The sequence below is a fragment of the Triticum urartu genome, chromosome 7A, assembly GCF_056163025.1.
Source record: "Triticum urartu cultivar PI428250 chromosome 7A, HENAU_Tu73, whole genome shotgun sequence".
Lineage (NCBI taxonomy): Eukaryota > Viridiplantae > Streptophyta > Magnoliopsida > Poales > Poaceae > Triticum > Triticum urartu.
Window position 1 is genome coordinate 32342638 of NC_141879.1, and position 143191 is coordinate 32485828.

The 143191-nt window shown below is 45.6% G+C and overlaps 10 protein-coding genes and 1 pseudogene across 14 annotated transcripts in view; 6 read left to right on the top strand and 5 right to left on the bottom strand.

The window, feature by feature from the left end:
• LOC147957329 (UDP-D-apiose/UDP-D-xylose synthase-like) overlaps positions 1 to 1358 on the bottom strand; it is a 3636-nt gene extending 2278 nt beyond the window's left edge. The window contains exons 1-3 of one of the 2 annotated variants that reach the window (XR_015611413.1): positions 926 to 1341; positions 731 to 807; positions 176 to 364 (exon numbers count right to left, since the gene is read on the bottom strand). Coding sequence is in view for 1 of the 2 variants with exons in the window: in XM_087536466.1 (XP_087392592.1) it covers positions 799 to 807; positions 926 to 1198 (282 nt within the window). In the remaining variant the exon portion in view is untranslated. Of the gene's footprint in view, positions 365 to 730; positions 808 to 925 lie in introns of both variants that reach the window. The other variant, XM_087536466.1, reaches the window with a different exon arrangement.
• A 22392-nt stretch (positions 1359 to 23750) lies between these two features.
• LOC125518188 (chaperone protein ClpB1-like) lies at positions 23751 to 26133 on the top strand. The gene is made up of 6 exons (XM_087533435.1): positions 23751 to 24558; positions 24680 to 24798; positions 24915 to 25255; positions 25332 to 25602; positions 25682 to 25879; positions 25966 to 26133. Exons 1-6 carry the CDS (start codon positions 23751 to 23753, stop codon positions 26131 to 26133), a joined length of 1905 nt encoding a protein of 634 aa, XP_087389561.1.
• A 22129-nt stretch (positions 26134 to 48262) lies between these two features.
• Positions 48263 to 50810, bottom strand: LOC125523013 (superoxide dismutase [Fe] 1, chloroplastic). The gene is made up of 8 exons (XM_048688044.2): positions 50575 to 50810; positions 50054 to 50269; positions 49787 to 49981; positions 49534 to 49705; positions 49308 to 49426; positions 49083 to 49109; positions 48974 to 48997; positions 48263 to 48889 (listed from the first exon to the last, which is right to left on the bottom strand). The coding sequence occupies exons 1-8, from the start codon at positions 50728 to 50730 to the stop codon at positions 48617 to 48619; spliced, it is 1182 nt and encodes a 393-aa protein (XP_048544001.2). The 5' UTR covers positions 50731 to 50810; the 3' UTR covers positions 48263 to 48616.
• Positions 50811 to 55356: 4546 nt separating this feature from the next.
• Positions 55357 to 59346, top strand: LOC125523673 (protein CYCLOPS). 2 transcript variants are annotated; one of them, XM_087535000.1, is made up of 12 exons: positions 55357 to 55475; positions 55764 to 56003; positions 56369 to 56415; positions 56821 to 56958; positions 57039 to 57087; positions 57177 to 57229; positions 57331 to 57977; positions 58149 to 58195; positions 58278 to 58323; positions 58522 to 58570; positions 58789 to 58917; positions 59015 to 59346. In XM_087535000.1, exons 2-12 carry the CDS (start codon positions 55809 to 55811, stop codon positions 59133 to 59135), a joined length of 1521 nt encoding a protein of 506 aa, XP_087391126.1. In that variant the 5' UTR covers positions 55357 to 55475; positions 55764 to 55808; the 3' UTR covers positions 59136 to 59346. The 2 variants fall into 2 exon arrangements, with proteins under 2 accessions (XP_087391126.1, XP_087391127.1); XM_087535001.1 differs by lacking the exon at positions 55357 to 55475 and adding an exon at positions 55506 to 55680.
• Positions 59347 to 60392: 1046 nt separating this feature from the next.
• Positions 60393 to 61402, bottom strand: LOC125523676 (uncharacterized). The gene has a single exon (XM_048688736.2). It carries the CDS (start codon positions 61244 to 61246, stop codon positions 60533 to 60535), a length of 714 nt encoding a protein of 237 aa, XP_048544693.1. The 5' UTR covers positions 61247 to 61402; the 3' UTR covers positions 60393 to 60532.
• A 23317-nt stretch (positions 61403 to 84719) lies between these two features.
• LOC147957330 (uncharacterized) lies at positions 84720 to 86534 on the top strand. Its single transcript, XM_087531649.1, has one exon. The coding sequence runs from the start codon at positions 84720 to 84722 to the stop codon at positions 86532 to 86534; it is 1815 nt and encodes a 604-aa protein (XP_087387775.1).
• Positions 86535 to 87496: 962 nt separating this feature from the next.
• LOC125520478 (uncharacterized) lies at positions 87497 to 88624 on the bottom strand. Its single transcript, XM_048685419.2, has one exon. It carries the CDS (start codon positions 88478 to 88480, stop codon positions 87695 to 87697), a length of 786 nt encoding a protein of 261 aa, XP_048541376.1. The 5' UTR covers positions 88481 to 88624; the 3' UTR covers positions 87497 to 87694.
• A 1407-nt stretch (positions 88625 to 90031) lies between these two features.
• LOC125519749 (uncharacterized) lies at positions 90032 to 93258 on the bottom strand. 2 transcript variants are annotated; one of them, XM_048684498.2, is made up of 4 exons: positions 93103 to 93258; positions 91923 to 92067; positions 91512 to 91838; positions 90032 to 90900 (listed from the first exon to the last, which is right to left on the bottom strand). In XM_048684498.2, the coding sequence occupies exons 2-4, from the start codon at positions 92064 to 92066 to the stop codon at positions 90256 to 90258; spliced, it is 1116 nt and encodes a 371-aa protein (XP_048540455.1). In that variant the 5' UTR covers position 92067; positions 93103 to 93258; the 3' UTR covers positions 90032 to 90255. The 2 variants fall into 2 exon arrangements, with proteins under 2 accessions (XP_048540455.1, XP_087390760.1); XM_087534634.1 differs by lacking the exon at positions 93103 to 93258 and having other exon boundaries at positions 91923 to 92096.
• Positions 93259 to 96487: 3229 nt separating this feature from the next.
• Positions 96488 to 97912, top strand: LOC147957331 (uncharacterized; annotated as a pseudogene).
• A 14727-nt stretch (positions 97913 to 112639) lies between these two features.
• On the top strand, positions 112640 to 116007 carry LOC125523797 (protein ACCELERATED CELL DEATH 6). The gene is made up of 3 exons (XM_048688870.2): positions 112640 to 112950; positions 113764 to 114249; positions 114628 to 116007. Exons 1-3 carry the CDS (start codon positions 112752 to 112754, stop codon positions 115890 to 115892), a joined length of 1950 nt encoding a protein of 649 aa, XP_048544827.1. The 5' UTR covers positions 112640 to 112751; the 3' UTR covers positions 115893 to 116007.
• A 2041-nt stretch (positions 116008 to 118048) lies between these two features.
• On the top strand, positions 118049 to 122038 carry LOC125520690 (uncharacterized). Of its 2 annotated transcripts, XM_087535531.1 has the most exons (6): positions 118049 to 118208; positions 118549 to 120176; positions 120275 to 120576; positions 120661 to 121366; positions 121445 to 121519; positions 121618 to 122038. In XM_087535531.1, the coding sequence occupies exons 2-4, from the start codon at positions 120159 to 120161 to the stop codon at positions 121325 to 121327; spliced, it is 987 nt and encodes a 328-aa protein (XP_087391657.1). In that variant the 5' UTR covers positions 118049 to 118208; positions 118549 to 120158; the 3' UTR covers positions 121328 to 121366; positions 121445 to 121519; positions 121618 to 122038. The 2 variants fall into 2 exon arrangements, with proteins under 2 accessions (XP_087391657.1, XP_048541611.2); XM_048685654.2 differs by lacking the exons at positions 120275 to 120576; positions 120661 to 121366; positions 121445 to 121519; positions 121618 to 122038 and having other exon boundaries at positions 118549 to 120157.
• The last annotated feature ends 21153 nt before the right edge of the window (positions 122039 to 143191 follow it).

The following is a 143191-nucleotide window of genomic DNA, read 5'->3' on the forward strand; positions in this document are numbered from 1 at the left end:
CAATATGGGAAGACATCACAAATCATAGAAAGGATGATCTTCCCAAATGAAAGCAGATCAACAAGGACAACTTTCTGTAAACTGGCAGAACATTAGCTTCTCACTTCCCTATGTAAAATTAAACTCAAACTACATCGACACCGAAATCAAGTTGTATTTAATTGACAGTTGTTACCTCAACAAAAGCATTGGTAGCAAGTAGCAACACTATCAACATGATCCTTTCAAACATATGTACGAACACATCGTGATTGCCAAAGAAGAACTTCCCACATTATTTGTACTCAACAGCTGATTCATTGGTGCCAAATGGTCTATCTCTGGACGAGGATAACAGGATTTTCTTTTCTCCCTAAACAGGAACCTACAGAGGAAATTAGTGAAGATATAGGAGAGCTGCATCTGTATTCAGTAATTCAGATGAACCAGTAGAGTGGAATCCAGCAAGATCCTTTCACATGTAAACTTGGACATGCAGTGGAAAAATCATGCAGCAAGTACCCATCAAGAAATAGTCATCATTATATTCTCACAGTATCCTATCTAATTCCAAGATAGATGGTGCTAAAAAGGGAAAAATCAACTCCACACAGTAGAGCATATATGCTTTGAGTAAACATGTGAACAATCCAAATTTAAAATGAATCTCTTGATTACATAACATATTATCTTATATCTGCGAAAACGAAACTGGAGAGGTTAGTACAAATATGCAATAAAACAAACTTACTTGCCAAATTTCTTAAAGATATTTCTGCAGCCTGATGCCGTACTTCTTTCCTTGTACTACCAACACCTTCACCCAACCTAATTAAATGAAGCAAGCTCAAGAACACTAAAGGAGACAATAACAAAATTTTGCAGACCAATCCGCTTAGAGGACAGGAGTTAGCGGGGAAGGGAGGGGAGGTGGGGAGGGGCGCACCAGATCGGACGTCTTGATGAGGCCCTCCAGGCGGGTGTTGTTCATGATGTTGAGGCAGTGGAAGGAGATGCAGTCGGCGAGGTGGGGCGGGGGTGGGTCGACGAGGTGGTCGACAGCGAGGACAGAGTGCGGGGTCTCGGACATGAGCTTCTCACAGAGGTAGGAGGAGATGAACTCGTCGGCCCAGATCACGCAGATGGTGAGCAGTGCTACGAGCACGCCGTCCAGATCCAGCCTGCCGCCGTTGGCAGGCGTCGGCGTCGGTGGCGACATGGCCCGACGGTCGCGTGAGCCGATCCAGGTCGAAGGATAGTATTTTTCTGGAGAGGGGAGGAGAGGTTGCGTGCTCGGGAAAGAAAGGCGTGTGGGGCTCGAGGTTCATCTCCCCTTTTCTTTCTTTTGAACGAAGGAAGGACGAGGCCCAAAGGCAAAACTCCCCTCGTTTCATTTCATTGGCTAGAAACAGAAGGTCGGCCCCAGTCCAACTCGTTCTCCAATTGGCCAACACGCAAAATGCATCTTTGTCGATGTGGCATAGGCGAGCGCCCGCACCTTACGCGACTCTTATTGTGTTTAATTCCAAAGGTAAGGGTATGGCGGTTGGGTTCCAGCCTGACAATATTCTTTGAGGAACAATATGGTGTGGAAGCCTCCTCCTCCGGATTTGTGGCGAGTTGTGGCTCTTTGAGCGTGGCCGTTGTGGCCAGGAACTCTATTCTCTTCTTGGGTTGTTTTTCTCTCGAGTGTGGAACAAGCGGTGCTTCGTGCATGACTGGTCGGGCTTTACGTCGTATCACCCTACACAATCCTATTAGTCTGGAAAATGATTGGTCTTCTTTGTCTTCTTCCTTGCAAATGAAATGCTTAACAGATCTTTTCTCGTTGTTCTGAAGAGAAGTATTGAGTATCACTGATGGTTTCCAACGTTTTACTCTGTTAAAGATTAATCCGCAAGCGAATGCGACGGTGCATGAGATTTCAAATTTGGATTGAATAATAGGTCTGATGGTGGAACGAGAACCTTATCCCTGCATTGCCATGTGTGCAACGGGGAGTATAATCAAGCCAATGTCGTGGCGACTCCCCTCCTCTTCCTCCTCTTCCCTCGTTGCAGCCAAAGGGCAAGGCCGGGCGAAGCCTAGTCGTTGCTGGTGGCAGCAGGGGTATCTTCGTGGCTTCGAGTTGTATGGGGTGCTTTAGCGGTACATTACCACCATTGTATCCTGAATCATGCCTTGTCTGTCTCTGTGTGTGTGTGGTGCTGTTGTATTGTGTGTGTTGGGTTTATTGTGGTCGGTGATTTGTCTATAAAGCAGGGCGAGATTAATCAGTCTGATGGTGTTCTTTTTTTCTTTTTCTTTTTTGAGGGGCAGTCTGATGGTGTTCTTGTAAGTAGTGCTTTGCCCTGTGTGGCGTTTTAGAGAATGATTGTAAGAACATTTTATTTAATCGAGAAAGTTAAATTCCTGTGGTTTGTAATTCTGCAATAGATCCAAACACCTTAGATGCCGTCCATTTCAGATCGTACGCTCACGGGTAATCCCCACGTCCCGATCAAAACTGCCGCATTGACTCCCACATATCACGCCATGCGATGGGACCGGCAGCAATTTGCATGCATGCGTGTGACGTGAGCTGATTTTTAAATATGCACGCATATAACAACAAAACTGATGATGTCATCAAAGATTTTTTTAAAATTCAAACTTTAAAATGTTTTGTAGCGCAAATCCTCGGTCCGATTAAAAATTGTTTTCACGTAAAAAATTCGTCACGACGAGAGTTTCAAAACTAGATTCCATGTTGATAGGTTTTGACGAAAAAAAATCAGATCAGAAGTTATCAGACCACGCTAAGTAAGTTATCATATATGTGGTACATAAGCTATCATCATATTTATATAGAAATTATCACCCAGCGGAAAATGTTGAAAACATATCCCGGTAACATCTGTGTGTAATAACAGAGTAATATACGTCCAAGAGAGCCACGTGAAGGGAGCTGCCGCCCGATGCGGTCGAGCCGATCCAATCTGCGCGTTCGAACATAGCTGCGCGTCCGAGCTCAGGCCTCCTCCGTGCCGCAAGCAGCTCGGGCCTCTGCACAGGTGTGCTCCTGTTTAGACATGAAGCGGTTGCACGAGTCAATTCGGCTCTGCACATTTGCTACGAGCCATGGCCATAGATCCAAGTGCTCTATTTCGGCTCAAGTTCAGTTTATCTGAGCTATGGCGAAAATTCAGTTGAGTTTATCTGAACTATGACAATTTCACTTACATACAATTGTTCGACTTATTTATCTTATATGTGTTCACCTCAAGTTCAGTTTATGCTAGATAAATACATTTCTATATTATGCAGATCACACCGTTTCTTTGTTTGAGGGACTGCAATGGTAAATACAACGGTAACTTTTGGACCCGGGAATCTCCAACGTCTATCCTCTCCTGCACCAAACTTTTGAAGAATAGACAAGATGCATCATCTCACAACATGCTTACTATGTGTTATAGTTACCAACACAGTTATTATGTAGTTATCGGGCTAGATGTACTATAGTTACCAACATGGTTACTATATAGTTATCGGCCTAGATGTACTATAGTTATCAACATGGTTATTATGTAATTATCAGGCTAGATGTACTATAGTTATCAACATGGTTATTTTTATAGTTATCAGGCTAGATGTATTATAGCTATCTACATTGTTATTTTTGTAGTTATCGAGCTAAATGTTGTACAATACACCCTCGATTGCTTCTGAGTGAATAACATGATAATTTACATGCCACAAACCTGATAAATTATGCACAAACAGTGTGATAACTTTGACCCGGGAAAAAAAGTTATCGAATCCATCCTCCAATAGATTTGGTATAAATAACATGGTAACATACGCAAAACAAAGCTGATAACTCACGTCTAAACACCAAGGTAACTTTGACCCGAATGGGGGGTTGTTTAAGAACATACACTTGATAAATACGTGTAAATAACATGATACTTTACACACTGTATTTGTAATAACTCACGCACAAACAACATGGTAACTTTGACCCTGGGGTGAGAGGAAAGGGAGGAAGTTGTTTTGAACACATACCCCCCCCCCTTCCTGATAACTTTCGTGTAAATAGTACGGTAATATGCGCACCGTAGACTCGTTAACTTATGTACAAACACCGTGATAACTTTGTAGGTCTGGTCATGATGGATTTTTTATCCGAAAATGCTTTTTTGATCGGAACGGCGGTTTGAGCTATAAAATATTTTGAAGTTTTGAAATAAAGGAGAATCTAGGATGACATCATTTTTTCTCCTCTAAGAGCATCTCCAACAGGCGCCGGACGCGCCACGCGCAAAAACCAGATTTGCCGCGCGCGCATCGCCTGGTTTGGCGCGGCGCGCAGCGCTGGCTCCAGCAGCCGCGCTAAAATGCAACGCGCGCGCGCCGCTCCAGTAGCGCGCGCGACTCTCACACAAACAACATATGCATTCGAAAACAGAAGCAAAAAGATCAAAACAAACAAAAATAAATAGTTCAATTTCGTTTATTACAACTCAAACAAATAGTTTATCGTTCAATACAACAAATAGTGCAATTAAACTCAACAAATAGTTTAACAATACAATAACGAACGTACAAATCATGATGCTCTTTGTCATCCATTCCATGCCCACCACTCCTCAATGAGATCCTTCTGAAGATCATTATGCGCTGCGGGACGTCGAATGGCATGATAGGAGGCAACAAAACGGGCCACCCTTTCAGTGTTGGGGAACGTAGCAATAATTCAAAATTTTCCTACGTGTCACCAAGATCAATCTAGGAGATACTAGCAACCAGAGAGAGGGAGTGCATCTTCATACCCTTGAAGATCGCTAAGAGGAAGTGTTCAAGAGAACGGGGTTGATGGAGTCGTACTCGTCGTGATCCAAATCACCGATGATCCTAGTGCCGAACGGACGGCACCTCCGCGTTCAACACACGTACGGAACGGAGAGACGTCTCCTCCTTCTTGATCCAGCAAGGGGAGAGGAGAAGTTGATGGAGATCCAGCAGCACGACGGCGTGGTGGTGGAAGTAGTGGGATCCCGGCAGCGCTTCGCCAAGCACAAGCGGGGAGGAAGAGGTGTCACGGGAGGGAGGGAGGCGCCAGGGCTTCAGGTGTGGCTGCCCTCCCTCCCCTCCACTATATATAGGGGCCTAGGGGGGCGCCGACCCCTTGTAGATCCCATCTAGGGAGGGGGGCGACAGCCCTAGGGGTGGCTTGGCCTCCAAGCCAAGTGGAGGCGCCCCCACCCCTTAGGGTTTCCAACCCTAGGCGCATGGGAGGCCCAAGGGGGCGCACCAGCCCACCAGGGGCTGGTTCCCACGCTCCTACAGCCCATGGGGCCCTTTGGGATAGGTGGCCCCACCCGGTGGACCCCCGGGACCCTTCCGGTGGTCCCGGTACAATACCGATGACTCCTGAAACTCTCCCGGTGGCCAAAACTGGACTTCCTATATATAAATCTTTACCTCCGAACCATTCCGGAACTCCTCGTGACGTCTGGCATCTCATCCGGGACTCCGAACAACTTTCGGTTAACCGCATACTAATATCTCTACAACTCTAGCGTCATTGAACCTTAAATGTGTAGACCCTGCGGGTTCGGGAGACATGTAGACATGACCGAGACAACTCTCCGGCCAATAACCAACAGCGGGATCTGGATACCCATGTTGGCTCCCACATGCTCCATGATGATCTCATCGGATGAACCACGATGTCGAGGATTCAATTAATCCCGTACTCAATTTCCTTTGTCCATCGGTACGATACTTGCCCGAGATTCGATCGTCGGTACCTCGTTCAATCTCGTTACCAGCAAGTCTCTTTACTCGTTCTGTAACACATCATCCTGTGATCAACTCCTTGGTCACATTGTGCACATTATGATGATGTCCTACCGAGTGGGCCCAGAGATACCTCTCCGTTACACGGAGTGACAAATCCCAGTCTAGATTCGTGCCAACCCAACAGACACTTTCGGAGATACCCGTAGTGCACCTTTATAGCCACCCAGTTACGTTGTGACGTTTGGTACACCCAAAGCATTCCTACGGTATCCGGGAGTTGCACAATCTCATGGTCTAAGGAAATGATACTTGACATTAGAAAAGCTTTAGCATATGAACTACACGATCTTGTGCTAGGCTTAGGATTGGGTCTTGTCCATCACATCATTCTCCTAATGATGTGATCCCGTCATCAACGACATCCAATGTCCATGGTCAGGAAACCGTAACCATCTATTGATCAACGAGCTAGTCAACTAGAGGCTTACTAGGGACATGGTGTTGTCTATGTATCCACACATGTATCTGAGTTTCCTATCAATACAATTCTAGCATGGATAATAAACGATTATCATGAACAAGGAAATATAATAATAACTAATTTATTATTGCCTCTAGGGCATATTTCCAACAGTCTCCCACTTGCACTAGAGTCAATAATCAAGTTCACATCGCTATGTGATTAACACTCAAGGTCACATCCCCATGTGACTAACACCCAAGGAGTTTACTAGAGTCAATAATCTAGTTCACATTACCATGTGATTAACACTCAATGAGTTCTGGGTTTGATCATGTTATGCTTGTGAGAGATGTTATAGTCAACGGGTCTGAACCTTTCAGATCCGTGTATGCTTTACAAATCTCTATGTCATCTTGTAGATGCAGCTACCACGCTCTATTTGGAGCTATTCCAAATAACTGTTCTACTATACGAATCCGGTTTACTACTCAGAATGATCCAGATTAGTGTCAAAGATTGCATCGGCATAACCCTTTACGACGAACTCTTTTACCACCTCCATAATCGAGAAAATTCCTTAGTCCACTAGTTACTAAGGATAACCTTGACCGTTATCCTGTGATCCATTCCTAGATCACACTTGTACCCCTTGACTGACTCATGGCTTGGCACACTTCAGCTACGGTACACAACATAGCATACTTTAGAGCCTACATCTAAAGCATAGGGGACGACCTTCGTCCTTTCTCTCTATTCTGCCGTGGTCAGGTCTTGAGTTTTACTCAATACTCATACCTTATAATACAGCCAAGAACTCCTTCTTTGCCGATCTATTTTTGAACTCCTTCAAAATTTTGTCATGGTATGTGTTCGTTTGAAAGTACTATTAAGCGATTTTGATCTATCCTTATAGATCTTGATGCTCAATGTTCAAGTAGCTTAATCCAGGTTTTCCATTGAAAACACTTTTCAAATAACCCAATGTGCTTTCCAGAAACTCTACATCATTTCTGATCAACAACATATACTCATCAGAAATTCTATAGTGCTCCCACTCATTTCTTTGGAAATACAAGTTTCTCATAAACTTTGTATAAACCCAAAATCTTTGATCATCTCATCAAAGCGTACATTCCAACTCCGAGATGCTTACTCCAGTCCTTAGAAGGGTTGCTGGAGCTTTGCATACTTGTTAGCATCTTTCAGGATTGACAAAACCTTCTGGATGTATCACATACAACCTTTCCTCAAGAAAAACATCGAGGAAACAATATTTTGACATCCTATATACAAGATTTCATAAATAATGCAGTAACTGCTAACATAATTCCAACAGACTCTTAGCATCGCTACGAATGAGAAAGTCTCATCGTAGTCAACTCCTTGAACTTGCCGGGAAACATCTTAACGACAAGTCGAGCTTTCTTAATGGTGACACTTACCATCATTGTCTGTCTTCCTTTCAAAATCCATCTGCACCTAACAGCCTTACGACCATCAAGTAGTTCTTTCAAAGTCTATACTTTGTTTTATACATGGATCATCTCTCGGATTTTATGGCCTTGAGCCATTCGTCAGAATCCGGGCCCACCATCGCTTCTCCATAGCTCGTAGGTTCATTGTTGTCTAGCAACATGACTTCCAAGACAGGATTACGTACCACTCTGAAGTAGTACACATCCTTGTCGACCTATGAGGTTTGGTAGTGACTTGATCCGAAGTTTCATGATCACTATCATAAGCTTCCACTTCAATTGGTGTATGTTGGGGAACGTTGCAGAAAACAAAAAATTTCCTACTCGTTTCACCAAGATCCATCTAGGAGTTCATCTAGTAACGAGTCATCGGATGCATCTACATACCTTTGTAGATCGCGTGCGGAAGCGTTCAAAGAACGGTGATGATGTAGTCGAACACAACTTGATCCAAATCACCGATGACCAAGCGCCGAACGGACGGCACCTCCGCGTTCAACACACGTATGGGACGGGAGACGTCTCCTCCTTCTTGATCCAGCAAGGGGGAAGGAGAGGTTGATGAAGATCCAGCAGCACGACGGCGTGGTGGTGGATGCAGGGCGTCACAGTAGCAGGGCTTCGCCTATACTACGAGAGAGAGACGTAACGGGGAGAGAGGGAGGCGCCAAGGCTGAGGTCTGAAGTCCCTCCTCTCCCCCACTATATATAGGAGGGCCAAGGGGGGTGGTGCGCCAGCCTAGGAGATCCAATCTCCTAGGTGCGGCAGCCAAGGGGAGGTTTCCCTCCCCCCCAAGGCACCTAGAGGTGCCTTCCACCATTGGGACTCTTCCCTTAAGTGGAACCCTAGGCGCATGGGCTTTTGGGGCTGGTGCCCTTGGCCCATCTAGGCCAAGGCGCACCCCCTACAGCCCATGTGGCCCTCCGGGACAGGTGGCCCCACCCGGTGGGCCCCCGGGACCCCTCCGGTGGTCCCGGTACAATACCGATAACCCCGAAACTTGTCCCGATGGCCGAAACAGCACTTCCTATATATAATTCTTTACCTCCGGACCATTCCGGAACTCCTCGTGACGTCCGGGATCTCATCCGGGACTCCGAACAACATTCGGGTTACTGCATATACATATCTTCACAACCCTAGCGTCACCGAACCTTAAGTGTGTAGACCCTACGGGTTCGGGAGACAAGCAGACATGACCGAGACGACTCTCCGGTCAATAACCAACAGCGGGATCTGGATACCCATGTTGGCTCCCACATGCTCCACGATGATCTCATCGGATGAACCACGATGTCGAGGATTCAATCAACCCCGTATGCAATTCCCTTTGTCAATCGATATGTTACTTGCCCGAGATTTGATCGTCGGTATCCCAATACCTCGTTCAATCTCGTTACCGGCAAGTCACTTTACTCGTACCGTAATGCATGATCCCGTGACCAGACACTTGGTCACTTTGAGCTCATTATGATGATGCATTACCGAGTGGGCCCAGTGATACCTCTCCGTCATACGGAGTGACAAATCCCGGTCTTGATCCATGTCAACCCAACAGACACTTTCGGAGATACCCGTAGTATACCTTTATAGTCACCCAGTTACGTTGTGACGTTTGGTATACCCAAAGCACTCCTACGGTATCCGGGAGTTACACGATCTCATGGTCTAAGGAAAAGATACTTGACATTGGAAAAACTCTAGCAAACGAACTATACGATCTTGTGCTATGTTTAGGATTGGGTCTTGTCCATCACATCATTCTCCTAATGATGCGATCTCGTTATCAATGACATCCAATGTCCATAGTCAGGAAACCATGACTATCTGTTGATCAACGAGCTAGTCAACTAGAGGCTTACTAGGGACATGTTGGTGTCTGTTATTCACACATGTATTGCGATTTCCGAATAACACAATTATAGCATGAATAAAGACAATTATCATGAATAAGGAAATATAATAATAATGCTTTTATTATTGCCTCTAGGGCATATTTCCAACAGTCTCCCACTTGCACTAGAGTCAATAATCTAGTTACATTGTGATGAATCGAACACCCATGGAATTCTGGTGTTGATCATGTTTTGCTCTAGGGAGAGGTTTAGTCAACGGATCTGCTACATTCAGGTCCGTATGTACTTTACAAATCTCTATGTCTCCATCTTGAACATTTTCACGAATGGAGTTGAAGCGACGCTTGATGTGCCTTGTCTTCTTGTGAAACCTGGGCTCCTTGGCAAGTGCAATAGCTCCAGTGTTGTCACAGAAAAGTTTGATTGGCCCCGACGCATCGGGTATGACTCCTAGGTCGGTGATGAACTCCTTCACCCATATTGCTTCATGTGCTGCCTCCGAGGCTGCCATGTACTCCGCTTCACATGTAGATCCCGCCACGACGCTTTGCTTGCAACTGCACCAGCTTACTGCCCCACCATTCAAAATATACACGTATCCGGTTTGTGACTTAGAGTCATCCAGATCTGTGTCGAAGCTAGCGTCGACGTAACCCTTTACGACAAGCTCTTCGTCACCTCCATAAATGAGAAACATTTCCTTAGTCCTTTTCAGGTACTTCAGGATATTCTTGACCGCTGTCCAGTGTTCCTTGCCGGGATTACTTTGTTACCTTCCTACCAAACTTACGGCAAGGTTTACATCAGGTCTGGTACACAGCATGGCATACATAATAGAACCTATGGCTGATGCATAGGGGATGACGCTCATCTCTTCTATATCTTCTGCCGTGGTCGGACATTGAGCTGAGCTCAATTTCATACCTTGTAACACAGGCAAGAACCCCTTCTTAGATTGATCCATATTGAACTTCTTCAATATCTTATCAAGGTATGTGCTTTGTGAAAGACCTATGAGGCGTCTCGATCTATCCCTATAGATTTTGATGCCTAATATATAAGCAGCTTCTCCAAAGTCCTTCATTGAAAAACTCTTATTCAAGTAGGCCTTGATGTTGTCCAAGAGTTCTATATCATTTCCCATCAATAGTATGTCATCTACATATAATATGAGAAATGCTACAGAGCTCCCACTCACTTTCTTGTAAACGCAGGCTTCTCCATAAGTCTGCGTAAACCCAAACGCTTTGATCATCTCATCAAAGCGAATGTTCCAACTCCGAGATGCTTGCACCAGCCCATAAATCGAGCGTTGGAGCTTGCACACCTTGTCAGCATTCTTAGGATCGACAAAACCTTCCAGCTGCATCATATACAATTCTTTCTTAAGGAAACCATTAAGGAATGCCGTTTTGACGTCCATTTTCCATATCTCATAATCCTAGAATGCGGCAATTGCTAACATGATTCGGACGGACTTTAGCTTCGCTACCGGTGAGAAAGTCTCATCGTAGCCAACCCCTTGAACTTGTCGATAACCCTTAGCGACAAGTCGAGCTTTATAGATGGTCACATTACCATCCGCGTCTGTCTTCTTCTTAAAGATCCATTTATTTTCTATGGCTCGCCGTTCAACGGGCAAGTCAGTCAAAGTCCATACTTCATTTTCATACATGGATCCTATCTCGGATTTCATGGCTTCTAGCCATTTGTCGGAATCCGGGCCCGCCATCGCTTCTTCATAGTTCGAAGGTTCACAGTTGTCTAACAACATGATTTCCAAGACAGGGTTGCCGTACCACTCTGGTGCGGAACGTGTCCTTGTGGACCTTCGAATTTCAGTAGGAGCTTGATCAGAAGTATCTTGATCATTATCATTAACTTCCTCTCTAGTCGGTGCAGGCACCTCAGGAACATTTTCTTGAGTTGCGCCATTTTCCGGTTCAAGAGGTAATACTTCATCAAGCTCTACTTTCCTCCCACTTACTTCTTTCGAGAGAAACTCTTTCTCTAGAAAGGACCCATTCTTGGCAACAAAGATCTTGCCTTCGGATCTGAGGTAGAAGGTGTACCTAATAGTTTCTTTTGGGTATCCTATGAAGACGCATTTTTCCGACTTGGGTTCGAGCTTTTCAGGTTGAAGTTTCTTGACATAAGCATCGCATCCCCAAACTTTTAGAAACGACAGCTTAGGTTTCTTCCCAAACCATAATTCATACGGTGTCGTCTCAACGGATTTCGACGGAGCCCTATTTAAAGTGAATGCGGCAGTCTCTAAAGCATAGCCCCAAAAAGATAGCGGTAAATCGGTAAGAGACATCATAGATCTCACCATATCTAATAGAGTGCGATTACGACGTCCGGACACACCGTTACGCTGAGGTGTTCCAGGCGGCGTGAGTTGTGAAACTATTCCACATTTTCTTAAGTGTGTGCCAAATTCGTGACTCAAGTATTCTCCTCCACGATCTGATCGTAGAAACTTGATTTTCCTGTCACGTTGATTTTCAACCTCACTCTGAAATTCCTTGAACTTTTCAAAGGTTTCAGACTTGTGTTTCATTAAGTAGATATACCCATATCTACTTAAATCATCAGTGAGCGTGAGAACATAACGATAGCCACCGCGAGCCTCAACACTCATTGGACCGCACACATCAGTATGTATGATTTCCAATAAGTTGGTTGCTCGCTCCATTGTTCCTGAGAACGGAGTCTTGGTCATTTTACCCATAAGGCATGGTTCGCACGTGTCAAATGATTCATAATCAAGAGACTCTAAAAGTCCATCTGCATGGAGCTTCTTCATTCGTTTGACACCTATGTGACCAAGGCGGCAGTGCCACAAGTATGTGGGACCATCATTATCAACTTTACATCTTTTGGTACTCACATTATGAACATGTGTAGCATTACGTTCGAGATTTATAAAGAATAAACCATTCACCATAGGAGCATGACCATAAAACATATCTCTCATATAAATAGAACAACCATTATTCTCGGATTTAAATGAGTAGCCATCTCGAATTAAACGAGATCCCGATACAATGTTCATGCTCAAAGCTGGCACTAAATAACAATTATTAAGGTTTAAAACTAATCCCGAAGGTAAATATAGAGGTAGCGTGCCGACGGCGATCACATTGACCTTGGAACCATTCCCGACGCGCATTGTCACCTCGTCCTTTGCCAGTTTCCGCTTATTCCGCAGCCCCTGCTTTGAGTTACAAATGTGAGAAACTGCACCGGTATCAAATACCCAGGAGCTACTACGGACACTAGTAAGGTACACATCAATTACATGTATATCACATATACCTTTTGTTTTGCCGGCCTTCTTGTCTGCTAAGTATTTAGGGCAGTTCCGCTTCCAGTGACCGCTTCCCTTGCAATAAAAGCACTCAGTCTCGGGCTTGGGTCCATTCTTTGGCTTCTTCCCGGCAGCTTGTTTGCCGGGCGCGGCAACCTCCTTGCCGTCCTTCTTGAAGTTCTTTTTACCCTTGCCTTTCTTGAACTTAGTGGTTTTATTGACCATCAACACTTGATGTTCCTTCTTGACTTCTACCTCTGCTGATTTCAGCATAGCAAATACTTCAGGAATGGTCTTTTCCATCCCCTGCATATTGAAGTTCATCACAAAGCTCTTGTAGCTTGGTGGAAGCGACTGGAGGATTCTGTCAATGACCTCATCATCCGGGAGATTAACTCCCAGCTGAGTCAAGCGGTTATGCAACCCAGACATAGTGAGTATGTGCTCACTGACAGAACTGTTTTCCTCCATCTTACAGCTGAAGAACTTATCGGAGACTTGATATCTCTCGACCCGGGCATGAGCTTGGAAAACCATTTTCAGCTCTTCGAACATCTCATATGCTCCGTGTCTCTCAAAACTCTTTTGGAGCCCCGGCTCTAAACTGTAAAGCATGCCGCACTGAACGAGGGAGTAGTCATCGGTACGTGCCTGCCAAGCGTTCATAACATCTTGTTCTGCAGGGAGAACGGGTGCGTCACCAAGCGGTGCTTGTAGGACATAATCTTTCTTGGCAGCTATGAGGATGATCCTCAGGTTCCGGACCCAGTCCGTATAGTTGCTGCCATCATCTTTCAGCTTGGTTTTCTCTAGGAACGCGTTGAAGTTGAGGACTACGTTGGCCATTTGATCTACAAGACATATTGTAAATGTTTTAGACTAAGTTCATGATAATTAAGTTCATCTAATCAAATTATTGAATGAACTCCCACTTAGATAGACATCCCTCTTTTAGTCATCTAAGCATAACATGATCCGAGTCAACTAGGCCGTGTCCGATCATCACGTGAGACGGACTAGTCAACATCGGTGAACATATTCATGTTGATCGTATCTTCTATACGACTCATGCTCGACCTTTCGGTCTTCTGTGTTCCGAGGCCATGTCTGTACATGCTAGGCTCGTCAAGTCAACCTAAGTGTTTGCATGTGTAAATCTGTCTTACACCCGTTGTATGTGAACGTCTGAATAAAACACCCGATCATCACGTGGTGTTTTGAAACAGCGAACTGTCGCAACGGTGCACAGTTAGGGGGAACACTTCTTGAAATTAGTATGAGGGATCATCTTATTTACTACCGTCGTTCTAAGTAAACAAGATGCAAAACATGATAAACATCACATGCAATCAAATAATAAACGTGACATGATATGGCCAATATCACATAGCTCCTTTGATCTCCATCTTGGGGCTCCATGATCATCTTGTCACCGGCTTGACACCATGATCTCCATCATCATGATCTCCATCGTCGTGTCTCCATGAAGTTGCTCGCCAACTATTACTTCTACTACTATGGCTAACGCGTTTAGCAATAAAGTAAAGTAATTTACATGGCGTTTCTCAATGACACGCAGGTCATACAAAAAATAAAGACAACTCCTATGGCTCCTGCCGGTTGTCATACTCATCGACATGCAGGTCGTGATTCCTATTACAATAGCATGAACATCTCATACATTACATATAGATCATTCATCATTCATCACAACTTTGGCCATATCATATCACAAACCACTTGCTGCAAAAACAAGTTAGACGTCCTCTAATTGTTGTTGCAAGTTTTACGTGGCTGAATTAGGGTTCTAGCAAGAACGTCTTCTTACCTACGTTAAAGCCACAACGTGATTTGTCAACTTCTATTTACCCTTCATAAGGACCCTGTTCATCGAATCCGCTTCAACTAAAGTAGGAGAGACAGACACCCGCCAGCCACCTTATGCAACTAGTGCATGTTAGTCGGTGGAACCGGTCTCACGTAAGCGTACGTGTAAGGTTGGTCTGGGCCGCTTCATCCCACAATACCGCTGAAGCAAGATAAGACTAGTAGCGGCAAGAAAGTTGACAACATCTACGTCCACAACAAATTATGTTCTACTCGCGCAAGAAGAACTACGCATAGACCTAGCTCATGATGCCACTGTTGGGGAACGTTGCAGAAAACAAAAATTTTCCTACTCGTTTCACCAAGATCCATCTAGGAGTTCATCTAGTAACGAGTCATCGGATGCATCTACATACCTTTGTAGATCGCGTGCGGAAGCGTTCAAAGAACGGTGATGATGTAGTCGAACACGACTTGATCCAAATCACCGATGACCAAGCGCCGAACGGACGGCACCTCCGCGTTCAACACACGTACGGGACGGGAGACGTCTCCTCCTTCTTGATCCAGTAAGGGGGAAGGAGAGGTTGATGAAGATCCAGCAGCACGACGGCGTGGTGGTGGATGCAGGGCGTCACAGTAGCAGGGCTTCGCCTATACTACGAGAGAGAGACGTAACGGGGAGAGAGGGAGGCGCCAAGGATGAGGTCTGAAGTCCCTCCTCTCCCCCACTATATATAGGAGGGCCAAGGGGGGTGGTGCGCCAGCCTAGGAGATCCAATCTCCTAGGTGCGGCAGCCAAGGGGAGGTTTCCCTCCCCCCCAAGGCACCTAGAGGTGCCTTCCACCATTGGGACTCTTCCCTTAAGTGGAACCCTAGGCGCATGGGCTTTTGGGGCTGGTGCCCTTGGCCCATCTAGGCCAAGGCGTACCCCCTACAGCCCATGTGGCCCTCTGGGACAGGTGGCCCCACCCGGTGGGCCCCCGGGACCCCTCCGGTGGTCCCGGTACAATACCGATAACCCCGAAACTTGTCCCGATGGCCGAAACAGCACTTCCTATATATAATTCTTTACCTCCGGACCATTCCGGAACTCCTCGTGATGTCCGGGATCTCATCCGGGACTCCGAACAACATTCGGGTTACTGCATATACATATCTTCACAACCCTAGCGTCATCGAACCTTAAGTGTGTAGACCCTACGGGTTCGGGAGACAAGCAGACATGACCGAGACGACTCTCCGGTCAATAACCAACAGCGGGATCTGGATACCCATGTTGGCTCCCACATGCTCCATGATGATTTCATCGGATGAACCATGATGTCGAGGATTCAATCAACCCCGTATGCAATTCCCTTTGTCAATCGATATGTTACTTGCCCAAGATTCGATCGTCGGTATCCCAATACCTCGTTCAATCTCGTTACCGGCAAGTCACTTTACTCGTACCGTAATGCATGATCCCGTGACCAGACACTTGGTCACTTTGAGCTCATTATGATGATGCATTACCGAGTGGGCCTAGTGATACCTCTCCGTCATACGGAGTGACAAATCCCAGTCTTGATCCATGTCAACCCAACAGACACTTTCGGAGATACCCGTAGTCTACCTTTATAGTCACCCAGTTACGTTGTGATGTTTGGTATACCCAAAGCACTCCTACGGTATCCGGGAGTTACACGATATCATGGTCTAAGGAAAAGATACTTGACATTGGAAAAACTCTAGCAAACGAACTATACGATCTTGTGCTATGTTTAGGATTGGGTCTTGTCCATCACATCATTCTCCTAATGATGCGATCTCGTTATCAATGACATCCAATGTCCATAGTCAGGAAACCATGACTATCTGTTGATCAACGAGCTAGTCAACTAGAGGCTTACTAGGGACATGTTGGTGTCTGTTATTCACACATGTATTACGATTTCCGGATAACACAATTATAGCATGAATAAAGACAATTATCATGAATAAGGAAATATAATAATAATGCTTTTATTATTGCCTCTAGGGCATATTTCCAACAGGTGCCACGGGAACAACTTCCTGTGCCCTGCTACACACTTGTTGAAGTGATGGTTCAATAACCTCATCAAGTCTCCACCATCCTCCCACTCAATTCTTTCGAGAGAAACTTTTCCTCGAGAAAGGACCCGTTTCTAGAAACAATCACTTTTGCTTCCGGATCTGAAATAGGAGGTATACCCAACTATTTTGGGGTATTCTATGAAGATGCATTTATCCGCTTTGGGATTGAGCTTATTAGCCTGAAACTTTTTCACATAATCATTGCAGTCCCAAACTTTTAAGAAATGACAACTCAGGTTTCTCTAAACCATAGTTCATACGGTGTCGTCTCAAGGGAATTGTGTGGTGCCCTATTTAAAGTGAATGCGGTTGTCTCTAATGCCTAACCCATAAACGATAGTGGTAATTCGATAAGAGACATCATGGTATGCACCATATCCAATAGGGTGCAGTTATGATGTCCAGACACACCATCACACTTTGGTGGTCCAAGCGGTATTAGTTGTGAAACAATTTCCACAATGTCTTAATTGTGTGCCAAACTCGTAACTCAGATATTCATCTCTATGATCATATCACAGACATTTTATCATCTTATCACGACGATCTTCAACTTCACTCTGAAATTACTTAAACCTTTCAATAATTCAGACTTGCGTTTCATCAAGTAAATATACTCAGCATCTACTCAAATCATCTGTGAAGTAAGAACATAACGATATCCACTGCGTGCCTCAGCACTCATTGGACTGCACACATCAAAATGTATTACTTCCAACAAGTTGCTTTCTTGTTCCATCTTACTGAAAACGAGGCCTTTCAGTCGTCTTGCCCATGTGGTATGATTTGCATGTCTCAAGTGATTCAAAATCAAGTGAGTCCAAATGATCCATCTACATGGAGTTTCTTCATGCATATCTACCAATAGACATGGTTCGCATGTCTCAATCTTTTCAAAAACGAGTGAGTCCAAAGATCCATTAACATGGAGCTTCTTCATGCGTTTTATACCAATATGACTCAAATGGCAGTGCCACAAGTATGTGGTACTATCATTACTATCTTAGATCTTTTTGCATGAACATGTGTATCACTACGATCGAGATTCATGAACCATTCATTTTAGGTGCAAGACCATTGAAGGCATTATTCAAATAAACAGAGTAACCATTATTCTCCTTAAATGAATAACCGTATTGCGATAAACATAATCCAATCATGTCTATGCTCAACGCAAACACCAAATAAAAATTATTTAGGTTTAACACTAATCTCGATGGTAGAGGGAGCATGCGATGCTTGATCATATCAACCTTGGAAACACTTCCAACACATATCGTCATCTCACCTTCAGCTAGTCTCCGTTTATTCCATAGCCTTTTATTTCGAGTTACTAACACTTAGCAGCTGAACCGGTATTTTAATACCCTGGTGCTACTAGGAGTACTAGTAAAGTACACATTAATATAATGTATTTCCAGAATACTTCTGTCGACCTTGCCAGCCTTCTCATCTACCAAGTATCTAGGGTAGTTCTGCTTCAGTGACCGTTCCCCTCATTACAGAAGCACTTAGTCTCGGGTTTGGTTCAACCTTGGGTTTCTTCACTAGAGCAACTGATTTGCCGTTTCATGAAGTATCCCTTCTTTCCCTTGCCCTTCTTGAAACTAGTGGTTTAACCATCAACAATTGATGCTCCTACTTGATTTCTTCTTTCACGGTGTCAAACATCGCAAATTGCTCAAGGATCATCGTGTCTATCCCTGATATGTTATAGTTCATCACTAAGCTCTAATAGCTTGGTTGCAATGACTATGGAGAACTATCACTATCTCATCTGGAAGATTAACTCCCACTCGATTCAAGCGATTGTAGTACTCAGACAATCTGAGCACATGCTCAACGATTGATCTTTTCTCCCTTAGTTTGCAGGCTTAAGAAACTTGTCAGAGGTCTCATACCTCTTAACGTGGGCACTAGTCTGAAATCCCAATTTCAGTCTCTGGAACATCTCATATGTTCTGCGACATTTCAAAAACGTATTTGGTGCCACAATTCTAAACCGTTAGTATTACGCACTGAACTATCACGTAGTCATCAAAACGTGTATGTCAGATGTTTCCCAACATCTACAGACGACGCTCGAGGTTCAACGCATTGAGTGGTGCATTAAGGACATAGCCCTTCTGTGCAGCAACAAGGACAATCCTCAGTTCACGGACCCAGTCCGCATAATTTCTACTGTCAACTCTCAACTAAATTTTCTCTAGGAACATATCTAAAATAGTAGAACCAAAGCGTGAGCTACGACATAATTTGCAAAGACCTTTTGACTATGTTCATGATAATTAAGTTCATCTAATCAAATTATTCAATGAATTCCCACTTAGATAGACATCCCTCTAGTCATCTAAGTGATACATGATCCGAGTCAACTAGGCCGTGTCCGATCATCACGTGAGACGGACTAGTCATCATCGGTGAACATCTTCATGTTGATCGTATCCACTATACGACTCATGTTCGACCTTTCGGTCTTCCGTGTTCCGAGGCCATGTCTGTACATGCTAGGCTCGTCAAGTCAATCTAAGTGTTTCGCATGTGTAAATCTGGCTTACACCCGTTGTATGCGAACGTTAGAATCTATCACACCCGATCATCACGTGGTGCTTCGAAACAACAAACCTTCGCAATGGTGCACAGTTAGGGGAACACTTTTCTTGAAATTTCAGCGAGGGATCGTCTTATTTATGCTATCGTCGTTCTAAGCAAATAAGATGTAAACATGACAAACATCACATGCAAATCATAAAGTAACATGATATGGCCAATATCATCTTGCGCCTTTTGATCTCCATCTTCGAGGCGCGGCATGATCACCTTCGTCACCGGCATGACACCACGATCTCCATCATCATGTTCTCCATCATCGTGTCTTCATGAAGTTGCCTCGCCAACTATTACTTCTACTACTATGGCTAACGGTTAGCAATAAAGTAAAGTAATTACATGGCGTTTTCGTTGACACGCAGGTCATAAATAAATTAAGACAACTCCTATGGCTCCTGCCGGTTGTCATACTCATCGACATGCAAGTCGTGATTCCTATTACAAGAACATGATCAATCTCATACATCACATATATCATTCATCACATCCTTTTGGCCATATCACATCACATAGCATACCCTGCAAAAACAAGTTAGACGTCCTCTAATTGTTGTTGCATGTTTTACATGGCTGCTATGGGTTTCTAGCAAGAACGTTTCTTACCTACGCAAAACCACAACGGTGATATGCCAATTGCTATTTACACTTCATAAGGACCCTTTTCATCGAATCCGATCCGACTAAAGTGGGATAGACAGACACCCGCCAGCCACCTTATGCATCAAGTGCATGTCAGTCGGTGGAACCAGTCTCACGTAAGCGTACGTGTAAGGTCGGTCCGGGCCGCTTCATCCCACAATGCCGCCGTAGATAAGACTAGTAACGGTAAGCAAATTGAACAAATCATCGCCCACAACTGCTTTGTGTTCTACTCGTGCATAGAATCTACGCATAGACCTAGCTCATGATGCCACTGTTGGGGAACGTAGCAATAATTCAAAATTTTCCTACGTGTCACCAAGATCAATCTAGGAGATACTAGCAACGAGAGAGAGGGAGTGCATCTTCATACCCTTGAAGATCGCTAAGCGGAAGCATTCAAGAGAACGGGGTTGATGGAGTCGTACTCGTCGTGATCCAAATCATCGATGATCCTAGTGCCGAACGGACGGCACCTCCGCGTTCAACACACATACGGAACGGAGAGACGTCTCCTCCTTCTTGATCCAGCAAGGGGAGAGGAGAACTTGATGGAGATCCAGCAGCACAACGGCGTGGTGGTGGAAGTAGCGGGATCCCGGCAGGGCTTCGCCAAGCACAAGCGGGGAGGAAGAGGTGTCACGGGAGGGAGGGAGGCGCCAGGGCTTCAGGTGTGGCTGCCCTCCCTCCCCTCCACTATATATAGGGGCCTAGGGGGGCACCGGCCCCTTGTAGATCCCATCTAGGGAGGGGGCGGCAGCCCTAGGGGTGGCTTGGCCTCCAAGCCAAGTGGAGGCGCCCCCACCCCTTAGGGTTTCCAACCCTAGGCGCATCGGAGGCCCAAGGGGGGTGCACCAGCCCACCAGGGGCTGGTTCCCACGCCCCTTCAGCCCATGGGGCCCTTCAGGATAGGTGGCCCCACCCGGTGGACCCCCGGGACCCTTCCGATGGTCCCGGTACAATACCGATGACTCCTGAAAGTCTCCCGGTGGCCGAAACTGGGGATCTCATCCGGGACTCCGAACAACTTTCGGTTAACCGCATACTAATATCTCTACAACTCTAGCCGAACCTTAAGTGTGTAGACCCTACGGGTTCGGGAGACATGTAGACATGACCGAGACAACTCTCCGGCTAATAACCAACAGCGGGATCTGGATACCCATGTTGGCTCCCACATGCTCCACGATGATCTCATCGGATGAACCACGATGTCGAGGATTCAATCAATCCCTTATTCAATTCCCTTTGTCCATCGGTACGATACTTGCCCGAGATTCGATCGTCGGTACCTCGTTCAATCTCGTCACCGGCAAGTCTCTTTACTCGTTCCGTAACACATCATCCCGTGATCAACTCCTTGGTCACATTGTGCACATTATGATGATGTCCTACCGAGTGGGCCCGGAGATACCTCTCCGTTACACGGAGTGACAAATCCTAGTCTCGATTCGTGCCAACCCAACAGACACTTTCGGAGATACCCGTAGTGCACCTTTATAGCCACCCAGTTACGTTGTGACGTTTGGTACACCCAAAGCATTCCTACGGTATCCGGAAGTTGCACAATCTTATGGTCTAAGGAAATGATACTTGACATTAGAAAAGCTTTAGCATATGAACTACACGATCTTGTGCTAGGCTTAGGATTGGGTCTTGTCCATCACATCATTCTCCTAATGATGTGATCCCGTCATCAACGACATCCAATGTCCATGGTCAGGAAACCGTAACCATCTATTGATCAACGAGCTAGTCAACTAGAGGCTTACTAGGGACATGGTGTTGTCTATGTATCCACACATGTATCTGAGTTTCCTATCAATACAATTCTAGCATGGATAATAAACGATTATCATGAACAAGGAAATATAATAATAACTAATTTATTATTGCCTCTAGGGCATATTTCCAACATTCAGCCCTCTGTCGCACTCGCACGAGATATCCCAAGAGATCATACTGAGAGTAGTCTACATCTTGGCCACGCTCATTCTCGATGATCATGTTGTGCATGATCACACAAGCGTGCATTATGTACCAAAGCATCTTCTGATCCCAAAATCTAGCCGGTCCTCTCACAATAGCAAATTGGGCTTGCAAAATCTCAAAAGCTCTCTCCACATCTTTTCTAGCCGCCACCTGAGCATTGTGGAAATCAAGTTCTTTCTTACCTTCTGGCTTTTTCAACGGCTTGACAAAGGTTTTCCACTTTGGATAGATGCCATCCGCTAGATAATAGCCATAGTTGTATGTACGGCCATTTGCTACAAACTGCACCAGTGGCAACTCCCCATTTGTAATCTTACTCATCAGTGGTGACCGGTTGACAACATTGATGTCATTCAAAGATCTAGGCATTCCAAAGAATGCATTCCAAATCCAAGTCTCTTGATCGGCCACCGCTTCAAGGATTATAGTGGAACCCTTTTTTTGGCCGTGGAATTGCCCATGCCATGCCTTTGGACAATTCTTCCAACTCCAATGCATGCAATCTATTGAGCTAAGCATGCCAGGAAAGCCGCGAGCTTTGTTCATCGCCAAAAGCCTTGCAGCGTCTTCAGCGTTGGGAGATCTCAAATACTCCTCGCCAAACACTTGCACAATTCCGACGGCCGGCGGATGGCTCCAGCGGGCGCGCAATTCCGACGGCCGCCAGAGTCTGAATTGTGTGACCAAAAGCCTTGCGACGTCGGAATTCCGACGGCCGGCGGATGGCTCCAGCGGGTGGCGCGGTCGGCGGCGGCGGCGCGGCTGGATGGGGGATGGGAGGTGCGAGCGAGCGCGCGAGAGTCCAGCGCGCAGGAGCGGGCGCAGCAAATAAGCGGCGCGTGATTGAGTTTTGGCCCGCGCGCTGGACTACGTATGCCGCGCGCGCTGTTTTCGTGCACCCGCTGGTGCAACTATTCCGGTTGCGTGCGCGCTAAAACGGGGAATTTTGCGACGTGGCGCTAGTTTGGCGCGCCTGTTGGAGATGCTCTAATGCATGCAGGCATGTGGATGTGAAGAGAAGGGTGGAGGAATCATTTTTGTGCCCACAACTAACATGGTGATAATTTGCGTAGCAGACGCGTGGTAACTTTTTACTCGGGAAAAAAATTCGTCCGAATATATCAATATGAGATGTAGTTTCGAAGGTCTCGTCGCGACGAATCTTTTATGTCAAAACAGTTTTTCAATCAGAACAACGGTTTGAGCTAGAAAATATTTTAAATTTTAAATTTTATTGAAATCTTTGCTGACATCAGCATGTGTCTCACATGCATGCATGCATACTTTTAAATCAATTGAAGCTAATTAGGAGAGGGGAGTTCGCGCGGGCTAAAAAATTTCTTGGGCTGCATGTGCGTATGCTCCGTCGCGTATCGTTCGGATCTATTACTAATGAGCGGTCAGTTGGAAATTAGTCCGCTCCTTATATTACAAGAGGGATATTGGTGTTTAAAAAAGACGGAAATGTAATTCTAGTTCAATTAGTTTCCCGGCCTTGTAATTGTTCTATACCGAGTCGGATCGACAATCTATGGTTTACCCGCGTATAAATACGTGATCGACCGCGGCACATCGATCGACCAGCAGTACAGGTAGACTAATTTGTTGTGCGGCAGTGTTCAAAAAAAAAAGATTGTTGTGCGGCAAGTCCAATATCGAATCGGATCGGGCCGATTTTTGGTCGCCTTCTTCTTCAGTTGGGTCAGAAAATATGTCGTCCTGGTCTTGCCCCGAAGGCTTGTTGTTCGTCGCGGCATCTGCCGTTGCTAGTGTTGCTGTCACCTGGGCAACGTGGGCCTTGCTCGAGGACCACCACGATAGGCTCGCCTACAACGAGCTCCTCGGCATCAAGCCCTTGGACGCCACCGGCAGCCTCAGGACCTTGGACGCCGCCGCGGCTGATCCCGTCATCGGCCGTGATGACGAGATCGACCGCGTGGTCTGCATCCTCTGCCGGCACACCAAGAACTGCGCCGCGCTCGTCGGCCCCGCGGGGGTCGGCAAGACGGCCATCGTCGAGGGCCTCGCACAGCGCATCGCTGCCGGGAATGTCCCCGAAACGCTCGTCGGCGCGCGCATCGTGGAGGTTGACATGGGGTCCATGATGGCCGGGACGCACTGGCGCGGCATGTTTGAGCAGCGCATCAAGGACGTCATCAAGAAGGCAGAGGAGGCGGAAGGCAAGGTCATCTTGTTCATCGACGAGATGCACATGGTCGTTGGCGCCGGCGGCGACAAAGGAGGCCCCATAGATGCCGCCAACATCCTCAAGCCGGCGTTGGCCCGCGGCCGCATCCGTTGCGTGGGCGCCACCACCTCCGAAGAGTATCAAAAGTACATCCAGAAGGATGCAGCGCTTGAGCGTCGGTTCCAGAAGGTTGTCGTCGAGGAGCCGAGTGTGCATGCGACCATTGCCATCCTGCAGGGGCTGAAGCACAGGTACCAAGAGCACCATGGCATAAAAATCCAGGACGATGCTCTTGTAGCCGCTGCACATCTCGCTGCCCGCTACATTACAGGTACATATACATACGTCAAGTATTCAGTTTACTCTTATAGTATCCATCACTTAATTATGGAAACTATACGATTGTTTATTTATGTTGAAGATAATTAATTGATGTATTTGATCATTGCCAGGCCGCAAATTCCCTGATAAAGCAATTGACCTTATGGATGAGGCATGCGCCACAACAAAGATGCACGCGGACAAACAAACGACCGCGGAAATTGTTGTTAGCCCTGGACATGTAGCACGGGTAAGTCCCAAATAAACATATATATGAATACTTAATTTGCATATGTTTTACTTTTTACGAAGATTCACGTATGTTAATAATGTGATGTGTTTGTTACATCAAAATTTTATTCGAAGGTTGTGAGCCGATGGACTAAAATTCCTCTCGCTACACTTGACCAAGAGGAGAAGGAGAAGTTGATCCATCTAGCGAAAAAATTGCATGAGCGTGTTGTTGGCCAAGATGAAGCTGTTAATTTGGTTGCGCAAGCAGTCCTACGTTCTAGGGTTGGCTTTGGTCAATCCGAACAACCGATAAGTGCATTCCTCTTTTTAGGCTCGCTTGGCATCGGAAAGACAGAACTTGCTAAAGCCCTTGCTGAGAAGATATTTGACAGCGAGAAAGCATTGATTCGCTTTGATATGTCGGAATATGCTCAGAGTGGATCTGTGACACGTCTCATCGGAGGATCTCGAAGGTTTGATTCTTAGACTTTTTGCACACTTCTTGTTTCTCGGCACTCATATCTCACAAATTTAGTTGATTTTCTATAGCTACGAAGAAGATGGACAACTCACCGAGAAAGTCAAGCGGTGCCCATATAGTGTTATCCTTTTCGACCAAGTGGACAAAGCAAATGATTCAGTACTCAAGGTTTTTCTTCAACTCCTTGACGATGGTATGTTGACCGATGGCAAAGGGCAGGTCGTAGATTTCAAGAACACAATCATCATTATGACATCAAATCTAGGAGCAGAGCACCTAACATCGAGAATGGCTGAGAAAAATACAATCAAAGCTGAAAGAGATCTTCTCATGAAACAGGTTCGTGAATCCCAACTATGTATTGTAACGTCCTCGGTGGGCAAGCCAATGATCGTCTTACAAATGACTGTTCATGCAGGTTAAGAAGCGCTTCAAGCCTGAACTTATCAATAGACTAAGTCAGGTTGTGATATTTGAGCCACTTTCGCATGGTGACTTGAGGGAGATTGTGAAAATCCAGATGAAGAATGTTGCTGCAACGGCAGCTAACAAGGGTGTCTCTGTACTTGCAACTGATGCAGCCCTAGATGTCATTTGGTCAGAATCACATGACCCGGTGAGTATATAATATATAGCTTAGTTTTCATAACCATCACAGGATGAAGATCCATTGTCCAGTTTTTAACGCTTCGTCGATCGTAGGTGGATGGCGCAAGGCCCATAAGAAGGTGGGTGCAGAATCACGTGACCACGATTCTCTCAGACATGCTGGTCGATGGAGAAGCCTTTGCAGGCTCGACAATCTCCATCGATGCTGCGGACGATAAGAGGGTTCTAACGTTCCAAGTGATGAAGAAGCAAGATGACTAGGCAGATCAATGAGATGATTTTAGCCGTTGTAACTCCCATGATAGATAAAGAAAATGTATCCTAAAACATAATGCATAGGCATGTAATGTACACAGAAGTGATCAGGTGAACATATTGTATTGTAGTAAATAAAGGGTTAATGAATGTAATGACAAGTGCGTATGGGTGTTTGTTGTTTCTTTGTTTGACTGTTTTTTCTTCTTTAACTTTCAATCGGTAAACAAGTTACTATTTCGCTTCCAAAAAAATATGGGTTTTTCCGGAATTGTCAGCAGAGGGCACACCGGCTGGAGCACTCCAACTATAATAAAACTAGTAACACAAGGAAAGTTTCAGTTTCAATATTATTAAGATGTAAAGTTATTACAAATTAGAATCCAGACGCACAACTTTGGCACACTAAATTCATTTCAGCAAAATGGTGACTCGTTGAGCACAAACCATGGTACTCAGGTAAGATCAGCGGACCGGGAACAAACATAAATAGTGATTCCTTTTCTTCAACCCCTTGTCCTCGCCGTGGAAGTTACCTATAGAACTGGCACTACTCGGCAATGAGAACATCGACCTGCGGGATCCAAGAGGACCCCTCGTCTTCCCTTCCCATCGGTGGTGACTCTTAACTTACGGTCTAGTTTCAGTGGGGAAGTGACATTAGTGGTGTATCATTACCACCGAAATCACTAGTTAAGGGGTATTCTTTACGGGGTAGCTCGATCTCCAGTGGCTCCACGTTCAACACATGGCGGAAATAGAAGGATGGCGAGGAGCCGAGGACCAAGAAACCGACCAATCCAAAAATCTCGGATCAGCAGGAAGGAAACTAGAGGCTGGCGGTGCATGGACATATACACATACGCTACACGGTCCACGGATGGGATGAACGGCACAGCAATGCTATCCACGGTGCATACTGGTGGCAGCAGCGGTGGCAGGTCGGTATTAGGAAAATGATGGCGAGCCATCATGAATTCGATGATGGAGTACCAACACAATCGTCGGCACCGCCACTACTTCGACCATTACATTAGTGCAGAACCGGGCAATAGCACCGGTTCGTAAGGCCCTTTAGTGCCGGTTCGGTAACCGGCACTAAATTGTAGGCACTAAAGCCCCCCTCCCCCCCTAGTACCGGTTCAGCACGAACCGGTGCTAAAGGGCAACCACGTGGCACGAGCCAGCTCCGTGGGCGCGTAGAACATTAGTACCGGTTGGTAACACCAACCGGTACTAAATGTTTGGGTGTGTTTTGGTTTTATTTTTTATTTTTACTTTAATTTTGTATTTTCAATTTAATTTAGTGATTGTTTTACATTATAATGAGTTGTTAAATCATTAGGTGATTAGTTTGACTGGATGCGTGGATCCTAACTAAGTCATCAAGTTTATGTCATATCCATATTATATATACTTGATCACCTACTTAAGTGATCGAGGTAATATGGATATGGCATATACTTGATCACTTAGCTAGAATCCATCCAGTTGAAACTAATATGCAATTTCTTTCATAAATGATATAATAACTCATCATCATCATCATATTAATTAATATAAAAACTCTTGCATCATATATATCATCACCAACGGTTTTCATAGCAAAGATATCATCGAGTTCAACATGGTAATGATATTATAAGCGTTCATAACACCACAAAAGCAAATCACTCTTTGAGATTAAGTTCAGGACGAAGAACACGGACATGAGAGGACAAGTACTAAGAGCATGAACTAGCTAATTAATCACTCTTGCTGCTCTCTCTCAGGTAAAATAGCATAGAACATGTATAGCTTTGCTGATTTATCATATTGGAGCATGCAGATGAACCTGTCTCCTAATCGTGGGTTGCGCTTCTGATTGCTGCCCCCTAGTACTTCTCTGTGATCGTTCACAATTTTGCTCCAGTCTTTTACTATTAAGCATTCCTCGCTATTAGAAATCCTGAATGCACTAAAGTGCATTGTATGATATCTTGGCCGTAAGCTAACAATATTCATGGTACCTTTAGTCTCGATCCAATCAGGCACAACATTCATCGGGAGTCCCTGTTGAAGAACATCGTATAGTAACATACTTAGCAATGAAGTTTAGCTTAAAAAATAATGTATGCAAAAGATGCACTGAGGAGAAATAGTAGAAATCTCACCGTCTTTCCTAAATATATGTGACCGTAGTTCAGTACGAACACTATTGGTCGCACGTTTTGAGTACTAACATTTCTAAGTGGAGGAAAGAAATTTTTCTTGACAGCATCAAGATCCTCAAGCCATGAAACATAATGACTTGTCTCCTTGCAGTTTAGTTCAGCCCCGGGACAATGGACGGTCCTGTCTACCAAGCGCCGGACATGTTTGCTTGATTGGAAGTAAGCTGTCAATATAAATTGAGATCTATTAATTATTTAACTGGTTCAAATAATCTCATATCGAAGACATAAATATGGTTGAGAAACTCACATAATGGTAGAACTGGAGGCGTCTGCACATCGACCCTGCAGATGTCTCTATTACCTTCAATATCATCTTCCGGACGAATATCAAAGATGATAACCATATCAAGCTCAAATGCATAAGCCTTGCATAGTGCTTGTCAAGTTTTGCATTCAAATTAGGTGTATGTGTCTGCATTGTATAATTTAACGTTGAAGGCATAACCATGCTCGGTCTTCAAGTAAACTCTTTTTACCTCCATAGTTTCGTTAGGACTGAAACCTATCTTATCCAAGACAAAAATTCTTGCATGGCAGGGGATACGCTAGTAGAATAGTGAAAATTAAAATTAAAAGTTGAAGCAAATGAAGCATAAGTCATGCTTAATTACGAAAAAAGACTTGTCGTTGTGACTTACTGTATCCACTTCGAAGTTCTCATCCAGCTTGATGCTAAAGCGTCTATCATCAACTAGAAAATTTCTGCCGCACAGGCCACGCTGGTCTTCGCAGTATTCACACATAATCAAATCGTGTTCGTCGTCAGACGACATTCCTATGTTCATAGGTGAAACATTAAACACTTATTAGTTCTATTAATTCAACTAATTCTGTTAATTCAACTAGTTCAACTAATTAATTGAACTAATTCAACTAAGCACTTACGAAAAATATACCTAATTAATTGAACTAATTCAACTAACTAGTTCAACTAATTAATTCAACTAAACTAGTTCTATTAATTTTCTTATTAAAAATAAGGTAGCTAGTTCTATATAATAAAATGTTAATTAGATAATGAAATCTCATATAACTAAATTAAATATATATCTAACATATAATTTATATCTAATTCATCTAATATTTGACATTAATATCTAACATATGTTCATATATAGGTGAAATATTAAACACTTACTAGTTCTATTAATTCAACTAAATAAACTAGTTCTATTAATTCAACTAAATAAACTAGTTCTATTAATTCAACTAAATAAACTAGTTCTATTAATTCAACTAAACTAGTTCTATTAATTTCTTACTAAAATAAAGTAGGTAGTTCTATATAGTAATATTTTGATTAGATCATCAAATCTCATATACCTAAATTTTCTTACTAAAAATAAACTTGTTCTATTAATTTTCATACTAAAAATAAACTAGTTATATTAATTCAACTAGTTCAAATCTCATATATATATACCTAATTAATATCTAGCTATACTAATTCAACTAGTTCAACTTGTTCTAATTCATGTAAAATATATTTGACATTAATATTTAACATCTTTTCCATATAATTCATCTAACTTTAGCATTCTAACATTATTATCTACGTAATTTATCTAACATTAATCTAAACAACAGAAAATAGAAAATAAGTAAAAACAATGTGCATGTGTGTGTGTGGTGTGTGTGTGTGTGTCTGTGTGTGTGTGTGTGTATGAGCGGGGGGCGGCCGCGTACGGGCGGCGGCGGGCGACGACGGGGACGGGCGCGGCGGGCGAGAGGCGGCGGCGACGGGGGCGCGGCGGGGGCGACGACGACGGGTGGCGAGGGCGACGGCGACGACGGGTGGCGTGGGCGACGGCGGTGACGGCGACGAGGGGCGGCGGGGACGGCGAGGACGGTGCGCGATGGGCGACGGGCGCGGCGAAGAAGTTGGATCGAGAAGAAGTACTGGTGTCGATGAAACTGATTTTTTCGTAGGTGTCATATATGTAGGAGGGGTCTTTAGTACCGGTTGGTGGCTCCAACCGGTACTAAAGGCCAATTTTCGCCAGGCCAAGGGGCGGGAAACGGCCCCTTTAGTACCGGTTCGTGCCATGAACCAGTACTAAAGACCCCCCCCCCTTTAGTACCGGTTGGAGCCACCAACCGGTACTAAAGGTTGTGCGCTGCCACCGGCGGTACACAATGTTTAGTCCCACCTCGCCGAGCGAAGGGCAGCTGCACTGGTTTATAAACCCAGCCGCGGCTGCTCCTTCGAGCTTCTCTATATAGCAGGCTTCTGGGCCTAATTAACTAGGGCGCGCTGCCCTGTGAGTCTGCTGGCCTTTCTGGGCCTGCATTTGCACACCCTAGGTCTGGCAGGTCCACTGGGCAGCGCGCCACCAAATTTTTTATATATTTTTTCTTTTCTGCATTATTATTTTCTTCTATTTATTTTTGAGTAGTTTTTTATATAGTTTTTTTTCTTTTCTGCATTATTTTTTTCTTCTATTTATTTCGAGTAATTTTTTTGTATAGTTTTTTTCTTTTCTGCATTATTTCTTTTCTTCTATTTATTTTCTTCTATTTCCAGTTTGTACACGAAGTGCGTCCAGTTTTTGTCGTGACCCTATCTACTCTTTCGCACATACTATGCGGGTGAAATGATGATACCATGCCAAGTTTCAACATTTTCAGGATTCATTTTGTAGTGATTTTCAATTTCACGGTCATTTAGCTCTCTAAACAATTAGGTAAATGACTGAAAAACAACAAATGATGTCAAAACATGTTGGAAATTGATGACGTCGCTTTGAATGCTGCATACTGAACACAAAAGAAGTCCGGATAAGTTTAAAAAACATTGAAGTGGTCGTGTAACAGATGAGTTCTCGTCCGAAACCCTGATACTCCGAAAGAGTTTGTGCAGTTTGTACACGAAGTGCGTCCAGTTTTTGCCGTGACCCTCTCTACTCTTTCGCACATGCTATGCGAGTGAAATGATGATACCATGTCAAGTTTCAACATTTTCAGGATTCATTTTGTAGTGATTTTCAATTTCATGATCATTTAGCTCTCTAAACAATTAAGTAAATGACTGGAAAAAAACAAATGATGTCAAAACATGTTGAAAATTGATGACGTCGCTTTGAATGCTGCATACTGAACACAAAAGAAGTCCGGATAAGTTTAAAAAACATTGAAGTGGCCGTGTAACAGATGAGTTCTCGTCCGAAACCCTGATACTCCGAAAGAGTTTGTCCAGTTTGTACACGAAGTGCGTCCAGTTTTTGCCGTGACCCTCTCTACTCTTTCGCGCATGCTATGCGGGTGAAATGATGATACCATGCCAAGTTTCAACATTTTCAGGATTCATTTTGTAATGATTTTCAATTTCACGATCATTTAGCTCTCTAAACAATTAGGTAAATGACCGAAAAACAACAAATGATGTCAGAACATGTTGGAAATTGATGACGTCGCTTTGAATGCTGCATACTGAACATAAAAGAAGTCCGAAGTTCAAATAAGTTATTAAAAATAAAAATAAAAGGTGCAATGCTGGTTAATTTGCTTCAAGCCTTTCGGAATAGTGTAGACTGCACTGCACATAGCTCAGTGCAATCTATGCTATTCCGAAAGTCTTGAAGCTAATTAACATGCAGGTGAGCATTGCGCCTCGTCGTCATTGTCTGTGCACTTATGGCTTATAAACCGCTCATACTGCCTCTCTCTTGGCGAGGTGGGACTAAAAATCAGCTTACTAAGAAACTCTAGTACTGGTTCATGGCATGAACCGGTACTAAAGGTCTTCATGGGGGCCCCAACCTGACCATAGCCTGACACAGCCTCATTAGTACCGGTTCGTTGCATGAACTGGTACTAAAGGTTGCCCACGAACCGGTACTAATGATGTCCGCCCGCCTAGCCGTTGGAACCGACACTAATGGTCACATTAGTGCCGGCTCAAATTCAAACCGGCACTAATGTGCTTCACATTTGACCCTTTTTCTACTAGTGTTAGGATAATGACGATGAGCTCATTCTGAGGGACACAGAGTCCGATGCTGACGACGCGACATCCGGACAAGTCGACATCATCTCATCGGATAACAACGAGGCATAGGGCGTCGTGTCGGCGGCTTTGATAAATTATGCATAGTAGTAGTAGTGTTTGTTTAGAGTGTTGGTCTTTTGTTATAGCCATGTTTAAGTGTACTAGCTCCATTGAATCAGTGAAAATTTGACGTCAATATCTGACTTTCCCGTTTCTTCTGTCCGACCAAAAGCTACATTTCCCTTCTTTCCTTCCCACTTTATAAGCTCAAATGTTCCTTGATGTGCAGTCTCCTCGTCAACATTGCCTCTCCCTGTGCTCGCCTTGTTGATCTAGTCAAGTAATCCACCCCTCGTCCTCCTCTATCCTATATGGCCAGATCATCGGCGTGACACTTACCATTCGAATCATCATCTTCCCATCCTCGAAACTCCCGTCGCCCATCACTATGGTCCCCGCCGCATGTCCGGGAGCTCAAGGAGCATTTGACCGTGAAGAGGCAAATCCTTGTCGCACATGCGGGAAGTTGCGGTGGCTAACTTGTGCACCAACCCCCATATCCTAAAGGAGCGCCTAGCCTTGCAGGCCACCGTTAACGTCGTACGCATGGATGCGGGGGACACTACAATAGAATTTGGGCTTGTGATAGAAAAATAGAAAAATGGATCTGCACCATCAGATGCGAGATTGATGGCCCAGATTGGAGTGGAGCAATTTGTGAGCACAATTTGTAAAAAGGGCCCTCCCTGCAAGCTAATTTGGTCCCGCTGTCCTCGTCGTTTTAGTCCAAATCACCTACACAGCGGCAGCCCAGATCCCTTCTCCAAGCTAGGCGAGTATGCAGGGTGGAGTTGTTGTACCTCTCTGCGATGGCTCCTGGCTGCTGTGTCGCTCGAGGCGCTGTTTGAGGCAGATCAGATCGTAGTTCGTCTGATCTGAATCTCCGGCAGCGGTCGGTTGGTCGCCTCCTCTCTGTTTCTTCTCTCAAGCTCCAGGATCAGCTCGTGTACTCCTCCCCCTCATCGGCGGCAAGCCGGTCGCCAGCTCCTTGGCTCCTTCCCGACCGGTAATGCGACGTCGTGCAAACCTACAAATCTTCAACATGGTGATTCATTTTCCTGGTAAATACTCCCAATTTTACTTTGAAGTAAATTTATTCATCCCTATAGTTCTATTTTCCTTTACTTGTTCATGTCAAATCTGTTCATATGTGAACGATGCACTTTAACTTCGATTTGAAGGTGTGTTCCTACAGTCCTTGGTTGTTTGGTACTCTAATTTGCAACCAAGCTGGGAGGTTGAGGGTGATTGTATAATTTTAGGGTCTTGAAGTTTAGGACAATTCACTAAAAAGCTTAGTATCTGCAGTACCGCATACAGGGTCAATAGCTTGACAAGCTGTAAAGAAAGTAATTCATTTTACTAGGCAATTTTTTTAAATAGACCCATTTGTGAGCATATCAAAATTTGGATTCATGTTGCTTCGGATTTTTTCACTAATAGCTTGTTCTTATCTTTAAGATGAAAACTATGAAGCTCTCTTCAAATCTTGGACATGTAGATCAGGTAGGTACTACTTTGTTTTATGCATATATAGAAGCTGCCTCAGACTACGAGTAAAACAACATCACTAGCAATGTTGCAAAGGGAGGTACCATGAAACAACCATGAAGCTTTTTACTCGTTCCAAGCTCCTTTAGATGTGCAACCACAGCAACATGATCGATGGCATTAAGTAGGCCAACGAGCAAAAATAGTATTCCAAGTTCCAACAATAGCCGCAACAAATGAACTAGCTATCAAAGATTAAAGCCGATGATATATAATTGCAATCTGAGGCACCTTGAGAGCAGTGCCAATTAAAAATGTCGGCATTATCACACCAGGACCAACACTATCAGGACAGAACATTGGTGTAAGGAAGTAAAGAATACGCTGATGTACCTAACATTCTGTTAATCCCTTGTGTGATGTTTTTTGCAAAAAAAAAAATTGTTTGCAGCAGTGGAATCGGTCAATAGTTTGCAGAGATTAATTCTCCAATGTTTCTCATTGATGATTCCAGTACACCTAAAAAGAAACAACCGTTCTCTCAAGAGGTACACACACTTTCGGATATTATGCAATATAATTTCTTACAATTTCCATGTTAAAGTCCATGATTCAGTCATGTTTGATAGGAAGTATACACCCTTATCATGTGTCATGTACTATTGCAAGCCATAGGTGCCGAACAAGTAGGAGATAAAGTAAACAACCGAGAGATTTCCATGTCCATGATTAAAACTATAAGGTCCCTATTGTGTTCTGTCGATGGTCACAACCTGTAATACTCGCTAGATAGGCATTACATTTCGTGAATACCAAATAGTAATTGTATTTAGGTTGGTTGAAAATATATGTTTTTGGTTGTGATAGAAAATGAGATCTCATAAGTGCATAGCATGTATTTTTACTAAATAAGTTTTACTGCTAACCATTCTGGCCCAGCAAAGAGAAAAGATTGGTTATGGGGAGAGAGTTGCAGTGGCCGTGGCTGCAGGGTCGGGTGGTGCTGTGATGTGCGCCTCCTCTAGCACCTTCAAGTTCTGCCTCGAGCCCTCGACCTTGTACGCATGGACTGGAGGGTGGTTGCGACCGCGCGCCAAACTGATTGTCTCCGCTCCTTCTGTGACGAGATGCCCCTCAGGCCGCCAGGAGGTGGCCGTCGAGCTTGACGTGGCTGCCAGCTGGTCGGCCGGGTCGATTCCTTGATCAGCTATGCACAGCAGCCGCGGGTCGGCTATGTCAATGCCTTGATCAACAATGCATGACTTCGAAGTACTCATTTTGCATGCTCTCGTTCTATACTCATTTACAGTCTTGGGTTTCTTGAATTAACTTGATCGTCGTTCTTGCATGCATCAGCTAGCAGCTATGCTTCTGGTTAAAAAACACCCTGTATACTCCTCTACTTCGGTTTGTGAGCATTTATACTTCGTACAAAGTGTCGAATCTATGACACTTACATGGACCTGCGCTAACTGAATCATATTTGTTATGTTCGATCTCCCAGAACAAGAAGCTTGATGAGCAAAAAGCACTAGAACTGGAGCCTGGAGGCAAGCTAGCAAAGTTGGTGCAGTTTTGAAATGGCAATGCTTCTTGAGCAGTGATTAGTTTAGTCATTCATACGTAGTCTTACCCATGATGTACCTAAAATTATCCTCTCAAGCAATGTAATATGTATGTGTGTCTCATTTGTTGTGTCTTGTCTGGCGTCGTGCAGTTCGAAATGTATGTTTGCTTGAAGTGGATGTATTAATTCCCATATACTCAAATATTTGTGGTGAGGTTCACATACTCCTTAGCGACTAACATGTTTGGATTTCTTGCATGATTTGTGATGTAGCAGAAGCTGCTAGCGAAATCAAATATACTACAGATTTCATGCAATAGATTTTATAAAACTAAGAGAGGAGGCATCAACGAAGTGAAGATTTGAAAATAGTTGTTTTCACTACGGACAGAATGATTCGATACGAGAAACTTGAGGTGGTTACTGCAAAACTCGTGTTTTATATCTAACTGGTGGTAGGGGAGTTTTCATAAAAAGTATTTTAAGTGGCCTGGGATCCCTCCACTACAATCTGTACCATGCATGTTCAATCCGATGGCCCAGATCCATTTTTCTATTTTTCTATCACAAGCCCAGATTCTATTGTAGTTGTCCCCCATGGATGCCGCCGTCAATGCCGAGCGTGTGGATGCCATCGTGTGGTTGTCTGGTTAAATGGTGTGGGGATTTTTTTTAAGTCCACCGTTGGTCCGAACGACGAACACTATGAAGTGTTCTCTCAGTGTACTCGTGCTTTTTCCTCAAGTCCAGAGCCCCGGGTTAGTGCTGGACTAGCCCAGGCGATCCATCATTGCGAGGCGGTGCCAATCGTCATCTACTCGGACGTCAAGGATGGCACCCATGATGTGGAGGCCTCGCTCTCTTCCAAGGAGAAGGATCCCATCGACATCTCCTCTGACGATGAGTACTAGCTCGTTTCTAGCTTATTAAGACCTATGTTTAGCTATCTATGTTGTAGTTAATTGTCTTTGGTGAACCTTTTGCATGGGCCGATTCTATCTTTCCTCTATATATTCTAGTCACTTATCCAATGTAATGTTATTATGCGGTCTGATCTTCAAGCATGTATGCAATGTGATATTCTATGGTGTAATGTGGTGTTCAATTGTGCTGTTGCGTTCAATTCTGCAATGTGAGTTCAGTTGTTGGGGTATAATTTTGTATTGTTATATATGTGAGAAATATATCAAATATGGCTACATTAAGACATTAGAAACATATACTATTGCGAAAGTACACTTCTGAACTCAAGCTCAAATGAATGGTAAACTTGAAAAAAAAAATCAAAACAATCTGAAAATTTTGTGGTAAATTTGGACAAATGTTCTAAGTGTTTGTAGATTTTCATCATGAGATCACATTTGTCGAAGGCATGCAAAAAAACAAAATTAGTGCTCCAAAATGCTTTCGAAGTTTTTCTTCGGTTTTTTTGGTTTTTCATTTTCCTATTCCTTTCTTGCCTTTTCTTTTTTTTCTTTGTTCTTTTATGGTTACCTACGCTTTTTTCATGTTTTCACCGGGGTCTTTTAGATTTGTTTCCTTTTTTTATAATTTTCTAATTTTTTACACAAAATGTACATTTTCTTCCATACATTTATAACATTTTTAAATACATACAACAACAACAACAAAGTCTTTAGTCCCAAACAAGTTGGTGTAGGCTAGAGGTGAAATTCATTAGATCTTGCAATCAACTCATGGTTCTGGCAGATAGCAAGCTTCCACACATCCCTATCCATGGCTAGTTCTCTGGTAATATTCCAGTCCTTCATGTCTCTTTTTACGGATTCCTCTCATGTCAAGTTCGGTCTACCCCGACATCTCTTGACATTATCGGCACGCTTTAACTGTTCGCTATGCACTAAAACTTCTGGGGCCTGTGTTGAATATGCTCAAACCATCTATGACGATGTTGGATAAGTTTCTCTTCAATCGGCTACCCCAACTCTTCAATCGGTCCTTCCTTGTGTGGCCACACATCCATCTCAACATGCGCATCTCCGCCACATCTAACTGTTGAACATTTCATCTTTTAGTCGGCTCACACTCAGCGCCATATAACATTGCGGGTCGAACTGTCGTCCTATAGAACTTGCCTTTTAGCTTTTATGGCATTCTCTTCTCACAGAGAATGCTAGAATCTTGACACCACTTCATCTATCCGGCTTTGATTCGATGATTCACATCTTCATCGATATCCCCATCATTTTGCAACATAGACCCCAAATAGCGAAAGGTGTCCTTCTGAGGCAGCACCTGCCCATCAAGGCTAACCTCCTTCTCCCCCTCGTGCCTAGTAGTACTGAAACCGCATCTCATGTACTCGATTTTAGTTCTATTAAGTCTAAAACCTTTGGATTCCAAGGTTTGTCTTCATAGCTCTAACTTTCTATTAACCCCCATCCGACTATCATCGAATAGCACCACATCATCCGCAAAGAGCATACACCATGGCATATCTCCTTGTATATCCCTTGTGACCTCATTCATCACCAGAGCGAAAAGATAAGGGCTCAAAGTTGACCCCTGGTGCAATTCTATTTTTAGTCGGGAAGTCATCAGTGTTGCCATCACTTGTTCGAACACTTGTCGCAACATTGTTGTACATGTCCTTGATAAGGGTAATGTATTTTGCTGGGACATTGTCTTTCTCCAAGGCCCACCGCATGACATTCCGCGATATATGATCATAGGCCTTCTCCAAGTCAATGAACACCATATGCGGGTCCTTCTTTTGCTTCCAGTACCTCTCCATGATTTATCGTACAAGAAAATGGCTTTTATGGTCGATGTCCCACGCATGAAACCAAACTGATTTTTGGTCACGCTTTTTATACTTCTTAAGCGGTGCTCAATGACTCTCTCTAATAGCTTCATTGTATGGCTCGTCAGCTTACTTCTATGGTAATTATTACAACTCTAAACATCCCCTTATTCTTCAAGATTGGTACTAATATACTCTATCTCCATTCTTCGGGCATCTTGTTTGGCCGAAAAATGAGGTTGAAAAGCTTAGTTAACCATACTATAGCTATGTCTCTGAGGCCTCTCCACACCTCAATGGGGATATAATCAGGGTTCATCGCCTTGCCTCCTTTCATCCTTTTTAAAGCCTCCTTGACTTCTGACTTCTGGATTCGCCACACAGAACGTCTGTTGGTATCATCAAGGGAGTCATCCAGTTCAACGGTAGAGCTCTCATTCCCCCCATTGAACAGCTTGTCGAAGTACTCCCACCATCTATGCTTAATCTTCGTGTCCTTCACTAGGAGCTAGTCAGCTCCGTCCTTGATGCATTTGACTAGGTCAACATCCCTTGTCTTCCTCTCTCGAATCTTGGTCATCTCATAGATGTCCCTTTCGCTCCTTTGTGTCTAACCACTGGTAGAGGTCCTCATACGCCCGACCCCTTGCTTCACTCACAACTCGCTTTGTGGCCTTCTTTATCATCTTGTACTTCTCTATGTTGTCCGCACTCCTATCTAGGTAGAGGCGTCTAAAACAATCTTCCTTCTCCTTGATAGCCTTTTGGGCATCATCATTCCACCATCAGGTATCTTTAACTTCTCTTCTACCTCCCCAGGACACTCCAAACTCCTTTGAGGCCACCTTACAAATGCAAGTCGCCATCTTCATCCACATATTATTTGCATCACCTCCTTCCTCCCCAGGGCTCTCCTTAATGGCCCTCTCCTTGAACGCCTGAGCTACCTCCCCCTTGAGCTTCCACCACTTCGTTCTAGCGACTTTGACATGCTTATCCCGCTGCACACGAATCCAAAAGCGGAAGTCAGCCACCATGAGATTATGCTAAGGGGCAATACTCTCTCCAGGTATCACCTTACAATCTAGTCATGCACGCTTGTCTTCTCTTCTCGAGAGGATGAAAGCAATCAAGCTAGAGTGTTTACCACTACTAAAAGTCACTAAATGTGATTCTCTCTTTTGAAAGGGGGTGTTAGCTATGATCATGTCGTAGGCTAGAGCAAAGCGTAAGAAATCTTCTCCTTTTTGATTCCTGATGCCATAGCCAAAGCCCCCACACACCCCTTCAAAACCCGTGTTAGATGTAACCACGTGGCCATTGAGGTCTCCTCCTATGAAGAACTTCTCGCCAATCGGTGCCCTCCTAACCATAACCTTCAGGCCTTCCCAGAACTCCCTCTTGGTGTTCTCATTGTGGCCTATTTAAGGGGCATACGCGCTAATAACATTGAGAACTAAATCCCCAACTACCAGCTTGACCAGGATAATCCAGTCCCCATGTCTCTTGACGTCTACCACTCCATACTTGAGACTCTTGTTGAGCAAGATGCCTACTCCATTTCTATTTGCAGCCATCCCCATGCATCATATATAGATTGAAACCAGTATCCTCCACCTCCTTCGCCTTCTGTCCCCTCCATTTGGTTTCTTGGATGCGAAGGATATCAACACCTCTCCTCCCCACTGTATCAACTAACTCCCAAAGCTTACCTCTCAGGGACCCTACATTCCAGCTACCTAAGCGGATCTTCCTAAGCTCGGCTAGCTTCCTTACCCTTCGCACTTGTTGAGTCAAATGTGAAGACCCTTACTCATTTTCCACTACACCGGGGTGTCACTGTAGCGCGCCACTAAGGATGCGACGACCTGACCCTTGCTCACTTGCCACCGTATCCAGATCAAGATATGACGCGCCACCAGGGGTGATGGCCTGACCCTTGCCCATCTGACACCACACCTGGGTTTCGATGTGGTGCGTCACTGAGAGGGTTACGCTCCAACGAAAATCTTTTGGGTTTCATCTCCATAAGAGTGGCTGAGTTTTCACGTTGGCTTGCCAAGCCTGTCACAACCCTCCTCCTTTATCCAGGCTTGGGACCCGTTGTTGAGACAACATAGGCGGAGTTAACATTTTTAAATACATGGTTAACATTATTTTATATAGATTTTAATGCCTCTGTTTTTATTACACATAGTACATTTTTGTATATATAAGGAATATTTTTTATACATGTTTAGCATCTTTTAAATTAATAATTAACACTTTTGTAAAATAAATTTATTGATATCTACCTTTCTCAAGACATGTCTACATTTTTAAATAAACATTTTACATTTTTTATATGAGCCCTTGCGTTTTGTACAGTGTTAAAAATATTTTTTATTTATTTTTAAAATATTATAAATTTTAACCTTTTTTCAAATACATGATTTCTGCATTATTTTTTTCATACACATTGTACATTTATCGTGTAAATCACAAAAGAAATTATACATGTTTACCACTTTTCAAATACATGATTTACATATTTTAAAGTGCAATGAATTTTAAAATATGTAACCTTATTTCCGTTTTCATTTTCCTTTTCCTTTTCTGGTTTTTTTCTTTTCCTTTATCTTTTATTCCTGATTTTTTTTCCAAATGCCTGAACTTTTAAAATTTGACGAACTTTTTTTCAAAATTTATGAAGTTTTTTTCAAAATCAATGAATTTTTTTCCAAATTTTTCAAAAAAAATTGAAAATTGATACAAAAATAAAAAAATTAATGATTTTTTAATCAAAATTGATGAAGTTTTTTGAGGTTTGTGAAATTTTTCCCAGAATCAATGAACTTTATCAATTTTGTGAAATTTTTAAAAATCGATAAACTTCTTGCAAATTCGATAAATTTTTTCCAAGATGGATGAACTTTTTTAATTTAAAAAAATCAAAATCTGTAAAAAATGTCCTAATTTGATGAACGTTTTTTTCAAATTCATGAACAGTTTTGAAGTTTGTGAACTTTTTTCAAAAACATGAATATTTTTTAATTCATAAACTTTTTTCAATTTTGTGTGAATTTTTTCGTTTCTTTCAAAACTCTACGGTTGGACGGTCAACTGGTCAACTGCGACCAGTCAAATTGATCAAGCGAACTAGGGTGTGATTTAGTGCTCGCATTTCTACATGGGCCAGCCCAGTCGATCATGTGCATGGTGCCAAGAAGAAGGTCAACTGGCGGCTAAGGCGCCCAAATAGGAGGTCCGGGACGAGAGCTCATAAGCGTCGCCTTAAGCTCCGGTTCAGCTTGTTGGCACCCACATGCATGGACAATTAGGCTGGCCCATTATATAGCAGAACTCTTGCTTCGATCGCATGGTTTCTTTGTTGAAAGGTTGACCCCGACAACAAATCGTTGAACCCGTGTTGACCGTTGGCTTTTCAAATTTTATTTTTAAAAACGAGAATTTGAAAAGAGTTCAAGAATTTGATTGAGAAGTTCATAAATTCGAAAAAAAAAGTTCATGAATTTGAAAAAAAAAAGTTCACAAAACACAAATAGTCTAGTGAGCGGGGGGTGCGCCTCATACTAAATACACACTATTTCACGCTGGCAAATAGGATTGGGTAGGTGAGACATAGTCGCTCCCTCGTTTTTGGAGTCTTTGCATGTGTGACTCAGTTGTGTCTAACTGAGCTAATGCAGGCCAAAAATCATGTTGTGCATGTAGTTTGGTAGCTCGCATGTAGGCTCGCTGCATCAGGGAATCAATTTTTCTAACATTTGGTGGTATGCGTTGGATTGGGTTGATGAACTAAGCAGTGTTTGGTTATGCACGACAATCAGTTGTAATCATCCCTTCTCACTAGTGTTGACCTTACCACACATGATTGAACAATGTTTCAGTGCTAGCCAGTAAACAAATGGTAATTCATCTTAACTACTAACGAATAGTAGTACAAATTTAAGTCATATGGCTTAATAGGGGAAAGTTCACCGATGTCAAACTAGGTGGATGTCCATCCTAGTCTTCTTCTTTTGCTGCTACTGTTGCTTCTTCTGTTGCTGTTGTTGTTGCTTCTTCTTCTTCTCCAGATCCTTGTCTAGTCTCCGTTTGCCCACATTGCCTCAGCCCACTCAATCCTTTTGTGTTTTTCAAGCGTCATTGTCAAATGCCACCATATCATGGCCGGAGCTATCAACATCATCAGTCGTCACATCTTTCTCCTTCAACACAAACTCATCACAAACCTGAAGGAAATATGCCCTAGAGGCAATAATAAAGTTATTATTTATTTCCTTATATCATGATAAATATTTATTATTCATGCTAGAATTGTATTAACCGGAAACATGATACATGTGTGAATACATAAACAAACAGAGTGTCACTAGTATGCCTCTACTTGACTAGCTCGTTGATCAAAGATGGTTATGTTTCCTAGCCATAGACAAAGAGTTGTCATTTGATTAACGAGATCACATCATCAGGAGAATGATGTGATTGACTTGACCCATTCCGTTAGCTTAGCACTTGATCGTTTAGTATGATGCTATTGCTTTCTTCATGACTTATACATGTTCCTATGACTATGAGATTATGCAACTCCCGTTTACCGGAGGGACACTTTGTGTGCTACCAAACGTCACAACGTAACTGGGTGATTATAAAGGTGCTCTACAAGTGTCTCCGAAGGTACTTGTTGGGTTGGCATATTTCGAGATTAGGATTTGTCACTCCGATTGTCGGAGAGGTATCTCTGGGCCCACTCGGTAATGCACATCACTTAAGCCTTGCAAGCATTGCAACTAATGAGTTAGTTGCGGGATGATGTATTACGGAACGAGTAAAGAGACTTGCCAGTAACGAGATTGAATCAGGTATTGAGATACCGACGGTCGAATCTCGGGCAAGTAACATACCGATGACAAAGGGAACAATGTATGTTGTTATGCGGTTTGACCGATAAAGATCTTCGTAGAATATGTGGGAGCCAATATGAGAATCCAGGTTCCGCTATTGGTTATTGACCGGAGACGTGTGTCGGTCATATCTACATAGTTCTCGAACCTGTAGGGTCCGCACGCTTAAAGTTTGATGATGGTTATATTATGAGTTTATGTGTTTTGATGTACCGAAGATAGTTCGGAGTCCCGGATGTGATCACGGACATGACGAGGAGTCTCGAAATGGTCGAGACATAAAGATTGATATATTGGAAGCCTATATTTGGATGTCGGAAGTGTTCCAGGTGAAATCGGGATTTTACCGGAGTACCGGGGGTTACCGGAACCCCCCCCCCCCCCCCCCAGGGTTTAATGGGCCTACATGGGCCTTAGTGGAGAAGAGGAGGGGCGGCCAAGGCAGGCCGCGCCCCCCCTCCCCCTGTAGTCCGAATTGGACAAGGAGGGGGGTGCCCCCCTTTCCTTCCTCTCTCCCTCCTCCTTCCCCTTCTCCTACTCCAACCAGGAAGGGAGTGAGTCCTACTCCCGGTGGGAGTAGGACTCCTCCTGGCATGCCTCCTCCTGGCCGGCCACCTCCCCCCTTGCTCCTTTACATACGGGGGCAGGGGGAACCCCAGAGACACAACAATTGATCATTGATCTTTTAGCCGGGTGCGGTGCCCCCCCTCCACCATAGTCCACCTCGGTAATATCGTAGCGATGCTTAGGCGAAGCCATGCGTCGGTAGAACATCATCATCGTCACCACGCCGTCGTGCTGACGAAACTCTCCCTCAAAGCTCGGCTGGATCGGAGTTCGAGGGACGTCATCGAGCTGAACGTGTGCTGAACTCGGAGGTGCCGTACGTTCGGTACTTGATCGGTCGGATCGTGAAGACGTACGACTATATCAACTGTGTTGTGCTAACGCTTCCGCTTTCGGTCTACGAGGGTACGTGGACACACTCTCCCCTCTCGTTGCTATGCATCACCATGATCTTGTGTGTGCGTAGGAAATTTTTTGAAATTACTACGTTCCCCAACAAAACCATTATAGGGTCCAGATATGGAGGATACAACATGCAAGGACAAGCTTAATCTGGGAGGGGAAAGTGTGGAATGGCTTCTGATTTAGGATCTTAAATCTATTTTCAAAGCTTTAAATTCCTTCTCAACCGTAACTCTAAGGCTTAAGTGTATGAGATTGAACAATTCCTATGCAGCACTAGGATAGAAACTAGAAGAGAACTCGTTCAGATGGTACATGGTTTTCTTGAAGGGTGGAAGAACACCAGGGCGACATGCATAGCCAGCATCTCTTAGGTAGAACTTGTCATCGGGGATATTGATGCCATTAGCTTGAGCCATGTTGTCAGATAGAATGTTACTATCATGGGCTAATCCTTCCCACAGCCAGCTAACCCATATGTGAACTTCATATCAAAGTCAACAACAGTAAGAACATTCTTATTTGTGTAGTGCTTTCTACCCCTGTATGTTGCAGCATGTGACCTAGGCGCGCTAGCAGTCACATGAGTATGCTCAAAATATTATGAGTACAATACAAAGTAATTGGTATTATCGTCATACTGGCACAATTCATATATTCTTACCATGAACAAAAATCTCTCCATACCTAATCTCTTCATTGTAGGAAACACCATTTACATTTTAAGCTCTTGTTATTTACTTTAATTAGTTATTTAGTAGTCACCTTTAAATCCTCTGTTTACTAGCATACTTTAGTTTATCGTTTACCCAGGACATTAATAGTATTTGCAGAAGCTCAAGCAATACTTCACACAAGAACTGTGACACCTTGTGTGTGACAGAAACGCCTTCATAAATACTCTCATCCGCTCTTTGTTGGGACGATTACTCATTGGGATACTTCTGTGAAAGTGCTACACTGCCCTGTTTGGTCTGCGGGTACCAGGCATGATATTTTTTGCCCCCTACTAATGAAGAAAAGCTATAAAAGAAAAAAATTATTCTAACAAACATGATAATCTTTATGAATCAAGTGATGAAGATGATGCACTTGATGAGGCACTATTGAAGATGATTTTATTATGCTTACTATTTATTATGATGATCATGATTGGGGAGTTAATTATCATGCTTCTTGTGATATTGAGGATTTATTTGAGCTTTATGATGAGAATATTGTTAATAATGTTTATAATACTTTTGAAAATTGATTTGGAGTAATATTTGTCACAAACCTGAAACTTAAGGGGCAGAAAGTGGAATTACTAAAATACTAGTATATCTAAAGCTGGAACAATCCATAAAATTTCTTAAGACCTCTGACACAACCTTGGTTAGAAAGTGGAACACATTGAGCGTCAGAAATTTCATGAAATGTTGACAAAGCAATATTCTATCAAAAACATTGACACTCATGTATGTATCCTGAAAAATAAACCACACAACACATTACACAGATCTATCATCCGCGGACGGATGAGTGGTCCACTCGTAGACCGATCTCTGTCCCGCGGCCAGGCCGGGGGCGGGTAGGCCGCTCAGCCAGAGCTGCTAGGCTCGGGCGCACCCGCGGAGGGCTCGGAGGCGGGCCCCTCGGCGGGCGAAACAGCCGAGGGCGCCGGCGACTCAGCCTCTTTCTCCTCTTTCGCGGCGGCCTTCTTGTCCTCCGTGACCACGTTGCGCGCCTGCGCGAACGGCGCCACCACGACGGCGGCCAGGAGGAGCGCGACGATGAAGAGGGCGCGAGCCATGTGGCTGGTTGGCTTGCTGGGTGCTTGGGAGCTGGAGGTGCCTTGGCGATGGATGCTTGTTTGCTTGCGCGGTCGTCGTGTGTAGCGTTTATATGCGGAGCACGCCGGCTATTCTTGGGGGGGCGGGCGAGGACGTCGCGATGCTCCGGCGGTGGTGGCGATGGACGGTCGAGCGGCATGCGGCGTGGGTGGCGCGGAGCGGGCTTGGGGACGATTGCGGCTATTTTGGGAAGGCTTTCCCGTCTCCCTCGTTTTTGGGCGAGTCCGGCCGGCTGATCGTCGAACCAGGCTTCGTCGCGTTTCTTCAGCGTGCAGCTCTGCGTTCACTTCCTTGAGCGCCATCACTAGCTTCAGGTGCATGATATCGGTTTCATAATTCAGGGACGAATTCCACACTTCGCAATTAATTAAGGAACGGAAAAGATACTTTTCTCTAAATTATATAGAGACCAGAAATGCATGTATCACATAAAAGATGAAACATATGGAGAAAAATATTTACAATACGGGCAACATGCTTTTGCTCGATATATGGAACTATGGTATACATTTCAAAGAGTGAAGTCTGTTTTAAACCCTGAGGATGTAGAGCACGACGCAAATGAACCCCGACGTCTAAATCCCTGAAGTCCATACCCTGAAGTTTTCGATCCCGGTTGTAATCACCCTTCCATCTGTTTAGAACTGGATTTGCTGACGTGGCATCCTGCGATGGTGGGATTGCAAATTAAAGACATGCACCTAGGATGGGGCAGTGCATGGCCTCGAAGCCTGCCCACACCGCTGATCCAGCTACTCTCCGCCGCCACCGCTCCATGCGCTTCTCTCGACCGACACCACGCGCAGGTTCTCCGCGGAGGCGCGGACTACGGGCGCGCCGCTGTTCGCCGTTGGCCCCGCTGGCCGCCGTCGTTCGGCTTGGAGTGCGCTGCTGCTCACACCGGGTGGCGACAGAAGGTGAGCTGGAGAGCGGCATGTCGGAGGAGCAATTGTTCCACGTGAAACTAGCTCTTGTTGCAATCAAATCGGACCTACATGTTCGTATGTGTTGAGTACGTATCCGGCCGGAATCAATCAGCTCCGTAGGTTTGAAGCTAGCTTGTACGTGCGTCTTGTCTGACACAGCAGCGACTAGGCATTTCGTCGAACAGCTTGGCCGCGGCAGCGGAGTTCGAGAAGGCATGCAGGACGCTGGCCTCGGCCGCGAGCGCGCCAGCGTTTGGCTATGCGCGTGCTGCAATGTGCTGGACCGAACATGGTGGCTGCGTGCCCTGGACCAGAAGCAACCTGCAACCCCATGGAGATGGATGCTGCCTGCTTCCATCTGCAGAAACTTTCGTGCCATGACGGAACAACGACGTCGACGAGATGGTCAGGGTCGCTGCTGCCGCTTCTGCAGCCCCGTCCCCGCTCAGGTGCACATGCGCAGTGTCTTCAAGGCGGAGACGGCCATGGTCATCGCCGGCGTGCGAGCCAACAGTGCTGTGTTGGGGCACCCGTAGGCTGTGACGAGCCTCCGTAAGGAGCTGCACCGTCGTGGACACGCCATCGGACGCCACGCGATGCCCGAGCCTCCTCTTCTCGATCGGCGGAGGCCGGAGGCTTTGGCACCAGCTTTATGGCTGGCCTTGCACTATGGCGGTGGCGCATTGTCGCTGGTTGAAGTTGCTCCCGCATGCGTGCTTGAGGTCGCCGGCGGCAGGTCCAAAGGATAGACGATAGTGTCATACATAGAGGGCATGCGCTGGGTGCGGGAGCCTGCAGAGCAAGCCAGGCGACCATGAGACCCACCTGCTGCAGGTAGATGACTCACCTTGATCCCATCTGTTCTCTGGCCAGGTAGAAATCCCCCTATTTGGATACAACCTAAAGGTCAAAAACGACCGGGATCAGGAAGGTCGGGGTATGGATTTCAGGGATTTAAAAGTCAGGGTTCATTTGCGTCGTGCTCTACATTCTCAGGGTTCTAAATAGACTTCACTGATGAAAACGTTTTCCCTGCCATAAAACAGGTAATTTCAACTATAAATACCCACACACTTAAGACCAAATTAAAATTTCGCACAAAAAAAGAACTAGATCCTGATCAATCAAATAGAAGGGATTAATCCGCCAAATCGTTCCCGCTCTCTTTTTGCCAGCCAAATGAATCTTGTCCTCGGTTGGGTTGCTTGATTGCATATAGATGGACAGATAGATCAACATGGATGGATGGATCTGGATGCATGGATCCATAACACAGACATCTGGACATCTGGGCATCTGGCGGCAATATAGTTGGGTAGATGGACCAAATGATTCCTCTTCTCAGTTGGACCCGATTAGGAGGAACAATCTTGTGAGCATCAAAAGGAAATTGCTGATATTTATGATCCAAAAGGGGACAGAAACTCTGATTCCTCTTCTACAAAGACCAGAGTCCCAAGTGCCTACCTCCTAAGCCTATCTCTAAACAAATACAGGACATCAAACCCTGAGGCTACTTACCAAAATTCAGCCTATCCAGCATTGTTGCGTGTTGCTCAAGCGGTACAGAGATACTAATACACTCCTGTTCGACAAACATCGACAAAAACTACTGCGTGCAAATCGTGCTACAACGGTCAGCAGGAAGCAAAGTGACGCCTGTAGTGCGGTGCACGCGTTCTTCAGAGACTACCATTCTAGAGGATTTTGGACATGCTGCTCTAGCTGCCTACCCGTGCTACTGGTTGTCAACCTCATGGGATCATGGCTCAGTTCGGTACTGCCTCGCCTGCTGGCACCATTGTCACGCTGGAAGGGGCCTGCTGATCCTTACTTCTTGGTCGCCTTCTTGCCTCACCGCTGGTGCTTGCATCCCCAACGCGGCTTCTAGCCTGAGACAGAAGTTGCTTCCTTCGCTGCTTCGGGCTGGTGTGGCCGTCTCTCTCTATTGCTCGCAGAACAGCTTTCCGGAGCCTGGACTCCACCATTTCCCATGACACGAGCTTCTCTAGAACTGCAGAGACGTACTCAGCCCTTCGATTCTGCAGTCATGTAACAAGAACACACTAAGTAGCGGATATGGCAAGTATAACCACTAGAAATCATGAGCACCATTGACATCTAACCTCATAATCCAGGTAGTAGGCATGCTGTTCCCAAGACAGATAATTGGTTAGCAAAGTTACCTTTTATTAAGGAAATGCATGGAAAAGAATATGAAATGTGCATACGTACCTCCCAAACATCAATCGCAAGGAGTGGCTGACAACAAGAATAGACAGATAAAAATATCAGATCACTGTCGAATATAATATGCATGGGAGAGACAACAGATTTTAAATAAAAATATTTTCTTGTCAAAGGAACAAATAACAAGAAACCATACAAAGCTTCAAGAATAAGTACATGGTATACACTGCATGATTATGTAGGGAAACACAGTTGCAGGTAAACACTCACAGAGTGGCCCCAGACAAGAGGATTGATAGCATTTGGAGACTTTGAGATGACCAGCCTACCATAGTTGTCAGATGGGATTGGGCTTTTTGACTTCACATGAGGTAACTTGCTTCCCTTGTCTGAACCAGTTACAAAGCAGAGTTCAGTCCAGCACATTCACACCACATGGAGCAAGTTTTGAATCTGGTACACGCAGCTAACAAATGTGGGTTTAAGCATCACTTACAAGAAAGCCAAACCCATCCAGAACCGAACTGAGTTAGCGCGGCATCCATGAATTGTTTGATCATGCCGTCATAGGATCCGAAGTCTCTGTTTATAAACTTCAGAAGCCGTTCGGGGGGCTTGCCTCCACCGCCAGGCTTCATCGATCGCCAGTAGAAATCATGGTTCCATACCTACATAACATGGCCCAAGAATTAGGGATCTCAAGCATACGCAAGCCACAAAGGATGGTTCGAAACAGCATGGAATGCTACCTGTGCGGCATGGAAGAAGGGAGCGTGGGGTGGCTCCCTGCCCTCGTTGAACGAGGCAAGCATCATCTGCCCAATCGACATGCGCTCCCACTCGCTGCCGCCGATCATGCCGTTGAGCCTGTCCACGTGCATGTGCTGGTGAACTCCCCAGTGCTGCGCCACCGTCTCCTTGCTTATGTATGGCTCCAGAGCATCCTGCATTGCAACCCGTTGTCCGTCACCCCGTTCCCGGCATCAATGTTTGTGAATCATTACTTCTGTACTTACTGAAGGATAAGGGAGAGGCTGCTGCTTTATCCAGGCAACTGAATCAGCGTTGTCAGGGTTCAAGGACTCCAGCACATCCGCGCCATCGCCGATGGCATCGGCGGCTTGGTCCGCAGCGGCATCAGCAGAAACATTCGCCGTATCATCCTCGGTCACCACATTCGCCTCGCCGGCACAGCGAGTTATGTGGCAATTCCATCTCCCCCGGCTATCTCCCTAGTCACATATGTAAATACAGTCACTACACCGCACCAAAATCAAACCAAACATCTACAGAAGCTGGAAAGGACTACTGAAATCTAGAATGGTGGCACGATACATTCTAATCTAGGCACAGAGCTGTTGTAACTCCAACACAGAAGTTCATTTCTGTAACTGAAACCAAAGGACGAAAATGACAGTAATCTTGTTCTTAGAGTGTCGAGAAGAATCGAACGAGGGGTCATGACAGTAATATAATCAAGATGAGGAGCATGGGGGGAGGGGGGAAGCAACGAGAGCTGGCCGGGTGCGGAGCTTACCCTGGCGCCTCCTCTCCGTGGGAAGGTGAGGCGGCGGAGCCTCCCACGCTGCGGGGAGTCGCCGCCGTCGCGGAGGAGGAAGGGGGCCGAGCTGGAGGCGGGGAGAGCGAGGGAGAGGGGGCGGCCTCCCACCCCTGCCGGCGCGGCGAACACCATGGACGGTCGCGAGCTTGGGGAGAGGAGGAGGTGACTGACCGAGAGTGGGGGAAGGAGCAGAGGAGGGGATAGGGGTTTGGGTTTGGGTTGTGGACTGTTGTTGCTTCTCGGTGGGCTCAGATGGGCCTGAAGCCGTGGCATAGGACAGAAAACAGTGCCAAACGCAGTCCATTACGGCCCAGCGAACAAAATTCTCAGCTGAAGGCGTAATTCCAAGTCTCCGCTTTATCCACTCTTTAGCGGGAAAAATAAAACGCCGGCGCCCAGCTTCAGCAAGATTGAAGACTTTTTAACAATCCAATTTGATTCCTTTGCCTGTTCTTGCATCTCGCCTGCTGCTCTGAAGATTTCTCCAGCCAGCAAGCCATGGGAACCCTTTCTGCAACAAGATTTCTTCAACCGTCCCGGGTCATCGGCGGCGAAGCGCGTCCGTGATCCGTCAGTGCGCCGGCAGGGGTCGGCCGCCGGCGCTCACAGCGACGTGCGCCAGCCATAATAAACATACACAGCACAGCACAGCCCAGGCTTCGCTTTCAAACAGACGGCGCCCTTCCGCGGCCGCCGCAGCATCGATCGCCGCCGCCGATGACGCGGACGCGCCACCTAACGAAACATCGCCGTCAGTGACGGACGCACCTGGACTGGAGGGACGGTCAGGGGGGATCTTTGGTCAGACCTCTCCTCCTCCAACCGGAAATGGGGCCATTAAGGTCAGTGTCAGTGAGTGTAACCATGTTATTGCTTTTTTACCTTTACTTTGACAGTGAGTGTAACCATGTTATTACTTTCTTCTGCGCCGGTTAACGCTCCTGCAGTTGATTTTAAAACAGGCAATTTGCAGTGGTTTTCCTACAACCCGGTCGTCACTGAAATGATCGTGTATGCATTACCACATCAGGGAGATTTTTAAATTTTTACAGTTGAAATACTTGGTAGTATTAATGAGTAATTGCCAATGGCAACAGAAGAGGAGTTGTTTTGCCTTGTAAGCAAGCCTGTGATGACATCCTGGGGCCTGGCCATCCACTTGCTAATCCAGCATTATATTATGTCAGCATGCATCATCATTGAGTCATTGATATTGTCACCCCCTGGCAGCAAGTTACTACAGTATTATGTTAAGTTATTAACCCATTGGGGGAAAATTAAGGATAAAATGATACTTGTCAGCATAGAAACGTTTGATGTATTGGAGGAAAAAAATAATGCTTAGAAAGAATATTCCAAGAGAACCTATGGAAGATTTGTCTGATCTTTCTGTTGCGATTTTGCAGACCGTGATCGAAAGGGCATTCGTGTGAAACAGCGCGCCGCTTTTCTGTTCATGCCTGCCTGGTGTAAGCCATCTAGGGTGTTCCCTGTTAGATATTTGGGCATGCCTCTCCATCAAGGCAAGCTGTCTAGGAGTCATATTCAGCCCCTTACAGATTAAATCCAATGTAGGATAGCTATATGGAGAGGAAAGCTCCTTTTTTTATGCAGGCAGGATCATATTGATCAAAGCCTATTTGGCTAGCATTCCTATGTACCTCCTTTCCTTCTTAAATTTCCTAAGTGGGTTGTGGATCGTATGAACACTCAAATGGCTAACTGCCTATGGAATGATTTTGAGGGGCATAGGAAAATTCATGTAGCCAACTGGCCTCTGGTTGCTATGAAAAAAGATTATGAGGGTTTGGGTATCCCAAGCATCCATAACTTAAAACATTTATTTGCTAGGGGCCTGGGTTAAAAGGATATATGCTTAGAGAAGATAGAAGGGGAAAACTATTAAGCAGGTTTGGGATGGATCGATCTCATGCTCTCCTTCAGAAGGACTTCTAATGATACTCATACTATGATGAGCCTGTGGTTGACTTGGAAGCTATAGTTCACAGTATTGTCCTCTCTGAGGAGAGTGATTCCCTAGTCTGGCAATACGAGAGCTCTGGAGTTTCTTCCACTAGCTCTTTGCGTGCAGTAACCAATTATAGAGGTGTTACTCCTGTGTATATCCCTATTATGTGGAAATAAGAGTAGCACCTCACATCCACATTTTCTCTGGCTTGTCTTCAACAACAGAATCATGACCAGAGATAACCTTATGAGAAAGCCTGAGGCCAGTGTCCACACTGCCTTGCGAAGACTAGAGCGATGCCGAGCACGGAAGAAAGAGATGAAGAGCCCGGTCTCCACACTGGTCGCCGGCTGCCCCGCTGTCATGAAGCTGGTCATGGAATAACATGTCTGTAATAAGCACTAGTAGTTCCTGTGAATGTAATTTGCACAACTTGTGGACCCTGGTTCCTTTTTTTCTTTATAATAAGAAATCCATTTTAAACTGATTCTATTCCCTTGCCTGTTCTTCCATCGCCTGCACTGAAGATGTCTCCAGTCCAGCCAGCCATGAGAAACTTCCCTCGCCTGCTGCTCCGATGAGTTCTCCAGCCAGCCATGACTCATGCGAAGCTTTCTGAGACGAGATTTCTTCAACTGTCCCAGGTCATAGGCGGCGAAGCGCGTCCGTTAGTGCGCCGGCGTTCACAGCGACGGCCGCCAGCTATAACTAATAATAAACATACATAGCCAAGGTTTCGCTCTCAAACACAGACGCTCTTCTGCAGCCGCCGTGGCATCGATCGCTGATGAAGCCGACACGCCACCTAACGAAACATCACCGTCAGTGATGGATGTACCTGAACTGGAGGGACGGTCAAGGCAGATCTTTGGTCAGAAACTCTTCTTCTCTAAACGGTAATGAGGCCGTTGAGGTCAGTGTCAGACTATCAGTGCAATTATACTTTTTACTTTGACAGTGAGTGTAACCATGTTAGGGCGTGTACAATGCATAGCCTTAAGGTGATACCTCGCATGCCATGTAGGATCTGATATGACGTAAAGTAGGTTCGGATAGAGAAGCGGGATCCTTTCCAAGAGGCGGGTGCTTGAAGAGAAAAAGTATAGTCCGGTGACAAAAGCTGAAAAGGTAGGAATGAAAAGTAGAGATGCATGTGTACTAAAGTCATTATTTTCTATTTTTTAATGAGGCCCACTAGTGCTAGCTTGCATTGGGGAGAAAAAATAAATGTAGATGCCTCAAATTACTTTTTGTCATGGGGCATATGTATCCATATGCCACCATTGTACATGCCCTTATTACTTTCTTCTGCACCAGTTAATGCCCAGTTGATTTTAAAACATGCAATTTGTAGCGATTTTCCTACAACCCAATCATCAGTGAGATGATGATGTATGCACTACAACATCAGGGAGATTTTTAAATTTTTGCAGTTGAATTAGTTAGTAGTAATAAGTGTTGTTTCACCTTGTAGGCCTGTGATGAGATCCTGGGGAATGGCCATCCACTTCTTGCAATTGTTGCATTATATTATGTCAGCATGGATCATCAATGAGTCATTGATATTGTCACCCCCACCTAGCAGCAAGTTACTATTACCTCCGTCCCGAATTAGTTGTCTTAGATTTGTCTAGATACGGATGTAACTAGGGAGTATTATATTAAATCATTGGAGAAAATTAAGAATGCAGTTGTACTACTAATCATAGAAACGTTTCGTATGTTGGAGAAAACTATAGTGCTTAGAAAGAATATTCCCAGAGCACCAATACAAGATTTGTCTGATCTTTGCGTTGCAATTTTCGGTTCATACCTGCCTGATGTAAGCCTTCTAGGGTACACCTGTTCTTCAGGGGGCAGTTCTTCCACTGATGAGACAAAATGAGAAGAATGGAATCTTTGCCTGAACTTTGCATTCCAGTTTTTCTTATCTGTTCTTGCATCACTTGCTCAGAAGATTTCTCCAGCGGTAAGAAATTTTCTGCGAAAAGATTTCTTCAATCATCCCGGGTCGTTGGTGGCGAAGCGCGGCCGTGCGCCGGCAGGGTCGGCTGCCAGCGATCACAACAATGGACAACAGCTATTATAAACATAGGTGAAGTCTGTTTCAATGATACTCTTCTACAGCCGCCGCGGCATCGATCGCCGGTGACACTGGCACGCCACCTAAAGAAGCCTCGCCATCAATGATGAACGTATCTGGACAGGCGGTCGATAGAGAACTTGGTCAAAGCCCTCCTGTAAATGGCTATGGGGCCATTAAGGTCAGTATCAGTGTAATATCATACTTTTACTTTGACAGTGAGCGTAACCATGTTATTACTTTCTTCTGCACCGGTTAATATGTCTGCAGTTCATTTTAAAACAGGCAATTTGCAGGGCGTTTGCTGATTACCCACCCAATCATACAGTTGTGATTTAGTTAGTAGCAACAATAAGTAATTGACAGTGGCAGCAGAAATGTCCAGAAGGCCATCGCCGTCAAGGCGCCAACCAACACGCATCAACGACTAAACAAGATGAGAGTTGTTTTACCTTGTAAGCCTGTGATGAGATCCTGGGGACTGGCCATCCACTTCTTGCAAATCCTGCATTATATTATGTCAGCATGCGTCATCCTTCATGCTGTCACCCCCTGGCAGCAAATTGCTATTTTATTAAACCATTTGGGGAAAAGAAAATTTAAGAACACAATGATAATACTAATCATAGAAACGTTTGATGACTTTGGAGAAAAAACTATCACTTAAAAAGAATATTCCAAGAGCACCTATAGAAGATTTGTCTGACCTTTGTGTTGCAATTTTGCAGACCATGATAAAAAGAGCATCCATTTAAAATCGCGTGCAGTTTCCGTGTTCATACCCGCCTGATGTAAGCCTCCTAGGGTACACCTGTTCTTCGACGGGTAAGCAGACAAATTCTACAGAGCCCAGTTCTTTCCACTGATGAGACAAAAATGAGAAGGATGGAATCTTTGCCTCTGACTGCAGGGAAGATACCCCAATCAGTTAGTTTAGTGTCAGGCTATCGCAGTTTTAAAATTAGCCTAGTGTCTTGTGTGCCTGAGTTCTTCTGCCAAGTACCGTTTCTTAGTTTAATGAGTGTTTTAGGTGGGATTCTATTTTACAATATCTTATTTGTTCCACATAACAAGTGCACTAGTACTAAAGACAGCTTTTAGGAACTATTTCAGTCAATCATCAGCAGAGGTGAGGTGAGGTGAGCTGAGGAGGAGTTCATGGAGATGGAGGGCCGGGGTCTGTCTGACCTGTTCAGGAACACCAGCGAGGAGATCTTCCTCAAGGCGGTGATGGAGAACTCGATCGGAGTGGCAGCACCGCCAAGCATGGAGATGATGGGGTTCAGAAACATGACACAGAGCTTCAGAGAAGACAGCGAGGAGTTGTTCAACAGCTGGCTGATGAATGGAGAGGCAAGAATTCTGAGAGTTTCAAGCACTTTCTTTTACTTTTCATTTGCTTTGTGTTCTTTCTGGTATCTCTTTTGGGGTTTTCGGATTGTAAGACCAGCATCATCTTGACGCTTTCTCCTTTTGAGAAAAAAAAAGTTGAAGTTTCCTGCCAGTTTTTCCTCTCTGTGCATGCAAAGTGAAACCTATATCATGTTCAGAAGAAAATTTCTTACACTAATGAAGATCACTCGCTAGTCATTTATTGTTTAATATTACATAAAAAAAATTCTAGGATTGTTTTGGAGTTAATGATGATGATTTACTATGCCAGGTTGATCTTTTTGCTTGAAATCTATCACCTAAAGTTCTTGATTCTTTATTCGCAGATTCCAGGCTTTAGTCACCTGAATAATCGGCCTCGACAACCATCTAGGTATGATGCTGATAAAGAGTGCAGGGTTAATTGTATTGGGTGATATGTGAGTTGATGAATAAATAACTGTGTTACAAAAAGTGAAAATTATATAATCAATTTCAGCAACTGAATATTGTTACCAAGGCTTTGCAAAAGAAGCTGAATCGAGAGAAAGTACATAACCTTAGGCACCCAAATCTTACACGCGTCAATACAGTAAGCACCTAAGAAGATAATAAACACAAGTAATGGTTAGGAATCACACGTTAGTCATGCTTTGTTGTGATTATGCATGTCCATGGAACTTCTTTCTTCTATCTAGCATGTAAATGATGCTGAACTTTGCACCGAGAGACATTAGCATGGCACTGCCTGTCGAAACTGACGGTTAGTGCTACATCATAACAATTTATATTTATGCAGGTTGTCATCAGAGGCAGGTGCCTTTCCTAATCAACAACATGACATTGCTCGACAAAATTTTCTCGCCGACAACTTGATCCCTGAGAATTGTGCAGTTCCTCCTGAATACACGAATAACCATAACCAGCAACCACTCAAGTAATGTATCTTATGAACCAGCATCACCTTATAGTCAGGGATTTATGCAATCTCCAACTTATTTGTTTATCATACACCAGGAATGCAGCAGAGAAAGGGATGCAAGCCAGTGATCTACTTTTGGCAAAGGTTAGCTATCTCATCACCCAGTTACTTGATTATTACAGCTACATGGATAATATTCTAATGGATAAAAGGCGGTATTTGTTCATAAGCAGACCTGGTTTCACTGCACTCAACCAATGACTAGAAGCAGATCTTCAGAACTGAGGCATGAATTGAATCACCAATTACATGTGCATTATTACCTTCTGTAGCACAACTTTATGATTCTTCATTCCATTATTTCTCAAACCCAGCCATCTTTTGCAGGAGGCGATATGCTGCAATGCAAAGTAATGTGTCACCAATAACTACAGGAACTATGAGAGCAGCAAACCAATTGAGATTAGATTTTACCAACACAAATGCAGCAAATAGTACCCCAATGGGCAGCACTCCACTTCAGACTTCGACATTTGTATCTCCTTCATGTTCATCGACTTCCCCCTTGGACAATCCTCAAATGCTTGCACAAGATACTGTTACATCAGTGGTGAGCATGCTCAAGGATACGCTCGAGCGTAAGAAGCTCAGTAGCCCTGCCAACAGAGACATGCCACATGGCAACCCTTTTGGGTTTTACGACAACCAGCAGTTTCAACACAACATTCTTGGAGGAACAGATATGTTCCCCTTGGTGACCAATGGACATGTTCAGGACTCCCTGATGCTTCCTGAAGTCGAGAGGCCCACAGAACCAAATGCTGAGAACTTTGTTGCCCCCGCAAGCCAGATTTGGATCAGTGCAGCGTCTCGCGAACCTTCACAGAGTGGATCGTCTAATGCTCTGACGGCTCAGTCAGCCGGTTTTGAAGTATGTGATGAGCTACGTCCTATGGGGCAATCATTGTCTATGTGTGAGAGCACTAGGAAAAATGTTGCAAATGGAACAGCTGACTGCAGATCAAACAGCAAAGGTACTTCAATTATACACTTATTGCCAAGCTATATCTTGCCACATAAATGATCATCTATTAGGCAGTACAATGGATGTCAAATATTTCTTGGGATCTACTGTATTTTAGAATTGTCGTTATCATTGTGCCATGGGTGAATAACACTGAATGTATAATGTCAACAATGTGCAGATTACAGAGAGAAGGTGCTAAAAGATAATTTGAAGGATGAAAGAAAGGTAATACCTGATTCATATTTCAGAAATGTCGAAAAATTCCTCTCATGACATATGCTAATCTGTTCATTTTAATCATTGACAGAGAGTGGCCCTGACACGAATGGGATCCATCTCATCAGAACAAGCAGGTAAATGAAACAGCAAGATGTTCTTTTTGGCACCAAATCTTCGGCATTTATATGATGACTGTAAAAAGTTCTTTCTAGGCACATGTTTGTAGATTAGATGAAACATAGGGCTATTGAAAGATAATATGCTCCACCTTGCGTAGTGCTACGTCATCTGCTATTTAATCACTGAAAGCTCTAACTTGTTAACTTTTGCAGTTGATAGAGGAGATCCTACGAAGAAACGCAGGGTTGAGCGCACACGCAAGTATGTCTATGCAATTTGGTTATACTTATTATACATTTAATCTATATGTAATATTATTTCCTGCTGACATGACTGATTACCAAAAGGCAAGAACCAATTTAAGGCATGTGCCCCTATCCAAATGACTCCTCTTAATCAAAGTTCTATATACTTCATTGACCATTCCATATTGAACACCAGAACCTGGATCATGTTATTAATGACTTCTTATGGTTCAGAATGGCAGAAGCAAAGGAAAGAAGTTCGACCCCGGTAATACCAACTGACATGCAAGCGGTCCTCAAGCGCTGCGAAAACCTAGAGAAGGAGGTCAGGTCACTAAAGCTTAACTTGTCATTCATGAACCGGTGAGTACAATCTCAAATCACATTGCTGGCATGATTTCACTAGCCTGGTTTTTACTTCAGATTGCCCAATTATCCCAAATGTCTGATCTAATTGCAGGAAGGATTCAGAACAGACGAAGCAGATCGAGGATCTTCAGAAGCAAAACGAGGACATGGCGGAAGAGAAGGAGAGGCTGATAGAGGAGATCGAACGAATGGCCTCCGACTCCACGGCATGATCGCCTAGCCCTTCCGGCTTTATAAACTAATAGCAGTGGACTTGGAAAGAGTCCCTGCTCACTAGATACAGATATACACCCAATTATAGTTGATGGTCTGAATGTACCATTCTTTTCGTTCTATGTTCCTATTGTAATCTTTAACATGTACTAGTATCAACAAGAACTGATTGGTAATTGCATCTTAATCCAGATTGCAATTCATATGGTAGTAGTTTCAACTGATCAAAGAAAATGTTACTAGAAGTGGCATCAAACATAAGCAAGAAACACGAGATTTTCATATCTCAGCACCAACAACAGATTGGGAATTGCATTTGAATTCAGTTTGCAATTCAGATGATAGCTTCAGCTGAACTGATAAATAAAATGGAAGAAACAGCATCGAACACTTTCAGATCTTCGGTACAGGAACTACTATATTATTTCAGGGTTAATCAGACAATACTTGAGGGATTTGATAGAAATAGAAAGAAACATGGCATTACTTAGTTCCAACATTTCGATGAACACACAGCAATGCATCTCCAAGACCACAACTCATTACAGCAACTGTTATTTTAGGAAGATTTTCATATCTCAGTACAGGAACAATTGTTTCAGGATATTTCAGGTTTGATTAGGCATATTTCTGGAGGGATTTGATTCTTATACATGGCATTACTTTTCATTCCAGCATTTCAACAAACATACGGCATCTCAAAGATCACACCTCAATCGCTGGATCAACCAATCTGACACACCAAGAACTGGAATTGCACATGGAACGAACACCATCAGTGCTTCTGACCTGGGAAAACATAAATGTTACTAGACATAGCATCAAACATAAGCAAGAAAAGGAACACTTTCAGATCTCAGTTAGCAACAACAGATAGGGAATTGCACTTGAATTCATTTTGCAAATCACATCATAGCTTCAGTTGAACTGATAAACAAAATGTAAGAAACAGCATCGAACACTTTCAGAACTCAGTGGAGGAACTGCTAAATTATTTCAGGGTTTCCCTTCAATAACATATTGTTTCAGGGTTGATCAGACGATGCTTGAGGGACTTGATTCAGATATAGAAAGAAAACATTACATTACGTTTGAAAGAGATTAAGAGAACACGCAGCAATCAGTCGCATCTCCAGACCACACTCAATACAGAAATTGCTATTTTAGGAAGATTTTTCAGACATCAGTACAGGAACTATATTTCAGGATAACTCAGGTTTGATCAGACACATTTTGAGGGATTTGATTCATACATAGAGACATGAAACTAGATTCCATTCAAGCATTTCAACGAACACACAGCATACTGCATCTCCGAGATCATACCACAATCGCTAGAGCCACCGATCTGACGAACCAAGAACAGGGATTGCAAATGGAAACGAGCACCTATCCATCAGTGCTTCGACCTCGGCGAGGTCCTCCTTGCCGCCGGCGCCTCAGCAGCCTTCCTCTTCGGTGAGGTCCTCGCCGCAGCCCCAGCCGCCGGCGCCACCGCCTTCCTCTTCAGCGACTTCTTCGCCGGTGCCTCAGCGGCCGGAGCAGGAGCAGCAGCCTTCTTCCTCAGCGGCTTCTTCTTCGCGCCGCCCTCCAGCTGCGCGGCGGCTATGCGGTCGAACTCGTCGGAGAGCTTCCTGACGCGCTTCCTCTTGGCGGCGGCGGCGATGGTGACGAGCGGCACCCCCTCGCCCTCGGACTCACCGGACTCGGAGTCCTCGTCGTCATCCACCACCTCGCGCCGCATCGCCTTCTCCTGGGCCGCGACCTCCGCCTCGTCCTCGGAGTCGTCGTCGTCGGAGCCGAGCGCGTCGTCGAGGGTGGCAGGGGCGGGCCCGTGCCCCGCAGCGCGGACCTTGGACTTGGCGGACTTGGCGGAGACCCGAGCGTCGCGGCGCGCGGTGCGGCGGAGCTTGACGAGGTTGCCCTCGATGCGGCCCTGCAGGCGGAGGCGCTTGGCGCCGAGCCCGCCCATGGACCAGTGCGCGTCGCGCGCCCAGCAGAGGAGCGCGTCGGTGACGGGCGCCGGCGGGTCGACGCGGTCGCCGGGGAAGACGCGCGGGCGCGGGAGGCCGCCGCCGTAGAACCTGCCGGGGCCGAGCGCGACCACCATGGTGACTTGAGATCGGGCTGGCTGAACTGTCTTCTTCCTCGGCCTGATACTCCGGCGATCTCTCTGCTGCTCTGTGGATCTGGGTGAAGGTGGGGAGTTGAGGATTGCGGCGGTGAGGATGGATGAGAGAGAGAGAGGGGCCGGCGAGGGCGTTTATAGGTGGAAGAAGAGGCGCGCATGGCAGGAAATGGAGCAGAGAGAGGGGGGGTTTGGCGCCAAGAAAATGGCGGTAAAATAATTTGGCGCGGCGGTGGGGAAATGGAAATGGCGGGATGCGGGAGCAGACCTGACCAAACGGGCCGGCCCGGCCCATTGTAATCATGCCTGGCAATCGGGCCGGCCCGTGCCGTGCCGTGCTGGCCCGTGTGCTGCAGCCTGCAGTCCAGGCACGGCCCAACTGGTAATCGGGCCGGCCCGCCAGCACGCCAGGCACGCTGGCCCGCCTACTGTTTGGCCTATTGGGCATTTGTTTTTGACCTATTTTTTCCTACTGGGCTAGTATTTGGCCATATAGAGATATATACAAAAAATAAAAAAAAGGATAATCTTGCCGTGTCGTTCCGGCCCGTGTGCTCAGCCTAGCAGCCCAAGCACGGCCCAGGGCGTTCTGCATGCCGGGTAAGGCACGTTTACCCCGTGTCGTGCCTGGCCCATGGTGGGTCGTGTCGGTGTGCTCGTGGGCTGGCCTAATTGGCTTGACCCGTTCGGCCAGCTATATGCGGGAGCCCCATTCTGCTTGCCAGGCCGTTCCATTCTCACTCATGTTTATGCGACTGGGCCCTGCTTGAGAAGTTTCCTAACCCATCCATCTCTCTCTATGTGTGCGCGCGCGCATAGGTGGGGCCGCTGTTGTATCTTTGTTTTTATCCAAGTCATGTATTCATTTGTGGTAGACAAAAAATCATTTACCTTTATATTTTAGTTTTAAAAACATAATTACTACATAAACTTGTCCCGGTGAGAATAGAGTCATATAAGAAGAACTTAAAAATCGACTAAAGTTGGAGAGGGCACGTCCTACACGCATGGTCATATCAACCTATTTAAAAAAATGCATTCTAAATACGTTTTAAAATGTCAAAAAAAATTCGAAAGAAATTTTCACTCATGCATTTTCAAAACATGTGTGCGCGGCACAAAGTTTTGTGAGAAAAATCTATTTCTATTTTGCCTCCACAAAAGTAACAGTGCTTCTAAAAAGCGTTTCATGACACGTTTTTTTTTATTTTTTGCACAAACCAAAGAAAAAGTTATTTTTCTTACATAACTTTTTTTGTGTGCGTATAGATGTTGGGGATCGTAGCAGAAATTTAAAATTTTCTACGCATCACCAAGATCAATCTATGAAGTAATCTAGCAACGAGGGGAAGGGGAGTGCATCTACATACCCTTGTAGATCGCTAAGCGGAAGCGTTGCAAGAACGCGGATGAAGGAGTCGTACTCGCAGTGATTCAGATCGCGGTTGATTCCGATCTAAGCGCCGAACAACAGCGCCTCCGCGTTCAACACACGTGCAGCCCGGTGACGTCTCCTACGCCTTGATCCAGCAAGGGGAGAAGGAGAGGTCGGGGAAGACTCCGTCCAGCAGCAGCACGACGGCGTGGTGGTGGTGGAGGAGCGCGGGACTCCAGCAGGGCTTCGCCAAGCACTACGCGAGACGAGGAGGGAGAGGGATAGGGCTGCGCCAACAGGGAGATCAAATCGTGTGTTGGGCTGCCCCTTTGCCTCCACTATATATAGGGGAAGAGGGAGGGCTACGCCCCCACCTAGGGTTCCCACCCCAAGGGGTGCGGCAGCCCTAGATCCCATCTAGGGTGGCGGCCACAAGGGGGAGAGGGGGAGGCGCACCTGGGGTGGGCCTTAGGGCCCATCTGCCCTAGGGTTTGCCCCCCTCCCCTCTTGGAGGCGCCTTGGGCCTTGGTGGGAGGCGCCCCAGCCCACCTAGGGGCTGGTCCCTTCCCACTATTGGCCCATGTATGCCTCCGGGGCCCGTGGCCCCTACCGGTGGACCCCCGAACCCCTCCGGTGGTCCCGGTACACTACCGGTGATGCCCGGAACACTTCCGGTGGCCAAAACCATACTTCCTATATATCAATCTTTACCTCCGGACCATTCCGAAACTCCTCGTGACGTCCGTGATCTCATCCGGGACTCCGAACAACATTCGGTAACCGCGTACATACTTTCCCTATAACCCTAGCGTCATCGAACCTTAAGTGTGTAGACCCTGCGGGTTCGGGAGTCATGCAGACATGACCGAGACAACTCTCCGGTCAATAACCAACAGCGGGATCTGGATACCCATGTTGGCTCCCACATGCTCCACGATGATCTCATTGTTGGAAATATGCCCTAGAGACAATAATAAATTGATTATTATTATATTTCCTTGTTCATGATAATCGTTTATTATCCATGCTAGAATTGTATTGATAGGAAACTCAGATACATGTGTGGATAAATAGACAACACCATGTCCCTAGTAAGCCTCTAGTTGACTAGCTCGTTGATCAATAGATGGTTACGGTTTCCTGACCATGGACATTGGATGTCATTGATAACGGGATCACATCATTAGGAGAATGATGTGATGGACAAGACCCAATCCTAAGCATAGCACTAGATCGTGTAGTTCGTATGCTAAAGCTTTTCTAATGTCAAGTATCATTTCCTTAGACCATGAGATTGTGCAACTACCGGATACCGTAGGAGTGCTTTGGGTGTGCCAAACGTCACAACGTAACTGGGTGGCTATAAAGGTACACTACGGGTATCTCCGAAAGTGTCTGTTGGGTTGGCACGAATCGAGACTGGGATTTGTCACTCCGTGTGACGGAGAGGTATCTCTGGGCCCACTCGGTAGGACATCATCATAATGTGCACAATGTGACCAAGGAGTTGATCACGGGATGATGTGTTACGGAACGAGTAAAGAGACTTGCCGGTAACGAGATTGAACAAGGTATCGGGATACCGACGATCGAATCTCGGGCAAGTATCGTACCGATAGACAAAGGGAATTGTATACGGGATTGATTAAGTCCTTGACATCGTGGTTCATCCGATGAGATCATCGTGGAACATGTGGGAGCCAACATGGGTATCCAGATCCCGCTATTGGTTATTGACCAGAGAACGTCTCGTTCATGTCTGCATGTCTCCCGAACCCGTAGGGTCTACACACTTAAGGTTCGATGACGCTAGGGTTATAAAGGAAGTTTGTATGTGGTTACCGAATGTTGTTCGGAGTCCCGGATGAGATCCCGGACGTCACGAGGAGTTCCGGAATGGTCCGGAGGTAAAGATTTATATATGGGAAGTCCTGTTTTGGTCACCGGACAGTTTCGGGGTCACCGGTATTGTACCGGGACCACCAGAAGGGTCCCGGGGGTCCACCGGGTGGGGCCACCTGCCCCGGGGGGGCACATGGGCTGTAAGGGGGTGCGCCTTGGCCTATATGGGCCAAGAGCACCAGCCCCAAGAGGCCCATGCGCCAAGGGATAAGGAAAGGAAGAGTCCTAAAGGGGGAAGGCACCTCCGAGGTGCCTTGGGGAGGAGGGACTCCTCCCTAGCCGCACCCTTCCTTGGAGGAAGGGCCAAGGCTGCGCCCCCCCTCTCCCTTGCCCCTGTATATATGTGTGGGGGTGGGAGGGCAGCCATACCTTTTGCCTTTGGTGCAGCCCTCCCCTCTCCCAAGTCCTTCTCCTCTCCCGTGGTGCTTGGCGAAGCCCTGCAGGATTGCCACGCTCCTCCACCACCACCACGCCGTTGTGCTGCTGCTGGATGGAGTCTTCCTCAACCTCTCCCTCTCTCCTTGCTAGATCAAGGCATGGGAGACGTCACTGGGCTGTACGTGTGTTGAACGCGGAGGTGCCGTGCGTTCGGCACTTGGTCATCGGTGATTTGGATCACGACGAGTACGACTCCATCAACCCCGTTCACTTGAACGCTTCCGCTTAGCGATCTACAAGGGTATGTAGATGCACTCTCCTTCCCCTCGTTGCTAGTTTCTCCATAGATAGATCTTGGTGACACGTAGGAAAATTTTGAATTTCTGCTACGTTCCCCAACAGTGGCATCATGAGCTAGGTCTATTGCGTAGATTCTATGCACGAGTAGAACACAAAGTAGTTGTGGGCGTTGATTTTGTTCAATATGCTTGCCGTTACTAGTCTTATCTTGATTCGGCGACATCGTGGGATGAAGCGGCCCGGACCAACCTTACACGTACGCTTACATGAGACCGGTTCCACCGACAAACATGCACTAGTTGCATAAGGTGGCTGGCGGGTGTCTGTCTCTCCCACTTTAGTCGGATCGGATTCGATGAACAGGGTCCTTATGAAGGGTAAATAGCAATTGGCATATCACGTTGTGGTCTTTGCGTAGGTAAGAAACGTTCTTGCTAGAAACCCATAGCAGCCACGTAAAACATGCAAACAACAATTAGAGGACGTCTAACTTGTTTTTGCAGGGTATGCTATGTGATGTGATATGGCCAAAGGATGTGATGAATGATATATGTGATATATGAGATGATCATGTTCTTGTAATAGGAATCACGACTTGCATGTCGATGAGTATGACAACCGGCAGGAGCCATAGGAGTTGTCTTAATTTATTTATGACCTGCGTGTCAACATAAACATCATGTAATTACTTTACTTTATTGCTAACCGTTAGCTGTAGTAGTAGAAGTAATAGTTGACGAGACAACTTCAAGAAGACACGATGATGGAGATCATGATGATGGAGATCATGGTGTCATGCCGGTGACGATGATGATCATGGAGCCCCGAAGATGGAGATCAAAAGGAGCAATATGATATTGGCCATATCATGTCACTATTTGATTGCATGCGATGTTTATCATGTTTATGCATCTTGTTTGCTTAGAACAACGGTAGTAAATAAGATGATCCCTCATTAAAATTTCAAGAAGGTGTTCCCCCTAACTGTGCACCGTTGCGACAGTTCATTGTTTCAAAGCACCACGTGATGATCGGGTGTTTGATTCCAACGTTCACATACAACGGGTGTAAGACAGATTTACACATGCAAACACTTAGGTTGACTTGACGAGCCTAGCATGTGTACAGACATGGCCTCGGAACACAGAAGACCGAAAGGTCGAGCATGAGTCGTATGGTAGATACGATCAGCATGAAGATGTTCACCGATGTTGACTAGTCCGTCTCACGTGATGATCGGACACGGCCTAGTTGACTCGGATCATGTAATCACTTAGATGACTAGAGGGATGTCTATCTGAGTGGGAGTTCATAAGATGAACTAAATTATCCTGAACATAGTCAAAAGGTCTTCGCAAATTATGTCGTAGCTCGCGCTTTAGTTCTACTGTTTAGTTATGTTCCTAGAGAAAAATTAGTTGAAAGTTGATAGTAGCAATTAAGCGGACTAGGTCCGTAAACTGAGGATTGTCCTCATTGCTTCATAGAAGGCTTGTGTCCTTAATGCACCGCTCAGTGTGCTGAACCTCGAACGTCGTCTGTGGATGTTGCGAACATCTGACATACACGTTTTGATGACTACATAATAGTTCAGTGCGTAATGCTAAACGGTTTAGAGTTGAGGCACCGAAGACGTTTTGAAACGTCGCGAAACATATGAGATGCTTCGAGGGCTGAAATTGGGATTTCAGGCTCGTGCCCACGTCAAGAGGTATAAGACCTCCGATGATTTTCTTAGCCTGCAAACTAAGGGAGAAAAGCTCAATTGTTGAGCTTGTGCTCAGATTATCTGAGTACAACAATCATTTGAATCGAGTGGGAGTTGATCTTCCAGATAAGATAGTGATGTTTCTCCGAAGTCATTACCACCAAGCTGCTAGAGCTTCGTGATGAACTATAATATATCAGGGACATATATGATGATACTTGAGATATTCGCGATGTTTGACACCAAAGTAGAAATCAAGAAGGAGCATCAATTGTTGATGGTTGGTGAAACCACTAGTTTCAAGAAAGGCAAGAGCAAGAAGGGATACTTCATGAAACGGCAATTCAGCTGCTGCTCTAGTGAAGAAACCCAAGGTTGAACCCAAACCCGAGACTAAGTGCTTCTGTAATAAGGGGAACAACCACTGGAGCAGAATTACCCTAGATACTTGGTAGATAAGAAGGCTGGCAAGGTCGATAGAAGTATATTGGATTTACATTATGTTGATGTGTACTTTACTAGTACTCCTAGTAGCACCAGGATATTAGATACCGGTTTGGTTGCTAAGTGTTAGTAACTCGAAATAAAAGCTATGGAATAAACGGAGACTAGCTAAAGGTGAGCTGACGATATGTGTTGGAAGTGTTTCCAATGTTGATATGATAAAGCATCGCACGCTCCCTCTACCATCGAGACTGGTGTTAAACCTAAATAATTGTTATTTGGTGTTTGCGTTGAGCATAGACGTGATTGGATTATGTCTATCGCAATACGGTTATTCATTTAAGGAAAATAATGGTTACTCTGTTTATTTGAATAATACCTTCAATGGTCTTGCACCTAAAATGAATGGTTTATTGAATCTCGATCGTAGTGATACACATGTTCATGCCAAAAGATATAAGATAGTAATGATAGTACCACCTACTTGTGGCACTGCCACTTAAGTCATATCGGTATAAAACGCATGAAGAAGCTCCATGTTGATGGATCTTTGGGCTCACTCGTTTTGAAAAGTTTGAGACATGCGAACCATGTCTATTGGTGTATATGCATGAAGAAACTCCATGCAAATGGACCGTTTGGACTCACTTGATCTTGAATCACTTGAGACATGCAAATCATACCACATGGGCAAGATGACTGAAAGCCTCGTTTTAGTAAGACGGAACAATATAGCAACTCGTTGGAAGTAACACATTTTGATGTGTGCAGTCCAATGAGTGCTGAGGCGTATAGTGGATATCGTTATGTTCTTCACAGATGATTTGAGTAGATGTTGAGTATATTTACTTGATGAATCACGAGTCTGAATTATTGAAAGGTTCAAGTAATTTCAGGGTGAAGTTGAAAGATCGTCGTGACAAGAGGATAAAATATCTATGATATGATCATAGAGATGAATGTCTGAATTACGAGTTTGGCACAGAATTAAGACATTGTGGAAATCGTTTCACAACTAATACAGCCTGGAACACCATAGTGTGATGGTGTGTCCGTACATCATAACTGCACCCTATTGGATATAATGCATACCATGATGTCTCTTATCGAATTACCATGATAGTTCATGGGTTAGGCATTAGAGACAACCACATTCACTTTAAATAGGGCACCACGTAATTCCGATGAGATGACACCGTATGAACTATGGTTTAGAGAAACCTAAGCTGTCATTTCTTAAAAGTGTGGGGCTGCGACGCTTATGTGAAAAAGTTTCAGGCTGATAAGCTCGAACCCAAAGCGGATAAATGCATCTTCATAGGACACCCAAAACAATTGGGTATACCTCCTGTCTCATATCCTAAAGCAATAAGGGATTGTTTCTAGAATCGGGTCCTTTCTCGAGAAAAAGTTTCTCTCGAAGGAATTGAGTGGGAGGATGGTGGAGACTTGATGAGGTTATTGAACCGTCACTTCAACTAGTGTATAGCAGGGCACAAAGAGTTGTTCCTGTGGCACCTACACCAATTGAAGTGGAAGCTTATGATATTGATCATGAGACTTCGGATCAAGTCACTCCCAAACCTCGTAGGATGACAAGGATGCGTACTACTTCAGAGTGGTACGTAATCCTGTCTTGGAAGTCATGTTGCTAGACAACAATGAACCTACGAGCCATGGAGAAGCGATGGTGGGCCCGGATTCTGATAAATGGCTCGAGGCCATAAAATCCGAGAGAGGATCCATGTATGAAAACAAAGTGTAGACTTTGGCGGAACAGCTCGATGGTCGTAAGGCTGTTGAGTACAGATGGATTTTAAAAGGAAGACGGACAATGATGGTAAGTATCACCATTAAGAAAGCTCGACTTGTCGTTAAGATGTTTTCCGACAAGTTCAAGGAGTTGACTACGGTGAGACTTTCTCACTCGTAGCGATGCTAAGAGTCTGTTGGAATTATATTAGCGATTATTGTGTTATTTATGAAATCTTGCAGATAGGATGTCAAAACATTGTTTCCTCGACGAATTTTCTTGAGGAAAGGTTGTATGTGATACAACCGGAAGGTTTTGTCAATCCTGAAAGATGCTAATAAGTATGCAAAGCTCCAGCTATCCTTCTGAGGACTGGAGTAAGCATCTCGGAGTTGGAATGTATGCTTTGATGAGATGATCAAAGATTTTGGGTGTATACAAAGTTTATGAGAAACTTGTATTTCCGAAGAAGTGAGTGGGAGCACTATAGAATTTCTGATGAGTATATGTTGTTGACATATTGTTGATCAGAAATGACGTAGAATTTCTAGAAAGCATATAGGGTTATTTGGAAAGTGTTTTCAATGGAAAGCCTGGATTAAGCTGCTTGAGCATTGAGCATCAAGATCTATAAGGATAGATCAAAACGCTTAATGGAACTTTCAAATGAGCACATACCTTGACATGATCTTGAAGGTGTTCAAGATGGATCAGTCAAAGAAGGAGTTCTTGCCTGAGTTGTAAGGTATGAAGTTAAGACTTAAAGCTCGACCATGGCAGAATAGAGAGAAAGGACAAAGGTCGTCCCCTATGCTTAAGACGTAGGCTCTACAGTATGCTATGCTGTGTACCGCACCTGAAGTGTGCCTTGCCATGAGTCAGTCAAGGGGTACAAGAGTGATCCAAGAATGGATCACAGGACAGCGGTCAAAGTTATCCTTAGTAACTAGTGGACTAAGGAATTTTCTCGATTATGGAGGTGGTAAAAGAGTTCATCGTAAAGGGTTACGCCGATGCAAACTTTGACACTAATCCAGATTATTCTGAGTAGTAAACTGGATTCGTATAGTAGAACAGTTATTTGGAATAGCTCCAAATAGAACGTGGTAGCTGCGTCTAGGAGATGACATAGAGATTTGTAAAGCACACACGGATCTGAAAGGTTCAGACCCGTTGACTATAACCTCTCTCACAAGCATAACATGATCAAACCCAGAACTCATCGAGTTTTAATCACATGGTAAATGTGAACTAGATTATTGACTCTAGTAAACTCTTTGGGTGTTAGTCACATGGGGATGTGACCTTGAGTGTTAATCACATATCGATGTGAACTAGATTATTGACTCTAGTGCAAGTGGGAGACTGTTGGAAATATGCCCTAGAGGCAATAATAAATTGATTATTATTATATTTCCTTGTTCATGATAATCGTTTATTATCCATGCTAGAATTGTATTGATAGGAAACTCAGATACATGTGTGGATACATAGACAACACCATGTCCCTAGTAAGCCTCTAGTTGACTAGCTCGTTGATCAATAGATGGTTACGGTTTCCTGACCATGGACATTGGATGTCGTTGATAACGGGATCACATCATTAGGAGAATGATGTGATGGACAAGACCCAATCCTAAGCATAGCACTAGATCGTGTAGTTCGTATGCTAAAGCTTTTCTAATGTCAAGTATCATTTCCTTAGACCATGAGATTGTGCAACTCCCGGATACCGTAGGAGTGCTTTGGGTGTGCCAAACGTCACAACGTAACTGGGTGGCTATAAAGGTACACTACGGGTATCTCCGAAAGTGTCTGTTGGGTTGGCACGAATCAAGACTGGGATTTGTCACTCCGTGTGACGGAGAGGTATCTCTGGGCCCACTCGGTAGGACATCATCATAATGTGCACAATGTGACCAAGGAGTTGATCACGGGATGATGTGTTACGGAATGAGTAAAGAGACTTGCCGGTAACGAGATTGAACAAGGTATCGGGATACCGACGATCGAATCTCGGGCAAGTATCGTATCGATAGACAAAGGGAATTGTATACGGGATTGATTAAGTCCTTGACATCGTGGTTCATCCGATGAGATCATCGTGGAACATGTGGGAGCCAACATGGGTATCCAGATCCCGCTATTGGTTATTGACCGGAGAACGTCTCGGTCATGTCTGCATGTCTCCCGAACCCGTAGGGTCTACACACTTAAGGTTCGATGACGCTAGGGTTATAAAGGAAGTGTGTATGTGGTTACCGAATGTTGTTCGGAGTCCCGGATGAGATCCCGGACGTCACGAGGAGTTCCGGAATGGTCCGGAGGTAAAGATTTATATATGGGAAGTCCTGTTTTGGTCACCGGACAAGTTTCGGGGTCACCGGTATTGTACCGGGACCACCGGAAGGGTCCCGGGGGTCCACCGGGTGGGGCCACCTGCCCCGGGAGGCCACATGGGCTGTAAGTGGGTGCGCCTTGGCCTATATGGGCCAAGGGCACCAGCCCCAAGAGGCCCATGCGCCAAGGGATAAGGAAAGGAAGAGTCCTAAAGGGGGAAGGCACCTCCGAGGTGCCTTGGGGAGGAGGGACTCCTCCCTAGCCGCACCCTTCCTTGGAGGAAGGGCCAAGGCTGCGCCCCCCCTCTCCCTTGCCCCTATATATATGTGTGGGGGTGGGAGCGCAGCCATACCTTTTGCCTTTGGTGCAGCCCTCCCCTCTCCCAAGTCCTTCTCCTCTCCCGTGGTGCTTGGCGAAGCCCTGCAGGATTGCCACGCTCCTTCACCACCACCACGCCGTTGTGCTGCTGCTGGATGGAGTCTTCCTCAACCTCTCCCTCTCTCCTTGCTGGATCAAGGCATGGGAGACGTCACCGGGATGTACGTGTGTTGAACATGAAGGTGCCGTGCGTTCGGCACTTGGTCATCGGTGATTTGGATCACGATGAGTACGACTCCATCAACCCCGTTCACTTGAACGCTTCCGCTTAGCGATCTACAAGGGTATGTAGATGCACTCTCCTTCCCCTCGTTGCTAGTTTCTCCATAGATAGATCTTGGTGACACGTAGGAAAATTTTGAATTTCTGCTACGTTCCCCTACACTCATCGGATGAACCACGATGTCAAGGATTCAATCAATCCCGTATACAATTCCCTTTGTCTAGCTGTATAGTACTTGCCCGAGATTCGATCGTCGGTATCCCGATACCTTGTTCAATCTCGTTACCGGCAAGTCTCTTTACTCGTTCCGTAACATATCATCCCGTGATCAACTCCTTGGTCACATTGTGCACATTATGATGATGTCCTACCGAGTGGGCCCAGAGATACCTCTCCGTTTACACGGAGTGACAAATCCCAGTCTCAATTCGTGCCAACCCAACAGACGCTTTCGGAGATACCCGTAGTGCACCTTTATAGCCACCCAGTTACGTTGTGACGTTTGGCACACCCAAAGCACTCCTACGGTATCCGGGAGTTGCACAATCTCATGGTCTAAGGAAATGATACTTGACATTAGAAAAGCTTTAGCAAACGAACTACACGATCTTGTGCTAGGCTTAGGATTGGGTCTTGTCCATCACATCATTCTCCTAATGATGTGATCCCGTTATCAACGACATCCAATGTCCATGGTCAGGAAACCGTAACCATCTATTGATCAACGAGCTAGTCAACTAGAGGCTTACTAGGGACATGGTGTTGTCTATGTATCCACACATGTATCTAAGTTTCCTATCAATACAATTCTAGCATGGATAATAAACGATTATCATGAACAATGAAATATAATATAATAAAAACTAATTTATTATTGCCTCTAGGGCATATTTCCAACAGTCTCCCACTTGCACTAGAGTCAATAATCTAGTTCACATCGCCATGTGATTAACACTCACAGGTCACATCGCCATGTGACTAACATCCAAAGAGTTTACTAGAGTCACTAATCTAGTTCACATCACTATGTGATTAATACTCAATGAGTTCTGGGTTTGATCATGTTATGCTTGTGAGAGAGGTTGTAGTCAACGGGTCTTGCCATATTCAGATCCCTATGTATTTCGCAAAACTTTAGGTCATATCGTAGATGCTGCTACCACGTTCCACTTGGAGCTATTCCAAATTGTTGCTCCATTATACGTATCCGGTATCTCTAGTCAGAGCTATCCGGATACGTGTTAAGCTTGCATCGACGTAACTCTTTACATTGAACTCTTTATCACCTCCATAACCGAGAAACATTTCCTTATTCCTCTAAGGACAATTTTGACCGCTATCTGGTGATCCAGTCCTAGATCACCTTTGTACCCTCTTGCCAGACATGTAGCAAGGCACACATCAGGTGCGGTACTCAGCATGGCATACCGTATAGAGCCAATGACAAGAGCATAGGGGACGACCTTCGTCCTTCCTCTTTCTTCTGTCGTGGTCAAGCTTTGAGTCTTACTCAACTTCACGCCTTACAACTCAGGTAAGAACCCCTTCTTTGACTGATCTATTTTGAAGTCCTTCAAAAACATGTCAAGGTGTGCGTTCTTTGAAAGTATCATCAGGCGTCTTGATCTACTTCTATAGATCCTGATGCCCAATATGTAAACAGCTTTATCCAGGTCTTCCTTTTAAAATCACTCTTCAAACAACCGTTTATGCTTTTCAGAAATTCTACATCATTTCGAATCAACAATATGTCATCCACATATACTTATCAGAAATGTTGTAGTGCTCCCACTCACTTTCTTGTAAATACAAGTTTCTAGCAAACATTGTATAAACCTAAAAGCTTTGATCACTCCATCAAAACATATATTCTGACTCCGAGATGCTTGCTCTAGTCCATAGAAGGATCGCTGGAGCCAGCATACCTTTTAGCATCCTTAGGATCGACAAAACTTTGATTGTATCACATACAACTCTTTCTTACGAAAACTGGTAAGAAAACTTGTTTTTGACATCCATCTGTCAGATTTCATAATCGAAAAATACAGCTAATGCTAACATGATTCCAACGGACTTAAGCATCACTACGGGTGAGAAATTCTCATCGTAGTCAACTCCTTGAACTTGTGAAAAGACTCTTTCCCACAAGTCGAGCTTCATAGACGGTAACATTACCGCCCACGTCCGTCTTCTTCTTAAAGATCCATTTATCTCAATGGCTCGCTGATCATCGGGCAAGTCCACCAAACTCCATACTTTATTCTGATACATGGATCCTATCTCGGATTTCATGGCTTCTAACCATTTGTCGGAATACGGGCCCACCATCGCTTCTCCATAGCTCGTAGGTTCATTGTTGTCTAACAACATGATATCTAAAACAGGATTACCATACCACTCAGGAGTAGTACATATCCTTGTCGACCTACGAGGTTCGATAGCAACTTGATCCGAAGCTTCATGATCACTATCATTAACTTCCTATTCAACAGGCGTAGGCTCCACAGAAAACATCTTTCTGTGTTGCATCACTCTCTGGTTGAAGTAAAGGTTCGACAACCTCATCAAGTTCTATCTTCCTCCCACTCAATTCTTTCGAGAGAAACTCCTTCTCGAGAAAGGACCCATTCTTAGCGACAAACAATTTCCCTCGGATCTGAGATAGAAGGTATACCCAACTGTCACCTTTGGGTATCCTATGAAGATGTGTTTGTCCGCTTTGGGTTCGAGCTTCTCCGGCTGAAGCCTTAAGCATCGCAGTCCCAAACATTAAGAAACGACAACTTTGGTTTCTTGCCAAACCAATGTTCATACGGCGTCGTCTCAACGGACTTATATGGTGTCCTATCTAAAGTGAATGCAGCTGTCTCTAATGCATAACCTCAAAATAATAGCGGTAGATCGGTAAGAGACATCATAGATCGCACCATATCTCATAAGGTTCGATTACGACGTCCGGACACACCATTACCCTGTGGTGTTCCAGGTGGCTTCAACTGTGAAACAATTCCACAATGTCTTAAGTGTTTGCCAAACTCATAACTCAGAAATTCTCATTGATCAGATCGTAGGAATTTGATCTTCTTGTTATGATGATTCTTAACTTCACTCTGAAATCGCTTGAACTTTTCAAACATTTCAGACTTGTGCTTCATTAAATAAATATACCTATATCTACTCAAATCGTCAGTGAAGATGAGAAAATAGCGATATACACCGCACGCTTCAATTCTCATTGGATCACACGCATCAGCATGTATGATTTCCAACAAGTCACTTGCCCGTTTCATTGTACCTGAAAATGGGGTCTTAGTCATCCTTCCCATGAGGCATGGCTCGCATGTGTCAAGCGATTCAAAATCAAGTGACTCCAAACATCCATCGACATGGAGTTTCTTCATGCATCTTACGCCAATATGACCTAAGCGGTAGTGCCACAAGAAAGTGGTACCATCATTATTAACTCTACATCCTTTGGCGTGAACATGTGTATTACCACGACCGAGATTCAATGAACCATTCACATAGGGTGCATGACCATGAAAGGTATTATTCATGTAAACAGAATAACCATTATTCTCTAATTTAAATGAATAACCGCATTGCAATGAACATGATATAATCATATTCATGCTCAACGTAGACACCTGATAACTAATCCCGAAGGCAGATGGAGCGTGCGATGGTGATCTCATCAACTTTGGAAACACTTCCAACACACATCGTCACCTCGCCCTTAGCCAGTCTCCGTTTAGTCCGTAGCTTTTGCTTCAAGTCACCAATAATAGCAACTGAACCGGTATCCAATACCCAGGTGCTACCAGGAGTACTAGTGAGGTACACATTAATAACACGTATATACTTTGAAGTTGCCAGCCTTCTTATCTACCATGCATTTGGGGTAATTCCGCTACCAGTGACCGTTCCCCTTACAATAGAAGCACTTAGTCTCGGGTTTGGGTTCAACCTTGGGTTCCTTCACTGGAGCGGCAACTGGTTTGCCATCCATGAAGTTTCCCTTCTAGCCCTTGCCCTTCTTGAAACCAGTGGTCTTGTTAAACCATCAACACTTGATGCTCCTTCTTGATTTCTACCTTTTGCGGTCTTAAGCACCGCGAACAGCTCCGGGATCAACTCCATCCCTTGCATGTCATAGTTCATCACGAAGATCTAGTAGCTTAGTGATAGTGGCTAGAGAACTCTATCAATCACTATCTTATCTGGAAGTTTAACTCCCACTTGATTTAAGTGATTGTAGCACCCAGACATTCTGAGCACATGCTCACTAGCTGAGCTATTCTCCTCCATCTTGTTGGCAAAAGAACTTGTCAGAGGTCTCACACCTCTCAACACGGGCATCAGCCTGAAATCCCAATTTCAGCTCTTGGAACATCTCATATGTTCTATGGCATTCAAAACGTCATTGGAATCCCGATTCTAAGCCGTAAAGTATGGTGCACTAAACTATCAAGTAGTCATCAGGATGTGTCTGTCAGGTGTTCACAACATCCATAGACGATGTTGTAGGGGTTTGCACAACGAGCGGTGCATCAAAGACGTAAGCCTTTTGTGTAGCAGTGAGGACACTCCTCGGACTACGGACCTAGTCCGCATCATTGCTTACAATATCTTTCAACTTAATCTTTCTCTAGGAACGTATTGAAACAGGGAGCTACAACGTGAGCTATTTATCTACAACATATTTGCAAAGACAATTTAGACTATGTTCATGATAATTGAGTTCATCTAATCAAATTATTTAATGAACTCCCACTCAGATAGACATCCCTCTAGTCATATAAGTGAAACATGATCTGAATCGACTAGGCCGTGTCCGATAATCACGTGAGACGGACTAGTCATCAACGGTGAACATCTCATGTTGATCGTATCTTCTATACGACTCATGTTCGACCTTTCGGTCTTCCGTGTTCCGAGGCCATGTCTGTACATGCTAGGCTCGTCAAGTCAACCTAAGTGTTTCGCATGTGTCCCGAGGCCATGTCTGTACATGCTAGGCTCGTCAACACCCGTTCTATTCGAACGTTAGAATCTATCACACCCGATCATCACGTGGTGCTTCGAAACAACGAACCTTCGCAATGGTGCACAGTTAGGGGGAACACTTTTCTTGAAATTTTAGTGAGGGATCATCTTATTTAAGCTACCATCGTTCTAAGCAAATAAGATGTAAAACATGATAAACATCACATGCAATCAAATAGTGACATGATATGGCCAATATCATTTTGCTCCTTTTGATCTCCATCTTCGGGGCTCCATGATCATCGTTGTCACCGGCATGACACCATGATCTCCATCATCGTGTCTTCTTGAAGTTGTCTCTTCATCTATTACTTCTACTACTATGGCCAACGCTTTAGCAATAAAGTAAAGTAATTACATGATGTTTATGTTGACACGCAGGTCATAAATAAATTAAGACAACTCCTATGGCTCCTGCCGGTTGTCATACTCATCAACATGCAAGTCGTGATTCCTATTACAAGAACATGATCAATTTCATACATCACATATATCATTCATCACATCCTTTTGGCCATATCACATCACAAGGCATATGTTGCAAAAACAAGTTAGACGTCCTCTAATTGTTGTTGCAAGTTTTTACGTGGCTGCTATAGGTTTCTAGCAAGAACGTTTCTTACCTACGCGAAAACCACAACGTGATATGCCAATTTCTATTTACCCTTCATAAGGACCCTTTTCATCGAATCCGATCCGACTAAAGTGGGAGAGACAGACACCCGCTAGCCACATTATGCAACTAGTGCATGTCAGTCGGTGGAACCAGTCTCACGTAAGCGTACGTGTAAGGTCAGTCCGGGCCGCTTCATCCCACGATGCCGCCGAATCAAGATAATACTAGTAACGACAAGTAAATTGACAATATCGACGCCCACAACTGCTTTGTGTTCTACTCGTGCATAGAAACTACGCATAAACCTAGCTCATGATGCCACTCTTGGGGATCGTAGCAGAAATTTAAAATTTTCTACGCATCACCAAGATCAATCTATGGAGTAATCTAGCAACGAGGGGAAGGGGAGTGCATCTACATACCCGTGTAGATCGCTAAGCGGAAGCGTTGCAAGATCGCGGATGAAGGAGCCGTGCTCGCAGCGATTCAGATCGCGGTTGATTCCGATCTAAGCGCCGAACAACGGCGCCTCCGCGTTCAACACACGTGCAGCCAGGTGACGTCTCCTACGCCTTGATCCAGCAAGGGGAGAAGGAGAGGTTGGGGAAGACTCCGTCCAGCAGCAGCACGACGGCGTGGTGGTGGTGGAGGAGCGCGGGACTCCAGCAGGGCTTCGCCAAGCACTACGAGAGATGAGGAGGGAGAGGGGTAGGGCTGCGCCAACAGGGAGATCGAATCGTGTGTTGGGCTGCCCCTTTGCCTCCACTATATATAGGGGGAGAGGGAGGGCTGCGCCCCCACCTAGGGTTCCCACCCCAAGGGGTGCGGCAGCCCTAGATCCCATCTAGGGTGGCGGCCATAAGGGGGAGAGGGGGAGGCGCACCTGGGGTGGGCCTTAGGGCCCATCTGCCCTAGGGTTTGCCCCCCTTCCCTCTTGGAGGCGCCTTGGGCCTTGGTGGGAGGCGCCCCAGCCCACCTAGGGGCTGGTCCATTCCCACTATTGGCCCATGTATGCCTCCGGGGCCCGTGGCCCCTCCCGGTGGACCCCCGGACCCCTCCGGTGGTCCCGGTACACTACCGGTGATGCCCGAAACACTTCCGGTGGTCAAAACCATACTTCCTATATATCAATCTTTACCTCCGGACCATTCCGGAACTCCCCGTGATGTTCGTGATCTCATCCGGGACTCCGAACAACATTCGGTAACCACGTACATACTTTCCGTATAACCCTAGCGTCATCGAACCTTAAGTGTGTAGACCCTACGGGTTCGGGAGTCATGCAGACATGGACGAGACAACTCTCCGGTCAATAACCAACAGCGGGATCTGGATACCCATGTTGGCTCCCACATGCTCCACGATGATCTCATCGGATGAACCACGATGTCAAGGATTCAATCAATCCCGTATACAATTCCCTTTGTCTAGCAGTATAGTACTTGCCCGAGATTCGATCGTCGGTATCCCGATACCTTGTTCAATCTCGTTATCGGCAAGTCTCTTTACTCGTTCCATAACACATCATCCCGTGATCAACTCCTTGGTCACATTGTGCACATTATGATGATGTCCTACCGAGTGGGCCCAGAGATACCTCTCCGTTTACACGGAGTGACAAATCCCAGTCTCGATTCGTGCCAACCCAACAGACACTTTCGGAGATACCCATAGTGCACCTTTATAGCCACCCAGTTACGTTGTGACGTTTGGCACACCCAAAGCACTCTTACGGTATCCGGGAGTTGCACAATCTCATGGTCTAAGGAAATGATACTTGACATTAGAAAAGCTTTAGCAAACGAACTACACGATCTTGTGCTAGGCTTAGGATTGGGTCTTGTCCATCACATCATTCTCCTAATGATGTGATCCCGTTATCAACGACATCCAATGTCCATGGTCAGGAAACCGTAACCATCTATTGATCAACGAGCTAGTCAACTAGAGGCTTACTAGGGACATGGTGTTGTCTATGTATCCACACATGTATCTGAGTTTCCTATCAATACAATTCTAGCATGGATAATAAATGATTATCATGAACAATGAAATATAATATAATAATAACTAATTTATTATTGCCTCTAGGGCATATTTCCAACAATAGAATGCGAAGATGTGTGCATGAGACTTTTTACATAATTATTTGACATTTAGAAATATGTTTTTCAGAGTGGGTTCATATACCCATGGCTTCATCTATGCACTTCTCACTAGAGTGGCCCCTAAACTATACCACTATAGCAACAAACAATCACCATGTCAACGGGTACATGCCACACTTGTAATTATGCATAACCACCCGAGTTGCGGGCATATTGTACTTTAGGTCCTTGGTTGTGCGGGAAATTGGAAAAACTATACCCAAGGGCCCACAGACCCCTACCAAACCCATGCATCTTCGTCGCCTCCCCTCTCGACGTCTCCGAGGCGAACCAGGTGCCACGCCGTCATGGAGGTTGACCCCGTCGTGGAGTTCGACGCTGGTGATCGAGGGCGGCATGGAGTCGTGTCTTCGGTCGGTAACTAGCGGAGTTCTCGCCTGAATATGGTATGTAGTTATTCCATGGTTGCATTCTGTTTGCCATGTACCGTCGTGCCCGCTTGGTTAGGTTTTTGAGTCGCCAGTGATCATACCTAGTTGTTGAAAGTTTTGGCTAACATTTAGCTAGTTTGTGTGTGTATCGGTAGCACGAGTAAGGAGGAACTCCTGGTAGATATTTGCTTGGAGGATTGAGGCTATGGTTATGTGATGTTGTGAGGAGATTGAGGGGCATTTATAAGAGGGTAGTTTCCACGGCATCAATGCAGGGATGTTTTGAGGGGATTTGTGAGGGAAAGCAAGCTCATTTAGAAGGGTGTGATGTTGATTTTGAGGGAACATTTGTGTATTGTTGTGTTTATTTGTAAGTTCAGATAATGGAATGACATTTATTCAGTTATATGCATATTGGTACCGAGTGGATTTTGGAAAAAAAAACTTGCTATAATATGAGAAAATAGTAGATTTTAGTTGTTGCGATATGAGAAAAAAGTGTAATTCAGGTGATGTTCAGTTCATGGTTCGGTTTAGTGCTCTTGTCGCGCATATGGTCAGTGCATTGTCGGTTATGAAGATGTGTAGTTCATATATAAATTGGATTTTTATTTATATATCTATTGAGAGCATTGTTGATTATAATAGTTTATAGTTCATATGTTTGAAATATGTTCAGTGCATTTTCATATGTTCATATGTTGTAGTAGTTTACAATAGATGTTGTGGTGCATGCTCATATGTTTAGCACATTGTATGTTCATATGTTCAACGGGTAAATTGGTCTTTGTTATAGTGATTTACAGTACATGTTGTTGGGGAACGCAATAATTTCAAAAAAAAATCCTACGCACACGCAAGATCCATCTAGGTGATGCATAGCAACGAGAGGGGAAAAGTGTTGTCCACGTATCCTCGTAGACCGTAAGCGAGAGTGTTATGACAACGCAGTTGATGTAGTCGCACGTCTTCACGATCCGACCGATCCTAGCACCGAAGGTACGGCACCTCCGCGATCTGCACACGTTCAGCTCGGTGACGTCCCGCGAACTCTAGATCCAGCTGAGTGTCGAGGGAGAGTTTCATCAGCACAACGGCGTGATGACGATGATGGTGAAGCTACTGGCGCAGGGCTTCGCCTAAGCACTGCAACGATATGACCGAGGTGGAAATCTTTGGAGGAGGGCACCGCACACGGCTAAACAATCAACTTGTGTGTCTATGGGGTGCCCCCTCCCCCGTATATAAAGGAGTGGAGGAGGGGGAGGGTCGGCCCCTCTATGGCGTGCCCAAGGGGAGTCCTACTCCCACTAGGAGTAGGATCCCCCCCCTTCCCTAGTTGGATTAGGAGAGAAAGGAAGGGGGATAGAGGGGGAAGGAAAGGGGGCACCCAATTCGGATTGGGCTTGGGGGAGGCGCCCCCTCCTAGGCTCCCTTCTCCTCTCTCCCACTATGACCCAATAAGGCCCATATACTTCCTGGGGGGGTTCCAGTAACCTCCCGGTACTCCGGTATATGCCCGAACTCACCCGGAACCATTCCGATGTCCAAACATAGGCTTCCATTATATCAATCTTTATGTCTCGACCATTCTGAGACTCCTCGTCATGTCTGTGATCATATCCGGGACTCCGAACTACCTTCGGTATATCAAAACACATAAACTCATAATACCGAACGTTAAGCGTGCGGACCCTACGGGTTCGAGAACTATGTAGACATGACCGAGACTTATCTCGGTCAATAACCAATAGCGGAACCTGGATGCTCATATTGGTTCCTACATATTCTACGAAGATCTTTATTTGTCAAACTGCATAACAACATACGTTGTTCCCTTTGTCATCCCGTAACTAACTCATTAGTCACATTGCTTGCAAGGCTTATAGTGATGTGCATTACTGAGAGGGCCCAGAGATACCTCTCCGATACACAGAGTGGCAAATCCTAATCTCGATCTATGCCAACTCAACAAACACCATCGAAGACACCTGTAGAGCATCTTTATAGTCACCCAGTTACGTTGTGATGTTTGATAGCACACTAAGTGTTCCTACGGTATTCGGGAGTTGCATAATCTCATAGTCATAGGAACATGCATAAGTTATGGAGAAAGCAATAGCAGTAAACTAAACGATCAAAGTGCTAAGCTAACGGATGGGTCAAGTCAATCACATTATTCTCTAATGATGTGATCCCATTTATCAAATGACAACTCTTTGTCCATGGCTAGGAAACTTAACCATCTTTGATCAACGAGCTAGTCAGGTAGATGCATACTAGCGACACTCTGTTTGTCTATGTATTCACACATGTACTAAGTTTCCGGTTAATACAATTCTAGCATGAATAATAAACATTTATCATAATATAAGGAAATATAAATAACAACTTTATTATTGCCTCTAGGGCATATTTCCTTCACATGTTCCACTTATAAGTGATTGTTCTGTGAACTAAGAAGTTCATCTTCCCAATCTAGGCACTCACTAATGGAGAAGAAAGTCATCTATTTTTTTAGTTGAGTTTGAGCATAATGAATTTTTCATAGGAAAAGGCACAAAGAGACCATACATTGGCTGCACACGTGATGTGTTTGACTACTGTCATGCAAAGACATGTTTAGTGGGGACGGTTAAGTATTACTTATCTAGGCTGAACTATTACCCCGCAGATCCCTTAATCAAGGTGTATTGGTGCTTGCTAGGGAAGGACATATATAGTGGATGGTCTTGTATGTGTGGACAGTATTGAAGAAATGGCTGCAACGGTGAGTGCAAGTAGAGAAGTCAAGACATTGGAGGTCCTAGTGGATGAGAAAACCAAGATCAGAACATAGTATGATGATGTCATACTTAATGGATTCCCATAAATGCCAAGGGTTATGACACTTAGAGAAATGCCAATGTCTTGTTAGTCTGGAGAGGGAACTTCTGATGGCAATGGTCCAAATGCAAGTGAGACAGAGGAACCATGGGATGCAAAGGAAGTGGTGGAAACAGGCGAAGGGTGAGACAATGAAGAATCTTTTTGTGGGCCATTGCTAGGTCAACAAATTTAGATAATTGGAACTTGAACAGGGGCAACCTCAGGGACCAAACCTTAGAAGCTTGCAACTGGTTGGATGGCAAGGCCCCAAACTTGTGGACGAAAGCATTTTTCTCAGATTTTCCCAAGTGTGACATACTGTTGAATGCTTCCTCTCAGATAGGAAGGTGTTGAGCCCTCAAGTGCAATGGTTTGCAGCAAGCAACATTTTCCCCTCAAAATGGATGACCTCAAGGTTTATCAAACATGTAGGAGCTTTCAACTACAACCAATGATAAGTATTTGCACACACAAATACAAAACTTGCCTTGTCCCCCAATGAAACTTGTAAGATTGTTAGTCTTACTAGCCTTGCCAGTTACAAGGATTAATGCAACTTGTGTTTGAAAAAATATAATTGCAAGGAAAATAAAAGAACGAAACGAAAAGAAATTACAACAAAGTTATTGAGGTTGAATGCAATGGGAAAAGAATGGACCAGGATCCATATGTTCACTAGTGGTTTCCCTGGAAAAAATAGCAAGGTGTGGTAAAAAAATTACACTTGTGTATCGATTAAATTACAGTTTTTATGATTATGACTATAGATGGCATTATTGCATACGGTCATCATGTCCGGACATCCATAGACCATTAATCCAGCTTCATCTACAACTAATACTCCACTTCGATACTGATATCCAGCATGCATCTCAGACTAGTAAGTAAAGAATAGAGTAGTGCATTACGCATAATGACGTGATGTTGATGATATATTGTCTTCACCCTGCGCTCAAAAGACAATTACCCAATAATATTTGTGTCGTAGTGGCAACATCACAACACAAGACCTTTTCACTTTCTATCATTGGGGTAGATTACTCTCAAGATTGAAGCCAACAAACATACACAACTCTCTCTTGGATATCATCCATCAAACTAGGCCAAAGAAAGGCAAATAGACTGAGAAATTTCTAATCTTTTGTAACATTACTATAGATTAATTCATGCAATTTTATTTATACCACCAAAGCATACATATTATTTTTATCACCAAAAAATTAACCAATCCTAACTATCAATTACAATTCAACTCTTTAAAAATATATAAGTGAAGCAAAAGAGTTCTAATCATTTCAGACAGGACTACTATAATGCTCTAAGAAGTATAAGTGAAGCAATAGAGCAATTCCACAAATGCAAGGACATGGAGTGCTATGCACATTTATCATGATGTGATGATTGATCATGAGCAGCAATCAAAATCAACATACACTGCAAGAATAACACATATCATGTGTAGCGCCCCGAGACCGGTGCTATGCAGATCCGGCACTATGCAGATCTAGCAACCTTGGCATAATATCGATCCTAGAACTCCACCTTCACAAAACATACATGTGAAAATGTGCACGCTAGTGTAACTATGGCGCTCTTGCGACCGCGGAAGCGGCGGCTGGGCGTGCGCCGCCGCCGCCTGGATCTCCGGCCTCCGACCTCCGTTGCGGCCGCCGACACCGGATCTGAGCTCCCCGCGGCGTGCTCTCCCACGACGGTCTCGGCGCTGCCCCGTCTCTCGGCTCGCCCAGTGATGCCGCTGTCGCGAACGTCTGCGGCGGCCGCCGATCTAGTGTCGTCTTCCACCGCTGCTGCAGTCGCCGTTCTCCCGCCGTCTGCGTCGATCCGTCAAGGGCTCGGTGCCGTGGTCTCCTCTGCTTCCCCGAGTCCAGGCCGGAGGTCCCTTACTCGTGAGTTCTCTGCTCCGCCGCTGCCGCCGCTGGGTGCTGCTGGCGATGTGGGAGCAGCCGTGAAGACCAAGCCATGCTCAGCGTCGAGCGCTCCAGTTGCTGTCTCCAACCCGTCTGCCGGCGTCCGCCCTCGACCACGGCCGCAACCCCCAATCTGCAGATTCAGGAAGGAAGACGGGGGTGTGAAGGCCTCGCTCACGCCATATCCCAGGCCTGCGGCAGCTGCTTCGGCCCCAATGCCCACCGCCCCCGTCCAGCTCGTCGGTGCGACCTCGGATGTGCTGCTGCCGGCTCCAGTCCCGCTTGCCGGTGCCGACTCGGATGTGCTGCTGCAGGCCCTCGTTGCCCCGGCCAATGTCATCGACAAGGACAATGCGAAGGAACATGAGTGCAGCGTCGTTGGCATGGGGGACGAACTGACCCGTGTGCCGCGATCTGTGTTCTGGGCCTCCGCTGGTGATGACGACGACGAAGATGATGAAGAGGTGCTAGCTCCCCAGACACCACCGGGTGCCACCAAGGCCCTCGAGTCGGGCGGGATGTGCGTGGAGCATGAGGCGGACACAAGTGGGCATTGGCAGGAGGTGCTTCCGCGGCGCAGCCTGCGTGTTCTGACATCGTCACCGTCACCGAAAGTGGCTCCACCACGTCCCATCCCCGCTTGGCTTTATGGTAGATGTTGCAGGTGCCTCGCTCATGGGCACCATGCGGCTCATTGCAGAGATCCGCTACGGTGCTCTCGTTGTTTGGAAAACGGTCACCGTGCGCGTGGATGCCGCAATCCCTGGCGTCCTCTAAGCTCGCTGGCATGCCTTGCCATGCCGCATGTGTCCTGCCCCGCCTCCGTGCATTGTCCCGCTCCTGCTTCATGCAAGGGTTCGATGAAATCCACGCTCCCCTCCAAGTCACTTCACCGTGGATCTTGGGCGTCTGTCGTCTCTGCTTCTGCTAATTCAACAACCCAGTCTGAAGTGGTGGTGCAGTCCGCTCTGGATCAGACTATGCTGCTCCAAGGTTGTCTAGCGCGGGTTGGAAGTTTTTTGGAGCGAGCGAAGGCTGCTCTGAGTGGACTCTCCGCTGTGTCGACTATGTTGAAGACTACTCTGACGTCGCATGCTCCTTGTGCAAACGGTGTTTGCTTTGGAGAGGACAAAGGGGCGGAGTTATTCAGATGTTTCTCCCCTCGTGGTGGAGACAACTCAGCATCGATGCCTACCTCGCCCCCTATATTGTCTTCCACCGAGGGCGAGTCCATGGCCGTTGTCGTGGCTCCGATGTTGAAGATCATGCCTGAGCTTAGGGAGCTTTGTATGAGTCTGTCAGTGGAGAATATGAAGATAGACTCGTCGGCGACCTCATGTGAGGAACATGACTCCTCTTTGTCATGTGTGCATCTGAAGAATGTGGATGCGTGTGGTGTGTTGGCACCGCCTTTTGAGAGTCGCTTGGTGACTGATCGCTCGACATCCGGCAAGACAGATGTTGCCTCGTGAAGGTGAAATCAAAGAGAAACAAACGCAAGAAGTGTGATGGCAAAGAGAAGGCATACGTGATTTCATGATGGGTAGTGCTCACATTCTCGTGTCTTCGTCGTGGCTTTGATCTTCTGAGTTGTTGCATCGATGTTCTCACCAAGTGTTGAGGGTTGTGAGTGTTGTGTGTTAGGAGCATTGGGTGGGCAGTGTATGTGTTCGTGGTGCTTCGTGCTCTGTGAGTAGCCCTCTTTTGGGTTGTTTGTATCGGTTTTCGCCCAGTTTTCCGTAAATTAACTGGTCAATTCTCTTCTTCTTAATTAATCGATGAGGCAATTCTTTTGCCTCCGTTTCGAAAAAAAAATGTGCACGCTATGTGGTGAAGCGTCAATATCACATCACAGACTTCGCACACAACAACAATAATACATATATACAATAATTCATAAAACAAGGGTTTTTTAATCAAAATCCAACTCATACAAGGGAAGCAAATAAACCTTATATAGGTGAGATTGCAAATTCCCTTAAGAAGGCTCAGAGTAAAAAAAATGGCGTCCATGACCCTGCCCAGACCGCTATCACACCTCGACCTCGGCAAATATAATGTCAACATAAGAAGCATCAAACATAGCAAGAAATGGAACATTTCCACATCTCAATAGCAACAAGAACAGATAGGGAATTGCACTTGAATTCATTTTGCAATTCGCATCATAACATCAACCGAACTGATAAACAAAATGTAAGAAACAGCATCAAACATTTTCAGATCTCAGTACTGAAACTACTAAATTATTTCAGTGTTTTACTTAAGATCACAGTATGGGAACAGACTATGTTCAGGGTTGATCAGACAATTCTTAAGGAATTCGATTCAGATATAGAAAGAAACATGGACACTGGAATTTCAGATCTCAGTAATCGCATCTCCAGACCACGCCTCAATACATCAACTGTTATTTGAGGAAGACTTTCAGATCTCAGTGCAGGAACAATTATTTCAAGATAATTCAGAGCTTACCAGAGACATTTGAGGGATTTGAATCATATACAGAAAGAAGCATGACAGATTGCATTCAAGCATTTCAACGAACACACGGCATGCTGCCTCTCCGAGATCACACCACAACCGGTAGAGCCAAGAACAGGGATTGCAAATGGAAACGGGCACCTATCCATCAGTGCTTCGACCTCGGCGACGTCCTCCTTGCCGCCGGCGCCTCAGCGGTCTTCCTCTTCGGTGATGTCTTCGCCTCCGGCGCCTTGGCAGTCTTCCTCTTCGGCGACGTCCTCGCCACAGCACCAGCAGCCAGCGCCACCGCCTTCCTCTTCAACGACTTCTTCGCCGGCGCCTCAGTGGCCGGGGCAGGAGCAGCCGCAGCGACTGCCTTCTTCCTCAGCAGGGCCTTGGCCGGAGCCGCGGCCGCGGGCTTCTTCTTCCCGCCGCCCTCCAGCTGCGCGGCGGCAATGCGGTCGAACTCGTCGGAGAGCTTCCTGACGCGCTTCCTCTTGGCGGCGGCGGCGATGGTGACGAGCGGCACCCCCTCGCCCTCCGACTCGCCGGACTCGGAGTCCTCGTCGTCATCAACGACCTCGCGCCGCATCGCCTTCTCCTGGGCCGCGACCTCCGCCTCGTCCTCCGAATCGTCGTCGTCGGAGCCGAGCGCGTCGTCGAGAGTGGCAGGGGCGGGCCCGTGCCCCGCGGCGCGGACCTTGGCGGACTTGGCGGAGACCCTGGCGTCGCGGCGCGCGGTGCGGCGGAGCTTGACGAGGTTGCCCTCGATGCGGCCCTGCAGGCGGAGGCGCTTGGCGCCGAGCCCGCCCATGGACCAGTGCGCTTCGCGCGCCCAGCAGAGGAGCGCGTCGGTGACGGGCGCCGGCGGGTCGACGCGGTCGCCGGGGAAGACGCGCGGGCGCGGCAGGCCGCCGCCGTAGAACCTGCCGGGACCGAGCGCGACCACCATGGTGAGTGAGATCCGGCTGAACTCTCCTTTCTCGAACTGTTGATCCGACGATCTCTCTGGCTCGGTCTAGCCCTGTGGATCTGGATGAAGGTGAGGAGGGAGGATTGCGGCGGAGGGGATGGGGATGGTTGAGAGAGAGAGGGGCCGGCGAGGGAGTTTATAGGTGGGAGGGAGGCGCGCGTGGCGGGAAACTGAGCCGGGAGCGGGGTTGGCGCCAAGAAAATGGCGGTAAAAAAAACTTGGCGCCGGGGTCTGCGCGGGAAGGCGCCGTGGCGAGGGGATGGAAATGGCGGGAGGCGGGAGCCCCCCTTCTGTCTATGCGCCTGGGTCCCACTTGGCAGGCCGTTTCCGTTCCCATTCCTCTCTATGCGACTGGGCCCAGCTTGGGAGGCTTCCTCGCCTCTCTCTGTGCAGTGGGCCCCGCTGTCATATCCTCGTTTGGTTTACACAAGTCGTTTGTTCATTTAAAACTTAATAGACAAAATATTTCTCTCTCATAAAAAAGTAGAAAAAATATTATTTGCCTTTAGTTTTAGGGACAATGGATTTTGGGAACTTGGTTCCACATGCGCCCATATAAATAATAAAATCGAAAGAAAAAAGCTAGAAGTTCAAATAATTCTGAATTTTTTTATACCCCTAGTTACGTGTGAAGTTTCACGAAGAAATGACATATGTGGTTTTGAAGGTATGATTATGTTTTCTTCACTAAGAGTATCACAGGTGTCTTTTTTTTGTGAAATTTCACATGTGAGTATAACATTCGACCAAGTTTCGTAACCTACAATATTATTAAAATTGTTTAAATTCTTTACTATTTTTAAAATTTTACTACCTCTGTCTGTCAAAAACGTTCTTATATTATGGGACGGAGGGTGTACTATTTAGAATGGATGATGGGTGCACGTGGAACCATGCTCACCTTTGTACTTTCATAGTGTTACCGGTTAATTATTTTCCATCTTCAAGAGCATCTCCAATATCATGTGATGGCAAAAACGCTGCTCAATAGATGATGTAAGATGCAAATATTTTTACCCGGGATAAGGCGTGATGTAAAATGGTATTAAGGCACCAAGATGCTCTCGAGCAAATTTTATATCACCAGGGGACCACGCGGCTGGAGCAAAAATTGCATCACCAAATGCTATTACCAAGTGCTCCAAAAGTGTGCTATTTTACATCATCATCTATTGGAGTTATGTAAAAAACCAATTTTAGGTGATGTAAATTTTACTCGAAGCACCACAATTTGATGATGTATTTTACATCATCTATATGTGATACTACTGGACTGTCGACATCCACACACTGCTTGTACAGAACTTATATCAAAGGCCTTGTGTTCGAAATTACTTTCTTGTGGTAGCAAATTATTCTCACGATTGTGCCTTTGTAACCATTAGCAAGAAAAAATGTTGTAGAAGAAGCGTACAGTCAAGGCTTGAATTTGCACTGTTAAAACACATCTTGTGTGTGTATATATATACATATAGGGAGGAAGCTTTATTCTGTAACAACCAAGGTTTCAGACACAGCATAACAAATTGCTTGAAGGACAACCACAATATAATTGTTTCTGTGTAATACGAGTATATATTAGCATCAGATTACAGATGCATAGACTGACGACACACCATGACATGGTACTATAGCACCTTATTCCACTTGTCTCATCCCAGAAAACATCACAAGCAGCTCTGCTTTCTAGGGACAGGCAAGGCAATTACATACACGATAAATAGAAATCGGTACCTGGCCGCTAAATTCCGCGGCTAAAAGCACATGCTAGGGGTTGGTGCAGGAGCACCGGCGTTAGCAGAGCCAGGCATCTTCAGCGCAAGAGGATCCCACGCCTTGCCCTCGGCGTCGCTGCAGCTGCCGCTCTTGTCTGGATACATGACAGTGACTGCGGTGGCGGGGCCGGCGGTGCCCTTTGCAGCCAGAGTCTTCAGGCGGATGCGCTCGGCCCTAGACCCGATGGTCTGCCCGAGGATGGAGGCTGCTATGGTGAACACCATCGCGGTCCTGGGCATGTTGACAGACTTCCTCAGCATCGCGATGAACGGAACGGCGGCGTGCACGGCAGCGAACCACTGGGGGGAGAATTTCTTGGTGTGCTCGCGCCACACCCCTAGAGGGACATTCGCTGCCATCCCGAGCATTGCGATGGCTACCATCTTTGCAGGCAGGGGCTGGGGACGGAGGGACTTCACGAGGGTTGTGCGTGCAAGGGCTGCTCGTGCAGCAACAATCGCAGGCGGGCACTTCAGCTTCATACCAGCTGGTGGCTGTAGTGCCTTGGCAACAAGGGGCAGAACACCACTCATTGCCCGGTAAGACCGAGCTAGTGGGCACTGTCCATTTTCTAGCCATTCATCACTCATTGCCTCGTGGGACGGTGGGTTGCCTCCTTTTTGCTGAAAGGAATACAGAGGGGAACATGAGTAAACTAGTTGGAACATGAGCAAAATCTTGGTTACGCAGCATTGCCTTTCTGATCAGCTCTAGCACTTGACTACCGAAAGATGCTAAATATGGAAAAGGAATGATAATTATTCACTTACAAGAAAAGAAAAAAAAAACACTTGTTACAAACAACAATCATGAAATTGGAACTTGGGAGAAAACAATGCATTGTAAGTCACAGTTAGCACGGAGAAACAGTTTAGATGGAAGTGGAAGTAATGGAGCACAAAGGATGACATATGCAGAGTGTAACTAATATTACATAGAATACCAAATGAAGTTGTTTTTCCTTTGTTTATACAATATTAATACTATCTGAATGTGGTTAATGAAGTGATGAGTTAACCGATCAGAACTTGGCTTTTATGCTGTATTAATAAGTTCCTTGCTATTTCTAAATCAACTGCTCCCTTGAGGGAGTAATAACATTTTACATTTCTATTACAGTAAAGCTGTGTGCCATGTGGCTCAAGGTTTCTTATTTGCAGGACAGTTAGACAGTAAGAAATCACTCGACAATTGCAAATTAAGAGGGAGAATGAAGAAAAAACAGAGGCATTACTTTCATGGAATTCTGATCTGGCTTGTTGGGCTTCTTCTGTGACTGGTCGAGATTGTTGGGCTTCTTGTTCTGCTTTTTGCCCTTGCCATTAAAGAAGTTAAACCCGAATGGTCCAAATGCTGATAGGCTTATGGTAGCGGCTCTAGCAGCCAATGGATTAAAGGGCAGAGCAGGTTCAGGCTTGACATCAGTGCTCTCACTGCGGTTCTCATCAGGCACATATGATCTTCCTGAAAGGGGAACTATCCCATCCTGTCCATGAAAAAGCTTGAATGCCGACTCAAAGCCTGGTCCATCCTCAAAGATCGGACCTTTGCCTCCTCGGGCCTGCAGAACAACACAGGTTGTCAAGGAAAATTGCACTACCTTTGGTCACTGTAATCACAAAACAACATAAGAGGCAGATCTTACAGCTACAGGCAAAGCAGAAGAAAATGAAAAGGTTGTAGCTCCATTGATGTTCCTCAGGAATGGGCATCTCTCAACACCGGGATGACCAGAAAAGTTCTCCGATGATGCTGAATCACAGAAAAGGCTGCTGAAGAGCATTTCCATCCTGGGAGAAGCCATATAAAATAAACATTAACTACAGAACAGAGAGAAGTGATTCATCCAGGATGAGGTTCAGGAAACCAAATAGATGCATCGTAATGTACTAAAGATAGTTCCAGAGAAGCGTAACTGATGAGCAGGAAACTCACACGCGTATCTGGACTAAATAATAATAAGAATCAGGACACACATTATCATTAGGGTAGCTGAAAAATCTAAGCATCTACTTGAACATACAGCCTAGCCACACATGCATGTGAGAGGCGGGACGGTCTATTAATAATGGTTCAGTCCAAGGACAGGAGTAGGCGTTAACATATAAGGCTGGTAGGTATCGTTGCTGTGTGCTTTAGGCACGATTGGTGCCAAACAGTAAGACGATCATTATCAGTTTCTTACTGTGCGTAGAGTTTGCTATTTCAGTAGCCACAAACTCCTGCATGACATACAAGATCATGCTCCAACACATTTGTCATATTCTTGTCAAAATACATCTATAGCACGAAAGATATCCGAATAACCATTGCTCCCCGTTCCGCTGCCATGGGGGATATCCGTGCTGATCATGAGCTGGAGTCCCAGAGCAGACCAGGCATGAAAACATCGTGCAGCACCCCGAGATCCCAGATCGAATGTGACAAAATACTCAGCAACCATGCCCGACCGGCGAGAGATCTGCGCAACCACCGGAATCGGACAACCACATGCCTTCCTGGATACCCACCCCGCCCAGGCCAAAGTCCCCTACCAGCAACTGGGCGGGGGGGACGCAGATTCTTCCTGATTTCGCCTGGACCGCAGTCGCCTAATCGAATTGGATCCGAGGGCACGGGAGCCCAGATCCGCCCCTGCTGTCCAGACAGGCGGAACCGAGCGCCCCGCGCCCGCGATCCCGTGCGCCCCGCCGACGGAGGGATCGCCGCCAGATCCCGCCCGAATCCTAACGCGTCGGGCGACGAGGCTACCCCGGCGTACGGCACCGGGAGCTACTCGCGGAGAGGGCTACCGGAAGGGAGGAGGCGGCGGTGGGTGGGGTTACCTCGCCGAGTCGCTGAAGAGCTGCTCGCCTGCGTGCTTGGCTCCGTCCGTGCGGTGGGGGGAGAGAGGAGTCGTGTGGTGGGCACAGCGCGGTGATGGGGAGAGGAGAGGAAGCGCGGCCGGCACGCGACAAGGCGACCGCGGACTTCCGGGAGGACGCGTGGGCCGGGTCGGGCCGGGTTCCGCCTCTCCTGGGGAAGAACTGGGCCGGGCCTGGGCTGCCGGAGAGGCTACGGTTCTTCTTCTCCGGAAGGGCCTATTTGCGATGACCCGGCTGTAGGAAAATCCTACTTGCCGCTCGTTGCGGCAAGTTGTCGACGCTCCGCACAGGGAGGTGCGAGCGAGCGACCGAGTGGGCCGGCCCGCTTTAGCGCTACAGCAGACACCGGTTTTGGGAACTTCTATGATGTTTCCAGCCGGTTTTTTCCTGGTTTTGGGAACCTCTAGAAGGTTCCTGAACTGTTTTTTTCTTTTTTCAGTTTCTTTTTCGTTTTTCTATTTCTCTTTTTTCTTTTTTTCTGTTTCTTTTCTGTTTCCTTTTTCGGTTTCTTTTTTCTTTTCAAGTTTATTTTCAAAAAAAATCCGAATTTCAATTTCTTTTCTGTTTTTCAGATTTTGTTCACAAATTCCAAAAATGTTCCCATTTTACAAAATTTGTTCACAAATTCAAAAAATGTTCCCATTTTACAAATTTTTTTCACAAATTCAAAAAATGTTCCCATTTTACAAATTTTTTTCACAAATTCAAAAAATGTTTCTGCTTTCAATTTTTGTTCCGAATTTTTAGAAAATGTTCTTTTTTTAAAAATTGTTTGAATTATTTTTGTTCACTTTTTTGAGAAATTTGAAAGTAATGGCATGGATTTGAAAAAATGCATGTTTTCAAAAATTGTTCACAAATTTCAAAAAATGTTCTTATTTTTCAAATTTTTGTTCATGTATTAAAAAATGCCATCATTTTTGTTATTTTCATTTCTTTGTTCACATATACTGAAAAAATAGCATTTACAAAATTGTTTTCCGTTTCAAAATTTTGTTCTGAATTTTCAAGAATTGTTTCTGTTGGAAATTTTTGTTCACCAACTAAAAAAATCACATTCTCAGAAAATGTTATGGATTTCAAAATTTGTTCATAAATAAAAGAAATGCTCCAGTTTTTTAAAAAAAATTTGCATGTTAAAAAATGTTCAAAGAATTCAAAAAATGTTCATATTTATTAACATTTTGTTCAACAATTTAAAAAATTGGAATTTCCAAAAAAATGTTCCCGCTTTCCAAATTTGTTCACATCATCAAAATGGTCATGGTTTTCATAATTTGACCCAAAATTCCAGAAATGTTCTGGGGAATTCAAAAAACTATTCATGTCTTGAAAAATTTGTTCGTAATTTTGAAAAATGTTCGCGCTTTCAGTTTTTTGTTCCTGTTTTTCAGAAAATGTTTTCATTTTCGAGAAATTCTTCTTGATTTCAGGAAAAAAATGGCGTTTTCATGCTGTTCCTTTATTTTGAATTTTTTTGAGATTCCAAAAAAATTCAAGTTTAATTTTTCTCTCTCTATGAAATATGAAAATGTTTGCACCTTATGTTCATATAAGGCAGACTGCCATTTTATGTAAGAAATACCTGGAATTATGGTGGCTATTAGCGTTGCTCACTTGTAGTAGGTTATTATTCGATCTCTGGCGCTGTTGTATGTTTCTTAAGTCTGGCGCTTCAATCTAAACATGAGAAGTTGACTGTCGCAGTGGCTACCATGGCGCGCTATTGACCATGAGGTCCCAGGATCGATCCGCAGCTCTGGCGTGCTTTGTTTTTTACGTTTTTAATATCGCGATTGTGCCAACGGAAATGGGCCGGCCCAGGTTAGCGGCTCCCTGTGCGAAACGCCGGCACTTTGCCGCAACTAGCGGCAAAATAGGAAGTCCCCCGGCTGTACGTGTGTTTGTCTCGTGGGCAGAATGGCACGTCTGTCTTTTTTTTTTTTGCTAGTAAGTAATAAAGCGACATATATGCTCGAAAATGCATAGGAGCACCTGCAGGCTCACCCTCTCTATATCGAGTATTTAACCAAAAACTACCACATTTGCCGGAAACGTGACAGAAAACTACCACTTTATGTTTTTTACGTTTTTAATATCGCGATTGTGCCAACGGAAATGGGCCGGCCCAGGTTAGCGGCTCCCTGTGCGAAACGCCGGCACTTTGCCGCAACTAGCGGCAAAATAGGAAGTCCCCCGGCTGTACGTGTGTTTGTCTCGTGGGCAGAATGGCACGTCTGTCTTTTTTTTTTGCTAGTAAGTAATAAAGCGACATATATGCTCGAAAATGCATAGGAGCACCTGCAGGCTCACCCTCTCTATATCGAGTAATAAAGCGACATATATGTCTTTTTTTTTCGCACGTCTGTCTTTGATTTTTACGTTTTTAATATCGCGATTGTGCCAACGGAAATGGGCCGGCCCAGGTTAGCGGCTCCCTGTGCGAAACGCCGGCACTTTGCCGCAACTAGCGGCAAAATAGGAAGTCCCCCGGCTGTACGTGTGTTTGTCTCGTGGGCAGAATGGCACGTCTGTCTTTTTTTTTTTGCTAGTAAGTAATAAAGCGACATATATGCTCGAAAATGCATAGGAGCACCTGCAGGCTCACCCTCTCTATATCGAGTATTTAACCAAAAACTACCACATTTGCCGGAAACGTGACAGAAAACTACCACTTTATGTTTTTTACGTTTTTAATATCGCGATTGTGCCAACGGAAATGGGCCGGCCCAGGTTAGCGGCTCCCTGTGCGAAACGCCGGCACTTTGCCGCAACTAGCGGCAAAATAGGAAGTCCCCCGGCTGTACGTGTGTTTGTCTCGTGGGCAGAATGGCACGTCTGTCTTTTTTTTTTGCTAGTAAGTAATAAAGCGACATATATGCTCGAAAATGCATAGGAGCACCTGCAGGCTCACCCTCTCTATATCGAGTATTTAACCAAAAACTACCACATTTGCCGGAAACGTGACAGAAAACTACCACTTTATGTTTTTGTGCGAAAAACTACCAAATTTTTCCTAAGCCGTGGCAAAAAACTACCAACTCGCATAATCGCTCGCTTCGCCCGCGCTAACCCCTATTCTGACCGGTTGGGCCCGCCAACAGTTGCCACGCGGGCTAACTGACGCCCGGCGCGCGCGGACGGCCGTTAACGGCCCGTCCCCTGTCGGAACGGCCGCCGTCGGTCGGGTCAATAAGTGAGAGCGAGCGAGCTCAGCCACTCGCTCATTCTCTTCCTCCTCGCTCGCTCTCACTCGTCCTCATCCTCTCCCCTCTCCCTGGTGCTCTGAGCTAGGTCAGCCTGTCGCCGTCGCCGCCGCGGCCATTGCTGCCGGTAGAAGTTGAGGATGCCATCCTGGAATGACGAGGAGAGTTCGGACGAGGACATCAACATGGTTTCAATGGATCCTCAGCTCTTTGTAAGTGCATAATGGTGGAACAGAGTTAGGGTTAGGGTTAGTTCATCCAAGTTGGAGATTCCAAGTTGCTTTAGGTTTGATTCGAAGTTTCTTTTGCAGGAAACCCCTGACAGTGTGGTGGAACCATCTTTCTGTGGTTCTTACACTGAATCTGAGCCGACGTGCATGATGCATCATCAGAGGCCGAAGAAGATGGTGGCTTTTGAAGGTGCTTTGACTGGGAGGCGATTCCTGGGTTGTCCTGTGCAGTAGGTATTAAATCTTGTTTTGCTGGTGGAGATGTGTGGTGCAGCATGTGGTGCAGAGATGTGTGATGTGCAGAGATGTGTGTTGTAGTTAACTGAATTCAATACATGACTGAACCTTAGAACACCTACATGCAGAGATCTTTAGTGTACTGTGAACTGAATGTATTAGTTAGGTGTTTACTGAATATAGCTGTTACCTAAAAAAGAACAGAGTTAAATGAATTTATATCTACTGCTAAATATAGCTGTTAACTGAATTTATGTCTGATGCTAATTCAGAGAGCATATTGATGTAGGTGTGAACTTTGGTTATCTGTACTAAGTTTGTTACTAAGTGATTTGTGCTTAATTATAAATAATTGCTTCTGTAGGATGTAGGTGTGAACTGTGGGGTTGTGGACTGGGTGGATGGTCCTTGGCCAGAGATTCTACAAAGGTGCCTAACAAGGATTTGGGACATGTACCATGAGCAGAACTTGGGGAGGGTGCAGGACAAACAAGCCCATGAGAAAGAGGTGGCCAAGCTACAGAAGGAAATTGATTTCCTGTCAAACAACTACAGCCAGTTGGTGGAAGATTTATCCAAGCTTTTTGACTATCAAGATGGCAAGATGTCTCATGACATGGACTTTACCAGTCAGGCAATCAATGATCTAAATGCAAAGAAGAAACAACTTGAGGATCAAGCAAAGATTGAGATAAGTATGGAAAAGATGAAGCTTGCCAAGGAGCAAAGGTGCATTCTTCAAAGCCAAGCAGATATCATTCAGAACATGAGGAAGGCCATGAAGGAAGTGGAGGGGGACATGGACCTACTTAAGAAAGAGAAGAAGAAGCTGGAGTATCTGATTGCTGATCTGGTCAATGCTGGGCATGCCAGCAAAGATAAGCTGGAGAGGATCAAGGCAATTATGAATGAGTGAAGTGCTTGGTGTGTGGGTTAAGTAATTAGTAGGCCTATATATATAGCTGGCCTTGGAATGTCATGCATGTTAGGTGTATATTTTGGGAAAGTTTTATGTGCTTTCAGAATGGTATGAGGGAGGGAGGTACTCTTATGGTTTAAGAACTAGTTGGTTTTATCTATGATGTAATGACTTTTATGTTAAGACCTACTATGCTAAGTGAGTACTCATGCTAAGTTAATTAAGTAAGAATGTTTTATCTATGATGAGTCTGTTTTACTCTGCATATATCATGTGTGGATAACTGACAGTAGTGACATAGTTGGAAGTAGAAAGCAGCAAGTAACATATATAGCAGAGTGCAAGTAGCTTAGATAGTGTGACAAATAACTTAACATATGTAGCAAGTAGCAACTAACATATATAGATAATCTGACATAGATAGATAGTACTACCATTCATAGTCTGACATAGATAGCAACTAGTAGTAGATAGTGCCTGACATAGATAGCAAGTAGATAGTGCTGACGAAACTGAGCCTAGGAACTTACTGAACTTATGAAAGTCCAGGACTGACGAAACTGAATTTTTTTGCACTGAACTAACTGAAGGCGGCACTTCACTCCTCCTTCTTCAGCATCTTCAGGCGCTGGGAGCGGCGCACTGCAGTCACGGCCGCCCTCTTCTTCTTGCCCACCACATCTTCCTCGCTGCCATCTTGTTCTTGCTTCACCACGACGCCGTCTGGGAGATCGACCTCCGGCAGCGCATCCACGTGGATTGGGAGGTTCCTGTCCCCCTCCACGGCATCGAGGACGGGAGCCAGCAGCTGCACTTCAGGCTCGTCGTCGGAGAGGACGACGACCTCATCCACCTCGTCAGATTCGTCAGACGACTCGTCCTCATCATCTTCACTGGACTCATCGTCAGAGGACTCGTCGTCTGAAGACTCGCCGTCAGAGTTGTCAGAGGGGCCAAGGACCCATGGATTGCGCCTGTCCCAGTAGGCGTTGTTGATTGGGGCTGGGAGCACGAGGACGGCGTCGGTGACGTGGTCCGCGGCGGCCGGCGGCGTGGTGGATGAGCGGTACATCCACCATCGGGCGCTTTGCCTGGGGTCGGGGGAGCGCTGCACCTCGCGCATCGCCCATAGCAGAAGGGACAGCGGCGGGATGGTGCGGCCGGCAGGGAAGGCGCGCTGCTTTTCAGCAGCTGCCATCACCTTCACGAGGCCGCGGGCGTGGTTCCTCATCATCGCTAGACTGGGGAACCAGCGCGCGATCTCCCTGTACTGCGCGCGCATCTCCTGGTTCTTGCCGGCGAGAGCTTCGATGGCCAGCTGCCAGTCCATGGCGACGGCGGTGGCGGTGGTTGTCGGCGGCGATTTCGACAGGAGAGAGGGGGAAGCGGAGTGGGCGGTGCGAGCGGCGAGTGGGCGAGTGAGCAGAGAGCGTGGTGGAATCCGAAACGGCTGAGTGAGCAGATGGCGGCTGCAGCGCACGCTGAACAGACGACGTGGTAGGCAACATATAATAAGTTTGGCCGATGTTATGCAAACAAATCACTAGCACTAGCCCATTGGTATTGAACGCATGGTTACAACCAACTGGTCCTGGGTTCGAGCCCAGGCCAGACATTTTTTGTGCATATTCTTTTTTCTAAAATGAATTTGGCAGTCACTTCTGAACTGTAGAAAGGGCAAAGTAAAACAAAAAAACAAATTAAAACATGCACCTAAACTGCACAAATGGCAAAGTAAAACAAATAAAACAAACTTAACCCATACATTCAACATTGCACATTGCACACAAGTTCACATGTCTGAATTTAAGCAGTCTAGTAGCAGAGCACAAACTTAGTACCATACAATCAAACTAAGTAGCAGAACACATTGCCACAAATTTAAGCAGTCTAGTAGCAGAGTTTCAATGGTTTCCACTAGCACTAAAATATAGTGCAAACTTGCTAGGGGGTTTCCTCTTCCTCTTGCCTGCTAATATCCCTGATTGTGCAGTGGATGCTCTTGGTGCATTGAATGTTCTTGTTGATGCTGATCCTCTTCGAGCTCTTGTTGATGCTGATCCTGTTGGAGGTGCTGGTGAAGACCTGGCTGCTCCTGAAGAAACAGTTGATGCTGAAGCTCTCTTATCTGCTGCTGTTTTTCTGTTCCTCACTGCTTTAGGAGGTGGAGTAGATGAGGCTGGCCTCTGTGAAGTTTGGTGTTGATGTGGTGGTTCTGGAGGTGGGTGACTAGCACTAGAGGAACCCCTAAAAATTTCTCTATTCTCCTGCATGACAGAATTAAGATAGTTAGTACATAATTAAACAACTATTAACTAAACAAAGAATGCAACATTTTTAAATGACCTGGTGTAAGTTCTTTCTCATCTGAAGACTTGGGTTTAGAGCTTTCCCACAGTAAGTAAATCTATGGCCCTGTAGACCACAATTGCTGCATGTAATTGTTTCCATCCTGCTTGTGTCTTTTGGTGCAGGCATCTCAAACTGGCCCTTTCTCCTAGCTGTTTGTTTCTTCCCTGCTTTTTCTTTGAACACTGGTGGCTCAATATCCTGAGTATGGGTGTCAGGCCAGAATCCAGGACCAGGGACATGGTACACTATGTCTTTGTATGCTTCAATATATAGTGGTTTTTTGAAAAATTCATGCACATAGTCCTCTGGGTGCATGTGAATCTTGCTCATTGCTGCTATTGCATGACTGCATGTCACACCTGTCATGTCCCACCTCCTGCAGTCACATGAGTTAGTAGCTAGGTTGACACAGTACTGATTTTCCTTACTAGACACTTGCCAAATGTCAGGACCAGCCTTATGTGCCTCACAAAATTTGGCATACTTCTTATTCTCCTTTAGTATCTCTGAATAGTTGGGTGTGATCATCCACCTGCTGTTCTCTGTTTTTTCCCTGGTCTTCTGCCTTTTGATCATTTGCTTAGTCCTTATTCCTTCAAACATAGTTCTAATTGGTTTAGCCCTAACATCAAGGATCATTTTGTTGAAAACCTCACTCAGGTTGTTCACAACAAGATCAGTTTTGCAATTGTAATCCATTGAAGACCTACACCAAGTCTCCTTTGGAATTTTTGAAAGCCACTTCCAGGCATCCTCACACTCTGCTTTAAGCTCTGCCATTGCTAATTCATGGCCATGTTTGGTGAATGAGTAGCTAGCCTTATCTACTAGCTTTTTTAGTTCTGCTCCTCTGAAACCAGCTGACTGAAAATTTGCATAGATGTGCCTGAGGCAGTATCTCTGAGGGGAATCAGGGAACACCTCATTTATAGCCTTAAGAAGACCCTGATTGTAAATTAATAACCATGGTCATGAACAAAAACAAATAAAGCCAGTAATAACTATATTTATGTGAACTACTGGCTAAGATAGGTTGCATACCTTTTGCCTGTCAGAAATAATGGTGTAGGTTCCAAATTTGCTTCCACTTCCAATGCAACATCTTAGCTGGGTTAAGAACCATGTCCAACTTTCTGAATCTTCCTTATCAACCACACCAAAGGCTATGGGGTAGATGTTGTTGTTGCCATCTCTTCCTGTGGCTGCAAGAATTTGCTGTCCAGTGGTTAGCTTGATGAAGCAACCATCAAGCCCTGCATCCATACCCAAATTAGCTACCAAAAAATTACAACAAGATATTTTGAACAAAATGCAGTTATATATTTACCTATAAAGGGCCTGCAACCATTAAGAAATCCTTGCTTTGATGCATGCAAGCAGTAGAACATGTACTTAAATCTAGGAGTTGGGGCAGGGTTTTCTGGGTCCTCAAATGTTGTAACTACACACCTGCTACCAGGGTTTGTGTCAAGAACTGCTTGTAGGTAGTCCCTCAGTCTGTAGTACTGCTCCTTCTGGTCACCTTGTACAACCTTAATAGCCTTCCTCCTTGCCCTATAGGCCACACTCTTTGATACATCAACTGAAAACTTGACTTTGCTGTTTTTAATAAGTGAATCCACAGGTGCTCTAGGATCTGCTCTAAGAGATGGCTCAACTTCTTTGGAAAGCCACTTAGTAGTAACTTTTGTGTTCTCTGCTGATGCTGGACAAGTGTGCTCCATGTTACACTTCTTAATGCAAAATGTTCTTTCATGAGCTATCCTGGAGGCACAGATGTAAAATTCACATCCATGCTCTCTCTATGAACACCAAACAATAATTCTTGTTGGAGTGTACCTATGGTAGTGAAAAGACCTCAAAGTCCTTATATGAAAATCTCTTAATGCTTCTCTGAACTGGTAAACAGAATCAAAACACAAGCTCTTGCACAAGAGTAAATGTGAATTGGGAATTGAAGGGTCAAAATATACTCTTTCCTTCATCTTTTTCTTACTACTCTTTGTCTTTGCCTTCTTCATGATGTATGGTAGTTCAACTTCATCTTCTTCTTCCTCATCACTTATGCCTGGATCACCAGCTAAACAAAACTCATCTGCTTCAGGAAACCAATCTTCAAAACATTTTTTCTCTACCTCATTGTGACATCTGCTAGTTGGCCCAGGGTTCTTCACATGTTTCACAATAGCAGTACTTTGCAATGGTGTTTCCTCTTCAGAGGCACACTCTATTTCCATTTGTTGAACAGCTTCAGCACTACCATCTGAATGAACTGAATCATCAGAACAAAATTCAGACACTTCAGTGTCTCCTTCAAAGTGGTTCAAATCTGCCTCTCTTTGAATCCTGCTCCTCTCAAGCTGAGCCTTTCTATCATCTATCTCATTCTGAAACTCAGATTGCTCCACAACCTTTTGCACACAACAACTCTCTTGAGTGTTCATGTAATTCTGAATAGCCTGTGTACTTATTGCAGGTTCAACATCTCTCACAACCCTTATGTTCACAACATTGACATGATTAAAAAACTCCAACATTTCATGAACACTAGATTCATTACCTAAATACTTTACTCTTTCAGATCCAATTTCCTCCTCCTTCACATAGTACATGTAATCACTCTGCCCATACCCTTCACTAGCAATGAGTGATTGTAGAGTAACAAAAGATATATCTGACTCATATATAACCCTTTTCACAGGGTTACTTCCTTCTAAATGAAACCATATCTCCCACTTCTTGTCAGCAAAACTGCAGAAATAGGTGCTCATGAATTCAATTGAAAATGACAGAGCTACAAATGCAATACAGTTTACTACACATGTCCAACAAGCTCTAACAAACACATATTACTAATTTGCCAGATTGAAGCAGCTAACCAATTCATGAGCAGCTAACCTGTTTGGCAGATTGAAGCAGCTAACGTAGCAGATGATATTTTCCATACCTGCAACCCATTGGCGATGACTGGGCGAGCTATGCCTCCTGCTGCTACGAGCCGGCCTGCGTCGAGAAGCTGGTGCTCCCCAACCAATTGTCGACTGAGCCCGCAGCGTCCAAACTTGTGCCGCCGCCGCCACCACCCATATCGCCGACGCCCCCCTCCGGAACCACCGCCGCCATCGTTGCCGCCGCCACCTAGTTCAGAGAGAGGGAGAGGACGGAGAGAGTGTAGCGAGAGGGGAAAGGGTCAGATCTTGACCCGCACCCGACCGACGGCGGCCGTTCCGACAGGGGACGGGCCGTTAACGGCCGTCCGCGCGCGCCGGGCGTCAGTTAGCCCGCGTGGCAACTGTTGGCGGGCCCAACCGGTCAGAATAGGGGTTAGCGCGGGCGAAGCGAGCGATTACGCGAGTTGGTAGTTTTTTGCCACGGCTTAGGAAAAATTTGGTAGTTTTTCGCACAAAAACGTAGAGTGGTAGTTTTCTGTCACGTTTCCGGCAAATGTGGTAGTTTTTGGTTAAATACTCCTCTATATCTCACCATTGAGTAAGCATAGGGATTTGTACCTCTATATTAGTCTGCATGTATTCCTCAATTTTAATTGGACGTATAGTTTCTTTTAGGATAGGTATTTTTCTATAGTCTTAACGATCCCTGACAAGGAATAAATGCATCTAGGTGTGAACACATCTACATGTGGACGGTTGGACACTTGGACTGGACATCTGATAATGCCCCACATGCATGTAAATTTTAAGAGCCCTACATTTTGAATCATATAAACACATCTACATGTGAACACATCTTCTCGTGATCAGTGATTTTGTCGAATCATATAAACACATCTAATATTTAGTTGGACACTTCACAGCTTGTGGAGTACCAAGTTCCTAGGAAATTTCTTTCAATACTAATTCCTAGACAATTATGCAGGTAAATCTGAGAGATTTTTCAACACATTTCATGTTGTTTTTTATCTTAAGTAAAAAACTGAGAACGTCATGGTAATAGTTCTAGAAACTTTTTCATAATAATCTCAGTTTTTTCTAAATACGAGGAATTATTTTTTCTAAAAAGCTGAGAATTTAATAATAAAATTCTAAGAAAGGTGCAATTAATTGTCAAAATCAAAACAAATGTATCCCGTCACATAGACAAATGAAATTGCTACAGGCCATCGGTGGAAGAGACAGTTTGTATCTTTACATTTTTACAGTGCTTCATCCTGGTTCTTTTTATTGAATGGACGTGCACCAAAAGTCTTTGCCATTCATTGCTCCGTTGAAATCTTTGCTATGTTTGTCAGACACAGTACCTCGAATTGAATGACTATGGAGAGCATTTACTGCTGCCATATACACATGCACTCTGTATTGCGCTCTCGCTGTCAATTAAACTAAAACTACACCGATCCCCAAACGAACAACTAGTGGCTTTGATTCAAGGGGTGTGCGTCGCCGTGTGCTCCTAATCCGCGTCCCATATATGCTAGCTAACTATAGTTATTGTGATAAGACTGCTTGTGTGGACGGATGAGTCTCCAAGCCACCATCTTGGTCGATAAGCTCGTGGACGATGTAATGCTGTTTTAAGTTAATATAAACAATAAAGCTAAATTAAAAAAAAGCTATTCATGATGGCCTTCGCAAAAAAAAAAGGAAAGGATAAACATATGCCACCATGGCCACTTGTCTTTTTTTTGGCAACGGTCACTTGTCTTTTTGTGTTGCCCACCATGATGATGGCATGGTACAAGTATGGGCCTCACTGCTCCAAAAGCTTGCTTGCTTGATGGCCACGTCATGGTACAAGTCTAAAATAGACCGGGATCAGAGAGTTTGATGTGCTGATTTCAGGGATTTAAAATTCAGGATTCAGTTTATCTTCCATCTACAAATTCAAGGTTTATTTTAGACTTTTTCCTTCGCAAAAAGAAGGAAAGGATAACGTATGCCACCATGGTCACTTGTCCTTTTTTCTTTGAACAACGGCCACTTGTCTCTTGTGGCCCACGATGATGATGGCATGGTATGAGTATGGGCCTCACGGCTCTAGAAGCTTGCTTGGTCGGTGGCCATGTCATGTCCCCGTCATCGTCCCTATCGGCCCTCTGTTTCGTGCCGTTCATCATCGGGCCAGCTCGACACAATGTCGTTTTTTCACTCTCCCACATTGCCATGGCGTCGACTTATAACTCCCTCCCACCACCTTTTTGTGATTCCGTCCCGTTCTCCCATGCGAAAATGAGTCCGGCCACCTTGTGTTACATCAAACTATTGCTTTGTTGGCTCATTTCTCTACATTGGCCCACGTCCTAGGCTTAAATTTATGACTGTATTTTATCACTTCCTCTGGTCATGGGCGAACCGGTCAATAGTGGTAATATCTCTTCCTTGTTGTCCCGTGTAGGTAGTCAAAAAGTTGAAGGCATGGATGTAAGAATCACCAATAGTACAACGACACAGGATATCAAGGAATTGCTGCTCAAATTTGGAGTTTGCGGAGGACTATCATAGTTGAGGCGCCATGGACCATAGGGACAAAACAAAAGTTGATCCTAAAATAAAAGGCGAAAACAAAAGTTCTGAATAAAGTAAAGCAAAGGATCTCTTCTGCCATCAACGATAATTCCTGCGAGCCAAGATATCCTATAACTATGGCCTCAAATTTAAATATGTTATGTTTTAATATTTTTCTCTAATTGTTCCACGTGCCAGGTATCATACTTTAACCCGCAAAAAAAAGTATCATACTTTCAACAAGCATGCGTTTCGCGTCTGTACGAGAACTACTCGTAAATTTTACGTAAAATCCTTTACGATGGGCTGGGCCTGGCCGACGTGTTGTAGACAGAATATAATCAGGAAGAGATGAGAAGATTGCAGAGCAAACTTACATTCTCCCTGCCATGCATGCGTATGTTCATAAAGTCGAAGCCATGGTACATCTATGCGGGTGTGCCAAACTTGGCGAGGATGTCGCTCATGCCCTTGATAGTCACCGAAAAAGCATGGGAAACAATCTTTTGCTCGGCCATGTTTTGAGGTACAGATGACTCTATTTTCATTACTTTATTCTCCCTACAAATCCCTTCCTTGGTTCTTCTATGGCTGAGGGCATCCGCCCCCCTCTCTCCCTCCAGTCGACGATGGTGATATCTCTCCCTTATTATCCTATATAGCTTCCGCTTGTCTTGCAGTCGATCAAGGTGTTGGGGACTCCGGCTTGCGATCGACCGGTTGTGGGGATTCGAAATCGTGAGATTCGAACAAGATGGGGTGAACGAACAAGATGGGGTGAACATCGCGAAGGAGAGCAATTATATGAGGCGGAAGCTGTAGCGCAGGAGCCAGGAGGACATACGAGATATGGAAAAAGATATGAATCCTAATCGAACTACGGCCCGAAGAATCGTTGGATGACGTATGCAGAAAAGACGGACGAACACCAAAAACAGACGAACAACTCTGGACTTGAACAGTGAGCAGGTTGTCGTGATGTATTTGGAAAGGACAGACCTCGCCCGATTGAGATTGCATGGTCTGGTAATAATATGTTTGGCGAGCTGTTTGTTTTTACAGGTTAACCGTTCGTGGGTTTCTTCTCGCTTTAACGTGCGTGAAGGAGATGTGCGTGTGGTTGAACGGATGGAACCGACGACGTATGAAATTTGTTGGACGAAAAAAGGGAATAACCAATCCTCGTTGATGAATTATACCAAGAACATCATCCTACTGTATTAGTAAATAAATAAATATATATATGAAAATTATTTACAAATTCCTGAAATTTTATAAATCATGATTTTTTGAATTCATGAAAATTATTTACAAATTCCTGAAATTTTATAAATCATGATTTTCTTGAATTCATGTTAGAAATTCATGAACATTCTTTACAAATTCCTGAAATTTTATAAATCATGATCATTTTTTGAATTCATGTTAGAAATTCTTGAACATTTTTTTAAATCATGAACATTTTTTGTAAATGAACAAACATTTTTAAAACCATGAACATATTGCGAATTCGCCTTACAAATTTGTAAACATTGTTTGAAATTGTGATTTTGTTGGAAAATCATGAACATTTTTGTGAATTTGCAGAATTTGGGAATAATTTTTGAAGTTCACATTTTTTATTTGTTAAACAATTTTTCAAATACATATACATTTTTAGAATTCATGAACTTTTTTTTGAAGCCATGATTTTTTAAAAAACGTTAGAACAATTTTTAAGTTGTGAACATTTTTCTATTTTTTGTTAACATTTTTAGAAAATTCATGCACATTTTCTTGTATTCACAAACATATGTTTTATATTCGTGAACATTTCTTGAGTTCACGAAAAATTTCAAAATCATGAATTTTTTGACATTTGTTTCAAAATCATGAATATTTTTTTGAATACGTGATTTTTTAAATCATGAATGTTTGTTGAATTATGAACATTTTAGGATTTTCTGCACATTTTAATAATCATGAATATATTTTTAAAAATTCATGAATATTTTATGATTTTTGTACTTTTTTTGCAAATTCTCTTTGTTTTAGAAAATAGGAACTTTTTGAAATCCTGAATTATTTTTAAAAAGAAGGACAAAAAACAAAAAGGAAATAAAATAGCGGGCATCCTTACCCGCACTGGGTCGGCCCAAAAGGGCACTTGGGGGAGCTTGGGTGTGCGCTTGCTGTCTTTCTGGGGCGTTATGTGCCAAATAGGAGGTTACGTAAAAGGGCAGATCTCTTTTCCCCCTCCCTTTATGACCGTGAAGCAGGCTTATGATGGAGTTGAGTAGGCTTACATTCAAGCAGTTATGTTAAAGTTGGGTTTCATTGAAAGGTGGGTTGGCATTGTTATGAGCATAATAACCTTGATGAAATTCTCAGTACTGTTTAATGGCAAGAAAGTTCATGAATTCAAACCATCTCGTGGCATTTGACTGGGGTGGGGGGGTGGGGGTGGGGCCGATCTCTTCATATTTGTCTTTGTTGGCAGCATATGTCCTTTCGTGCGTCCTAAAAACAAAAATAGATTCATCCAATCTCCGTGGTCTGCAAGTGGCTCCGTAACGGTAAACCATTTATTATTTGCTGGTGACATCCTACTATTTTTCAAGGCTAATGGTGTGGGAGCATCCGAGGTGCGCCTGGTGTTGAACACTTATTGCTTGGCTACATGGCAAATGATTAATTATGACAAGTCATCAACTTATTTCAGCAAAGGAGTTTCTGAAAATGTTACGATAGAGATTAAGGGCTTGCTTAAGTCCTAGATGAGACTTCGAATGAAAAATATCTTGGGATGCCATCTAGCATGGGATCATCCAAGAACGTGCTTTCAAATACTTAAAAGATCGACTGTTGAGCAGAGTTTAGGGTTGGAGTGAACGAACCATGTCTACGGTTGGGAAAGAAGTTTTGGTTAAGGCAACAACCTAAGCAGTACCAGTTTACTCCATGTCATGCTTCAAACTCCCAAGGGGACCATGTGAGAATCTTAATATGTTAATTAGAAATTTTTGGTGGGAGGTGCGGGTAAAGATGGTCAGCGAAGGCCACATTTAGTTTCGTGGAAGGATATGACACGTCCCAAAGGTATGGGAGGTCTAGGGTTTATAGATTTTGAGCTCTTTAATTTATCTCTGCTTGCTAGGCAGATCTGCCGCGTATTGCAGAATCTGGAGTCCTTAAGTGCTCGTATTCTGAAGAGTGTCTATTTCCCTACCACTACTTTTTTTTGCAAGAAAATTTAGGATCACGCCCAAGTCAAATATGGAGGGCGACTATTGAATGGAAAGACGTTTCCAAACAGGGGCTAATTAAAAGGATTGGCAATGGCCTGGATACCAAGTTATTGGAGGATAAATGGATCCCTAGAGACGAGACAATGAGGCAGTATGGATGCCTGAGCAATGAACTGGTCGATGCCACCTCTGCAAGGTGGGATCTGCAACGGCTGGTGGAAGTGTTGGGAATCGTTGCATGGAAAATAAAACAATTTCTACGCACACGCAATGATCTATCCATGGAGATGCATAACAACGAGGGGGGCGGGAGTGTGTCTACGTACCCTCGTAGACTGTAAGCGGAAGCGTTTAACAACGCGGTTGATGTAGTCGAACTTCTTCTAGCTCGGACCGATCAAATGCCGAACGTACGACACCTCCGAGTTCCACACACGTTCAGCTCAGTGACGTCCCTCGCCTTCTTGATCCAGCAAGACGTCGATGTAGTAGATGAGTTCCGTCACCATGATGGCGTGGTGACGATGATGGTGAAGTGATCTCCGCAGGGCTTGGCCTAAGCACTACGAAAATATGACCGGAGGTGTAAACGGTGGAGGGGGCGCCACACATGACTAGGCAATTGTCTGGTATGTGGTAGGGGCGCCCCCCACATATATATAGGTGGGAAGGGGAGAGGAGAGGCCAGGAGGCGCCCCAAGTAGGACCGAATCCTACTTGGGCTCCTCCCAAGCCGCGCGCCCCCCTGCCATATATATCGGAGGGGGGAGGAAAGAGGGGGAGGGCGAAGGAAGGGGGAATCCTATTCCCGTTCTTTTCTTTCCTCCTTCCCCTTTCCATCTCCACCTTGGCCGACCCATATGGGGGGGGGGGCGCAACAGCCCCTTGTGGCTGGTGCATTTCCCCTCTTGGCCCATGAGGCCCATATCTTTTGCCGGGGGTGCCCGGAACCCCTTCCGGTGACCCGATATGTACCCGGTACCCTCTGGAACACTTTCGGTGTCCGAATACCATCGTCATATATATCAATCTTTACCTCTCGACCATTTCGAGACTCCCCGTCATGTACGTGATCACATCCCGGACTCCGAACAACATTCGGTCACCAAATCACATAACTCATATAATACTATATCGTCATCGAACGTTAAGCGTGCGGACCCTACGGGTTCGAGAACTATGTAGATATGACCGAGACACCTCACCAGTCAATAACCAATAGCGGAACCTGGATGCTCATATTGGCTCCTACATATTCTACGAAGATCTTTATCGGTCAAACCGTTATGATTACATACGTAATTCCCTTTGTCCATCGGTATGTTACTTGCCCGAGATTTGATTGTCGGTATCTTCATACCTATTTCAATCTCGTTACTGACAAGTCTCTTTACTCGTTCCGTAATACATCACCTTGTGACTAACTCCTTAGTCGTTTGCTTGCATGCTTATGATGTGTATTACCGAGAGGGCCCAGAGATACCTCTCCGATACTCGGGGTGACAAATCCTAATCTTGATATATGCCTACTCAACAAACACCTTAGGAGATACCTATAGAGCATCTTTATGATCACCCAGTTACTTGTGACGTTTGATAGCACACAAGGCTTTCCTCCGGTATCCGGGAGTTGCATAATCTCATAGTCGAAGGAATATGTATTTGACATGAAGAAAGCAATAACAATAAAACTGAACGATCATTATGCTAAGCTAACGGGTGGGTCTTGTCCATCACATCATTCTCCTAATGATGTGATCCCGTTATCAAATGACAACACATGTTCATGTTTAGGAAATCATAACCATCTTTGATCAACGAGCTAGTCAAGTAGAGGCTCACTAGGGACACAATGTTCATTTATGTATTCACACATGTATTTAGGTTTCTGATCAATACAATTCTAGCATGAATAATAAACATTTATCATGAATAATGAAATATAAAATAACAACTTTATTATTGCCTCTAGGGCATATTTTCTTCAGGAAGTGTTTCTCACACATTGATATCCCGATATTTGACCATGGAACTTAAAAAAGAATGACATTTCTTAGCAAGATCGGCGTACAAAATGTTAACTTCCAGTAGACAGAGAAAAGAGGCTTGGCTAGATGGTACTGCGGGGATCATCAAGCATTGACACAGACATGGGCTCGTGAAGCAACTATGGGAACCTCAATGTCGGTGCTAAAATCGACAGATCTCGGATAGTGGGTCCCAAGCTTGGTGATCTGAGCTAGATTGTAGGGACATGATGTTTTTCCAGGTTCGGGCCCTCTTGATGAGGTAAACCCTACATCTTGCTTCTTATATATTGATTATGATGGGGTATAAAGTACAAATTGATCTACCTTGAGATAGTATGAGTTTACCTAAGCTCTAAACATTGCCAATGTGTACGCCTATGCCTCTACGGACTAAACTCCACGTCGGGGGTACCTAGGGTTTACACATGGCCGGTTACACTGTAGCGATAAACATGCCAGCTATTCAAAATACGCTTGAAGTCTACGCGAAGCCTCCAGGAGATCTTCATCTTGATTACTCCGAGGGCCAGGGCCAACATGGCCCATTCGTCAACCGGGTCCTCGGCCCAGCCCATATCCGGTGGACCGATGTGGCAAGCACCCCCTAATCCAGGACACCAACACTCAGTCCCTGGGAAATTAGAATGTTTTCATGGCAACTGCAAAGCACTCAATTTCAAATGAAGATGTTAGGGCTCATCACCATATGTCTACAATAAGCGTTTGTGGCTTGTGTGGTGCACAAGACTCATGGAGACACTCATTGCTTGAGTTTACCATGTCAAGATGCATTTGGGCATAGACAAATGAAGAGTTGGCGGATCAATTAATTGCAACAACCGACCCTAGTGCCAAGCAGTGCCTTTTCTCACTACAAAGCACGTTATCGCATGAGGCGTTTGTGAAGCTGACCGCCACGCAGTGGGTGACTTGGCCGCTAGAAGGAAAGCAATTCATGAAGGGATATTTCAAAGCCCTCACACAACACATGCTTTTATCAGCTGGTTCATCATCAAGATAGACATGTTAAAACAACCAGCAACTGGTACCAGGGCTATGACTACACCATCCGGACCAAGAACTCGCCCTAGCGCGCCACCGGTGGGATATGCTAAAATAAATGTTGATGTTGGTGTATCAAGATCAAGAGGGACCGCAACAACTATTTGTGGTGACCATCACGGGAATTATTAGGGAAGCTCTTCTCTAGTCATATTCAGAATGCACGACGCCACCATCCTCGAGTCAGTTGCGTGCCGTGAAGCTCCATTGTTGCCAAAGACTTGAGTCTCCCAAGTTTTATTATAGCCTCAGATGTTAAACAGGTGGTCAGTGATCTGATGAATGGCAACCGAGGCCGACATGGTGGAATCATGGACGAAATCAAATCCCTAGTTTTACTTGTAATTTTTGTTTTGAAGGTCGCTTAGTTAATGAGGAAGCTCATAAGTTAGCTAGATTCTCTCTTTTGTTAGGTCAGGGTCGTCATGTGTATGCAATCCCATGACCCGAACGTTATCTTGTGGCTTTCCATGAATAGAGCGTTGCTTTACCCCTCAAAAAAGGCACTCAATTCGTCGACATAAGGACGTACGCGACGACTCCGGTATCCCACTCGTTCGTAGTCAAATTTCTACGCGCCGCGTTGCTAGAACCTATGGTGCAAATAGATACAAGAGCCGTGTGTGTGTGGTCTGTACTTGGCCAACATTCAAGTTTCATGCCTGTCCTCAGGACGCGCAGGACCTGACCGGCCGCTGTCATTTCGGCCGCAAACGCGACGCGCAGCTGACTGTGGAAATGCTGACTTGGCGACGACTTGCTATGCATTGCATCCATGGCGGCTCCTCTGTGAACCACGAGCCTGTTGCCAGACACTTTCACAGCCCATCGCCATATATCCGCGTCGCGCAGACCGCGTGATCAGACCGGAATAGTCATCAGTCGATGGACCTCGGGCATCACTCCATCCAGCTCAGTGCGGGTCCTGGCTCGCCGGCTACCGCGACGGCGCCGCAGCCAGGCGATGGCGGCACGATGAGCCCCGAGCTGTACCTTGCTCTGTGCCGGGGGAGAAAGAAGGAAGCCATGGCGCTGCTTCGGCAACAGCACGGTGGCGCCGCCGCTGCTGCTAATCAGGTTGCCGGTAATGTCTGCCTTAACTGCTAGTCTGCTACTTTTTTATTTTTTTTGCGCATAGTATGCTACTAGCTGGATCTCCGGTCATCCTCGTGTACACATAATTGTCACTTAGAGCATCTTCAGCCGTCGGAGGCCCCCAGGATAATTACCGGGCCAAAAATAGCACGTCTTGAGGGTAAAACGTTTTCGCCGGATGAAACGCGAGTATGTTTTCCTAGCCGTTGGTGCCCTCAAGAAAATCATGAGGCAAAAAGTGATTGGCTGGGCAAAGAAAAAGGGCTCGTAAGGGAATATGATTGGTTGTTGCTTTCGCCGGTGCCCCCAACAGCCCTCTAAGGCGCTGGGTTTCTTCTGTATTTGCCGGTGCTATTTTGAGGTTTTGGGGCGCTTGGGGGCATGACTAGGCCCTTTTTACATTGCCGGCACACAAAAAGTGGCCCTGAGGGGCTCTAGGGGTGTGGCTGGAGATGCTCTTATATGTTTTTGTACCTAACTGAGATTTACTAATCTCATGTGAAATTTCATTCAAACTGGGAACAAGCGTTTTTTAGGAGGGAGCCCAAATGTTTGAATGGTAGCCGAACATGCATACCAACATTTTATTCAACGGGATTGCTAAGTCTCGGTCTAAGTATATTCATATTTATGGGATCTTATGTTAAGATCCGTGTATTTTTTTTCGTTTTTGTTATCATTTTCTTACATGTTATGGCACGTAACATAGACTTGGTTATGCCCTAGCCGATTGAGATCTAACCATACTAATTAGAAAAACATGGTAGAGCAAGAACCCCATATTATGTTTGAATTGTTTCAGGCATACATCAAGTCAGCGCGGAGGGGAACACCGTTCTTCATTTGGCCGCGGAGCACGGACATGACAAGCTCATCCATGGTCTCATGAGCTTCGGGGACAGGAGCTTGCTCTCTTCCCGGAACTCGACTCTGGACACACCTCTACACTGCGCGGCGAGGGCAGGGCATGGCAAGGCCGTGTCCCTCCTCGTCCAGCTCTCGTGCGAGGGCGGAGATGATAGCACCTTGTGGTGCAAGAACGAGGCAGGGAACACGGTCCTTCATCTGGCGGCGAGGCTCGGCCATGGCGCATCAGTTGAGGCTATCGTTTCCGTGGCGCCGGGGCTAGCCTCTGAGGTTAACAACACCGGCATGTCGGTGCTGTACTTGGCGGTGATGAGCGGATCTTTGCCAACCGTCAGATCGATAACGACCAGGTGCAGCAACGCGTCGGCTGCCGGCTTGAGCTCACAGAATGCTCTGCACGCCGCCGTCTTCCAGGGCTCAGGTGAGCTAGCTAGCTTGGGAGCTCCTTGTTGATCCATGGACTCTGAAAGTGCATGCAGATTTGTTAGAGCATGGTTAATAGTATAGCCAGCTAATGGCTACATGATATTGCCATGTCATTTATAGCCAAAGTTATAGCCGACACGTATAATAGTTAGATGTAAAGATGTGCTACTTTATTAATGCATGACCCACGTTCCACTTTCACATAGTGCAAGCGCTTGTTGTAGTTGGCTCTTATTCTGTAGCCGGCTCCTCTTTTCTTTTCTCTTCCCTTTCATCCATGTCAGCAGAAATATAATATTTAAATTTTATAGCCCGCTTATATAAGCTTATTGTATTATACTTGCTCTTATACCATCGATCTGAACATTGTCAGAAATGGTGAGGCTACTACTGGAGTGGACGCCATGTGGCCCATCCCTGGCTAGCCAAGCCGATGACACCGGCAGCACTCCACTTCATTTCGCCTCGTCCACCGGCGACCACCTCTCCGTCGTAGGCGCCATCCTACGCGCCGTGCCGCCGTGCGTGGTGCGCATGCGGGACTCCGGCGGCCTCTCCGCTCTCCATGTCGCGGCGGGGATGGGCCACGACCGCGTCGCCGAGTCGCTGATCAAGGCCTGCCCCGACGCCGCCGAGCTCCGGGACGACCACGGCGGGACCTTCTTGCACGCCGCGGCCAGGGGAGGCCACCTCAAGGTGGTGCGGCTGGCCATCAAGAAACGAACGCTGCGCGGCCTCCTGAACGCGCAGGACGGGGACGGCAACACGCCGCTCCACCTGGCGGTGGCCGCGGGCGCGCCGGCCGTTGCGGAGGCCCTGATGGGGAAGGGCAAAGTGCGGGACGACGTCATGAACAATGACGGCCAGACGCCGCTGGACCTCGCTGTGAGATCGACCAGCTTCTTCTCCATGGTCAGCCTGGTGACGACGCTGGCCGCGTTCGGAGCGCAGTCCTATCCCAAGAGGCGGGACCGCGTGCAGCAGTGGGACGGCCGCGAGATAACGAAAGCGATAGAGAAGACGTCTGACAGCCTCGCGGTGATCGCCGTCCTCGTCGCCAGTGTCGCCTTCACCGCCGCCAACAGCCTGCCCGGCTCATACGAGCAGAGCGGCGGCGGCACCGATCCCGAGGGGAAGGAGGTCATCAAAGGCATGGCGGTCCTCCAGAACGAGGCCATCTTCAAGTGCTTCCTCATCCTGGACAGCTTCGCCCTGGTGACCTCCGTGGTCGCGGTGGTGCTGCTCCTCTACGGCAAGGCGTCGCGCTCCGCCGGGTCGTGGAGAACCTTCGCGGCGGCGCTGCATTGCCTGTGGCTGTCCCTGGTGAGCATGGTCCTGGCATTCTACGCGGCCCTGGCCGCCGTCACGAGCACGGCGGCTGTCCGCAGCATCGCCAACGACATCATACGCAATGCCCTTTTCGTGCTGTTGGCCGTGGTCTCGCACTTTGTCAGCCCTCGGGTGTCGTCCTGCACGCTATCCAAGTACCTGTGGCAATGTGGCTCTAGAGGACGTTGCAGTGTCGTCGTGCAGCAATATCCACTCGTCGGCGCTTTTGTACGCAACCTGATTCTGTTCAGGATTGCAAATTATGTTGTAGTGCTTGTGGGCGTTACCACGGTCTTAGTACTTCAGTGACCATGTGTCAAGAAGGGAGATGAAGCATTTTATATAACAAGAATATTTTGAATATTCATATGACCCGTGTACTATTTTATATGAGAGATTTCCTTATTTGGCCCTATTTGAAAAATGCACTCTCGTATTTTGTTGAGTATTACTAGCACACATGCCCGTGCGTTGCAACGGGAGATAAAATTGAAGTGTCCATCAAAACACTCATCAACATATCATGATGGGGTAGGGATGCGCATGCTGAGATATAGAAGAATTGCAAATCATGCTGTAATGTCAATTACTACTGGGCATGAATGTGAGCACCGAATAAAAAGGGAAGGTTACTTGAATTGGTCAATTTCGCTTTAACCATGACAACCAACATTCGATCGAATGGTTAGGAGGGCAGTGATACCCCAATCCAGCCGGGATTAAACCCCAGGTCGGACGCATTGATGTCCATTAAGGCGAAATATTTTTCAGTTGGAAACTACATTCTCGTGGATAGTGAGGCGTTTGTGATGACTTCATCAATTTCAAAACCCATCGGTGTTGTTGCTAGTGCTTCTAGGGGCATGATATGCGTGCATATGTTCATAAGGCTGAGTGTATGTACGTGTTTATGAGTGTCGACATCTATACTATGTTTTTTAAAAAGTTTCACTTAAACCTTTGCATGCATTAATTTAATGTGCCTGTGGTTGCAACGGTAGAAAAAATCATCACACATTTCTTGTGACTCATTAATGTTGCCACTTTTCATGTTCGCTACCGCGGTTGATGATGGTATGATTTCTAGTGTCCCCAATTTATAAAAGTTGATGAAACCGCATTTATGTCCTCCGGCGAAGTCTCATTCACCTTCACACTATCATTGGGTGAAAGAGTAGTGGTAGATCGAAATGGATTGGTTCTATAGATTTTATTATATTCGAACGCAAGCGGTGTTTTACTACGTTCATTTTTTTTAGAGAATGTTGGTTGTTGGTTTACAAGATTATCTTCTCTTTTTTTGAACTATTTGAACTTGACCCAAAGTCTCAAACATAAACATTTTACATACACAACAGGGGCTCTTTGTCTAAAACAAATGCACAGAACCGCACGCACACATCTTCCCGTTCACCATTGACAATAAAAAACTTTTCTATGTTTCTCTTGAGTAAAAAGCTTCCACCGGCCGGTAAACACACACCCATCATTTATTGATTAAATCAGAGATCGAGCGGTGCCACGTACACACCTCATCACGGTCATGCGGCGCCACGTACACACATGTCCCTAGTCCAGTAATCATAGGAGAAGCGCAAGTATAACTTCTTAAGTACATGTTACTATTCAACTTGCATGTCCATTTAAGGCCGAAACCTGAATCTTCATGTAAGCAGAATGTGAATCATGAAATCAGATAATAAGAACTTGGTATCAAGGCCTCATTGTGTGAAATCCTTGATCATCACAAAATAGAAAACAACTCATCCAATTTAAGATTTTGCAAGCTGAAAGGCAACAGATAATAAATGTGCCCGCGCGTCCCAGCGGAAAAATAAAATCCGTCGCATGTTTCTAGTGATTATGGAGTATATAGTTGACGAAGTCGCATTCATGTTCTCCAACGACGGCTCCTTCAGCTTCGCACAATCATCGGATTGAAGTGTTGTCTTTGGAATTTTTTTATATATAATTGTGTAAAGATTTGAAAGCCTTTAACAATTAGTCATCATGCTTTTTTCCTTCTTGAAAAATACAGTATAAACACAGACGGAATAAAGAATAAGAGGATGCATACATTGTTCTGCTATACATGCCGTGTAGATTGGAATGCATGCAACAAAAAGAATTGGTAGGCGATGGTTCACGCAAGCTGGAAAGTACGACAACGAAAATTGCATCGTATAACCAGCTATATTTTTTCTCCGAGTAAAATCCACCACTGGTCCTAAAAGTATTCAAGCTGTGTCACTTTAGTCCTAAAACTATGAAAATGCATATCTAAGTCCTACTTCTTTCTAAAGTGTGCCACCGCCGGTCCTAAACTCGCCGGAGCAAGCCTGACCTGCACCCGTGGCAATTTGACCTTTGCCACGTCCAATTGAAGTGCCACGTTGGGAAAACAGCTTCACTCGATACATTCCAATACCCCGCCCTGAATTTCTTACCCTCATATTGTGCCCCCACCGTGTTTTCTCTGCTTCTCTAGCACACGCACAAGTCACAGGCGACTGGGGCGCAGCGGCAGCCGGCGGACATCGCCAGAAGCAGGCGGCCGGCGGAGCGGGTGCTTCGCGCGGATGGCCCCACAGCGGCGTGCCCCCGGCGATCCCCCACCAGTGTACTGTACGACCCTAGCCCTAATCCTCTAAATCTTTGCCTAAATCCTTTCCCAATCTCTGGAATATTTGACCTTTGGTCCGATCTATGCTATCAAGTGGTTACGTGGTTGGATTGTACTGCTATGGTTTGTACAGAGTTTGGATTGTACTGCTATGGTTGTACAGGCGGCCGGCTATTAACTGTCTTTTGCTTCAGAGTTTGAACAAAAACTCTGAATGTATGGTTGGTATGACACCGATATTGATACTGGACACTTGTTAATTTGGAAATACATGATATATGTATTTATGCAAGATCATTCCCTGTTAATTATGTGACAAATTTCAATATTTTTCACTGACAGGACCGATGGAAGAGCAATTCTCTGTAGAGATTAATCACGCTGGTCTGTTTTGCGGTTCTGGAATGAACAAGGCATATTTCGATGGCCGGGTTGATCACTTTGATGGTTGTGAGGTAGAAACCTGGTCTCCATTGTGGATATATCATTTTGTGGGGCAGCTTGGGCATGATCCAGCTAGGGTGGAGTTGTACTGGTTACTTCCTGGAAAACATTTGCATGATGGGCTTCACATAATTCAGAGTGATGCTGATACTCTGATGATGAGTGCCGTTGTTCCCAAATTTCAGTATTTCCAACTGTATGTGGACCAAAAATATTTATCGGATGATATCTATGTAATTGTCTCTCCAACATTGCCAGTGGTTCTTAGCCCTCGAACAGAGATAAACGTGCCAATATTTTGTGATGCTGCTGCCAACCCAAATAGTAGGCGAAGGTGCAAGGTCAAAGCAGTCAAGGGCAATTTGCAAAACTGTTTCTCACCCAATACAAAAGGCAGTGGAGATAAAGATAAGGATGACTCGGATGACAGTGATAGCAATTATGGCGACAATTTGGTTGACTCGGACAATGAATTCGACAAGGATGATGATGATCTCTTCGCAGAGTGGGTTGATGAAAATTATGAGGATGTGAAAGGAAAGAAGAAGGCGAATTTTTTTGATAGTGATTATGACACGGATGAGCTTGATCTGCCAGCCTCAGACTCTGATTATGAGCCAGAGGTAGTTGATGAAGAATCAAAAGAAGAAGATGCAGAAGATAACAATAAGAAGAAAAAGAAGAAAAAGAAGAGGGTCAAACTGAGAGCTTTCAGACCAGAAGAAATGCAAGCTCCAAACTTCACTTTAGGGATGTCATTTTCTTCAGTAGTTGAGCTGAGGAGGGCAATTCAAAATTATATCATACAAGAGAGAGTTGAAATAAAATATGCAAAGAATGATTTGCAAAGAGTGAGGGCTCACTGTGTAGAAGGATGCCCTTGGTATTTGTTTGCAGCACCTGATAGCAGGACTAAAAATTTTGTCGTTAAAACTTATGTGGGCACTCACACATGCAGTAAAGAGTGGGACATCAAACAATTCACTGCTAATTTCTTAGCTGCATATTACATTGAAACTTTTAGGGCAGATGACAAGATGACACTATCAAATTTTGGAAGATTGGTGCGGAAAGATTTCAACATGCCCGCCTCTAGGAGCAAGCTGGCAAGAGCTAGAAGAATGGCATACAATGAAATCAATGGAGATGCAGATAAGCAATACGAGCAACTCTGGGACTTTGCGACTGAGGTTAGGCATAGAAATCCTGGAAGCTCCATGTTCATGAGACTAAAAGATGGTGGTATCTTTGATAGTTTATACGTGTCACTAGATGCATGTAAAAGGGGATTCATGACAGGGTGCAGACCTCTTATTTGCGTAGATGGGTGTCATATAAAGACTAAATATGGTGGTCAATTGCTCACAGCAGTAGGTGTTGATCCGAATGATTGCATCTTTCCTATTGCCATGGCAGTTGTTGAAGTTGAGGATACTCCCACATGGAAATGGTTCTTGAACACTCTGAAAGAAGACCTTGGCATAAATAATACTAGTGCATAGACAATAATGAGTGATCGACAAAAGGTAACTCTCGTATGTGACTAAGATATTATACTTCCTAAATGATAATGTTTAGTGTAATACATGTTGATCACTTGGATGCCCTTTTCATGATAATGCAGGGGTTGATCAATGTTGTCGGTGAGCTTTTCCCTCACTCAGCACATAGGTTCTGTGTGAGGCACCTATACCAGAATTTCAACAAAAAATTCAAGCGGGAGAACTTGAAGAACAAGTTGTGGGCTATTGCAAGATCCTACAATAAGCTTGATTGGAGAAAACATATGGATGACATGCAGGTATTGAACCAGGATGCATATAACTACTTAGAAGCAATTGAACCTAGCTCATGGTGCAGAGCTTTCTTCACTACATTGCCCAAGTCTGACTTGCTACTGAACAATACATGTGAAGTGTTTAACAAGTAAGTGTTTTCAACACATTTTGTTGCATGATACTCATTGCACTTCCTTTTGATGCTGAACTCCCTTCACTTTCCATACTCAAGGTACATCATTGATGCAAGAGAAATGCCTATAAGATCCATGCTACAGAAGATTTTCAACCAACTCATGACAAGATATTATACCAAGAATAATGAGGCTGAAGATATGTGTGGAATCATATGTCCAAAGATAAGAAAGAAACTGGACAAACAAGTCGAAATGGCCAAAAATTGTGAACCTCTACCAACTGGGAAAGGAATTTTTCTAGTGCATGGTCTGACAGGAAAATATCCTGTAGATATTCACAAAGATAAGTGTGAATGTGGGAATTGGCAGTTGAGAGGAATTCCTTGCAGGCATGCAATTTCTTGCTTCAGGTACGAGAGGATCAATCCAGAGGATAAGGTGTGTCTTTCACATAGCATTGATGCCTTCAAGCAAGCATATGGCCAGATTATTATGCCTTGTAGAGATGAAAGAACATGGCAAAAGGTCAACGGAATTGAAATGAAACCACCTCAGTATGAAAAACATGTTGGTAGGCCATCTAAGAAGAGAAGACAAAATCCTGTTGAGATGGAAGAAGGAGCAAAGATGAGCAGACATGGCACTATATCCCATTGCAGTGTGTGCAATTCAACAGAGCACAACAAAAGGAAGTGCCCAAATAAAGGTCAACAAGGGCAATCACTCAGTGTTGATAAGAGACCACAAACACAAGGAGGATAAAAGAGGAAGCTACAAGTGAAGAGAAACATTCTTACACAGGTACAACAACATTTTGTTTCTCTATTTAGTAGTTAGCTCATTTCATTCTTGCAACTATTGCTCATACTCTATTTATAGGAATCTGGTACAACAAGTGTTGGACATAGGAAGCAACGCACTCAAACTACCGTGCTTGAAACACTCCTTCTTCAAGTATGTTATTCTTTCTTAACATCTCATTTCCCTGAAATGTGTTGCATTGATGTTTGATGCTTCTTTGGTTATAATGATGCTTCTTTGGTTATAAGCAGGCTCAAGCATCGCAGCAATCTGTGTCACCAGGCCCTATTCCAGAATCTGCCTTCATTGCTCGCAACAGAGATGCTTTGCAGCTCACTACAGCTACCACATCCACTGTTGGCTTAAAGAAGAAGCAAAAGAAGAGGGTTACAAAGGCCAGTATCACTGAATATAAGTGAACATGTTCTCACTTTGGACAGAGAGCTTTTTGGACAGACAACAACTCTATTTTGGCTAGTATTTAGATGATGCCAGCTAGGTGTTGAAGTAAACCTCATGCATGTGTTGCTGTGGGTTTATCTGCACCTTCATATGTGCATTTTGAGGTTCTCATGTAATAGAAACCTAAATTACTAGCTTTTATTTCGAGCGCCAGGTAATTCACTATTAGTTATATGTACCCAATGCACTTCGTATTACTGTTGTGAATGTGGCCAATGCTATCAGTTGTGTCAATGTTTCAGATGATATTGTGTTACAGCTTCTATGTGTGTTGTAGTTGAGACATCGGTTCAAGCACAACAATTTATTGCATGGTTGAAGTGAGCTACCAGGGTTGGTCCTCACCATGGTTGAAGTGAATGAAGCATGTGAGCTTGCAGCCATGGAAGAGGAGAAAATGAGGAAACAGAAGTGAAGTGAAGAAAGGAGCAGCCTTTCTGTGTTATGTACGTGCAGGGGGTAAATGCAAGCCCACCAATCGTTTATGGCGGGAGTTTTGCCGCCAAAACCGAGTCATCTGACGTGACAAAGGTCACTTGGTCCGGTGAATTTAGGACCGGCGGTGGCACACTTCAGAAAGAAGTAGGACTCAGATATGCGTTTTCATAGTTTTAGAACTAAAATGACACACCTCAAATACTTTTAGGACCAATGGTGAATTTTACTCTTTTTCTCCCAAACATACGTGTCAACGCGCAGCACACACTTTTTCACCCAAGCTGAACACGTACCAACTACACGTGGCCTCACCCAAATCTTATCCTCTCTCTTCTGCAAAACGCTGGACCATTCCTTCCATCTCATCCGAGTGAGCCTCGCAGGCCTCTCCGCGCGTCGCTAACCCGGCCATCCGCGCTGCTCCGTCCACAGCCCGCTGCAAGACCTGACCGGACGCGTGCAGGCAAGCTGGCCGGCCGGTCGCTGGTCGTGCTGCATGCTGTCGCTCCGAGAGCTACAGCTGCGGGTGCGTGTTGAGCGGCGCCCAACTGAAGGCGGGGTCCGGCTGCCGTGGTGCCTGGCCTGGAGCTCGCGAATCGCCTCGATGGGATGATTGGTCGTGGTTCGGTTCTCGTTCAGTGGTCGCCCACATCTCCGACGCCGCCCCGCAGAACTCAAGCTCGAGGCCGACCGGCTCGCCTCCGCGCTTAGAGCCCGCCAGATCTCCAGCTCCCCACAAGCTCCACCACCTCTCGGCCACCCCCGCGCCCCCGCCCGCCTCCGGATCCCCCACCGCTGGGCCACCCCCGCGCCCCCGCACGCCTCCGGATCCCCCACCGCTGGGCCACCCCCGCGCCGGGATCCCCCCTCCCCTGCTCCACACCACCAGCGGCCATGGCGGGCATCCCATGACTGGCTGCTCATCCGGCCGTGCAGTCTAGCCGTTGCCTCGATCCCACGTGCCGCCGGTATGACCCCCCTCGTCCTCCTCTCGTTTGCCGTAGCGCCACCAGTAGGAGGAGCCCTCGCCCGATCCAGCGCCTCCTTCACCGCTCCGACGGCCCCTCGCCACCAGCCGTCGCCGGCGACAACCACAGCAGGCTGCCGCCCCGCGCCGTCCCCCTGTTGTCATCTCAATGTCGAGCTCCCACGCCTCTCTCTCTCTTTCTGGCTGCTCATGCCGCCATGGCCGCGCCGCGCCTTGCCTCCTCCTCTTTGCCGCGCACCACTCTCCCATGGCGATGTTGCCGCTGCTCTTGTACTGATCCTCAGCCGCCGAGCGTCGCCTCCCGCTCGTCCTTTGCTGCATGGCCACGCCATCGCCTCGCCTATGCACATCCGTGTAAGACGACGGGAGGATAGCGGGGGGAATTCAAATGAGTACAGGTTTTTTTTGCAAAATTGAAACGTTATATAGAGACTCACTAAAATAGGGACTGCGGGTTAATTTCTTATAAATCGAGGGACTTTTATGCAAAATAGCTAGCAACGACGGACGACCAGAAACCCAATTCTCTTTATAAAGACTAGCAAAAGAGCCCGTGCGTTGCAACGGGAGAGGAAACATAACACATGCTCTTAACCCAACAACCATCACTCAAGACCACAATAGGTCCATCTTCTTTATTTTTACAAGGCATCATATTTCTGTTGCCGCTTATCCTCCTTCTCACCCTCGCCAGCGATGGCCTCGGTGTTCACACAAAACAAAACAAAAACGTGTTTGAATATGGTTAATCCTAAGGCGTCTCTCTCCCTCTCTCTCTCTCGCTATCTCTCACTCCCGCGATGAGAAAAATGGATCTTGTGTTATAAATTATAATTTTGCTTCCAAAACAATATTTTAACAATATTTAAAGGTAAAATTAACAACATATTTAGATTCCACACATTTTTCTAATAAAATTTCATATATAATATGTTAAAATCGAAGTTACGGTTTAAAAGATACGGATAATTTAGAAAATCATTTGTTTGACTTAAATATATTCTAAAATAATATTTATCATACTTAACATGTAAAAATAATCTCATATTCATATTCTACATATTTTTCTAATCAAGTTTCATATATAACATGTTCAAATCGGAGTTACGGTTTAAAAGATATGGATGATTTAAAAAAGCATCTGTTTGACTTATATATGATCCGCGGATGAATTACCTAAAACATTAGGGTTTTTTTTGGAAAATGTAAAATAACGGTTCGGGTGTGACTTAAATCCAGACCGCGGGTTGATTTCATCAAAACACAGGGACTTTTCTAAAACATGCCATGACGGACGACCGAAACCCAATTTACTTTAGTATTATATATAATAATAAGGTAAAGATGATGATGATGATATCCCTTCTAACATATTTGATCCTACAAAATAATTTTGTCTCTATTTGGTCCTCTGTCTAAATTTTATTTTTATATCACGTTTTCATCCATTTTCCCATTAGACGGCGTTAACTGGCACGGGAAAAGACCATTGTGCCCAGAGCCGGTCCTGAGATTTTGGGGGCCCGGGGCGAGACTAAAACTTGGGGCCCTAATATAGACATCACAACAAGAACATATGTATATATGATATATATTATCATGCCTCCAATGTCCTAATCCATTATATGCTAAGGAATCCTGACTCCTATTAATGCTAGAGTTGAAGATCTTACGGAAAAGGCAAAAAGTTTGTCGGCATCATGTGAATAAACTAGCTATTTTCTATCATGTTTCCCTGCTTAATTTCCTATGATAGTGAGATATGATAAATGTCTTCCTGCATTGTCTACATGGCATTACATTTTTTTTGACCTCTTCCATTCTCAACTAAGATATCTCTTGCTTTATTATCAAAATTATCCAAATTCTTGGGTCATAAATATCAGTAGTATAAACCGGTTGTTCAACAACAATAGCGAACTGGACTGTGCATGTGCATTCAATGAATTACTTGCATTCTTAGAGCCACTTACAGTGTTATCGGCGATGTTGATGTCACCATTTTCTTCTTATTCATCAGCTTCCCAATATCCATTAGTTCGTTGCTCTTCCTCTATGGCGAGAAACTCCAACTCATCATCTGGATTTATCGAAGTAGAGGAAGCACCAGTATTGCTCTTGAAAAATGTGTGAATATCTCCTCGTTGTGATTGTACCAAGTCACACAATTTTCTTATTTTTCCTTTTACCGCTATCAGATGCATAGTTTCTTCCGATCGACATGATAAGGTACAATGCTGAAAATAAATAGAACAACTGAATCAGCTGTTGAACAGTTCTGCCGTGCCGCTTATCTGTACAAGGAGCCGCAATATGATTATGATATACCTCGGGTAGAAGAATGGGTAATGGACGGAGAGCAAAGCAGGATGGCACGGGGCGTCGGGGCACCAGGGAATTGAAATCGGCGGCGAACTGACGATGCGAATCAGGAAGGAAATTAGGATTTAGGAGAAGAGAGATCAAGGGAAAATGTGCGCCGAGGGCGCACTCGCGAATAAACTTAGCGTCGGCGGTCCCTGGGACTCGTGTGAATGCATGATGGATTAGGAAGGGCATCAATCACTCCTTTTTTTACGTGAATGAACGAAGGAAGAATCAATCGCTGCCTCCGTTGCCTTGTTGACTGCGTGCGTACGAGCGTCAGCCTGCGTGAAGCGTGTTGCATGAGACCCAGCCGGCCAGCCCATGGATATATTGCCATAGCCTGCTTAATACCTGGGGAGGGGCCCCTGGATCTTGGGGGCCCGGGGCGGCCGCCCCCCTGCCCCCCTCAGGGCCGGCCCTGATTGTGCCTTCATGTTCACAAAAGCCAAAAATTGCTTGACTTGCGACCGTCCCTTTCTTCTTCCTACAAGATGAATGTAAGATTTCAGTTGAACTGGTTTAGGATCTGAACTCTGTCTATATGTCTGTCTATCCATGAGTGTTGCAAAAATTTACTCTGCATCTTTCAAAAGATTCTGTTTCACCGACGAAACTTGCACACATACAGTAAACCCAAATGCATGTAAACCTGAAGACAATCCAAAATCAGACACCGACAGCCAGTTCAGATATAAGTGCACCATTGAAGGGTCAAAGATACCAATTGGGGGAGGGGTGGTGAACATAGGCGGCTACCAAAATTCTCTAGAAATACAACTGCGTGATACAACCCTATATGATACGTCACAACTAACTTTTGAGCTACACAAGAGAACGGAAGCAAGTAGAAATAACAAGTAAAACTAGGGCAAAGAGACAATCGAAGCGGTGGAGACGATGATGTGATCCAAAGTTCACACACTTGGGGGTGTGCTAATCTCTGTTGGAGAGGGGGGAACAACGAATGCTCCCACGACATCAAATGTTCCATCTTCTTCTCTGAGAACCACAAGCAACAAATGCTTTGGCTCCCTTTCACTAGGGGTATATCTTTGGGCAAGCTCCAAACTCTCACAAACAAACCCGAGGCACAAGCACATGACTTGGAAGCTCCCGGGAAACCACAACCATCTAGGATTTTTCACAAACCCAAGAGTAAAAAGACTTGCAAGGATCTCGCAAGGAATCGATGAACTCGAGTTTTGATTGGATGGAAGTGTAGATCGGGTGCTCCTCTTGCTCTCTCTCTCTCTCTCTCTAAAATATGGAGGGGATTCAGTGGGTAGAGAGGGAGGAATCAAAGTTGTAAGATTTTGAATCAATGGTGTGAGCAGTGTTGAGTTCGTCCCCTTTTGAAGGAGGAAGAAGGTGAATTTTATAGTCAGACTAGATATCTTCCCGTTATTGCCCTCCTAGTAAAGTTAGATATTCCGACCAAGTCGGATGATGTGACATAGATTTCGAGGCAACCTCTGAGGCTGACCAGTGGTTGGAAAGAGAGCCTTGGCTCAGTGGTTGGGCATGCGGTTGTGCAGCCTAACGACCCGAGTTCAATTCCTAGAATTGACAGGTGATGCCCAGGGGTTTTCCCCCATTTATTGAGGATCAAGTTTGGTATGTGGTGGAACCACTCATCAAAAAATATCTTGATACTCATTTAAAAAATTCCGAGGATCATGTTTATCTTGGTACTCATACTAAAATGGCCGTATGCATCCCTAGTTGGTGCAGAGGCCGGGGAAGTGAAATTCTCCCCCATTTTTTAAGGAGCCGCCTCTTCGTCAGAGCGTATCTCCTAGGGTATTCCGTTTGCCTGGTTTCCCTCGATTGGGTACGCGGTGTGCGACAAGAGTCAGGGCTGGAGCTCCTGCGATGGCAGGGCGTGGGCACCCGCAGCAGACCAAGGCCAAGGTCACGGCCCCTGGTGCTGCGTCCGCTACACCAGCGCCTGGCCGGGGCGCCGCACATGATGTGCAGACTGCAGGGCATGTAGCCGGGCGGGCCGGTGTTGCGGCTGGGCGGGGCGGGGCCCCTGCTGCCGGGCGTGGTGGCGTCCTATCCGCCGGACGGGGCGGCACCCAGGCTGCCGGACGCGGCGGAGCACCAGTCACCGGACGGGGCAGAGCACCAGCCACCGGACGGGGCGGCACTCATGGTCAGGATGGTTTTGTCGGCGACGGCCGGGGCTTTGGTGACGATGGCTTTTGGTATAATAGATATGGTAAATGGGGTGATGACGGATACAATGCGTACGGAGGGGGGCTGCATCGTGGATCTTCGTCGGGCGGTGGACGTGGTTCTGGATGGTATAATGGTGGCGGACCGGGACATGGTTTTCAAGGACCTCCCGGGAATTTCGTCGAAGGGGTGGTCGGCCCAACCAACCGGTATAACCGGGGAGTTCATCATACTTTCCGAGGCGGGAGAGGAGGGGGTCGGCGTCCACCTTCACCGCGGCCTCCTCCACCGCCAGCTGCTACGGACGCGTTGGCGCCGCCAGAGCCTGATGCTTCAGTGCAGGCGATCTCACATGCACTTCCCGAGGTGGCTGTAGATACAGTCCGGGCCTTGGATGCGGTCAGCATTCCGGTGACCAGTACCGGAGTTGTTCAGGTTGGCGATGGCAGTTCTGATAAGGGGCCAGATAAGCGTGATGGTGAGAAATTATCCAAATGGGCTATTAAGAACAAGAAGCTACCGTGTTATCAATTTGGTGAGCCAGGACATTTTATAGCAGAGTGTACCACAACATTATGCGATTATTGTTGTAGATCGCAGCATGTCACCGATGCCTGTCCGCTTCTTACTGGCCCCAAGCCAGTGGCCACTATCTATGGCGTTTGCTGTCAGGAGCTTATGTTCTTTGAGACACCCGAGATGGCACCTATGATGCATGTGCATGAGAGTTCCTTTCCCGCTGTTGTCAAGGTCACTAATAGGATTTTGACATAGGCATAGATTGTGAGACAGCTACAGGACTTAGTACCAGGTAATCATCAGTGGGACCTTGTCAGACTGGAGACCCAGACTTACAAGGTTGATTTCCCTACTAAGGAGGATCAGTTACATATCCTTAAGTGGGGAATGTGTAGGGTACAGAGCAGCAATATTGTTATCACTTTTGATGAATGGAAAGAAAAGGAGCCCGAGGGTACACCGTTAGAAAAGGCCTGGGTTCGCTTTTTTGGTGCACCTCGCAAATACATTAATCATTTCCTGGTTGCTTGGAGTTTGGGATCCCTCATTGGTAAGACGAAGCAAGTTGATATGCCTTATACTCGCGCACATGGAGCAGCGAGGTTGCTTGTCAGTGTCGTCAGTGTGGAGTTCATACCGGACGTGGTCAAGTGGACGCATGCCGGGGTCACATACGTGTTAGAGCTCGAGATTGAGGATACACTCATACCTCCGGAGCGAGATGAGATTCAGGACATGGACACGACGGAGGGTGGTGGGGCACCCGGTAATCAGGACAAGGGGCCTGAGAGCACACCACGGGAACCGTCTAAGGAGCTGGAGTCGCAGCGTAAGGCAGATTCTTCGGCCAATAAGGCGTCTTCTTCTTCTATGCCACCGATGAGTACCCTTCGGTTTGGATCTTTTGGAGCGCAGTCCGCGCCTAGCAGATTATGGAGCAACAGAGTTGAGACGGATGATCCTGAGGAGCTTGAGTTACCGCCGGTGATGCCCTCGGCTGTTGTTGCGCCTGAGGTTAGGGCACAGAGAGTTGACCCAGGGACACATGAGGCCTTGGGTAGTGGTTTTTCTTTGGTGGTTGGGGGGGCGGTGGGCAGGAGGCCCGCAACCCCAACCCGTCTGCGTTGGTCCCCTGCCCTCCTGACACGAGGCGCGGGTTGGAGGACCTCTCGGCCTCACCACAGGGTCGGCCCGGCCAGCAGGGTCAGGTGCACGGGCAGGTGGCCCGGACCTCCTCTCCGACGTCGTCCCCACGCCATGCGGGTGCTTGGGGGGGGAGGAGACTATCGAGCAGGTGGCTCCACGGTCTCCTTCTACCACCACCTCGGTTGGTGATACCCGCTCGACTACTCCTTTCCCTTCGTCACCAACAACTAGGGAAGGGAGTCGAAGTGGGGAGCACACGCCTCGGGAGAGGTCTACGGAGGAGCTTGTTGCCTTCGGTGGGATTGCGGATCCGGTCCCGGCTGGCAGGCGTGTCAGCCACCGGATCCAGGGACAACCAGGTGCTGATGACATGCAGCTAGCGCGTGCCAAGAGGGCGGCCATGCTTCGTGATGTCTAGACAGCTACAGGTTATCTTCAGAGCTACTGCTTGGATCCGTACATGGTCCTTACTCACTCCTATGGACTCCAGGGAGCCTTTGGTTACTGGGTGCAACCAGTGGGAGATGGTAGCACGGGCTATATTCAACCGGTTCAGATGGCGGTCGAATAGCAGGATAGGACTCTAGGAGTCGTATCATACATATTGCCGTACCAGTTGTGATTCTCAGCGTGTACTTTTTTATTTTTTATTTCCTTTGCTCCGCTTGCGAGCTGTAATACTTTTATAACTTTGTGCTACTCTGCGAACTTTTGATAAGATGGCCGCATGCATCATTATGATGCAGAGGCCGGGGGTAAACCTCCATTTTCAACAAAAAAACTAGCTCCGAATAACTGATATATCCACCGACAAGTTGGATAATGGGTCAGACATTCCGACCCAATGTCCGAGCCTGGATTAGGAGCAAAAACAGCTAGACATTGGGCACTCTTTCTCACATGAGTTGTGGATGGTATTTGACTTTATGTTTTTTTCTGTGAAAAACTTTTAATCTATTCATCTTCAAACATGATAGTACAACGAACACTAGAAATAATAAAAATTATATTCAGATCCGTAGACCACCAAGTGGTGACTACAAGCACTGAAGCGAGACGAAGGCGCACCACCATCATCGCCCTTCCCTCGCTAGAGCCGGGCAAACCTTGTTGTAGTATACAACTGGGAAGTCGTCATGCTAAGACCCCTTAGGACCAGCACACCAGAACAGCAACCACCGCCATTGAAGAGTAGCATAGATCAGAAGGATCCAACCTGAATACACACGAACAGAGAAGAACTACGACAAGATCCAAGCAAATCCACCAATGACAGATCCACAAGAGACACACCTCCACAGACCCATGGACAATTCTAGATGCACCATTGAGATGGGGACTATGCGGGGAGAACCTTATCATCTTCAGAAAAGCCGCCGTCGTCTCGTTTTCCTGAGCAAAACACAAACCCTAATAAAACTTGAAGGAACATCTAAAGGCAGAGCTCTCCCGCCGACAAGGGCCGGGATCTACCGCGCCGTCACTGCCCTAAGGCGACCGAAGACGAGGAGGACCGATGGCGGAGCCAGCGGGAGACAGAGGAAACCTAGCCTTTATTTGACTTTATGTTCAACTCTACATGAGATTCATCGTGCATCCTCCCTCCCATAATAGCACATCATACCTATGACTCGAAAACAAGAAATAGTCGATGAAAAATGACGTGATGTCTTTCTTTATCCTCTTTGCTTAGGGGGTTGCCGACCAACCAAATGTTTCACTCCAAAGATGTATACACTAAAAGATGCTTCAAACAAGATTAGTCACCTAATCACTATTGCCATTAACACCAAAACATTCATTAGGGGTGAATGTCCTTTCAAGCATAGATGCAAGTTCGAACAATAGTTCTTACAGAGAAAGAGTGTGATGCACCCTACTCGGCATCAAGCATGATAAACACCGATCATCAAAACAGTTCATACATAATAAACTGTCAAAAGCATGCAACAACATGTACATATCCAAGTGCTACATGGGACGTCGTGGCAGTGGGGGCACAATCATGAGCGAAGTAGATAAGTGGAAGGGCACAATCACATGAGGATAATACGATTTTAGTCCAATGTTCGCTTCATTGTACTCTTCCGTCCATTTTTTGTATGTATGCCACGAGATTCTGCAATCTACCCACCAATTTGTACTCTTTTCAACTAGCCATCAACCCGTGCTCCTGCACGGGCTAGAGATTTTTAGAAGTTTATAATATGGTACATAGAAAGTCTATAATCATTATTTTATTCAAATATTATAGAATGTATGAAATATTTATAAATATATTTTATTCTTACTAGTAGAAAACAAGGCTTTGGTTGGGGCCTGGCCAGCCCATTAGTTCCGATTCTGTCACGAAACGGGACCCATGGGGGCATACGTCCTGGTTCGTGCGCCCAGGGGGCCGGCTGGGCCTTGGGAGACATTTGTCCCAGTTCGTGTGGACACATTTGTCCCGGTTCTAGGCACGAACCGGGACCAATGGTCCTTGCTCCATCAAGATATCAGCAACAAACAAGATAAATGTTGCGAAGAAGGAGCATCACCATCGCACAGGGTCAGGTGGCTACCTCAAAGCCCGGCCGTTGTGGGCCAAGGCTGAGAATGACCTTCTTGATAAAGGGGTCGAACCAGAGACATTGAACTGGCCAGACCGTTCAAGGACTTGATTCTTCGGGGTTGGCTAAACCTTGGATCCTGTAATAGGGAAGTGTGTTTGGACGAACGAGCAACTGCGAATATCTGTCACGAAGCTTCAGGACTATATCGCCGCAGCGCAGGAAGGGACGTTCGTTCCAGACAGAGAGAACGATGAGCTCACAATGGCCCTCGGGAATTCTGAGCACCCTGGACGGACACGAGGCACGTCAGGCTCCGTTCCGTGGAAGGTTGTGTTTCCAGACACAGGCGGTTACAAATGCCAGGAGAGGAGGAGGAAAGTGGAGCATACCCAACTGCAGAAGCTGCACGCAAGGGTACAAGCGCTAGAGGAACGAGAAGCAGTTCACAACAAGCGACCTGCCGAAGCTACCCTGCCATCTCAGCAGAGAATCAGCGTGGCTTCCACCGAGCTGCTTCAGCTGGAGCCTGTCTTCACGACTCCTGCTAGCTACCCCGTGGATGCTATCACAGAGTCTCAACATTGCCACCTTATGACGCAATGGCAGAACTTCAAAGTCAAGGCACTGTCGGCTCTGTTCGACCTCCTGAACCCGGCGCAACTTTTCACTGCCGTCCAATTCTAGAAGGATATCCTAGGGTGACGGTGGACGAAATAACGAAGGGATTTTAGAGCTCTAGCTTGACCACCCTACTGGTGAAGGAGAGACTCGGCTGGATTCTGCTCTGAAGACTTCATGCCTATGGCGGAAGGAGCTCATCAACCTTCTGAATGGACGCCTCCGCCTCCTCCTCCTCCGGCGAGTCAGGGCACTCCGCCTCCTCCTCCGGTGAGTGATCAGGGCACTCCACCTCCTTCTCCGGCACGTGGCGGCACTCCGCCTCCTTCTCCGCTTGCACCGGTGCGCCCGAGCAGCCAGCCTCCTCCTTCTCCGCCTTGTCAGCAAGGGCGGAAGAGACCCGCCATCGCTCCGGCTGCTCCGGCGCGTCGTAGTCCTTCTCCTCCGCCTCATACGCAAGGAAAGAAGATAGCCGCAGCCGCTCCGTCTGCTCCGGCGTCTAGCAGTACATCCAGAGGCGGGAGGCAATACAGATTCGGTCCATCTCTCAAGCCTTTAGAGAAGTTACCATACAAGAGGACCATGGAGGAAAACACGAAGATCATGGAAGCCGAAGTGAGGGACTTCTTTGAAGCAGTGAAAGCAAAGAAACATCCACCTCCGGAGGAGAAGATAGATTCGGTGAAAGCAAAGCGCACTATCGATGCCCTGAAGAAACCACCACCGTCTCCGCCGAAAAACAACTATGAGCGCATTATAGAAAGGTCATATATCGAAGCAGAGCGGTCGGGAAGTACTATCAGTGATCGAAGGTTAGCAGGACGACGAGATGGGAAAAAAATTGCCCAGCTTGGCGAACAAGTGAACCAATCGTGCCCCCCCGCTCAAGGTGTCTAGCGATATCATCGCTAATCATCCGGAGATTTTTCCCAATACCAATCTTGGGGATTACCTGCCCGACGATGTACATTATGATACAATGGAGGTGGATGAACACAAATATCATTACGGGAAGCCTCTCGTCAAAGATGAAAGATCTCTAACAACGATGATGAGAAGATTCCATAATTGGTACATGAAAACCTGCAGAGAGTCTGGGGGAAGGATACTTTGACGCTGAGAGTTAAAGAGGGGCACGACCTCGTTGGAATTGAACTATTGACTCTTCCATTTGAGGAGTTCTTCCAGTTTTTCAATCAAAAGGCCCTCAATAAATTAACGGTCACTTGCTACTGTCTGTAAGTACTACTTCTGTCATTAAGTCTCTATATATAGTTCAGCTCTTTCATTGCATGTATATATGATTATCCTCACTATATTATGCATATTGAAGATTGCCGAATGCAGAAAAGCAGAAATCTATGATATTGGGTTCATTAACACAAATCTCATAGACGAATTTACGGTTAAATTTCATGCCAAAGACACCGAGGACAACTTGCTCAAATCGTTGCTAATAAATCAAAACAAAGATACAATACCCTTTCCTTACAACTTCAAGTGAGTGTTGCTGTCTTGTGCATATTCGGTTTCCCTTATTACTCGAGGTTATAGTAATGTAATTGATGAGTTATGCATGCGTGCGCAGGTTCCACTATATTCTCCTAGAGATTAAGCTTGAGCAGGGACTTGTAACCGTCTTAGACTCGAGATGAAAAGATCCCGAGGAATATGCGGACATGACTAAAATTCTCAAGAAGTAAGTTCAATCGATCCTTATCGCACCATATCGACAACTTTGTTCATTTCCTGATATCAAGTAATTGTTTTCTTTGTCTCGCGGGGTTTGGAAAGTATTCACCGCACAAGCTCCGGGACTGCTGAGGGAGCTGCGATTTAAATACCCGAAAGTAAGTACTACTAGCTAGCTAGTTCCATGCATCTCCCGTTGATTCTAGCTACTTTCATCAATGCCATTTATAATGCTCCATTATCAGTTTGATTGATCTCTATTTCTCGTAAAGTCCTTGTGGCAGGAACCCGGGAATGATTAGTGTGGATACTACGTGTGCGAGTTCATCTACAACGTGACTTGCAAAAATAAGCGGGGCTACTCTAAAGGACAATATGAAGTGCGTAAGCAATAATATTCACAATTTCATTTTATTACACCATCATTTCTGTTGAGTTTCATTCATATATATGTACTAACCCTCTTCTTCAAATTAGACGTGGCAGATTCGGGATGATCTCCTACCACAAGATCGCATGAAAGCAATTCAAGAGGAATTGGCGGGATTCTTTCTTGATCACGTCATCAATAAAGCCGGAGAATACCATGTGGAAGTTGAGTTCAGATGTTAGGGGATTGTATATATTGTATATATGTAGCCAGTAGCGTCGGATAGATATACGAAAACTTGTTGTTCTCCCAATCTCTCGGAGAAGGAGAGGTCGATATCACTTCTCTCTGTATGCATATGTTCATGACGAACTTCTGTACTTAATGGTTTCCTTCATTTGCTTACTAACTAGCGTGTCGAGGGCCTCTCTATATGTATAGTACGTAGCGTCGACCAAGCACGAAGATAAGAGAGGACACTTCTCTCTATTAATTAATTAGCTACCTAACACAATATATGAAACACCTAACTTAACCCTACAACCCCCCCCCCCCTTAGAAAAAAAACAAAAACCCTAGCCACTGAAGTGCTGACGCGTGGTAGCATATTGGTCCCAGTTGGTGCTACCAATCGGGACAAAAGGCCGCCTGCCAGGGCAAGCCGCATCGGCCACGTGGAGCCCCATCTGTCCCGGTTGGTGTAAGAACCGGGACTAAAGGTATAGGGCTTTAGTACCGACTCTTTAGTCCCGGTTCCCCAACCGGGACAAATGGGCCTTACGAACCGGGACAAATGGCCCTTTTTCTACTAGTGTCTCTATTTTGAAAGCTTATAATATACTCCCTCCGTTCCTTGATATAAGGTGTATAGATTTTTGAGAAAAATTCCAAAATATAAGCTGTATTGCGTTTCACCACTCGTTTGAATAATTTTTAAGGGATTTGATTACATTTCCTTATATAGGTCAAGCTCCTCTATTTTCTCATGTCAATTAGTCAGGTGCAATCTTGCCCAAAACTTGTGAAATTTTCCCTCCATGTGCGTTCTTTAATTTCCGTGCCAAAAACTATACACCCTATATTTAGGAACGGAGGGAGTATTGTATTCAATACATGATGAATGACTAAATACATATGAAAATGACTTTTCCTTTTTATCATTATTATACATGTAGCATAATTGATTTTACTCTATGGATTAATATTTACAGGGTTATTCCATGCTTGCCCATCTACGCCTTGCTATTGTTGGGGAACGTAGCATGAAATTTTAAAAAAATTCTACACTCACGCAAGATCTATCTAGGAGATCCATAGCAACGACAGGGGAGAGTATGTCCACGTACCCTCGTAGACCAAAAGCGGAAGCATTAGGTTAACGCGGTTGATGTAGTCGAACGTCTTCACGATCCAACCGATCTTAGTACCGAACGTACGGCACCTCCGTGTTCAGCACACGTTCAGCTCGATGACGTTCCTCGAACTCTTGATCTAGCAGAGGGTCGAGGGAGATTTCTGTCAGCACGACGGTGATGGTGATGTGATCCGCGCAGGGCTTCGCCTAAGCACTACGACGCTATGACTGGAGGAGTAAACTGTGGAGGGGGGCACCGCACACGGCTAAGAGAACAATTGATTTCCTTTGGGGTGCCCCCTGCCCACGTATATAAAGGATGGGAGGGGATGCCGGCCGGCCCCTAGGGGCGCGCCAAGTGGGGGGAGTCCCACTAGGACTCCTAGTCCTAGTAGGTTCCCCCTTCCTTCCAACGGAGAGGGGAAAGGAAAAGAGGGGGAGAGGAAGAAGGAAAGGGGGGCCGCACCCCCACCCCTTGTCCAATTCGGATTGGGCTTGGGGGGGGGGGGCTCCACCTCCCGTGGCAGCCTCCTCCTCTCCAGTATGGCCCATAAGGCCCATTAACTTTCCGGGGGGTTCCGATAGCCTCCCGGTACTCCGATAAATCCCCAAACCTCTTCGGAACCATTGCAGTGTCCGTATACAACCTTCCAATATATGAATCTTTACCTCTCGATCATTTCGAGACTCCTCGTCATGTATGTGATCTCATCCGGGACTCTGAACAAACTTTGGTCACCAACACACATAACTCATAATACAAATTGTCATCGAACGTTAAGCGTGCGGACCCTACGGGTTCGAGAACTATATAGACATGACCAAGACACATGTCTGGTCAATAACCAATAGCGGAACCTGGATGCTCATATTGGTTCCTACATATTCTACGAAGATCTTTATCGGCCAAACCGCATAACAACATACGTTATTCCCTTTGTCATCAGTATGTTACTTGCCCGAAATTCGATCGTCGGTATCATTATACCTAGTTCAATCTCGAGGCCCACCTTCCGTGCCCATCTTCTGGTATATAGGTCATTTTGACCTAGAATAAACAAGGAGAGGACTTTCAGGACGAAGCGCCGCCGTCTCGAGGCGGAACTTGGGCAGGAGCACTTTTGCCCTCCGGCGGAGCGATTCCGCCGGGGGAACTTCCCTCCCGGAGGGGGAAATCATCGTCCTCATCATCACCAACAACTCTCCCATCTTGGGTAGGGCAATCTCCATCAACATCTTCAGCAACACCATCTCATCTCAAACCCTAGTTCATCTCTTGTGTTCATTCTTGTTACTAGAACTATAGATTGGTGCTTGTGGGTGACTAGTAGTGTTGATTACATCTTGTAGTTGATTACTATATGGTTTATTTGGTGGAAGATTATATGTTCATATACAATATGCTATTTAATACCCCTCTGATCTTGAGCATGATTATCATTTGTGAGTAGTTACTTTTGTTCTTGAGGTCACGGGAGAAATCATGTTGCGAGTAATCATGTGAACTTGATATGTGTCCGATATTTTGATAGTATATATGTATGTTGTAATTCCCTTAGTGGTGTCATGTGAACGTCGACTACATGACACTTTACCATATTTGGGCCTAAGGGAATGCATTGTGGAGTAGTTATTAGATGATGGGTTGCGAGAGTGACATAAGCTTAAACCCTTTTATGCGCTATTTCATAAGGGACCGATTGGATCCAAAAGTTTAATGCTATGGTTAGAATTTATTCTTAATACTTCTCTCGTAGTTGTCGATGCTTGCGAGAGGGTTAATCATAAGTAGGAGGTTTGTTCAAGTAAGAGCAGCACCTAAGCACCGGTCCACCCACATATCAAATTGTAAAAGTAGCGAACACGAATCGAATCAACATGATTAAACTAACTAGATGAAATTCCCGTGTACCCTCAAGAACACTTTGCCTATTATAAGAGACTATTTTGGCCTGTCCTTTGCATCAAAAGGATTGGGCTACCTTGCTGCACTTTTGCGACCATTATCGTTACTTGCTCGTTACAAATTATCTTGCTATCAAAGTACTCTGTTACTTACAATTTCAGCACTTGCAAACATTACCTTGCTGAAAACCACTTGTCATTTTCTTCTGCTCCTCGTTGGGTTCGACACTCTTACTTATCGAAAAGAGCTACAATTAATCCACTATACTTGTGGGTCATCATTTATTCACTTGTCATTGCACGAGAGTACTGTCGTGGTTCTAAGTCTGACAGTAATGTAGGGGGGTAAGTATGGAGAGGCAAGATCCTAGCTATGGAGTAGTTGTAAGCACACGAGGTTTACGAGTTCAGGCCCTTCTCGGAGGAAGTAATAGCCCTACGTCTCGGAGCCCGGAGGCGGTCGACTGGATTATATGTGTATGAATTACAAGGGTGCGAACCCTTTACACTGAGGAGGGGGTGGCTTATATAGAGTTCGCCAGACCCCTCCGGCCCTCAGTTATGCAGGGTTTAAAGTACATTAAGGTTGGGCATTACTGGTAACGCCTCTAATAAAGTGCTATGATGACCATAAAAGCTACTCAATGACCGACCGTTAGCGTGCGGAGTGGCTTTAGGTCTCCTGGCCGTCGAGTGGTTGGATCTTGGTCGAGTGATTACTTCGTGGTCGAGTGTCTTCGAGTCTGTCGAGTGGAACACCTCCTAGTCGATTGAAACGTGATTTCTTCTAGGGATGTCCTGGGGTAGGGCAGTTAGGACAGGTCCATGACCCTACCCTAGGTACATGGCTTCATCATTAGTCCCCGAATGGATCGAGGTTTGAGTGGGGAAGGAGTTGAGAATTCTTTGTGCCATGAGTACATCTTGTTTCGGATCAATGAACACGGGTGACGTCACCAACTTCTTTTCAGTCGCCTTGATCCATTCTTAGTTTTCTTTAGTCGAGTGAATTTCTTTACTTGTAGATTCCCGAGTGGTTGCGTGGAGGAGATCCTCCATCTGATGAGTTGTTCTGCTGCCCGCGGATTTCGTGGGATTTGGATTTTGGGAAGCGCGCGGGACGGGGGATGCCGCAGTAATTGAATGGGATAGAACGGAGCCTCCTCGATCTCCGCGCCACCTTTTTCGCCACGTATCGCGTGCGCGACTGCTGCGGGATTTGACAGGATCGCCTGGGCCTACAGGTCAGTCACTCGGAAGCGACCCCATATAAGCTGCCGGCCCAGGGCTTTTGAACAGTGCGCCTTCACTTTTCCCCTGCCCTCTCGAATTCTTCCGCCGTCTCTGTTCTCGTCTGAGCGCTGCCGGCCTGTTCGAGCTTCGTCCGCGGCGACGGTGAAGGAGAAGACGACGGCCCTGGAGCATGTGAAGAAAGTGACGGCGCAGGTGAAAACGAGGAAGTCCGGTCGGGCGGATCTTCTTCGAGGTCCGCTCTGCCCAAGGACTAGATCCAGGGCGATTGGATGCCCTCGGCGATTCGGCAAGATGGCATCGATGATCTGATCGATGGGGGATTCATTCCCCATGGATCTGCGCGTCTCCCGGGGAACGAGATCGAACCTCAGCCTCGCGAGGGTGAGTGCGTCCTTCTCACCACCCACATCGATCGCGGATTTTCTCTGCCTCCTCATTCTTTCTTCCGGAGTTTCTTGAACTTTTTTGGAGCGCAGCTCCATCACTTTACTCCAAATTCCATCGTGTATCTCGCTGCCTTTGTATCTTTGTGCGAGAATTTCTTGGGTTGTCGTCCCCATTGGGGCCTCTTCAAGCACATTTTCACTTGTCGTTCCCAGTCGGTTAAGAAAGCCAAGTCGAGTGACAAAAAGACACAAGTGATTCAGATGTGCGGGGGTCTTGGGATCCAAATGAGAGGCAAAAGTTCTTTTCCAGCTATGACTTTTCCCGAGTCAGTCCACGGGTGGCAGTTGACCTGGTTCTACTGCAAAGACCAGGCGACTCCAGGACAGGCGACGGGCCTTCCCCCTTTCTGCCTAAACCGAGCAGAAAAACCTTCCTCTCTGAGAGTGACACCAGAAGAAAAGGCGCAAGTCAAAGTGCTGGTCGGTCGAGTGGTTCAGCTTGTCCGCGACGGGGTGACTGGCATGGATTTATTAGAGGTCTTCCTCCGGAGGCGCATCCAACCGCTCCAAGCTCGTGACCATCCGATGTGGATGTATTCGGGCCTCGATGACACCACTCGGATTCATCCGGAGGAGGTCGACGATGAGATGTTGGAAGGGTGGTTGTCGAGTAGCACGGGGAACAAGTATAACCCCCGAGGAGCCAGGAGGATTCCCCCACTCGACCAAACATACGAAGTAGACTAGGTCCGATTGTGCATCTCTGACTATAACCTTGCTTTCTTCATTTTGTTCTCTTAGAATCAGTCGATTGACTTTTGTCTTGTTTGTTGTCTTCCAGGCCATTACTGATATGTACTCGATGCCCAACAGGGCGCAAGAGCAGGCCGAGGAGGGGGAGGCGAGCGGAGGCGAAAGTGGGGAGGAGTGGCAATCTGACGGTGAAGGGGAGGAGGATGATGACGACTCCAGTGGAGAGGAGGAGGAAGAAGTCGATCCTCCCCGCACGGAAAGGCGATCCAAGCTCACACACGACCCTGCGCGCGAACATGGTAAGGCGACTGTGCCTGTTGGGCAGTCGTCAAAACACCCTCGGACGTCTTCCCCAGCGCCGACTGAAAAAAGCTCCAAAGCATCCACGAGCGACTCCGTCAAAGCCGCCGAAGGCCCTGCCCAAGATGAAGATGACCGTTCCCACCATTTCCGGGTAACAGCAAAACTTGCTTTTTCTTTTTGTTGAACATGGACGGACTCTTGGTCAACTCATTGACTAAACTGACTGGTTTCTGAAATCTGTAGTGCTGCTACCTTCGAGATCTCTGCCAAGAACGATGACCAGGAAATGGAAGATGCTGTTACCTCCAACCTTGGTATAATTTCTGTTGTTGCACTCTTAGTCAATTGACGGTCTCTTCTGGTCGATTGGATTTTCATCTTTAACTTTGGATTTTTCTTATAGCTCCTCCTCATGTCATTGATCTCCCTGATGATGATGATGAAGTGCCGCTGAGGGCGAGGAAGAATAGGAAGGCGTCAACTGGCAAGACCTCACAAACCGCATCAGCGCCTGAGGCAGTAGTTCATGAGGGTGGTAATACCACTCGGACTTCTGTGTCTTTCGCTGTGCCTCTGATGAGTGTTCGGCCTTCATCGTCGACTGCTGATCCGCCCCTCCCTTTTTGCCACACACCACGTCCTCGAGGATCAAGTGGGTGCTGCTAAGGAGGCTATACGCCAGGCGGGGATCATGATGGAGCAGGTGAAGGTGGTCCGGGAAGCCAGCCAAGCGGCCTATGATGCTAGTTCAGCCCTTCAAAGCAATGTCCAGGTTAGTTGATCATCGCTTGTTCTGTTAGGATATGCTATCTGAAGACTCTCTTTTCCGAAGATCTTTGTATCTGTACACCCACTGGGTGTGTCGATTGAATTTTTTGGACTAGTGGGGGCACGCTGAGTGCACCCACTAGGTGTAGTCCCCGAGACTACGGTGGACTGCTGGCAGTCGACTGTAGTCTTTATATTGTGTTGCTTCACTCAAACTTCTTCACTCGGTCTGGTCAGTCCATGTCGAATGGAATCTTGGAACTAGTGGGGGCACGCTGAGTGCACCCACTGGGTGTAGTCTCGAAGACCATGGTCGACTGCGGGCAGTCGACTTTTTTTTGGTAGATCATGATGAGATCATAACCTCTTAGTCTCTTTCGGTCGAACCAGTGGGGGCACGCTGAGTGCACCCACTGGGTGTAGTCCCCGAGACTTCTGTCGAATATTTTTGATTCGGCTGTAGTCTTAGAAACGTCACGATTTTTCTCTTAGTTGCTCGGAAGCAACCCACCTTTGATATCTGTTGACTGATTCTTCGCAGAAATCCTGCGAGCTTGTGGCTCGCTATACTGAATTGGAAAACAAACAGATCCAGCTCAACCTTGACTTGAAGCTTGCCCAAGAGAACTTGCAGAAGGCGAGAGATGAAGCAAAAGGTATGGCTGGTGAGAATTTGACGACTGTCCTTTCTTTTCTGCCCATTCTTGATGTTGATCTCATTGTCATTTCGCAGATAAAATGGAGGAGGCTCTGAAGAAGAAGGACCGTGATCTTGCCGAAGCGCAGAAGGCGGCTTTGGAAAAAACGAAGCTTGCGGAAGAAAAACTTGCTTCAGTCGGTAACCTTGAAGAGGAGAACTCCAAACTGAAAGCTGCTCTCGACGCGGCCAACCAAGAGGTCAGCCGTCTGAAGAATGATAAGATAGCTCTGAGTGACAAGGCAAGTGAACTGGCAGGGAAGAGGAACGATCTAGAGGCTTATCTTGGAGGGCTCGCCAAGAAGTTATTCGTCATGCTTAAAGGTAATATCTCCTACCTGACTGACCTGTTGTCATCAATGTAGAGCCACTGACTTATCTTTGGATTGTGCTTACAGAATTTTGCCAGAACTTCGAGGAGGAGACCAGTCGAGTGGAGACGAGCTTGGACCCCATTAATTCTCCGGTGAAGGATGAGGCTGCTATGAACGTGCTCCGACTGGAGTCTCGTGTTGCTGGTGTGGTTGACTACCTTGCTCGACTGAAGGTTGCGGCGTCGCGGATCGACACGGCGCTCTGGCCTGGAACGATGCTTCAAAATGACCTCGAGTCTCTGATGACTCGACTGAATGAAGTTCCAGGTCGAGTGCAGGAATGGAAGAAATCTTCTTCTAGGTGCGGCGCTGACGTCGCTCTGTCCTTGGTCCGTGTTCATTGCAAGGAGGCGCGAGAGGAAAAGCTGGCTGCTATCCAAGTTGCCAATACCAGGAAGCACAACTTTTAGCCTTTCATGGAGACCTTCATTGCTGCTGCCACTCGGATTGCTGACGGGATTGACTTGGACCAGTTTGTCGCACCCTCCAGTCCTCTGCCTGAGGAGTAAAACTTCTATGCTTCACCTTAAAGTTGCCTCGGAATGCCGAGTGGATTTTGTAACCGTTAAACTCTTTCGGGCTGAATGCTCGAGTACTTTGATCTGCGGTCTGGGACCTATAGGATTTATCTGAACTTGGTTTATCGTTGAATACCTTCATGAATTATCTGTCGAGTGGAACTTGTTCTTCACTCGAGA

Excerpts from the sequence above, each read along its gene's own strand:
- LOC125518188 (XM_087533435.1), top strand. The coding sequence starts at position 23,751 with ATGTCGTCCTGGTCTTGCCCCGAAGGCTTGTTGTTCGTCGCGGCATCT. Across the intron at positions 24,559-24,679 it reads CGCTGCCCGCTACATTACAG|GCCGCAAATTCCCTGATAAA; the intron begins GTACATATACAT and ends GATCATTGCCAG. Across the intron at positions 24,799-24,914 it reads GCCCTGGACATGTAGCACGG|GTTGTGAGCCGATGGACTAA; the intron begins GTAAGTCCCAAA and ends TTTTATTCGAAG.
- LOC125523013 (XM_048688044.2), bottom strand. The coding sequence starts at position 50,730 with ATGGTGTTCGCCGCGCCGGCAGGGGTGGGAGGCCGCCCCCTCTCCCTC. Across the intron at positions 50,270-50,574 it reads CACGGAGAGGAGGCGCCAGG|GGAGATAGCCGGGGGAGATG; the intron begins GTAAGCTCCGCA and ends ATATGTGACTAG. Across the intron at positions 49,706-49,786 it reads CCTTCTTCCATGCCGCACAG|GTATGGAACCATGATTTCTA; the intron begins GTAGCATTCCAT and ends CATGTTATGTAG.
- LOC125523673 (XM_087535000.1), top strand. The coding sequence starts at position 55,809 with ATGGAGATGGAGGGCCGGGGTCTGTCTGACCTGTTCAGGAACACCAGC. Across the intron at positions 57,230-57,330 it reads AGCAGATCTTCAGAACTGAG|GAGGCGATATGCTGCAATGC; the intron begins GCATGAATTGAA and ends CATCTTTTGCAG. Across the intron at positions 57,978-58,148 it reads CTGCAGATCAAACAGCAAAG|ATTACAGAGAGAAGGTGCTA; the intron begins GTACTTCAATTA and ends AACAATGTGCAG.
- LOC125523676 (XM_048688736.2), bottom strand. The coding sequence starts at position 61,246 with ATGGTGGTCGCGCTCGGCCCCGGCAGGTTCTACGGCGGCGGCCTCCCG.
- LOC147957330 (XM_087531649.1), top strand. The coding sequence starts at position 84,720 with ATGGCGCTCTTGCGACCGCGGAAGCGGCGGCTGGGCGTGCGCCGCCGC.
- LOC125520478 (XM_048685419.2), bottom strand. The coding sequence starts at position 88,480 with ATGGTGGTCGCGCTCGGTCCCGGCAGGTTCTACGGCGGCGGCCTGCCG.
- LOC125519749 (XM_087534634.1), bottom strand. The coding sequence starts at position 92,081 with ATGGCTTCTCCCAGGATGGAAATGCTCTTCAGCAGCCTTTTCTGTGAT. Across the intron at positions 91,839-91,922 it reads CTTCTGCTTTGCCTGTAGCT|GCCCGAGGAGGCAAAGGTCC; the intron begins GTAAGATCTGCC and ends GTTGTTCTGCAG. Across the intron at positions 90,901-91,511 it reads CAGATCAGAATTCCATGAAA|CAAAAAGGAGGCAACCCACC; the intron begins GTAATGCCTCTG and ends TATTCCTTTCAG.
- LOC125523797 (XM_048688870.2), top strand. The coding sequence starts at position 112,752 with ATGGACCTCGGGCATCACTCCATCCAGCTCAGTGCGGGTCCTGGCTCG. Across the intron at positions 112,951-113,763 it reads TGCTGCTAATCAGGTTGCCG|GCATACATCAAGTCAGCGCG; the intron begins GTAATGTCTGCC and ends GAATTGTTTCAG. Across the intron at positions 114,250-114,627 it reads CGCCGTCTTCCAGGGCTCAG|AAATGGTGAGGCTACTACTG; the intron begins GTGAGCTAGCTA and ends GAACATTGTCAG.
- LOC125520690 (XM_048685654.2), top strand. The coding sequence starts at position 118,554 with ATGGAAGAGCAATTCTCTGTAGAGATTAATCACGCTGGTCTGTTTTGC.